This window comes from Papilio xuthus, unplaced genomic scaffold (assembly GCF_000836235.2).
Source record: "Papilio xuthus unplaced genomic scaffold, Pxut_1.1 DF825017.1, whole genome shotgun sequence".
Taxonomy (NCBI): domain Eukaryota; kingdom Metazoa; phylum Arthropoda; class Insecta; order Lepidoptera; family Papilionidae; genus Papilio; species Papilio xuthus.
In genome coordinates this window covers 4,850,016-4,963,653 of record NW_013533632.1, presented here as the reverse complement: position 1 = coordinate 4,963,653, position 113,638 = coordinate 4,850,016, and the positions used below count along the sequence as shown (strand labels likewise).

The window sequence follows — 113,638 nt, the reverse complement described above, 5'->3', positions numbered from 1 at the left end:
TCTACCCCTTGCGCGTGCAGGCGTGGTTCGAATCTGCTATCCGTATCTCTGTCTACCCCTTGCGCGTGCAGGCGTGGTTCGTATCTGCTATCCGTATCTCTGTCTACCCCTTGCGCGTGCAGGCGTGGTTCGAATCTGCTATCCGTATCTCTGTCTACCCCTTGGGGGTACAGGCGTGGTTAGTATCTGCTATCCGTATCTCTGTCTACCCCTTGGGGGTGCAGGCGTGGTTCGAGTCTGCTATCCGTATCTCTGTCTACCCCTTGCGCGTGCAGGCGTGGTTTGAATCTGCTATCCGTATCTCTGTCTACCACTTGCGCGTGCAGGCGTGGTTCGTATCTGCTATCCGTATCTCTGTCTACCCCTTGGGGGTGCAGGCGACATTTAAATTTGCAATCCGTATCTCTCCCCACCCCTTTACACCATGGGCGTAGTCCGTATCTGTAACCCGTATCTCTGCCTACCACTTTGGCTTTCGAGCGTGTTCCATGTCTTTAATACATTATTTCTACCTTTCAGTTATCGGTATTAAGTAAAACGTCTTGTATTAAATAGCTATCCAAAACGAAATAAAAATATGAATCCTCTCACAGTAACAGGTACTGCGTAACGATGTTCGAACAAAGGAATATGAAATCGGCGGCTTGATCAATACTTCAGGTACGATAATAGAGAGCCACCCGCGCATGTCTATTGGTGCGCCACTCCATGGCGCAAATCAATACGCGCAACGGGACCCGGGAAAATGGGCGGGGCGGATAGATTTTATGTTACGTAATACGCAATTTCGAAATTAGAATTTTGGCATAAAATACTGATGATTTAATATTTGCTTTATGATAAATTACTTTATGATCAACCCGTGACACGCAATAAAATATCATCTTTTACAGAACGTGATATAAGACAAAGGACGCAATCGACAAACGCGGAATTTTCGTAGTAACTTACCTCAGGAGCTTCGCCGACTATCCACTTGCAATCTGGTGAGAATGCTTCGAGGCCGTTGCAAAGTTTGTGCAGCACCGCTTGGTTAAGGCTGGGTACCCGCTTGAGCAGCTCTTGCAGGAGTACGTGGAAGTGATCCCAGTCTTCGGCGACGCATCGTTGCAGTGCACTCCCAACTTGACAAAAAAAAAGAAAATTAAAATCCCATCAATAAAAACCCGCAAGCGCTTCAATTTCAAGTAATCGCTTTTAAATAAATCCTATTCTAATATATTTAAGGTAATATCAATTACCTCCGAACCCAGCCCTTGTTCCATTGTTCTATCGAAAAGACAAAGGCAATATGGTACGCTTCAAATTTGCAGTGCACAATATATACTGTAAAATAAAACAAATCGCGACAGTTAATATAAATCGCAATGAGAAAACTAATAAAGATTCGCGAACACCGAAAAATATTATTTGAACAATAAAATATTGCAACGACTTCTTGAACACTGCGCGTCAGCTTGAAGATGGGAGGCGGACTGAGCTAGTCTAGGCACCGGCGATAGCAGCTAGCCTGAATCGATCTGCGCGACCTACTTCGCCGGGCAGGTGCAAGTCTAGGCATTATTGATTTGTTTGCGCAGCGCATCGCAGAATGCACAGATTGAAATCTACGCGCATCTCCGTAGTTAACATCGCCCAACAAAGAAGCGACGCCATTTTGTGATGAAATATTACTTCCATAAAATGCGCACACAATTTTTTTAATGGTATAGTAAATTGTTTAAAAATTAAAAAGCCGTAATAACGAACATTATAAAGACGTATGAATTACCAAAAAATACGAATCTTCGAAACTTCAAAATGATTCAAGTTGTGTAGTTTAGACAAAGGAACGGGACATATATGTAACTCTCAAAAAACACTATCCTCACAAAATCTTTAAAATATCTTTGATAAATATATATAACGTAGCAATTAACTAACATTAGGAAAATTCGATATACTTGAATACAACTTTAGTTAAAGATGGATGTGCGATCGTCTTTAAACACCTCAAATACTTTAGATACGTAGCAAAAATTGCTTTTACCGCCAGGCCATCGTAATTAAAATAAAAACGCAGTATACCACTTCAAGTGTTATGTGTATCAATCCGTGTTAGATGAAATTTACATTCTCTTTGACAAAACAAAAACTAAAGTATGTATTAATAAAAAATTCACAGTAGTAGAAACCCATAGCAATATATTTTTCCACTAGCAAACTTTAACTTTTTTTTCACATCAAAAAAATCTATGTGTTCTAAGGCTATTGAGATCCAGTTTGGGAAAGTCTGTGCAGTTGCACATTTAGTATAATTACTCTGATTTGTTTAATTAATCAGTAATTAATCAATCCCATAGTGTAGTTTTCAACACTCTTTCTCCCTAGCTAGTATTCCATTTGGTGGCGTTGACTGCTTTCCTAAGTGTTTTCACCTTCGCTTTTTCTCGACATCCTCATTGTAGATCTGGCCATCACCTTTCCATCGTGTCTTAGATCAGCTTATTGGTATAAAAAAACAAATACTTACTCTCTTCTTCATACACCGGCTTGGCGACTGGTTCAAACCCGCCCGCAAGAATGCAGCCGTCGCGTTCACGGAGGTAGATGTAGCCATCAGGATCTCGTACCACTGTAACAAAATTACATTTTAGCAATTTGCTTTTTTTCAATAAAATATTGTGATAACCAAATTTATCTACATTTATCTACTAATACTTCAAATTTTGAAATTCGTAATAAAATTTCCTTTACTTTTTTTTTAATCATAAGAGTAAAAGACAGGAACATCTCAAGACTACTACCGCCATCTATGATCGTGAACAGGCTACTTTCTATATTACTACTCGTCATTCTAATATTAATAAAAATAACGATAAAACCTGTAATTCCACACTAGATTCAACTTCCGATTCTTATGCAATATGAACATTGAAGTCGCGAACTACAAGAAATAAAATTATTATAAAGTAAATGGACAAAATTGATTTACAGTCGACTGCTAGTTTATAATATAAAAAGCGGTCGCCCTCTCGACCAGGTTTCTCATATTTGTAATCAGAATAAATTAAAGAAATAAAAATTCTATTCAAAACTGTTCTTCAATCGAATCTGCGTTAACATATCGCCCTATTTTCCAAAAACAGGACTTTCCTATAAATGTATACAAGTACCCACCTGGCGTCATTGGATCTAGGTTGTCGATTTTTTTCGTATGCAGATAGTAATGTTCGCAAGGCAGCAGCGGCACCTTCACCTGGGGCTTCGCAAGTTGACCAACCTAAGACAATAAAAAGACTTTTGAGAAAATATCCTAAAATATCATGAAAGTCCTGTACTAAGTAACTAATAAATCAAATCAAATATGCGGCACATATGTAACAAAGGAATATTTTGTCTTCTAAAATAAAAATAATTACCTGTCTAGCCCAAAATCCAGCACAGTTGACGAAATATTCACATTCGATGGCGCCATGATCAGTTTCTACGCCGCAGACTTTGTCGTGTTCAGACAGGACCGACGTTACTGCGCAGTCCTCCATTACGCCCACACCTACAAAGCGTTACGTAAGTATCGATTTTTCACAAGTATTAACATATTATGCAATACATTTACGAACAAACATCCATACATCCAAACTTCGCATTTATAATATTAGTAAGAATTAATATCAACTTACCATTCTCCACAGCTTCCCGCATCAATGACATGCACAGCAGATGTGGATCGCCAACTCCATCTCCAGGAATCCATAATCCTCCGAGTATATCTTCTACATTGAGCATTGGCCATATTTCTTGACATCGTTTCGGCGTCACTAGCTCACACGGAATACCCCAGGAACTGTTCCGAACAATGAATAATTTATTTTCCACGGCAGCACATTTTCAACTCCAATTTATTTAATTTTCTGACGACGATAGAAAAGCCTAACGTATTTCGTAGATAAAGGTGTACTGGTTATATTTTTTAAATAAATCTTTTGTGACATGACGTATTCACTGAACACCGTAGTCGCGACAGGGCGGCGCCCAATAATCTACACGGGTACAGCTAGCTGCCTAGAACCAGGGGCCGGTCCACCGCGCACATCATCTGCGCATCCAATCGATTCACCATAGACGCCCGTCTAAAATTACGCAGTTCTTTTGAAATGTATCTATCCTGTATAATTTCGTTATGCTTTAAAAAAAATGTTTTACTTTGATTTTATTATTGTATTTTATCATGCGTCATACTTATAAAAAATATTTAATTTTAACATAAAGTATACGACTTAATGAAAACCTAAATTATTTTACGATTTTTTAGTTATTTGGAATTTGCTTGAAACAAAGAGAATTTTTTTTTAAATAAGTTAGTTATCTAATGATGATGGTTTTTCAACTAGCAAATGTAGGTAGTTATAAATGGTTACTTAGTAACGTACTAAGATATGTTTTTTTTTATCCAAGAACCGTCATGTACCGATCCTTGGACCACTCTTTTTTGCACATATTCCTTATGCTAAATAAATGAATTAGCTAATAGAAATGATTAAAACCTATCAAATCTCTCTTTTTACATTTCGTTTCCGACCAATCGATGGAGGAGACGAACGTTCATCAGTAGACTAACTCGAGCTGATGGTGATGAATATGTTAAAAATGTGTATATAAGAGAAAGTTTGAAAGTAGCGCCAGTGATGGAGAAATGGAGGAGTAAAAGATTAGCGTGGTTTGGACATGTTATGCGGAGGGATGATGATGATATAAGCAAAAAACGAATGAGGTTAAATGTGGATGGCTACAAGGGTAGAGGAAGTCCAAAAAAGTATGGAATGACTGTGTGAAAGAGGATATGCGTAAGAAGGGGGTAGACTCGGATATGACGGCTGATAGAGATGTATGGAGGAGTAGTACATACTGCGCCGTCCCTCGATAGGGATAAGAGCAGGTTGATGATGATGATGATGATGATATATTATTATTGATATACATACACTGACTGACTTTTCATTCTTCTATAAACTGTCATCCTATCTCGAGTTCTTGCAAGCAGAAGTGAGCCACATTGCTTCCACCCAGTCGGTCTCCCACGCGCCTCCAAATCTTGCAATAGACGAATCGATGATTGAGCAAGCTTTACTTGAGCCAAGGACGGTTTGAAAGCACCAACCAGTCCCGAAGAATGCCATCGACTACCGGTGCCGACTCTGCACAAAATACATTGTATATTACAAATTTACTCCATTATTAAATAATACTACAAATAGAAATCCTGTTTGTTCTTATTGGACCATAATAATACAATTTTTTTTACATCGTGCATCAAATTGTCCAAAGACCAAAAATATTATCGCCTCTGGAATAGCCAACTATTGTCTCGCAATTAAAAAAAAATCTTTCAGTATCTTATCAAAATCTATTCCACAGTAGAGTTTTATTTGTTGGTTGCGTCCAATTATTTTTTAACCTTTTTTGCTCAATTCCATACTGGTTCACAATAATATAATAGTTAAAAGGCGGATTAGGACCCACACCAAATGCTTATCCAAACAGCATGTAAGAAGGACTAATTTTCTACTGATTAAAGTTACAGCTATTATGGATGTTTTCGTTTCAGGAATACATTGTAATGCTATATTAAACAAGATATGTTAACCTTTTTTGTGAATCACATTATCCACAACAAAGTGGGTCTTGGGCACAAAACCAGAAATCAAGAACCAACACAAGAGAGATCTCTTGTGTTGGTTTTATAACAATTGGTTTCTTCTGTGGTTGAGTTGTCGGCCATATTGCTAGAGGACCACACCCTACTTTGGGCAGTGAGTCCATTGGGCTTAGCCAAACATAATGTGGAATTTGAATATAGATTTATCTAATATGTTCTCAATTATTTTTTATCATGTTGGTGAAACAAAATATTTTAAATGTCTAATAATTGAGACATGGTTTATATTATAGGTATATCATATAAAAATTTAAGCAAGGAAGGTAAATGTTTTAAATGCTATATTTAAATCCATATTTTCAGTTTTGTTACACTTTATACATTTCATAAAATGTAAAATATATGAAGAAATATAAATAAATTAAATTGACTTACTTTTCTTTTTCTATAAGGATAGTCTTGTCTCCCCAGCCACGCCTCGCCAAATGGTAGGCAACAGCAGCCCCCATAACTCCGCCTCCACATATTACAACCTTCGCTTTCTTTGGTAAAGTCGATAAACACCCACTTAACGTCTCATGCTGATCTAAAACATCTCTACTGGATAACGATTTAGCTCCATACCCCACACTCCAATAACTCTTAATGCTACTCCGAAACCGGCCACTCAACATAATAAAACGTTACTGCGCAGATGTTTAGCGCTTACAGGAAAAATTGAAACACATCAATAAAATCTGGGGAATCTAAAAATATTTTTCACCCGATCCGAACGGTATTCATGTATTGATATTTGTTATGACTTTTGTTAGAAAGACAGCTTCCTTAATGTTGCTACATAGAAAAATATGTTAATGAATATGGCACATATGGCAATTTCTTATAGAAGTAATAATTAACAATTAATTATATTTCAACATCAAGTAAAATTACATTAGTATATAAATCAAAGAACGCTTTCCCCAGCCAGGATACAGCAACAATGTCCGGGAGAAATCCCGGCTGGTCCCGTCCATAGCAACCGAAAAACCTGACAAAAGTCTAAATTCAATGTTTCCATAGCGACTAAAATAGTATTATTCTTGGTATCATTTAATAAGGTTTTATAATTCTGTATATTAAATCTGAATTTATTTTCCCATTTTAAGTTCGTTATATTTCTTTAAAATCAAAATCAATGTCGTTAGTGGAAATTACGCATCATGACGAAGTTATCTATAGAATACTCGATAAGCCCCCACCGGAACCACCGAAGACACCTCGGTAAATCAATATATTACCAAAATGAATAATAAGCAAAATAATGCAGAAAACATGCAAATAAACTTCATCAATTTGTAATATGACTATTAAGCTATATGTTACTCGTATCTTTGTTATACTAAATGAGTAAAAAGTTACGTTCTAGAATAAGTGTAAGTAATTAACAGAAAGAAAACTACTCAAACGCGTTCATTTATAGGTATGAATCAAAACTGGAAAGAGAGCTCAAAGAAACTAAGATTCCTCAAAGAAGACGTACTTTTGGTTACGCTGAAACGCCTTTGAAGCCGCCAGATCAATTTCTAAAAAAAGGCGAAGGAATCGGTCAGCCACCTAAAAAATCGGACCACAAGTGCATCATCGGCAACCTACCAGCGGTGCCTAGATGTCCGCCTCCAGAAAAGGCTAAGGAAAAGCCTAAAGTCAATATTAGAGTACGGAATATGAAAGCAGTTTTAAAAGCAAAACCGCGACCAGTTGAACCAAGGTAAAAACTATTTTAAACTAGGTGTACCTAGTTTAAAACACAGTTCACACAACTACACAATTCTACAAAACAAAACCAATTAAATTTTATACCCTGTTCGCATCATACTAAAATGTCGGTTACTTAAGCATTATTTTCATATTTTCCTAATATTATACTTAGGTTAGTGGACACGAGAGATGGTCATATAAAGAAAATTAAAGGTTCTGGTGAAGTTCCGGAGTACTGTCTCAGACCGGATTTCGGGCAGATGCCCGAATACCTCGTGAAAAGAAATAGAAAGATTCAGAGGAGATTAGAAAAAATAAGGTTAGCCGAAGAAAACAAAGAAAGCCTCTGTAAGCTCATCAACGAACAGGAGCGACAAAAACTTTTAGATGTAAGTTGAAAATTTACTGATTACATCTGTCATGATTGTCGTAGGTCTAAGGTCCGCCTAAGGTCATCCACTGCTTAAAGTAGGCCTCCCTCATCAATTTTCCTAATACCCAATCCTGTACGAACCTTATCCAGCTAACTTGATCAGGTCATCGGTTTATGTTGAGGGAGGAACATACCACTTACTAATTCTGCAGTACATTTTGTGTTGATAACACGGCCTCTAATGGGGGAAGTGAAATCAATACTTCGATTAAAATTATGCCATAGACAAGGTAGAACATTACAATAGCTCTGGCATTGTATGTAAAAATTAGTTTTTTGAAACTGGTTTCGATCTTTATTACAAATTATAGAAAACTGTCGTCTTCTTTTAGGATCTGAAGCAAAATTGGCAATTAATGCAAAAAGCTTTCCTACAATTGCCAATGCTCACGGACACGATACCAAAAATTGTCAGGAAAACTAAAATGGAACAAGAACTACGACAATTGGAGAAGGATATCGCTTTAGTTGAATCAAATCCTTACATCTACATATATGAATAATTGATTCATCTAAATTGTTTCCTTATTGCGTTATCTAATGATTTTTTGCCTTTTTCCTTCTGGAATAATTGTTTTTATTTATTAAAGAATTGTTATTACACCTTTTTATCATTAAAACATATTGATGCATTTAAAATTATAGAAAAGAGCATTTTATATTCCTGCAGGAGACATGTAACTAGGCAGTAATTACGTCAGATAAAACGTAAATATTTCGTAGTGTTTACTAAAATTATGGAATCAAAGAAAATACAATATTTGGCAATCCAAAATGTTTATTTCGATAAAAGACTTACAATTGTCGCAAAAATATGAAATTTGAAAGTAGAACTACAATCTATTCTTAGCTTAATTGACTAGAAAACTACTGAATTCAATAGAAATGAACATTATGATGAAATCTATTGCTTTTTACAATTGACCTGAGCATTAAGTCCCTACGCATGAGCGATTACGAACAGCGGCATTTCTCACGCTTAATTCTGACAAGAGAATAGACAACTTCCAACAACTGCATGGCAACACATTGCTGTGTATGTAACAACCAAACGAAAAACTGTTTGTTTGCTGTCTGCATACGGTCTATGCATAGGAACTTTTCGCGTCAACAAACATAGAGCCGTTGTATTACCAATCATACGTTTGATGGACAATTCTCTTGCTTCTTAGTTACTTTTCTGAGGTAGAAAACACATTAAATTTCGTTGTCCTTGGTTGCAAAAAAATGCACTGTTGTTTTGATGAATTTTTATTGCTAACATAATAACGTATTCATGTTTTTGAATTAAAAATAGAAATCTTGAGAAAACTGAACTAAGAGCTAATCACTATATCTAAGATAATGATATTTTGAGCAGAATCAACCTTAAATCTAACTGGCAATACTGTCTAAATTCTTAGCTGTTTCAATATAAGCTTAATACTGAGTTATCCTAAAACTAGTAAAAATAACTACTAGATTGGCCATAATATAAAAAGTACTAATGTACTGCAACTTTCTCAGAATTGTAGTCGAACCTGGATAGACGAGAAACTCTTTTGAGCGAGTCCTCGGTCAGTCGCACGACCGTCATATGCGCTTGGTAAAAGTTGCGTCCCTTGGACTCTCCCTTATCCAGGTCTGACTGTATTAGTTAACAGAGTCTAGAAAAAGATAGTTAAAATATACAAATTCAATGTATTGCTTTTTTTACTTGACCCTTTAGACTTTTACACTTAAGTATGCAATATTGTAAATTCTACAATGAATTTTAATATACATAAGTAAAGCCGGCTATACACATTGAATTTAGATAAAATTGAAAACTGTACAGCTTGACAGTTGCAATGTCCTGTTTAGAAAAAACTGTGCTGTTAAACAGAAGGTGTGTAGCTGGCTTTACCACTCATTGCATCATATAAAAATATTCCTTTGATACTAAATTACGATAAAAATAATTTTCATTTACTTTAATGACAAGTTTGGATTACCTTTAATTAGAAAAGTTAATCTACTTTAAACAGGAAGAAATATTTATTCTACAAATTGAATAACGATTAAAGATTATTTGGAAGTGAATCACTAATTATATTTAAATGTAACGAACGTGCAGACAAATTCAAATTGCAAGAAGAATCTAAACTATTATTATATAATCTAATGCGTACAAGTAAATATTATTACTAAAAGTAAAGCGTCCTAAAATACTTATCATTGATTCATAAATACGAAGGCCTTATAATGAGGTATCTTTTGTAAGAAAATTCTTTGTCTCTAAGGTAAACTACGGAATTTGCAAGAATGTTGCACTACCGCCGAATAACATTAGCAAAATTGTAAAATTGGCTTATATCAATTCAAATTTGTAGATTAAAAACTATAACAATAAACAATAGAGTTAATACTAAATATAATAAATTATATCAAAAGGGAGTTAATTGGGCATAATTAACTAACATTTGGCACAAAATAATAATTGGTTGGGTTTCCACTGCGGTACAAAATGTTATTGTTATCTCTTTTGTTCAACATATTGAGAGGGTTGACTATATGTTGTACAAATTTTTAGTCAATAGAAATCCACAGTGTCATGTAACAATAACTAACAAAATGCCTATTTCTATACTCGTTTAAAATATCAATAGTGAAAATTTCAAAAACTACTACAATTTTTTTTAAAAATTTATATCAGAAACACGGTATTAATGAAGAATAAGACTTTTTTAAAAATTTAAATGCAGTTCAAGTAAATAGATAAATTGAAAAATCGTTGTCGTGTGTTTACATATATCGCTGTTACGTAACGCTTAATAAAAATAACTCCAAAATAAATATTTAACATATATGTATATACTAACGCATGTAAATGGAATGTACATTATTTATATTAAAGGTTACAACGCTTTTATCATATCTGGACACAACGGTCTCAAAACGCCTAATTTGCGACTTGATAATTGCGCCTGAAGATAGACAATTGCCTTCTAATAATAACACGATTTTAATGTTTGTTCAAAACGAATTAAGCTATTTTAAGTAAAGAATTAACAAATATTGGCTTCTGTAGGAAGACTTTGTCAAATAATCAATAAATACTACTGTTGGTTTTACCAATACTTTTTGTAAGCATTGGATTAAATAAGGTTTTCGAACAAAAAGATACAATAAAACAAAAACATAACTTCACAAAAATATAACGTAACATATTTTAACTTCTTTCTTCGCAATCCTGATGGTGTTTTTATTTTAAATGGCGCTGAAAATAATTTTATGTCAATATCAAAAATAAAATAAAAACGACATAATATTTCTCCACAACATTAAAGGAAAGACAGGTTCCAGAACTTTGTTAAATGAGATTCCTTGATCTGTGCCATCTTCTTTGATTTACAATCGATATTTTTTATTGCAATTTCCAAATATATTGTGATATTATATTAAAATATTGAATAGTAAAACATAATACTTACATCTTAGCTGATTTTTTAGCTAATTTTTGATAAATCGAACCAGTTGCAATATCAGCTGGCCCCTTCGCGAGGTCGGCTGGTCCTCGAGCAAGATTAAACTTTTTTTCGCATTTCTCTGGACCTTCAGGATTGATTGTCCTGCCTTTTCTTAGTTCCGGGTTCGGTCCATTCCACGTCATGTAATCTTCCCTGCAATAAGTTGGTTACTTTAATTTAATTAAAACAAGAATTACTATGATACATTATTTTATATATTCATTTTAATCTGTATTCAAAAGATTACAATATTTCTTATTAGAATATTTTGTTAAGAAATACTTACAAAAGTAGACTATCCTTCGGTCCTTGTCGTAGTGATGGGTTAGGACCATTATTTGCCATACGGTAGTGCGATTTATATTTAGGCTCCACACTTGTACTCGTCTTTAATATTGGTCTGAAATATAAATCAAAATAAATTAATTACCAAAATAAAAGTTTCTATAAGCATGAGTATCTATTGTCACTAAAATCAATTTGAAACTTCTGTTGAGCCTAATGTTGTCCTAAAAGTTTGCTAAACTAAGATATTTTTAGTTTACAACTATGATATAATTAAATGCAGGTACTAAGTGCTAAGGGATTCAAACGATAATCATTAACGATGCTAAAGAAACAATGGTTATGATAATGACTAATGAAATCTATGTTGACTGTAACATCTAACATACGTCACTATTTTTCGTATTAACTAATATTTTCAAACATCTGTCAAAATAGGGAAATACTAGTAACCACTACCTAACCTAATCACTCCAAGATAAAATCATTTACAAATATCTAGTAAACAAAGTATGGATTATATTTACCGATAATTGTCATGGTGCTGCTGAAAATTTATATAACACAAAAATACGAGTAAAGCCTCTTCAGCCACACAATAACTAGCACATTTGAAGAAACAGACACATCAATTTACCGTGGGTTTCTGAGAACAAGAATTTCCGTTTAAAACATAACTTTTTTCTGCATTTCAAAGAAAATAGCAGGGATGATGTTTTACAAGGGTTTTGGTCTCAGAAACCAACAGTTTGAGCGGTGTAGGTAAAATTTTACACTTTATTCATTACTCGAAGTTAAAATGTCTAATTTGAAAGAGATATTACTACTATTAAGCAACATAGAACTGTCAATCAAAATCCATGCTAAATATAACATCGAATGCACACTTATTCAATAAAATTTACTTCTTTTTTTCTAAGTATAATATTTAAATCCGTGTTTTCCTCATATTTTAAAAACTACAATTACCACACAAACATAAAAACTATATAATTCACAATAAGACTACAAAACCCGACTGAAAGTTCAGATAAACGTTCACAAGCAGTGTTCCCAACACAAACGGTGCAAAAGGTTAAATTCTGCTATTATAAAGCAGTCGTAATGGTTTCAAAAGACACGATTAGTTAGAAATTTATATCAACCATTGTTAAGACATTGCAATATTGATTTAGCAGAATTTTTGTCCGGAGTCAACAGGTAGAAACGGAGACACGTAAGCATGCAAGACGTACTTTAAATGCTCGGTCCATATCTTGATGCGACGCGAGGTGGGCGCGGGGGGCGGCCGGCTCGGCGGCTGCTCCACACTGCCGCTCACACTGGCCGCACCCAGGTTATGTGTGAGGTGACAACGATACGGATACGATTGATGGCATTAATTTAGACTTTAATACTTTCATGCCACTACCAATTGTTTTATAAGACAAGGGAGTTGGTGGCATTGAATGTGTTAACAGAAAAATAGATACAGAAAATCGATTGTATGTTTGCATTTAAGATTATGCGAAATTGTTGTAATAAACTCTAATATGACAAATCACAAGTCACTGTTGAGTACAATGATACATTTTTTATTTAATAAGTTTTAACTATTTGCCTCGATTACCCAAAAAATCTAACTTGATCTATGATTTTGCTCATCAATTCCGTCCGTTTATATATTTATGAAATGATAAACACATAAAGATTGATGGTCGTCATTTAACATGAACACTATTGTATATTACAGAAACCATCAATATTCATGTATTTTTATAGTGTGAGAAGCTAAGAAGCTACTGGGTATTAGGTTTATGTAGTAAGCATCAGGAATTATGACCAGCAAACCTTAACCTGAGCATTATTTGATACTACCGAAAATCGAAGTGTTGTATTACTCTTGTAATAGGAAGTTAGTTATGTTACTTTGAATAGATAAACTACAAGTCAAAATACATCTTCTGATAGACATAATAAGCTATATAAGTGTATGAATATCATGAGAATGAGTTTCTTAAAGATAAATATTGACAAATAAATACCATTGCCGTAGTTTTCCAAGTCTTGTTGTTTTTTTTAATCTCATTTAATACCATAAGCTTTTGCTTTGATAAAAGATTGAATTATTAGAATTTATCTTAATATCCTACTTTCTTTTACCGTTATCTATAAACCTTTATTTACAGATTAAAACTGTTCTTTAAAAAAGTTAGGTCATAAAAGATTTTAAGTCTTAAGTTTCATTAAAATTGTAAGAAGTTTAGAAGATTTTTAAATATAAATTAATAATTTTTTTTATAAAGAACTTACCCTTTGGTGAATTCTTCAGGCCCAGGGCGACGTGTTTCTTTTATTTCAACATTCTTAGTAACTTTGGGTGCTTCTTCTTCTTGTACCACAGCATTTAATATTTGTTCGGCTCTTTCTTCATTAAAATCAACACTTTCCAAAGCTATTGATATTACCCTTTCTGCTACTGTTTTAAATTTTTTTTGTAGCTTTTGCTTTACTGAAAACAAGAGTCAGATAAGAAAATTTACTTACAAATAAAATAAAATAATTAATATTAATATTTAATTTCTTAAAATATTTCAAACAAGGTAAATAAATTAATATTTTTGATAAAAATTACAGCATATACTGACTTTACCTAACAATATGTCTAACTTACATTGTATTTTTTCTTCTGATGTTTTCATTATAGTAACAACTTTCTTTACAGGTTGTGGTGTTTCTTTGTCTTTTTTCTTCTGTATCGAAGTGTCTTTCTTAGTAAAACCCATACCAATAAGTTCCTCGCTTGCCTTTTGCACATTGTCATCTTTATTTGCTAATATATCCAGAATTAATGTCTCTTCAGCTTTAGGAAAAATACTTTTAAGGTACCTGTAAATAATATTAATTTTATTTTCAACCCTTCAAAAAGAATAATATCTGTTAGTTGACTAGCTTTAGTAGATGGATACATACTTCAGTTTCATTTTAGGTGATTGATGTTTTGTTTGGCCGTCAACTGCCTTTGCCATGCCGAAATAGCTTGATGCCCCTGAAGCCGGTCTAAGTAGCAAGGGAGAACCTGAAATGTAAATAACACTAGGTAAGAATGTGTTCACAGATTACATAAAAGACAACATGATCAAGAAGAGAGTGCCAGAAAACATTAATATGGAAGGTTAAACTTGTTGCTCCAATCCTTCATGAGGGGGATAAAATCAGGAAAATGATGATAATCATGATGATAAGGTGTACAGGGGAAGAAACTTATAAATTGCAATATGGTTTAATTACCCTTTCTTGCATATTATATTCCACACAATCCCAACATGTTTTCTTTGGTCCTTGTTAACATGTTAATTTACATATTATACTAACAACATATGATGCTTACCTTGTGGTGTTCCAGTAAGAGGCGTCAAATGACTAGACCCATGCATAGATGATCCTCCTTTTGCAAGTTGCATGGCGGAGTAAACACCAACAGCACCTTTCTGGAGACGTGCCATTGAAGGTGACATGCTTAGAGGACCAGGTGTTGTTATAGGATGCTTTTCAACTTGCAATGCACTTATTACTACTGCTTCTCGGTTGTAGTATCTGAATAATTAAGGTACATGAAAGCTCTAACACTTTACATTCCAAATACATATTAAAAAGAAAATCAAACTTACTTTTTTAACAAAATTTTTATGTGCGTCTCACTGACAGTTGGAAACATGGCACTTATTTTGGCGACTAAAGCATCAGTGTCAGATGTAATAGTCAGAGAATCTTGGAATTTGTCATTCAGGTGAGAGATATGGCCTGGAATCGGACTGCCCCGAGGTGTGAGGCATAGTGCCCGACCAAGGATAGGACTCTCAGTTGGTGTAATAAGTACTTTGCAATCCTGAAATTTTTTTTTAATTCATTAGATAATTAGACAATCAATATTAACATGAAAAATAAGTTATAATTAATTACTGAACTTACACGATGAGGTTTAAGTCCTTTTGGGTGGAACATCTTTGGACTGGTCTGTGCTGTAAAAGCATGTTGTAGGCGAATAGGAGAGGGATAAGGATGTACATGATACGGAGAACCGTGTGTTGGCTGTATGTCCCAATGGTACAGACATGTAGAAATAAACCAAACTGTAAACAAGTAACAATGCTACACACATCGATATCCTTTGCTGATATTAAAAGTTGTATTTTTATTCTTTATTTATTCTTCATCACACAGTAGTCTCTAGCTAACAATTTGTTAAAATGCCTTGTATTAACATTTGTAGTCTTCCAATTTTGTAATGCATCTATCATCTTATATCTAAAAAAAAATTGAACAAAGCTTACCTGAGGATGTATACAATCTAATGTAATATGATGAGCACCATTCTGTATAGATTTGTATTTAGAACGTATATCTTCCATTGTAAATGAATAATATTACAAACAAAGTAAATGTCAATACTTCGCAACAACGTCTTTGCAATTTGTACTTCAAACTGACAAGCTTTTTTTTCGTAGGTAAGCAATGAGAAACAAAGCCGTTCATCAACTGCGCAAGTCAATATTTCTGGAAGATCAATATTAATGAATAAATGTAGTCGAAAAAAGCAATGTGGTCATAAACCATTAAAACTTATAAAAGTAAATAAACCTATAAAGTTAAAAGAGTCTCTGGCGTAACCGATTAATATCAGATTTAAAAATTTAAATTACAAAATTTGTAATTTTGTCAAAGAAGGAAATAGATTTATTTGAGAGCAAGAAAAGGGAGCGATAAAATATAAAAACATAAATAACAATTATATAATTATTACAGGTATTATAATTAGGTATAGCGAAGAGAGTCCATGCTATACAACACAATGTTAACAGTTTAATGGTTCTTTTATAATTTAAATATATTTCTTGATTTAAAAAAATATTTTATTTAAGTAGAAGGTTTTTATATTTTTAAAGCCTTCTGTTGGAAAATACTAAAACCAAGAAGATATGTGTGATAACCCCGTACCACTAATCTATACATAAGAATACAATTGTTTTAATTACAATTATTAATAATTTTTGCAAATTAGTATACAATGTACAAGTTCTGCTAGATGGAAACCTCACCACCTGCACCGCTCAGTCGGTGTCAAAAATCAAATAAGCACAAAATAAAACGGCTTCTAGCCTGGCCATGTATATAGCGATCCAAGACCATAATAATTACGTCTATGGATATAATTATAACTTGATCGCATTTAAAATTTAATCTATGCTCTATTTTTCTGATGCCTAAAATATTTGGATATTAAAATTCAATTATTTTTAAATAATAAAACATTACCAATTTTTTTTTCGTGCAATTTCATAGAAATACATATTATGTTACAATTTTTCTACTTATATTTCAATTAGGACTGCATTTGTTTTTAAATGCGCTATTCGAATTTTCCGCCATTACGTACTTCAATGTTTTCATATCATTTTCTTCATTGTGTCGGACAAAGCCTGTGGGAATTTTTGTGTGATTTTTGTTCATGTCAGTGTCCAAAATACGATCCCTACGAGAGGGGGTTTTTCACGAAGGCCGGAAGAAAGCAATGGCACAGAATAGGACTTCGGACAACGTCGTTATGCCGGACATTACCGAAGTATCCGAAGACGATCCTCTGGCGACGGACACCGAGCGCGAATCCGATCGTACTGATGGCGGTACTGTTTTGGCAAGTGAAATCAAGACTGCTCGCCTTTCTAGTGATTCAAATGGTGTCATTACTGTGCCAGTGTCTTTGCCAGTCGGCACACTCATAACAGGAACTACATTTAACGTAATTACGTCGGATCAGCTACCTCATTTCAAGCCTATGTTATGTGTGGACAACGGTTTCATTTCTGGCGGTCCTGTCACCGAAGATATAAAAGCGACACATATTGTCATACAAAATTCGCCACCGCCGTCAGGCAGGGAGCAATCAAACGAGGACGCTAGTTCTAGTTCTACGCCACCATCGCGGGCAGCTAATGCTCGTACGTGGACAGAAACGGCGTTGATGCCAGTTCTACCAGTGCGCTGCAAAAATACATCAGCTGAACTACATAAACATAGATTCGGATCTGGAGGACGCGGGCGATGTATCAAATATGGCATGAAGTGGTTAACTCCAAGTGAATTCGAAGCAATGTGTGGGCGCGCGTCAAGTAAAGATTGGAAGAGGTCAATAAGGTTCGGTGGAAGGAGTATTCAAGCTTTAATTGACGAAGGTATTTTGGCACCTCATGCAACAAGTTGCACCTGTGGAGCCTGCTGTGATGATCAATCAGGTACTAATTAATTTGTATTTGCTTCTTCATTAGTTGATATATTTGTTTTTGAATCAATTTCCCTCAAAACTGAAATACTTTGGAATGAATCAGTTGAACAATAATGAGTACTGATTTCATTTTTACTGTTTTCTTGTGTATTTGTTTCAATAAGATAATAGTATCTTATATGGTAGGAGGCGTATGCCAGGCTATATATTTAATCCATGTTGCCTGTAGCCTACTTTAATAATAGGTTTGAGTAGTGATTGTTGTTCTTTTGAGGCCACACTTTGTAATACAAAATGTCATACAGTCTACTGATGTAATAATAAAAATTATGTTTATGAATTTCAGCAATGGGACCTGTACGTCTTTTCACTCCATATAAAAGAAAAAGGAGAAATCAAGAACCAGAAGAGAAGAAAAAGCCAAAGCGTGAAAGTGTTCTTGCAGAGAGTGATGTGGACAGTATCCATCAGACAAGCAACAACAGTCATTCTAAAGAGGCTTGGCAGACTATAACAGATGGCTTGGAATCTAGTAATGAATACCATATCATGGAGAATCCTGAAACAAAGCCTGATCCAACATTAAATAGTGAAAAGAGTAAGTATTTAAAATTTTATTACATTTTCTTTAACAAATGTTATTAGAGTAATATGTATGTTATAGTGGTGGCATAAAGAACTTTTTATTCAAAATGGACTCTCAATCAATCGGCCCAATAATTTTTAGAGCAAAAAATGGTTAAATATTCCTTTAAAACAATGAAGGAATTGAAAAGAACATAAGTAGAGGATTTAAAGTCCTATCCATCCCAATGTTTTTTATACAAACTAAATTGCTGAGACTTTTATAAAAAGACATCGATTTTATTATCAGTTATTTCATAAAACTTAATGTGTTACAGAACTGACTTACTTGCAACTTTTGTAACATAAATATGCAGGGTGAAAGAATATACATAATAAATATTAATGGTTTGAATAATCTACTTAATCTGAACAAAATTAATAAACATCAAATTGAAAATCAAATTATTATAGTTTTATAATTTGATTTTCATTAACATTGTCTTCGCATCTATAGTCTATACTTACTTTTGGGAATACTAAAAAACCAGATGTATTTTCATACATTCTTGTATTAGATAGTACTGCTAGATTTAAATATAACTTATACATTTTTAAGGAAACCAATAATATAGATAATTAATTGTGTCATATTGGAATTAATACAATATTGAATTAGCCGTTCCACTGAGGGTTATGTCTGATGTGCAGTTTAATCAATTGTTTTCATCAAAGCAATCTGGTTATCTGGTGTATATCACAGATGGTGCATCTTTGAGTTCTCCAGTGAAAATAGTCATAATAAGAACATAGAGACTTTCTCTATGTTATGTTTGTGTTTATGCACTTAGTAATGTACATTCTAAAATCAGTCTATCAGCTTGAAGAGTAAAAGTAACAGAGTATGAAGTAAATCGCTGGTTTACAACCTTTATGTTAATTGTAATAAATACTATTACTTAACTTATTCTACAAAGTATTGAGCTTAGCGCAAGTGAGATATAAAAATAAGTGTTGCAGTCATTTTTTCTTTATTTTTGTGTACACCTGGCTAGGCGAATGAATTTAGAAATCTTATGATATAACAGGAAGTTATCTATAAAAACAATGCTGAGCATACTCAGTATGAGTATCTAAAAATATCATGTTACCTTTACATTGTATTGTTAGATAGTATTACCTAGCACTATTAGATAGATAGTAATAATTATTTTATTTCATACATGTCTTATGACAGTTGATATAAACGTTAGAATAAAACACTGTTTCATTTATACATTATATCTTACTAGCTGTAGCACGCGACTCCGTCCGCTCGGAATCTTAATAAGTAGATTATTTTCAACATCTGTGCCAAATTTCATAAAGATCCGTTAAGCCATTGCATCTAGACTTACACCTTTATAATATTAGTAAGATGTAACGCAATGCCTTGCCAAGCCCGTTCTGCCAAAGCGAAAGCCAAAGACAAGCCAAGCCAAGTTAAGGCAACACTTATCTTAACCTACTGACACGTAGTGGCATGCTAAGGCACGCCATGCCATGTCGAAACTGTTCTATGCCTCCGCGCGACTGCTATGGCAAAAATCCTGCTGTGCTGCAGCAGCGCCTTCTATGCCAGTAACGCCATGCGATCATTATTGTAAACTATCTTGTAAGTATTACACTTGCAAGATAATTTACATTGTAGCTCAGTAATAAAGACCAATAAATGATGTATTTTATCCAAAGCGGATATGTTTTTCAATTTTGGTACTCGAGAATATTAGGTTATAAAAGCAGAGCGAAGTTGTTTGATAACAGATCTTTATGAAGTAAACCATCGAAACTTTAGTGTTGTTTTAACATGTGTTAAAGGATAAGGGATCGCTTTGCCATTTATTTCATTATTATGTCTACATAAGTTTAAAAATAATGCACTCGCATACATGATATAAACATTCAAAATGTTGACTTTCTAAACACATCGTTTAACAAGCTTCAAACATGTGTTTTTGCTAGCCTTAGCACTGCCGACAAATGTAAACATTCTTTTTATAAATAGCTCAATAATTGTTACCATGTCTGTTCGCACTGACTACAAACATGTATTGGCAATGCGAATGTGTACTTATATACACCAGTTTAAACTGGTGGTGCGCAAATGCCATGCCATTTCTTAAATAGCAATTAAATGTGTATTGAATAACCAGTTTATTGTTATGAATGCTAGCCTTTGTGACATTTTAAAATAAAAGAAGTAAATTTGTGTAAACAGTTACCTAGTTCTGGGCTACTTAAGTAAATCAAGTGATTTTCAATTTTCCCACAAAACTAATCACAACAGTGTTTTGTTGGTGAATAAACAACTATTAAACTTCATTGTGTGATGAATTTCAAATCTTTAAAGTTCTATCGCAAGAAAAAAGGTTGAGAATCACTTAGTTCAAGTCTTACTCGAGGTGTTAACACCTTTTCCATCAGGCTTACTTAAGATTTCAAATCATTCCTACACCATCTTCACTAAAGGTATAGACTAAAGATGCTGACATTTAAATCATCAAATGGCGTATAAGTTAATATGTGGTTATACAAAATATTGTATTTGCAGAAGCACATTTTTACTGAAGCAAGTTTGACGTAAATGAATGAACCTTACGTTTAAAGGAATCGTTCGTATCACATATAATAATTAATAAGTCAATTAATTTCAGTCATATATATACGTTTTTGTTTGCTGGCAGATTTACCGGCAAGAAACGACATCCTTCGCGATCAAGCGGCTAACCAATCATTACAAACAGCTTCGCGAAAAATTAAAAATAAAAGCTACAATGGAAAACCAGAAGACTATAATATAATATCTGGTTAATATTTATAAATCTATCTTCCTAGGCGGTTTTTTTATTTTGTTTTTTTTTTAATTTTTTATTTTGACGCTCTAAATGTTTTTCTGATTAATTGATTTGCAACGTTTTTCTATTTGCCAACAAATTAGTTTAGAAAGTCCTGCTTTTATCTGCTTCTGTAAACAATTTCAATGTGTTCATTTTATGTGTGTTTCTGTAGATGTCGCTGTACCACTTTATGTTTGCGATTAAATAGGCTGTAGTAGAAATCTTACGTTTTTGTTTTGGCGCTGACAATCTCATAGCGGATGGTAGTTTCTTTGAAATAGCAGCTTACCGTGTTTTATATTATTTATCATTTATATTTTTATTTATTTTAAAATTAAATGCAACAATCCACAAATTTGCAGTTCGTCATATCAGATTTCCATACATGCATACTTTGACGCGTACATGAGTAAAGATTAATTATATCCAATGTGATTTTGTCTTTGCTCAATATGTAACGAACATTAAACATATAAAATTGTTATTCACATTTGTTAACATGGAAAATACATCGTAAATTAATATTGTCTTTGATAGTAACAGACGAAATCGAACGAAATTGTTGCATTTTAATTTTATACATACACAAAATTAATTTCTTTGTAGTTTTACTTTATCAATTATTAAAGATTTTTTTTTTTACACCTACAGGTTTGCCTGATTTGAGTTCAGTTCTTAAACGTTTAGAAGATATTGGTCAGTCGCTAGTCAGGGTTGCAAATGAATTAAAACAGTGTGTAGATGATGTTAGAATCATTAGTACTAGACAATTGGAGAGATTGGAACAAGAGAGAACATCCGCAATTTTATCAGCAGGTGTAGAAGCTGAGGTTGACGTTGAACAGGTGACTCTCCATAACGTTGAAGACACCGTGTCTAAAAAGGTAAGTTGTCTGATCTTTCTAAAAGTTTAGATTCATCTTTCATTCAGTTATTAGTTTAAAGGCAGAGTGTTACACCAGAACACATTTATATTAAAGTCTACAGCTTTGGTTTTATTGTGCGTTTACAGTGCGCGAATTGTAACCGTGAAGCATCAGCAGAGTGTTCATTGTGTAGGCGAACGCCTTACTGTTCGACTTATTGTCAGAAGAAGGATTGGTCATCACATCAGATTGAGTGCCTACGGTCAGTGCCTATACACACTGACAGTAATCAACATCAATCAATTATGTTTATTGTTGAAAGTCAGCATCAATAGCAGAGGTTCGTATTATACATTGCTATTTATATATATTTTTTCACTAAGGCCGAGCACACACGATGCGGTTTTAACCCCAGCCGGATGCGGCGGTGGCGCCGTAGCTTGGGGGCGGCTGGTGCGGGCGGCGCGACTTTAGTTGACTGTCAATTGGCGCAAGTCTCCCGGCATTCGACAGGTGAAGCTTCCTGGCGACATCCGGTGCTGCGGACGGGATAAATCTACCGTTTCCTGAGTTTTGAAAATTAACAACTGTGCAGCCGCCACATCCGGACACGGCTACAAACCGGACCGTTTATGCTTAGCCTAAGCTATATGTATTTAGTATTATATTTATAAACAAATTATTATCAATTTCAGGCTGTCCTGAATCTTAAGCAGCAGTTACCCAAAGGAATAATTTAGTATGCTAGACCAAAGTGTAATATAATATACCCAAAAGAGAGTAGTTTTGTTGTCATAGTATTAGATTTAATTTTATATTCCAATTATTGGGACCTAGTAGTTAATCTTTATAAAATTTTAATGAAATGTATTTATGGATTAATTATGATTATGATTTTTTTTTTAATTTTGCTCAAGTGTGCTGTTATTAGAAATATAGTTTGCTTTGTAATATTTTGCATTGTACAGTTTGAGTTTAAAATATGTTTAGTATTTGTATAAATTAATTTAAAACTATTATTCATATATTTATATTTATTTTTTATTAATATGTAAAAATTATACTGTTTTTGTTTATGTTACGATAATAACATACATTTGGTGACTTATCATAATACCTTGGCATAACAAAAAGCCAATTTGATTAAAGGTATTAAAATAAACAAAATTAACTGGGATTGTAGATTTAACTATCAGAATCATATGTTATTCAACAAAAAAATGAATTATTTTTTGTTTTTAACTTCAACACACAGTAGCTGAAACACTTTACATATTCTTTTTTTTTTGGTTGTGGTAAATTGTATGTTTTAAATTGGGTGTTAACTATTATATATTGTTCCTAATAATGTCTAGATATTAAGATAAATGGCTAATCTGGAACTTAAGTGATTTATGTAACATTTTTGGCTAAATCCGTCTATTAGCATCTTTTATTATGAATATGATAAATCAATCCGGGCTATATCTATTTATTCTATCTATTTAACTACCTTACAAATGTTTAATATCAATATAACATAAATTCATAAGTACATAATGTCTTCAAACGCGTTTTGCTTGTTATCAGTAAATGTTTATTTTGTATCAAATGCCACTTTAGTTCCAGTTTAGCCAAATATCCCATTAATAGTTATGACTGCAACACGTACCAAAATAAGAAAAAATAATTTATAATCTGTAATGTCAGTATTTTTAACTGATTGTTGAAATATTAATGATTAAGAAGCTTAGCTTAAAAGTGGCAAATAATATGATTCGAATTCATAAAAAAAATTTTGATAGTAACATGGTACTGTGGATTTGTTTGTATTTTAAGTTAAATTTAAGATTGTTAGTATTCCATAAAATTTGGTGCCTTTAAACGTATTGTGCAGTATTAATATAGATTTTTATAATTAACTTGGAATGTGACCAAACACTTAATACAAACATTTGGTAATTGAATACATTCCATTAATATCTTAATTATTATAAAATTATGATATTCGACCTGAAGTATATCAAAATGTTTAATTGTGAAATAATATTGATTTTGTTTACTTTAATATTTGTTAATAAGGTTTAATTTATGTATTGCACTCGATGTTTGTAAAAAATTGAACAGTCGACTTCAAACAGATCTGTCTGTATATTAAAATCCAAATTATAATAGTAATTAACAAATATTCAATTGGAAAAATTCAATTCCTGTTATAAATTCCAATGAATATATCTAACAAAATATGAGTATTGAAATTAACATTTTACATCTTAGTATTGCAAAAACATATTGTAAAAATAAAAGATCATATACAGAGTGCCCCAAAAGGTTACGTACATGGGAAGGGGGATGATAGGGGTGGTCACAAGGGTCACCAGAAAAATAAAATAAAAATTTCCCTCTGGGTATTAAAAAAATTAATGGCATTTTTTAAAAACTTAATTTTTATTTTCTTAATATTAATTTACTTTGAAATCTTTGTTAGTTGTATTGTTTTTTATTTCATATTGAAAAAGAAATTCATTTTTTAAATATAGCAATATTTGTAGGTCATCGGTTACAAAATTGCCCCAGAAGGTGTAAAATTTTCAACTTTTTAAAAAATGCCATTTATTTTTTTTTAATACCCAGAGGAGAATTTTTATTTTATTTTTCTGGTGACCCTTGTGACCACCCCTATCATCCCCCTTCCTATGTACGTAACCTTTTGGTTCACCCTGTATGTCATCCATGATCTCATTCAAAATCATTACTTTATATCTGCTTACAAAAATAGCCTTACAATTTATTAGTAGAACATTTAGATCCGTGTTAACTATGAAACTGGTTACAGAATGTATTGTGATAGCACAAAACTTATTGCCCTTCAATGTGTTGTAATAATCTTATCATTAATATAATATTTGTAATAAAATAATCATTGCTTTCCACTTGCAAGATAACATATGTTTGTAGAAGGTACATGTTAGGCGTTACATTTGGAATTTAATCGGATGAGCAAAGAGTGTTTACATTCCTTTTAAAATCAGGCAATACTCTTGAACCTTAAATAACAGCGAGTCATTACACAATTGCGATCGTTTTTGCATATTTAATCCTTGTTTAACTGTTGGTTGAAATGACAAAATATCAATTATGTAGTTGCTAAATTAATTATAATTAAATGCGAGCTTTGAACACATTGATATGGGCTTAATTCATAATGTAACACCTAACGTGTACTCTCTTTTATATTCCTATAGTAAAATGTGTGTGTGTTGTATAATGATTATCACCAGGATGGATTTATTATGATGAAATAGAATTCAACATTCCAAGTGAATTGCGAATTGTTATTCTAAGGCAATCACAATTTAAGTTGAAGTATTATTAAGATTTTAATATTAAGAACAGTGACGGTTAAAATTTGCAATGGTATTGTTCGTTAAAACGTATAAACGCACAAAGTTAGCACTTAAGTTTTATATAAAAGGCCTTTAGAAGTACAAATTTAGCGCCTATTGTAATCATATCATTACTTTTCACTGTCGAATCATCTGTAGTTAAATATATCGTTGTCCCTTTCATTTACTTTAAAATAATAGAGATAATATGTTTTTGTATCGGTGTTTCGACAGTTGAAACTCATGGATAGTCATCCAAAACAGCTTGACAACATTCGATGACTTACATTATGTGTTAATTTACACTGGGTGCCGAATTTTTGATACAGTAGATACAATTCTACCTTTTATCCGCCTTATATTAATACGAAAAGTGGTTAATTACCTATAACTGTAAGAGTTTTGTAAGTCATTTTGTAGATTTATATATGATACCATGTTGTGGTTTAATTCTTACATTCATCATTAAATCAGACGATAGCTTGTAGGACGGTTTTTGTCCGCTTTGTTTGTAGAATGTAGGTTGATGATAGGTAAAAAAAATGCCTTTAAGTGATAAAAATCATGGCTTTTTATAATAATTAACACTGCCAAAAAGTGTAATACATTTTTCATAATGCCTAATATTTAATATCATTAAAACTCGCTCTAGTATTAATGACGCATATCTTTTAAAATTCACATATCTAGTTCTCATTATAATAAGTACAAGTATTAAAAGATTCAAACTTTATGGCAGATCATAGTTAGCTGTAAACGCTTGTCTTCATATATAAGTGTCACTGCGGGTTGAAGAAAGTATGCGCAGAGGTGTGCACAGACCACCCCTTCACGTTCAATTGTAAATGTTATGTTCTGCGTCGCTGCGCAAAAAGCTTCAGCAGAAGGGTTCGTTCACAATGACTAGGGCGCAGAGGAGAGCAAATTTTTATCTCAAATAAAATAGAACTTTATACGATTGTATAAGGATTTAATTTTACATTTCACGTCTTTTTTATAAAGAACAATTGTAATTCGCGTGGATCCGTCCGGCTCCGAGTGGATCCCCTTTAAACACTGCTCTTCTAGTCAGTCTATGCGAAATTATTTGGTCGGCTCCAATCCGTGCCGTGCCGTCCCGTCCCGTCTGACGCTCTACGCCTCGGTCTTTGTTAACGAACCCCTAAACGCTTTGTCCTTTCGAGACTTCTTATGTGAATATGCTAGCAGCTGAAAAGTTACTTAGCACTGGAAACGTTTGAAAGTAGATATAAAATGTTATTTTCAAGTCAAGTTGTATAACATGAAGCCCAAATATGAAAAATACTGGACTAATTGTACTTTGCATAACAAGCAACCACGTCGTGTTCTAAATTAAAGTATTAAAATTAAAAGTGTTTAAAAAAAAGCAATATTATATAACATCAAAAATCAAACATATAATTTTTTAATTATTTTACATATATTATTATTTTATAATTGTAATGAAATGGTTTTATTGATATTTCATGTACATAATATAATTCATAAAATGTATATTTTTTACTGTGTATAACATTTTAATGAACACTTAGATATAGGTATTAATAATGTTAGTTGTAATAAAATTAGCCAAATTTATTATGTATCAGATCTGTGCGAACCAAATATCATTTTTGTATTATAATTATTTCCTAAAATAATTATTATTTCACTAAAATATACAAGGGACTCGAAAATCCCTAAAAATTTAGGCACAGTCGCATTCCACTACTATTATCTTCCTTATTGTAACATACACACTGTAAATACTTAATATGTTTATTTGATTAGTAGATACGTTCATTTATACACTAGTTTAAAAGCTGCCTAGTGGGGCAGCCAGTGTTGCACAGGATAGTCAGGTCATTTGGTTAACTTGTCTTAGAATGGTGTTGGTACTCCTGAACTTAGCGTAGAAGTAATGTGCTCCGTGTCAGTGCAATACGAAGTGAATTACTTGTGTGAGTTTGCATACACATCACGGATGCGTTCTACTGCATATAAATTATAGTTCCTCTGAGTTGGCTTTATTTCTTGATATTGAGTTGATTTTTTCATCCAATAAGTCTCTGGATATTCATTCCTTTTATTTCAAATTTGGATATAAGTTTTTTTTTGTTTCACTAAATTTTCCTTTGTACCTGTATTCTATAAAAATAATAACAATAAATAAAAGCGGTTCCCTTTTCTTTAAAATAATAGGTGTGTTATAAATATCGTCAATACATCGTACGTGCTACTGAAAATCAATGTTTTGTTTCCTTGGCCCTCCAATTCTCTATCAAATCCTGTTCCTTTTCCTGTCCTTTACTTGTAATTGCCTAAATCCCAAGGATTTTGACCTTCCCTCATCGAATTTTCGTGTTTTAAGTATCTTGTAACATGACTGCTGTTCCTTATCGGGACAGGCTATTTTTTATTTATTTTTGTGGTTTTTACTGTTTTTTATATGGTCTTAAGGTGCCTTTTCAACTTTTAAGGTTCGTTCCTAACTGCAAATACATATATATCTCGGTCTATTGTCAGAAGAAAATGATCTTCACCCAACTTAAGACTTAAGTTAAAAAAATGTTCTCGTTTTTTTTTCAATAATTCGCTTATTGTGGATCCCAAGCTAAAAAAATCGATGACGGGAGGTCTACAATTAGGTGTGTATCTGGAGTGCTGAAGTTTCCAGTTATTCTTTCATTACGCAATGTTTCATTACTTTCGATTAGATTCTTTGCATCAAACAAACTAATCGATAAGTAGTTCTTGTTACCGCCGATGGATGGCTCTGTTATTAAAAAGCATTTGCGAATGATGTTTTTGCTCTAATTTGGCAAAACATATAGTAATAAATATAGTAAAAGTAGAAACGTGTTTTTATTTGACATATGTGTTAAATTTGCGGTAGAATAAGAAAATAACATTTAAGCATTAAGTTTCAACGGTATAAACACAACTTTAACTTTTGGAACCACTATTTGATAAAGTTATCATACCAAAAGCACCATTGAATGGTTAAAATGACTTTAGCACACCGTCCTTGGTTCGTTATGCGCCGCATATTTAAATGTGTTTTTGAATGTATCTGATATGCAAAATTGAATTGCAAGATTCCGCGAACAAATACATTTCAAGTGAAATAAAAACTTATTAAAAACAATGATGCGAAATGAGTTATTGACCAATAAATTGTAAACATATACCGAAAGTAGTAGTGATATTTATAGTTAGACTTATAACCACTTTGACTTCCATAATATCCTCCACCAGCGTTTAAAGGGTTAAACACGTTTTTAAGTAACAGTGTAGATATATTTTCTAAATTAATTTGAAAGACTTTATCTAAAGTGACATTGGTCTTTTAAGAACTTTTGAAACGATATTTTAGGCGTTTAGAAAATTTTTCTTGTAATCGTTGTAATTTTTTTCTATTATGTGTTTTGTTTTTCTTTTGTATACGTAGGTAAATATTTACGCTAGTCTTGAAATTTTGTACTTTAATAAATAAACTATAAGAGATACATACATTAGGTTACTTTGTATACCTCAATAAGTTCTATTTTATCGTCCCTCAACGCTTAGCAATTAAATTAGTTCATAAGGTTAATTTAAGTTAAATTAATTTACCTCCAAATGTAATTTTGATGTAAAGTAAACTTGTTTATTGTTTAATTTTTTTGTAAACAATAGTGTGTGTTTAATTTCCTTTTTACCCGATTGATTCAGGATGATAATGTTTTACATGGGTATGTATGTATGTTTTTAAGTATGTGAGTTTGTATGCATATCAATTTTATGATGTGACCGCAGACCGAACCGATTTTGACGAAAGAGGTTTCAAGCTATTGGTACTCTTTCTCTGAGTGTCTTGTGGATGATTTGACCAAACTGGAGTAAGTTTTACTAATAATACTACTAATACTAATAAAAATATTTTATACCCGCCGTTAAAAGGTTATGTTGTTGGACTTTGATAACGTGTCAAATGTGACCTATTAAAATGGCCCACCTATAATTTAGTAATTTTAAAGAGTAACTTAAAGAAATGGTTACACATAACATTTACACACACGCATTTTTAATATCAATGTCATCATCATCGTCATATTTAACGTTATACAGGGATGTTAAATGGAAAATTCAAAGATAACACGTAAATATGTTAAAAGATCACATTCTACATTTTAACATGGTGATGTAATGTTAAATTCACAAAGTTCTCAGCATTATTATACTGGAAAGTAACGAGCGAATTAGACTTGGCTAATGTGAAACATTTTATACTAGCGTTTTACTACACAGTGATAAATATGAAATTGCGTAAATGAGCAAAATACGACTTAAGTGATGTCGTGGGTAAAAGGTAGACTCCGAAGCAAACCTATTTTTGTGTTCAGCGGATCTACAGTATCTATAGTACAGATTTATGAGCCATCGTCACCGTTTTATATTGCCTTGAGGTAAGAGTACCTGAATTTCGCCGAATCAAAATCCATTGGGATTTTTAGATACAACACGACGAACTCTTTCAATTCGAATCCCAGTAGTAGCATTCGCAAGACCTCAGCAAATATCTAAGCTGATCACATTTTGTAGTTTCCTTATGATAGAATTAACTTCTCACCGGGAAGAAATCGATTACATGTGGTAATTAAAAGTAAATTTTTCGTCTAATGCTTTTATCTTCTAAATTAACTGCGAGTTTATCTGCAGGACTATTATTATAAATTCGAATGTTTGGATGGATGGATCGAACTTTGTTAGAAGGTATCTCCAGAACGGTTGCATTGATATCGCTTAAATTTGACTTAGATGTAGAACAGTCTGGACGAACAATTAGGCTAATTCATTTTTTTATTCCACGCGGACGGAGTCACTGGCGACAGCTATGTGTATAGACAACATAATGTTTTATTTATAAAAATTTGGGTGTGTTCTATGATAATTAAGGTAATAAGTTACACAACATTTACATATAGGCAAGTATCCAGATAAAAACCTTCATTGACTCACTTTATTTATACTTATAGTGTTAAGATAGATTAGTTTGTCAACTCATTTGACAATACACTAGGCAAGGGTTGATTAAAATCGGCTATAAAAATTTACGATTTTCGATGCTTGTTCTCGTAGAACTTGCAATCGAAAATCTATTGATAATTGTTTTGATTCTCAACATAAATAAAATTTCTTTTTATGCCAACTTTATTCTTCAAAACAATGTAGAAAAATTAAATCTCAAACCAAAAATTGAGATGTTGGGGAACAAATAGAACTGTTTTCAATGTTTTTTTAGTTAATTGCGCGAGACGTAGCCAAATATCTGTAATAAATTCAAAAAGTAATAAAATATACATCAGTAAGTAGTATTTATTTATGTTCGATTAATATTATTACAGGACCGATTCTCAATAGTTCATAGTTGCCTGTAATGCGTGTACAGTCCGACTCTATGACAACCGTCCAAGAAGTACAACATTAATGCTCATACAAAATTAATTCGATATTTTATATACGTCAGTTGTCAAACTAATCTATTTTAAAAAGACACACTATTGTCTAATGCTTCAGATGGAAATGGTATTTCCACGGCTATATTCTGGGTTAAATAAACCATAATCCAATGGTAAAACTTATTTCTATTATCTCATACTAATAACATGAAGGATTTTGTAAATAAAACATTAATTTAACACTGACGCTTTTATTAATTGAATAAAACTTAAAAGCTAGATACAACATTTAGAAGCAATCATAATATAGTAAGTAGTATGGATAGTATACTAGGAAGATATTATAATCTTTATTATAGTATATTGATTATTATACCAAGTAAACATTTAGTTTACTTCAATATATATTTGATTTTTATTAAGCATGCTTACATCTAATAAAATTTAATCATATCTTGGATATCGATTAATTTTACCAACATTTATTTTACAACATCAATATTTTTTGTGAATTGAATTTGGATATTTAGTAAGGACGAATGAAGCATCCGGGGACGCAGGTGTTGCAGACGGCGGAGAGCACGTTGTGGATGCAGCGGCGCAGCATCACGTCCGGCGGCGGCATCTCGTAGTCGAGGCCGAAGTCCATCATCAAGTTCGGCAGCGGGCAGAAGCAAGGCTCCCCATACACGACTGTAACAACACCACATAACAATCTCGATTATTTTGTTCTTATTACTGCTTATCTAAATTATTACATTTATATAAATATTCTTACTCCAGGATTTCTATTTATGTTAAAATTTGTAAATTTTTTATACTCACTGACGCGGTTCTGATAATATCTTGGGGGATGGTACTCTTGGTCGAGAGGCGGAATCACCAGATCGCCCAACGCAATATTGCTATGAAAAAAAAAATAACACATCAATAGAGCAAAAAGCAATTTAAATGTATAAAGGAGTAGTTGATTATAATATTAGTTACTAGTGTTCAGGGGGAGATGGTTCGTTGTTATCGCGCGGCGGGTTCTGACGGTACTGGGGAGGCTGGTAGTTGCGCAACGGATTGCCACTGCGGTGCCTCGGGACGTTGCACGCTCCGCAAATGTTCACGTGTACGTTCATGTGACCCTGAAAAAAATTCAAATTATTTCGTAAACAAAGTTCAAAAACATATGTAAGTAAACATTGCGACTTCAATTTAATGTATATAATATTTTATCTATTTGTATATATAATATACCAATGGTGCGTGACATCTGACGCAATAGCGTTGAGGTGGCGGCAAGAGAGCAATTACGCCGTAAACGTTTGCGGGGAAGAAGACCTGACGAGCATAGTAGCCTTCGTAGTAGGGTCTGAAACAAGTGACAGACAGACATAAATATAAAAGTTAAAATTAATGACTGCTAATTCATTGCAACATAGGTGCTTACGCTCTAGCCATTCGCTCAGCTCCAGGAAAACCTCCGCCCGCAGCACCCGCCTTTTCAGCTCCAATTCCTGCAGCTACGCCGCCCACGGCGCCCTCTTCTTCAGCATCAATTCCTGCAGCTACGCCGCCCACAGCGCCCTCTTCTTCAGCTCCAGCTCCAGCTCCTGCATCTACGCCTCCCACAGCTCCCTCTTCTTCAGTGCCAGCTCCTGCTGCCTCCGCAGTATCTTCTTTAGCAGCGTCGTCCGCGTAAACGGCTTCTTGCGCGCATGCAGCTTCCTCAGCGTATGCAGCTGCCCCAGCGTATCCAGCGCCTTCAGCGCAAGCAGCGTCTTCCCCATTTGCGGCGCCTTCCGGACCTGCAGCGCCTTCCGGGCCCGCAGCGCCGGCGCCATATGCTGCTCCATAAGCATATTCATCTCCGGAAACGCATGGAGCTCCTACACGGCATGCAGGTTCTTCACCACATACTATTATGCCGCTGCATGCACATTGGCTACTGTATAAAGCCCCAGCGCCGCATGCGCCTTCTAAGCAGCAAGAACTTCCGGCGCCGTATGCATTTCCCGCGCCGTATGCGCCACCCGCGCCTCCCGCGCCGTATGCGCCACCCGCGCCTCCCGCGCCGTATGCGCCACCCGAGCCTCCCACGCCGTAAGCGCCACCCGCGCCGTACGCACCACCCGCGCCGTACGCCCCACCCGCGCCGTAGGCTCCTCCAGCGCCGTACGCGCCACCCGCGCCGTACGCGCCACCCACGCCGTATGCACCTCCGGCGGCATAAGCGCCTCCTGCGCCGTATACTCCTGCGCCATAAGCACCATTTGCAGCGTACGCTCCTCCGGCAGCGTACGCCCCTCCTGCTGCATATGCACCTCCCGAGGCATAAGCACCTCCAGCGGCGTATGCACCGGGTCCTCCGTATACAGCTCCAGCGGCATATGCGCCTCGTGCCCCGTATTCACCTCCGAACACACCACCCCCTCTCGGTTGCCCTCCGTATGCTCCTTGAGGGCGAATATCAAACTCAGGGTATTCATCCATCCCCAGACCAGGCATGTTGTTTTGACCTGCAACAAATATTTTATTTCACAATTCATATTAAAATGCATTGTGAAAATAAGCTGTAATTTTTTTAAAGAAACAAGCAATTTATAGAGCTTACTGTTTCGCCGTAAGTCTTAATTTAATTGGGTGTTATTTTTCGAACCACGACGATATTAATGTAACGCCGTCGCTGTCGAGTAAGCTTTAGGAATTCACAGGAATGTTATCCGATACTTTTTTACAAGGTCCTCGGTAGGCGCTTCTGCTAACGCTGTATCAGCTCTTTGGCAGAATTATTCTAATAATATGGTTCTCAGCACGAATATGTTTTAAAACGCTAAGTTACAAGACTTTAGAAAAATTGAAAATGATATTAGGTTGAACAATTTGTATTCCAAATTGTGTATCTTTTAAATCCGCAACGACTAAAGATTCCTATGACCTAAAGTTCAAATACTAGCGTTGTTTTAAAAAAAATGGTTTACGATTATTATAATTATTAAACCTGATTTGTTTGTTAACTATCACACAATAATAAGTAACTGAGATTCAAAGCCTTGTACAGTCAAAGCGCACGTAGTATATTTAGCCATTAAATATTCTAATTTTTAATTTTCATCTGCAACTTCGTACGAGCAGAATAAAAAAAACAGTCAAAATTATTTAATAAATAGTCATTGCTCGCGACTCCAACGGCAGGGAATTAAAAAAACTTAATTAGTAGCCTATGTGTTCTTCCAGGCTGTATCATACATCTGTGCCAAATTTCATTAAGATCCATATATCCGTTCTGGAAATACCTTCTAACAAACATCCATCCATCTAAATATTTGCATTTATGATATTAGATTGATATTATAACAAAAGCGGATTTGCGGACAGATTTTAATTCAACACGACTTTTAAAATCAATACAAATTCATGGTATCTAATTTTTAATCTGCCCCTTTGCAAATTATTTTCAAAGAATCTCTTGAAATTATTCTTAACCAAAGATAACTTGAAAGAGAAGATCGTAATGTTTATTATTTTTATAAATAAGAACTTAATATGTATTCTTCCATTGAACCGTTCCGGAGATACGATCAAACAAACGTCCATCCATCCATCTATCCATCTAAACTGTCGCATTTATAATATTAATAAGATTTATTAAATATGAATCATAAAAGCTTTCAAAGGATAAGTCCTAAGTCTAGCGCCATGTTGTTGCAATTTATTGACAAGTTGGAAGTAGGTTGTAACGCACGCGCTAGAATATTAAATTGCTCTAGGTATAAAAGTAGGTCTAGGACGTAGAAGCAGGACGCTCCGGGACCTGGAAGCGCAACGCGCAAGCGTGGAGAAGCGCAGCTTGTTTGGTACATCGCGTATATATAAATCAATTGATCGGCCGGGCGCGAGCTCAGACTAGACTATACCTAAGTACTTGTATATTGAAATGCGTTCTAGGTATAAGAAAAAATCAATACAGCAGAAAATATAGCTACGCCTTAAACATTATCATTATTCGTACTTACTTACTATACACACATATTTAAAACATTTAAAGTATTTTAACATGACGGAAAAATGTTTAATTGAAACAAATGTGACCGCTAACATGAATAAACAAAAATAGCCCAACAACATCTTCGTTAAGATCAAGGCTGTCTGTAACATTTGGAGGTCACACTGCTGTGATGTGGATATTAAAGTATGTTTTGTTTACGCCCGTTTTGTATCACTACGTTGCCATTTAAACCCCACATTGTGCGCAGTTGTCGCACGTAAAGGTAATGTATTCATATGACATCAACTTTTATAAGTACGTACCGTTGTAGTAGACTGGGCGATCCATGGGCGGTCGAACCGGGTAGAAGCTTGCCATTGGATCCTCGTAGTAGCGGACTTCATTCACTGAGTTGACGGGGCGCAGAGGTACGGGTCTTCGGACGCGGTTGTAGTTGTAGCCATTGCGATCCCGGTCCATCGAGCCATTGGAACCCGACATGCGACGGTTTCGGCTGTTGCTGCGACTATTATTTCGCTCGCTGTACATCCTGCCGCGGTCTGCAACGAAATTTAACTTTAATACTCTTAGCTTATGGTTTAATAAAAAATGTGCAGGTCCCGGTCGGCATCAATACTTTCAAATTGAAATATATCAATATATTTGCACTATTTTAAAATAATAACACTTTAAACGATAAGAATGATTACATACTTGAACAAATAAAAGGATCGATAAATTTATATTCTCAATTAAAAAGCGTCGAGCGCTGCGTCGTGCTCTTCCGCGAATGCAACTGCTGCGCCGGGAGCGGGTACGGGTATGCGCGCGCCTCGATAACAAACAAATGTACACCAACTACTAATATTGCTTTATAGCTGTCTTGGGCTGAGAGGGGTTCTGATTTTATTTAATAATGCGCATTTATTACTGAAATTGTAAACAAGTCGCGTATACTGCACTTCAATTTTTGTTCTCGAAACAAAACATAGCGTCATCTCTCATGATAGATATAAATAGTTTTGTACAGGTGTTTCGGCAAAGGAAACTCCTAGAAACATGTTTTTGTAACCATTGCAACTAAGCTCTAGACTCTAGGCTACGATATTGCCGACGACAATAGTAGAATGGCGGGCGGGATTCGAATCCAAAATTATTTTTTATTATTTTTTTGTTGTTTTAATTATTTTATATTTTATTCGTGAACTTTTACGTTTTAGTTTCATTCAATGCTCTATAAATTGCAAAACAAAGCAATAAGAACGCTAAATGGTGTCAACAGCAACTATATAAAGGAGCGTTCTCGTCCCCTGATAGTTTATACCTCTCCTCTCCATCGCTCAGTTATTTCATTACGGACACTCTTCAAACCGGAATGTAGTAATCTTTTCATACTAATTTGCAGTAGAATCCACGATGGATTATTATTGCACAAGTTTCAGAAGTCCTTTAAACTCGTTAATTGCTAAAACTTTACATCGCATTAAGTTTATCCAAAAAACATCAGGATGTTGAAATTTTAAAGTTAATTCCGGTACAAGTGAAAATCTATTCCTGCGACTCAGTACATCTACGGAAAAACAATAAAAAAAGACAAATCGTACGCAAATAACCTTGATGTTTGACCGTATGGTAATCGCGGACCATTTTTTTTTCTTCTAGAGCTTTGTGGAACGATACGTTGTTCTTGTTTTACAAATTAAATGTCATTAGTCATGATTTTGTAAAATGGTGTTATTTTTCTTTACAAAGCCACCAACACACTTGTGGCTCTTATGTTGTGCATTATTTATGGGCGGTGCAACGCTTGCCCATATCTCACGTTGAATCCTTTTTCAAGCAAATCGCCTTTATATTGGATTTACATACTTCTGTTTTTATACGTGCCAATCTTATGGATGGATTATTGAAGGCAATTTTTTTAAACTTATCTTTCAAGTAGCCGCGCAGTTGGTTTCTTCTCCATAACCTTACAAGATAAAAATTAAATAAAAGATAATGTCAAGTTACATCGTAATTGTACCGCCATCTTGTAATATGTTAAAATTGTTTATACAATGCCATTATGATAAAAAAATAGTTAAACTTTGTTCCTTTAGCTAGGTACAGGCTGCAATTGCACCGTCAACTCCTTTGTTGCAAGCGGCGGCGTATTGAGCCTGCCGACATCTAGTGCGTATTGATTTGTTCCAGTTTCCAGAAAATTATGCTGAAGCATCTATGTCTCGTATATATAGGTTAAAATTCGTCAAAACGGGCTGGGAATATGGTTTTAACGGAAACATAAAAAATAATTATACCTTTTTTTGAAATTTTCAATCCATATGCGTCGGTAATGCAAGTATAAAATTACATAAGAGAAAGAATAAAAATGACATCCCCGTATTCGAATCAAGTCCCCGGGAACAGTAAGAACGTATTCCGATACACTTAGCATATGTATTTCATAATTGTTCTATAACATCAGGATAGCTTATTGTTAGTAACATTTTCTATTAATACATACATTTCTAGTTTTACTAAGTTAAAATAAGCAAATAATAGTTGAAATATGTTAAAATAGAGGACTTAATACGAATTGTAGGAAAATAACTTACCACCCATTATGTTGGCTCGCGAAGGCTGCCTCTCTAAGAGTCCTTTAATTCACTTTTCCGTCCGCAAAATATTTTGCACGAATCACTGCAAAATATCGCACCGCAGTTGTTTGATACCAACAAGGGGATATCTGAATAAATTACATGGGCGCACCGATATAAGCCAGCGACTGAAACGACTGTAAATGTCAACAGGCAATACCGAACTGCTCCCAGGTATTGACCAGGTCACGTTTTAGGGCGCCTAAGTACTAGATACTATTTGAGAACCCCTTATACCCGGCGCGCATGCGTACTGCTCCTACATTGATTTGTGGCAGACCGCCTTTTTTTTTTTAAAACAGACCAATGTAGCGTATGCCTTCTCTGAATTATAATATTAGGTTTATACTTATTGAAAATTATAATTTGATGAATTTGGTAACCATCCTAATATGATGAGATTTATACAAGGCGTTATTTGGTGATATTTTTTTATTGCTTGTAGTTGGTAATGCATTTAAAAATCGATACGCGCGTACAATGTTGCAAGTTTAGAAACTGAAAAATAATTTAAATCTTTGGTAAACACATTTCTGGTTACAAATACTTTTAGGATTAAAAATAAAGATTAAAATAATGGATGAAAATTGGTAAGTATTTTAAGAGAATTTTAATTTTGTACACATTTTAATACAATGTTTGAAAGATAAGGTGTCGCCGCAACTGAAATGTGCGTGTTAGTATACTAAAGCACTATTGAAGTGGTTTTGGAAAAATCTCACACCTTCTTGTTTTCTTTTTGTTTTCACTGCTGAAAAATCTCTATAAAAACATTTAATTCTCTTGTTTTTTCAAAATTAACTTGAGGTATGACACAATGTTTCGTAGCAGTAGCAATGTTGTTAATACGAATATTTACTTATAAATCATTGTTTAAAATTTTGTAACAATCCTATTATAATTAAACCATATCTCAAAATCTTTATGTGAAGTCTCTTTACCTCATTTTCACACTATTTTAGACTATTCTTCACATTTTTACAATAAAATTTCCCTATAGTGTTGCTGTTTTTCCTTTGAAAATAACTTCTCTAATACTTGGGTTCATATTTATAAAATAAGCATTTTAATTCAATTTCTTTTATTCTATTCTGATGTTATAACTATTCATGAAATTTTATTATATTACGGTAGATTATTTTGTAATATGCAAAATGAACTTCGCTAAAAATTTAGTCTATGACACATTGAAGTTTTCCGCGTCGTTCAAGTTATTCAGAGTTATATTGCTTGGAAGCGAATAGGAAAGGGATAGAGTGGTTACATATAATTAAGATATCATATAAATCAGTTTTATTAACAGTTTGCATCTTTTATCTATGAATGAAAACGGAAACTTACTCATTAGACATTTCCATTAATCAAAAAAAGTCACTGTTGTAATAATTGAATTCACTTATATAATGCAAATACAATTTTAAATTATTAATTAGTTAATATTTTTGTACTTATAAATTCGACATACAAAATAACAAACTTTTTTCTTTCTTGTCATAACTAATTTTTTTCATTTCAACATTCTTTATTTTCATGTTACGTTTAAATCTAATCGTCTCACAAGCATTATTTCGTAGCGGCGTCGTAGCGTAAGGAATGTAATACAAAGAAAAATATACAAAGTTTTTAAAAAAATTATACCAATTATACATCCTTAAAATATTACTTACAACTTATATAAAATGTTGTTTTTTAAGCATATTTTATACAATTATTTATAGGTGTATTTTAGCTTTTTAAATTTGTTTTCGTAATTACCTTAAATCTATTTTGAGCTTAAATGCAGTATTATGCAAGGTTATATTTTAATTACCAAAAAAATAACGTTTTGTGTTTTTATTGATCATATTATATTGACTTATCATTAATTATTGGTCGGTTGTTTGCAATAATAACTATCGGTTTGCGTAAGGGCAGGCCACACATAAATAAAATGGTTTTAATTTGAATTTCCGCTCATTCTATTTATAAAAAACCACAATGAAATTTACCTACTCCCACTTAGTTCACCCCGATCGGCTTAACCATTTCAATTAATAAAATGACTCGTAGTTCTTTTTTTTGTAAAAAGTATTGTGTCCATCTTTTTACAGTTTTTTAAATTAATTTTTTTATTAACTTTATAAGTAATCGTTTAGGAAAAAAATAATGACTATTTTTTAAGATATTTTGTCTGGTAGTTAAAAAATAATAGTATATATTATATTATATTATTAAAGTGTTTTATAAAAACTTTTAAATTAGTTGTAATAAGAGTAAAAAAAACATTTTTTTTGTATTTTTTTACCATTGTTTTGTCAATAATTCGAAAAAAGTTGACAATATATGACTGTAATATGTCTTCTGTAAATGTACCTTTAAAATTAAGACTTGTTCTTGGTACGACGATGCACATACTTACTATTGTAGATCACATAAGGTCTTGTTTTGTGGTTTGGCGTATTTTTGTTACCAGCGCTGACTTCAGGTTCTCTGTTACAACGACATATAGAATTTGGTGTAAGTTTACTTGTGTATATTTCTAATTGCGTTTTGTATATTCGTATGTTTATACAAAACGCAATACAGCAAGACAGAAAAATTAGTATGAAATAGATACTAGTGATAAACTTGCTTCAAACTGAGTTGACCCATCAATCCTCTGTATTTCAACTTAATTTCATCCTTTTTTCACAAAAACTTTTTCCTGCAGATTTTTGAAAACCACACTATCGCAGACTTTCACGTAGGTCATGTGCATGACTGTTCATTACCTACATTTTCTCGTTAAATAGCACAATCTTTTGCTAAATAAAAAAAGGTTGTTGTAATTATTTATTTGAATACTTACTCAGTTTTTAAGATCAGTTGCTTAGCAGACACCATTTGCTTCTTGCCATTATAATCGTTGTCACCGCTTTTCTTTGTGGCTCCATCTTGCTGTCCATCACAATTTTGCCGTACCAGACCTTGAATTGCTTGATCTTGCCAACCACCTATTGTTTGTCTTGGGAAACCGCTTATTACTGGCTTTGGTATTGCCATCATGTCATTCACTAAAATAACCCACATTTTATTAATGTAAACCGAATAAAAGCGGTTTATTGCTGCTTATAAAAAACATACTACAAAGTGTAATAATTGGGACACCTCTGTATAACGAACCTTTGATGTATAACAGCTATGCTGCAAACGTGTCAAGTTAGTATAATACCAAGTGTTAGTAAGAGGGTAGCCTATCTAGAATGTAGTAATGTCGCGTTATCATTGAACTTGAACACAAAAATATGAAAATCAACAACAAGAACATTATCATTATAATCGACTTTGTTATTTATACGCATTCGGAAAATACTCCAAGTTACTACTAGACTTTCAAAGTAATTATATATAATAGCTGCCACAAATTGTGTTACGTCCTTAAAATATCAAAGACCTACCTTTTTTTAATTTTATAAAAGAGTTTTAGTTCAATCCAATTTGATAATCTATACGTATTGGTCATTTCGACAATTTAACAGACTGAATTTTAGGAAAATTAACACAAAGGAGTCTTATTTGCCACGTTTATCAACAATGTTGAAGGTTTAAAACCTATCAGTCAAATTGTAACACCATGACGCTATTTACATCTTAGGATATGGGGTATTTTTAGAGATAAAATCCAACTTATAAATGTGAATGTTACAACACGAATAAATTTCATATTTGTTAAAACTTAAGCTATAGAAAAATATCATTTAAGAAAATGTTAAAGAACTTACCTCCTGGAAATGGTTGCGGAATAATAAGATTTTGATTTATATCTTTATTAAAACCTTGAATAGCTTTTTCCTTTAAATTGCAGTGCTCTAGATTCTTCATGAACAATTGACTATGTCCATGGCTGCCGATAGGTAAACGATCAACAGGTAAAGGTGACCACATATTCTTATATTTGTTATCAAATTGCTGTACGGTCCAAATGGTACTTCCGACATTTTGATTTTGTTGCTTGGGTTCGGCTTCTCCTGGGGTCATAGTGTAAAATTGCTGATGTGCGATAGTTCTATATTGCCTAAGCCACTGGGTTGGGTAAAATGTTGAATTTCTTTGACCGGACGCAGCATGGATTGAAGTTAAGCATTTTTGACTGATCTTCGTTTGTATAGAGGTTCCAAATGTTTTAACTGGGTTTACATTTGGATTCATTTGACTGGATCCATTATTTTTTGAAGACGGCCGACCTGTTCCGATTGGCGCTAGTTTCGATAATGGTTGACTGCTCCCGTTTTGAATTAATTTTCGAGGCAGATTTATTAATTGATTTTCAATACATCCATCTATTTTGGAAGTTAATGGATTAGGAAAGAGTGAGTAAACTGGAAATTGTTTAGATTCATTATAAAATTCTAATTGATGATTCATGTTTTCAAACTCGAACTGCGTACGATACACAAATGAATCGGATGTTTGAGAGTTAGTCCTGTAACGAACAAACAGATAGGTGAGTTAGATGGATTTTTGTATGACTTAAGTGTTTAAAGAGGCATAACGTTTTTTTTCAGGGTTACATACCCTCATTGTACGAATGCATGACCATTTATTTATGAATGTCTGTAACCTATTGACCGATTTTTCAGCGTGTCAATTAAATAATAAGTATAAAATGTACGTTCAATATGTCCATTATATTTCCGAGATAAACATATTAATATCTTTATTGATTCTATCGACCCTCAATAATAATATTATCATTGATACCCTATTTAAATTTAATAAAAAAAAATCAAACAGAAGTCCCTCTATTGATAAGTAATTCTAGATAGCCCACCACTATGTTAGTCGACCACTAGGTCGTTGAATCAGCGTAAAGTATTGACGACTGTTTGTTTTGCAAACATAGACTAAATGATATGGTTCTGTAAGGTGAGCCGAGATTGTTTATATGTATAACTAGAAATAAGATACGAACTATTGTAAATGCATCTTTACACTTGGCCAGCTTTAACCCTTAATTCGATAGTGTCCAGTGTGACGAACAACTAAAAAATATAAATCTACTGAACAAAAAAACAATTTTTATGCTACAAAAAATTTCGTCGAATTAAGGGTTAACAATAGAATTATAATTTAACCTATAGTTACTTTAATTTCAACTTTATAGTAATTACTAGATTCAAAGTCAATTATTTTACTTTATGTTTATAAATAATATCAATAACTGTTGTCAATATTATAGTTAATTTCCTCAAAAAAGTTACAACTCACGTCTAAAGCAATTTTAAAATGATTATTATGGCTTATTAAAAACTTCAAAGTGTAATTGAATATAAAATAAGGATAAGGAAGTTATACAAAAGGATAACATCTTAATTTTTTAACAGGCTAAACAACAAGTAACGTAAAAATAATTCATATTGCTTATATTTAAATTAACGCGACGTAAGATAATACTTTAGGTACCTTATATTTTACCGCGCAATTGCAACTGCGTCTTCAGACTTAATCATATAACAGCTTTAATAAACAACGACCATACCCGTAAACACTGATATGAAGAAAATAACAATGTAAGATTTATTACCAACGACGGAGTATTTTTAATGATAAAGAATTGTACTTTGAGACGTTACGTGCGATGTATCGAAGACAAATAAGATGTGAATAAGCTTAGTACCTGGCTCTAATGAAGTGTGAAATAATTACTTGTACGTGATTGGATGATTAGAAGTGGGCGGTAGTAACCTGACAAATATCATAAAACTATGACCATCTTGTTCAAGTAAAAAAATGCTTTGTACTACTAAGTTGAGAATTTAAAGCTTTTTGCTATTTTTAATGTTACTAATATTATAAATACGAATGTTTCAATATATGGATGGATGGATGTTTGAACATATCCCCAGAACGGCTGTATGGCTCTCGCTGAATTACTTGCTCTGTAAAACATAGTCTGGAAGAAAACCTAGGCTCTAATTAAGTGTTAAAACGGAGTCGCCGGCGACACCTATTTGATAATAAAAACACAGAAATTAAAAATAGTTTAAGTGAATAGAAACGGTTTCGAAAAGTTTTCTATTTTATAAATAAAATTTTTATCATTTATTATAATATTTTACATTTATGTATTTATTGTTATGTTTACATTTTGAAATCATACCTTATTTTATGTACCTCGGCAAAGCGCATTTAGATTTATTGCGCAAATTTTCGACACTCGTATTTCAATTAAAACTTACAGAGTATTTCCAGTAAACTCAGAATCGTGGTATGAAACGTTTATAGCACAGATGAATATTAATGATAACTTGCGAAAACCGTAAATTTTATACAACTACAGTTTTGTATGAAAACCTCGATGTGCAAGTACGACTCACACTTGGCCGATTTTTTTGACATATATATGTAATTAGTGACTATAAAATCAAATCCATATAATCCATAAGTGTTTTTGGTACGACTAAGTTTTATATTACCATCGACTTTATATCGCATCAGTTTTGTTATCTTTAGTTTTATAAGTGTTTTTCCTTATACCACTCCCTTACAGTATAAATTTAGATTGACTCGACGACCTTTAATGTAAAATTAAATCTTAATGTTTACGTTAAGCATCTTATACTGCCGGTAGGTATATCTTTGCAAGTGTCAATAAATTTAACTAAATAAAACAATGATATGGATTGTAATGATATATTATTTTAATACAGTTGAATTGGCTTATTATTACAAGACTATTGTCAAACAATAACATAAGAATTTATATATAGATATCCAATAAGATGTCACTCATTTCTTCAAACGGGTCGATATATATTTTACACAAATAAATAAACAAATGCTTCTCCATAAAGTGAAATAGAATTGATAGAATTATTTAATTTTATGCAGTATGAAATAATACGTTTAGGTTTTAAATTACATGTTGAAGACATAAATTAATCAGTGGGACATACACCAACATGGGTATTACGGCCGGCGGCAGTCAAGGGTATTTGAACAGGTGTTTCCCTGATGACGATATTCCTGATGCATCCTGTGAAGCCACGACGGGATCGAACACCGCGCACCTTCGAAATGGGCCGCTCGTGTCCGCCAATGTAAAGCGCAGATCTGGTGTCCGTGGAACCAGACTGGCCCAGACCAGCGTCGGAGAAGTGACCATCTACACCAACGGAGACCACATGCCGTGATTTTACAGCTGGAATCAATTTGTTATCATTAATATTGCTATGAAATATTTTTATATAAAGAGGTATTGTAAGGTGTCCGGCTGATGTTAATAAAAAGTCTAAAGGGTTTTAATGGATGTGGTTAAGAATTTGATGGTAAGGGACTGCTGGGTGAAGATTATAAGAAGGTTTTATTAATATTTACCGTGAATTTTGTGCCAATTTCCATCACATAGTGTGAACTTATTTCCCAGTTTATAACTTGCATGGAAAGGACCTTTTCCGTTCTCAACATTGGCGATAACTTCATTTTCCAATAGCTCGAGGATCATAAAGTCCCGCTTGCCATGTACACTCAATAGCAAGCCGGTGGAATTCCGTGGCTTCACTTCCATTGAGATGGAAATCTCAAAGCCAACTTTGAAGTTTTCGAGGAGCTAGAATTTAAAAAAAAGTAAATATAGTTACTAAAAGTGTCCAAAATAATATGTAATTTCAATTATATTTTCAAGTAATTTAAAATATTGATTAACAGAAATATTTCCAGTTTGGAATCTCTCCGCTCCTTTAATACTTATGCAACAAAATCTTTTTTCTATTGGGTATTGATACATTACTGGAGGATGGTAATTTTAAATATCTTCAGAGTAACATCACTAGAAATGTAAAATTATTGGTATTATTTTAACTTACCTTCAAATAATTACTGTGAACATTATTTGATGGTCCAAAGTAGACGCCAGGTTCAATGCTGTCAGTGCAACGCAGTGAGTTAACACGATACATGATGTCAGTAACATACTGGCCATTCATCATAAGTCCCTTTAGGCATCCTTTGAATGGCTGGTAGAAGTCCTGGTCATAAAAAATATGAATTATTTTACATTTCTCAATTAAAATGCTAATGATATCTTTTCTTTCTCATAATTCTTCAATTTTTTGTCAACAATATACTCAGCAACTTCTCTGGTTGTCATAAATTTTGGTGAGTCATTGCTTATCATTAGTTTTGTTGCTTGTTGTTTGAATTTTCTTAGACTACATTCTAATTGTTAGCTATTGGCTTTCCATAAACACTTTCTTTCCACTGACCATGAAGGTTATAGATAAACTGTTGGACGCACTTAATGTTCTTTTGAAACATAAGAAAGCATATTGAGAATTACAAAAAATACATACCATTAGATTCTGGCGGATACCAGACGACAAATTGCCAAGACCACCATAGTAGAATGGTGGTGTTAAAATAGCTGGTGATATACATGTAACACTGGCTTCACCGATGCGCTCTGAATCAACAGTAAGCTTTCCATGACCTTCCTTCCTGACTAAAGTCACAGTGTGCCATTCCGTCCCATTATATGTTTGTGTTGATTGAACAAAAGCAGTTTCTCCACCACAATTAAATGTGAAATGAAGCTAAAATAAAAAGTTTTATACATTAAATGGCATGCTTTAAAATAAATCTGCTGTTTCCCGCGCCTTCTTGTGAAATTCCGTCTTGACTGGGTAACATTTTAGAGAAACTTATTATAGTTTTATTTTGGATATTCAGTATGCCGTAAATACGCATATTGTCTTTTGATATTTTGTTCTGCTCGTAATAAGCTTAGTCTATTTTTTCGCTTTTGGTAGTACGAAAATCTAAAAAAGTTAATGACCGCAAGTTAATTTTTAATAAGTGTTTTTTGAACAATTTTTCTTTGAAATAATCGCTGTTATTCCTTAATTTATGATGCAAAGAAATTCAATTACATCCAAATGACATGGCTTTATAGAAAAACTTTATTTTATTGTTTACATTCCGTAAAAATTCAGATCATCAAAGATGTTGTGACTTGTGACAATCGGAAAATATAAACAATGTCGTCTTGACAGCTTGTCAGTGTCATTTTCTGACCATCGAGCACAGCAACGAGAAAGAGGATTAATGTTGATCTATTATACTTTTTAGAAAAATTCCATCGGTATCCCTAAAAGTTAGTGGTAGTCCCCGTCATTATTAAAAGTTCTACAATATCCTTGTCGAACTGTACTAATGTCATATAAAAGAAGGTTTGGCGACAAGCAGGCGGCTGACTATAGCCATTACGCCAAAAAAAAAAGGTTTAGAAAATCATGTGCGCCAGGGCCAGGGATGATGATGAATAAATTAATCATAATGGTATGTACCTTCGCGTCTTTCATATATAATGCTAAGAACTGGCCAGGGGCCTTATCAGCCTCGCCGTAGAAAATAAGACCGCCATGTTGATCAAATGTACGGAAGGTGATCGTGAAGTCGAACCCTTCCCGCTGGCGGCCTGGCAACTTGGAATATTCTATGCGACTGTCATTGCGAGTGCCTGCAATAAAAAAGTGTTGATACAAAAAATGTTACAATCATCAGTAAAATAAACCCAAAAGTATGTGCAATGGAAAACATCTTGGAGTATTTCTGCATTCAACATATAATTTAATTAATAGTTCAGCATTATTAATTAACCAACCGAATCTGTATCCTTCCGAAGGGTCACCAAAGCCGTAGTGTGTGTCATAAGCCAGTGCGCACCCGGCTTCTGGCTGGGGCGGAGGTCTACGCGTGGTTGTGGAAGGTCGAACGGTCGTCGTTGTCATTTTGAATGGTGGTCTTGTTGTAGTTGGCGGTGCTGTAGGTGTCGTTGTCTCGATTTCATTTTCTTCAGGATTAACTGTAAAAATAGACAGACATCGTCACAGTACATTAATCACTGATTAGGAATAGCATTTTATTTTTAATAAAAGTGGTCGGCCGAATTTATTGGTTTACCTTTAACAGTTACAACGTCTGGTGCAGGTGTGGCCAATGGCGGCAGGGATGTTGGCGTAGGAAGCACGTCGACCGGTGCTGGTGCCGCCCAGATCAAGCGATCTGAAGTCCATTGGGAAAAAGAAAATTTTAGTTAATAACTATATACGTAAAAAACTTGTGGGTCATCCTGTTATGTTACATTACTACTGTTTTTATATGTAGTTACTTGATAGAAGAATATGATAGTCAAAATCGATCTGACATCCGAATATTATTAAAAGTAACATTTCCAAAAGAAAAAAAAACTAGTTTATTTATCTTGTTAGCGCTCGGATGTGGTTAAAAAGTAATTTACCTGGGGGCACGCCACCTGTTGTGGTTGTGGTGCCACATCTGCCAAATATGACGCTGTTATTGCTGAAGGGTTCAAGCAGGTTAAGCATCCTGCCATTTATTGTAGCGTCAGCTATGCAACCTTGGAACGGTGCTTTTGACCCCACTTTGCCTCCGACTACGTATCCAGGTTGTACGCCGCCCACAAACAACACTCCATCTAGTATGTGCAGTGGTGCTGGCGCTGTGTCAGTACTGAGAAGACAATGGAAGGATAATAACGTTAACAGTTGAATAATATGACTTTGACTGAAGCATGCACACTTGAGAGCGCAGTGTAAATTGTTCTCCCACAAAATGAAGTAAAATCCTGATCAAAATTACAAAAGTGTAAGAAAGTAGAAGTTAAGGTTTTTTTGGGAACATCTCATTATAGAAACTTTTTTGTTAGCTAATCATCATCTTACACCTTACCTGAAGTAATCGAAGTCGTCCACAACTAGCCGTAATGCTTGGTTATTGTGCGTCACTGTGACAACGTGCCACTGAGAATCATTGTATGTACCGAGGCCTGTGTCAAGTTGTTCTCGTTGGCTCATCAGTACCAATTTACCTGGAATTTCGGATATTAAATTTCCGTGAATTTAATAATTACCCTTCAGTAATATAATTATTATAAAATTAATATAAAAATGAAGTAAACTTTACAAACTAACTTACCGCCAATTAACGATAAAGATATACTATCGGACATTGTAGTAGTTTGAGTTCTACTTAAGTATACAAATATAAGTCCATCTGCTTTGGACGTTTTAAATTTAAGTGTCAATTGTAAGTTTTCTGTTGTAAGATTAACATAGCGTAGATAACTGTCTTCGCCCGATAGTGAGACGAGTGATGCGAACTGAAATACGCAATTAATAATTTGAAGTTAGGACTCTCCTGTATCTATAAAATACACTTAGTTTTTAGTAAAAAGGCTACCTGACAACCATAAGCTACACCCACAGACTCCATATTTTCACTTAAATCAATATTTACACCATCTATACTAATTTGTCGAATGCAACCATCAAATCCTTTACTAGTAACTTGTATAATTCCTTTATTATTTCCGCCAAAGTTCATTGTGTCGAGATCAGGGATTTCTTTCGTTTCAGAAGTCGAAACTGTCTTGAGAACTTCGCCATCGACTTTGAGTGAACATGTAGTCAAATATCTTCCAGCATCTAGCCTATGCCATTTGCCATCATTGTAAGCCTTTGTTGTCCCAATTATTGTGAGATCATCAGGGTTTCCGAGAGACACCTATAATTAAAAATATAAAAAAAATATGTACACAGAGAGGAATTAGTACAATTTATGCTCAACTAAAGTGCATCAGTTGTTGTTTTGATTTGTAAATAAAGTTACAAAAATTTTACCTGTAAGTAAATGCGTCCATCCTGCATCTGAAGGGAGAAGAAGTGACTACCTTCTCCTACTAGATATATCAGGCCATCGGGAGCATATGTTCTAAAGAAGAGGAGTACGTGGTTCTTCTGTGGTACAAGGTATCCTCTACCTGGCATTGTAACGTGAGACCGGCCATTGAATCGATACTCTTGTGGCCCGCTCTGTGATGTTATTAAGTTGTCTCTAAAATTGAATATAATTTTATTAAAAGTTATTCATTGTCCCAAAAGAGATTTTTGTAACCTTAATTTTTTTACCTCTGTCTAGCTCCCTTCAGATTATCAGCACTAATAAAATTCCATAATCCTACAGGTGTATCACCTATCATAAGTTCTTCTATTTGACCTTCAAATGCAGGGAAGCTCACTCCTTGCAGTTGCGCATCAGATGGAACGCCACCGACATAAAGTTTAGACTTTTGCCTGTCCAAATTGAAGATTGTATGCTGTCCTGGTAAAGTGGCATCTTTCGAATGTACGTATTCTGTGCCATTGCGTAAAGATTCGCGAATGGATAGCTTAACGTTACGACCGACTCTGAAAATACATGTCATTTTTCAGATAAGTTTTTCATAAAGTACATATAACGAGTTAATTTGCCAAATCCGAATCGATTACTGATCGAAATATAATATGTGCCAGATATAAGTTTATTGAAGGAATAGGACTACGGCGATGAGATATTTTTAATACTGATAACAGTGTAGGTTGACTAACCTACATTGTTACATTTGAAAAATATGATAAACTGTTAAATGTGATAAAGGGGTAAAGCATAATATTTTCTCACCTGTCAACTATGACTTGATACCATTTGTTATCAGCGACAAATTTGTCGCTGCCAATCTTAGTAGGATCTTTTCCAGCGCTGTCACCGATGTCCATTACTACATATGGATATCCATTTTGGATACCAATGACCATAAAGTCATCCTAAAAGATAAGTTATAACGTTTTACAAATGCTAACTACGTATGTAATAAAAACTAGTGTTTTTCTACAGTAAGATATAGCTTGATATTGCAACTTACAGATTTTGTTCGTCTGAGCATTGTGTCTTTTGGATTGCCTAAGTAAAGTATGAATCCATTCTTCTCTTTGGTGCGGAAGTATGTAGAAACGTGAGTAGATGTAGACATTTCGTCAACGGTATCAGGAAGTCTCGGTTGAAGGGTTGACCAACGATCGAATGTTACGCCGAATTGCACTCGGTTGGCTACAGTACGGGCCTGATGGACAAATTTATTATATTATGTACTTTGTCTAACATATTTTATAATATTACCCATTATGATGATGTAGAAATATTAAAAGTACCTGTTCAACCAGGTCTCTCAATTTTTGCAACCTTTCATCTGCTTCTTTACGACGCTGTTCCAGACTTTCCTGTTTCATTTTTACAACACGGTACTGGGAAGAAATCTTCGGATCCAAATCTTTGATGTTATTTACTACAAAATTTAAAACAACAAATTGAATACATTGATCGTACATCACAATTGAGAAGTATAATGCTCTTTTATAATATTTAAAATTCAGCATACCTAGGTTCTCAATATTCGATGTCATCTTTTGTGCATCGTCAGCTACTTTTGGTAGAGACTGTGCCCATTCCTTACTAGAGGCAAGATCCTTGCCTAGTTGCGACATAATATTACTCGTGGATTTGACAGTTTCCATTACTTTAGAGGCTTTTTGAGTTTCGCCTTCCAATGAAGTTGATGTGCTGGTCGGAAGTGATCTATAAATGAAACGTCGAATTTACACAAGGAACAACACAAAAAGATAAATAAAATGAAAACTCAATGTGGTAATCATTTAGAACATCTTCGATCCAGGAGTTAAACTTACAATTGTATGGCATTGTTTTCATCGTCCGCATCACCAAGGATCTTCCAAGCGTCCTTTAATGCTTCCTCTGCACGGGTAAGGTTAGGCCTTAGCTTTTCTTCCACAGTCTGTTGAGCACTTAAAGCAGTTTCTGACAGTTTCATTGATTTATCCTTTGCTGGAGTGACGTTTTCTTGGAGAATATTGTTCTAAAACATTTTTTTAAACACTATAGACTTTTTACTATGTAGCTAGTGTCTTAGATAATTACTTATTTTTAGTACATGACAAACGAGCAAGCGGCCACAATATTTTGCTAAAGTTGCGAAATGGTCGTTGGTTGTAGGCATCTGAAGCAAGTTTAAAGGTTTTAGAAGCGTTGTCTACCCTTGGACGTACGGAAAGAGAAAATTTCCGCTTCTTGTACGTCCTCCACCACCAGACAAGAAGCAGAATTACTCTTATTTCATGCCACTCTTCGGTGTGGCGTGGCATTGCACCGGGCGAGGGGGCTATTCAGCATTAGCTGCTGTACGGACTCTCCCTATGTTAATTATCTTAATACATATTTTGTAATATTGATTTTACTTACAATATTCGTGGCGTTTAGAATTGATGCTACTGCGTCATCGCTTGCTTTTTTTGCGTCACTGATTTCTTGTACAATAGATGAATATGCAGAGGCTGCACTATAAGCATGTTGAGTCCTAGTGTTGTTATTTTCCCTTTCTGCTAAAGCACGTAGACTGTCTGCCTGTGAATTCAAATAGTATTTTTTATAGTTAATGCACTATTATTAAGTCTAGTAATCTAAATACATTTTTTTCAATTTACCCTGTTTCTTAATCCTTCTGCATGATGCAAGGCAACGTCAGTCAAATTTGTAAGAATTGGATAATCATCCTTTAATAGTGCTAGCATTTCTTCAATTTCATTGTTACCGTTGTTTAAATCTTCCAATGCTTTGGATGAATTTCTTACAATACCTCCAGACAGAACATTAAAAAATGTGGCGTTATTTATGTCCAAAGCGGCATCAATTAGATCTTTCATAGCTGCACTGTTCAATTTAGTGACCGATAGAACTTTGTTTCCAAACTTGGATTCTCTAAAAAAAGAAATTTGTTTAGCTCTTACTTAGTTCCATACTGTAATAGGTAAAACTTGTGAAAATATTCATTCTACGACACTAACCTATTCTTATCATTTAACATCTTAGCTTCGTCAGCAGTTTTCTGTGCAATGTTCGTGTATTGTAACATTTCGTCTAACTTTCCTTTCAAGTCTTTTGTTTTGTTTACTAATATTTGGAATTTCTGTAAATTAAAATAATGAAACATTTTTAGTTGTAGAAAATCTAGTAAACATTAAAAATAGAACACCTTTTTATACCTTTGTTTGTTCAATAACAGGTTGGACGAAAATATTCATTCGTTCTATTTGATTATCGACATTGTTTATGGCACTTATTGCTAATTCTTCTTTTGGTTTGAGATCTTTGGCTGAAACAATAATGAGTGAGGAATTTTATTGCATGATAGAGCTAGGCAGAGATGGCCAGATTGCGTAAAAGGTGACATAATTAAGACGGGAGTGACGACTTAGATGAAGGTAGATAGATTGATTTGGAGGAAACCTGGAGATGAATGAAACTGTATATGTGAAAGGCTAAAAGCTAATTGTAATAAAATGTTTTTACAGTAATTTGCATGAGGACCATACCTGAAATATCACTCTTAATTTGCTGAGCTTCTGCTAAAGCGCTGTCTACTTTAGGTTGTTGACTGAGTTCCAGGCCTGTTGCCAAGTCACTGACGTGTGTGACAATGTCTTTAGCTTTCTGACCGTTATCCCGAACTGACGCTAAAATTTTGTCCGCTTCTGCTGCTAATGATGCAGCCCTTCCGATTTGATTTTCACTATCGGTTGCTGCAAACTCGGCCTAAAAATGGTATTTTGTATAGTTTTTACACAAACATATAAATCATCTATAAATATAAATCTATACTTACGGATCTCAATAGGTTCTTAGAACTGGTCTCCAAAGCTTTTACCGCAGTTGTAACTTCGCCTAAATCGACGTTACGTAATTCTGTTAACCTGGGCTTAAGTTGCTCGGTTTTGTTGGAAATATAGTTCAGTCGTTGCGTAGTGAAAAAGGAGTCTGCCTTGTCCTGGAAGATATCATCGATAATATTTAGTAACGTTTATCAGCTTAAGTATTCGACATAACTTTAAATGTAATAGTGAACAGTAACCTTATGATGAACAAAGTAAATAAAAATATTTTTACCTTAAATTCAAGACTTTCATTGGACAACATGTAGCTCAAGTCTTCTACAGAGAATATTAAAGCGTCGGTACACGAATCACACTCGAGACAACCTTCGTGAGGGAGTAAGACCCACCTATTACAAAAAAGGAGAATGTTGTTAAAAACGCCATCGTTGTAAGTCATCATTGCTCACACACACTTTGAACACTCAAGGATGTATATGACTCAGCAGTGGAGATCTACTATAACAGTTAAACATAATAATTTTACCTTTCAGGACACCGGTCACATTTTTCTCCTATAACACCTGGAAGACACTCGCACTGGCCAGTGGCGTTGCACATAAATCCAAGGGAGTATCCAGTATTACAATTGCAATCTGAAATTATACGAAAATTAAGAATTATTTAATCATTTCGGAATAAAATATAATTTGACGCTCCTGGATTTCCAATTGGAATTAAAAACACCGATAGTATAATAGTTTTTGATCATCTATACAGTTTAAGCTTATTTAGAAAGTTCTTCAAATACTCAAATACATTTGTGGTAAGATTTTAACTCACGATCGCATCCATATTTGGTATAGTTCCAGTAGCCGGCAGCACATTGGTCGCATTGTTTTCCGGTAACTCCTTTTGCACATCTATAAATTAAAACACCAGGAGATGATAAACATGTAAAGAATGAGTTACATATAGATAAGTGTAGACTTATATGTACACCTCGAAGCCTATCCTTAATTAGGAATGTTAGAACGACACGATTGTTTTTATTTTTATTTATTAAGTGTAGAATTTGTACGCTACGAACCTGCATTGTCCAGTATTATCATCGCATTGTGAGGACTCGGAGGCGAGTGCGCAGGAGCACGGGGTGCAGCCCTGACCGCTATTGAGGCCCCAATGATCGGGCGCGCAACGGTCGCACTTGTCCCCAATTACTCCCGGCCGGCACACGCAAGTACCAGTCGTGGGGTCACAACGCTCCATTCCGAACTCGTCGCATACGCACGCTGTTTTTGAAATCTTATGTTACTAATATTATAAATGCAAAAGTTTGGATTTATGGATGTTAAGACACAACTATAAAATGAATCTGGATGAAACTTTAAACTACTAAGTCTTTTATACTGTTATATCTAAAGAAAAAATATATTTATACAGTGAATTACTTCATCTGCTTAATTTAGATAAATATGCAAGCAATATTACAGCTTTATTTACGTGTTTTTCGCAGAAAAGATTAGATAAAGATTCATATTGGAATCTTGACTATGCAGTCAAGACTCAACTGAACATGAACTTTCAATTTAAAAATCGAAAAGAGAGCATATGATACTATGTTTTAAAATAACGTACCTGTGCAGTTCTTAGAGAATATGGCATCTCCGAAGAAGCCAGGGGCACACAGATTACAGGCGGCTCCAGCGGTGTTGTTGACACACTTGAGACAGTCACCAGTGATGCTGTCGCATGAACTAGGGTCGTCAGGGTTGATGTTACCCGAACAGTTGCAAGGTTTGCAGTGATCGCCTGAAACATTGACACAACATTGTCACTTTTTTACAAAATATTAAATAGACATTTTAGTTTAATTAGAAAGCTACTGGTGGGATGAGGGTTGCTTTATTCTGATGACAAGGACTAAGTACTGCGGTGATATATTTTAGGTTGAAAGTTTTTAGCGGCTATAATTGATTACTCACCTATATTTTCGGGTATGCCATAGTATCCCGCCGCACAATATTCACATCTTGCGCCAGCGTAGCCAGGTTTACAATCACACGAGATCAAGGAACCATTTCCACTTAATTCACAGCCAATGGCAAAGCTTAAAAGGGTAATTAAATACATAGATATTAATTAATTAATAAAAAAAAATTGTCTCTTAATAACTTTTAATATTTTAAGAACGTACGCAGAAGGAAATCTATGTGCTTATTGCCATGTTTTATGAAAACAAAACTGTGATCTACGTTCGTAACTTACTTGTTAGATGGATAGGGCATTGGGCAGGCGCAGATGAGGCAATCGTTAGGCGTGCCAACCGTCGCGTCGCCATGGTAACCAGGAATGCATTGTTCGCAGTGATCTCCCATTGTGTAGTCCGTACATTCCTAGAAAACAGTATCCCGTAATATGCGTCCATTATGTTTATATTACTAAATGTAATTAAGAAGAGTACCGACAGCAAAATCCTTTAGATTTCAACTTACCAGACAAATACCAGTATTAACATCACATTCGTTCGAATGTCCGTTACATTGACATGGTACGCAGAATCCGGCATGTGGTCCAGAACTAAGTCTGTAATAGCCTTCAGCACACTGTTCGCACGACAGACCGCGATATGCTTTGGGACATTGGCAGTCTTCAACAGAGGAAGCTTGTCTACCATCAGCAAAGTCTTCAACAGCGACATCCAAACTGACACTCATCAATCTATAAATATAAAGATTTTTTCCTAAATTGTAATGATCAGCTTAAATTTGTAGTTCTCTGTGATAAAATAAATTGAAAACAATGATCGCTTTGGTTATGCGTAATATTTTGACTATACGCCACCTATTGCTCTTAATAAATCCAGACATTTTTCGAAAATAATTACAATAACACCGTATAACTATTACGTACCTTGTTGTCACAGCTTCATGCCAATAAGTTGCCCGAATGTAAATACTAGTTACATTAACAAGTATGTTCATAAATTGATCTCTGGTCACAGCAGAACCATCCAGGTTTGTGAATTCATCCTCGCTTATTCTAACGCTGTGCCTCCAGTTGACAACTGATGGTGGTTGTTCCACGCTGTTGTGTACTATGTATCCGTTTGCTCCCCCAATAATAACGTCAGCCTCAATCACAGCAAATCCATCATCTCTTGTAGTGTAAAAAACAGTATATGTAAGATATCCTCCATATGACGTCAGACGTTGACCTGGAATTAAATTAATACAATTTTTCATAAAAGGTAGAAGGCATTGGAATAGCATACAACTAAAATGTAATAAAAATAACTAATTGCGGTTTTTGATGAGATGTTTATTTTAGTCACATCCTCTTGCTTCTTGTGTGTGTATACTAAATGCTAAGAAACGAAACATCTAAGACTAAAAATAATGATTATCATCGAGTACATACAAAGTCAGCAATAGTCAAATTACGTTTGCAACAATGTTAGCTTATCACGCAGCGACATGAACCCATATGATGTCATCGTACGACTTCTTTTATTCATTACATTAGTTTGTTTATGATTGACTGATAATATACATTCATAATAAATATCTACATTGTGTGAAGGTTAAATTTATCTTGTATAAAAATTTAACTTTACGTTGTGTGTATTTTTTATTAATGTAATGGTAAAAATGTCGTTATTGCTAAGTGGTGTAAACCAATTTTCTACTCACCGAGATAATATTTCGGAACACCAAAGTAAACTAGTTTTTGGTCTTCATCATCACTGCTTACTAGTTCTGCGCCGATTACCGTTTCGTTTAAAATAGTGGGTGCAATGGTGTACGGGAAAATGTTCAGAGTTCGATTCATTTCGACACTTACTAGATACCAATCGCTCATACCGCTGATCTGTATCAAAACAATACATATTTTTATCTCATTTTTTGTAGTGAGTTATTTTATTATAAATAACAGTTCGAAACCAACTTATTGCATTTATAACTACCGTGTTCCGAACCGAAAAAGCTCTAGAATATCGTGTTAATTAATCAAAACGGTTGCATTTTTAGGTAGTCGAGAAAAAGACTAAATTATCTCTATAGTTTAATTAATTTACATATATTTTGTATTGAACCTTACCTCTGCCCACGTCAAATACGAGCTGGTGCACCTTGTTGTCTTGCCGAAACAGTAACATTTTGTACATCCATCGGGATTGTCTGGTTGTAAGTTGAAGTATTCATCTTTGCAAGTGTCACATGCCTGAAAGGAAAAAATATTATAATATTTCCAAAATGTAAGCGAAGAAATCAAAGAAGATAATAAAGTAAAAACTTTCAAACATTGTCGTACACTAATTAAAATCACGGCTTGGCGTAGTCTTGATAGACTACTATTGTTTTTATTTTCTTCCACCTGTGCAAGTTAAACAAATAAATGGTAAATAATTTTAATATGCGTGACTTACTTGACCCCTGACGTGCTTTTTACAATAACACTGGGCAGTGTTTTGATCGCATACGTCTTCAGTGGTGCCGTACAAGTTGCAAGTACATTCTAAGCAATCCGGGAACGCGTAATGGCCAGGTACACAATGATCACAAGTCCTGCCTATTACATTTTCTTTACAACTGAAATAATAAATTTGAATTTATATAACGAGTTTATAAAGTTGCCATATAGTTATTTATTTATTTACTAGCTGTGCGCAACTATGTCTGTGCGGAGTTAAAAAAAACTTAATCTGTAGTCTATGTGTTCTTTCAGTCATCTACATCTATGCCAAATTTCAGCGAGATCCATGCAGACGTTCTGGAGATACTTTCTAACAAAAATCCATCAATCCTAACATTCGCATGTATAACATTAGTAAGATTTAATAGAAAGTAAAACAATCGAAACTACAGTTTTGCGTCTTTCTTTCAAATAACATCATACATTGAGATGAAATCAGCTACGCACTGCTACCAGGGATTTGAAAATCAATAAGATTTTAAACGCAATTAGACGAGAATGTATCTTTTGGATACCGCAATAAAGTCTAAACTTACTCGCAGTTACCACTGTCTGCCTCGCACTGTAGTTGGTTGCCGACTACACCGAGAGGGTTGCAGTTACAGTCATCACAACCGCGCTGCACGTCGAAGTTAAATGTGAACGGTTTACAACGATCACAATTGTCCCCTTCCACATTTTTTGGGCAAATACATTGACCTAAAATATTATCATTTATTAATATAACTTGATTACGTTACAGTTGATATTTAATATACAATTCTTAATATAAGCATCTATTTTATTAGAAAATCTTATCTACATTATCAATGCAAGAAAAAAAAGGAACTCTTAAATATAACTTAAATATTTGTAAGCATTTTTATAAATTTATCAATAATATATCCGAAGTATATACGTACCGTTATCATCACAAATGGCGGTCAGTGGACAATTGCATGGTTTGCAGTTAGGGAAACCGTAGAAACCAGTTTTGCAAGCGCTGCAAGTTCGTCCGATAACGTTCGGCTTACATGGACATTGTCCACCGAATGTGTTGCATTCCAGCTCTGTAGAACCCATGAAGTCGCAAAGGCAACTCAATGCTCCGCTGTTGTATTCGGCGGTGATAGAGAACATTGCATCTCGACAGAAACCTTAAGATGAAAATAAAAATTTAGGTAGGAAGTGTCTGTGTCTGAACTCCTCTGAAAAGAGTACTAATTGACCGGTACATCTCATTTTACCTGCATTTATAAGGTATAGGAACATTTTTTAATTGTACCTTTAAAGCACTGCCTTTCAGTAGGCAAAAAATACTATTACAAAAATGAAACTACTACATATTTAATAATACAGATAATATTAAATTGTGACTAAGGTAAATAATAACAAGAAGTGGGAAGGTTCCTCTTTCTGCAGCCCTGACCACTGGTTGTTTGAGTCATGGGACTCTGCAGCCGGTGGTGTTCTGTTTTTAAAATAATATATGTTGTATAATTTTTAATTTTATATATGAAATGTAATTTATTAATATTAATAAAAGAATACGTTGTAGTAATAATAATATAATTATTATACAAAAAAAATATTAGTAAGTATAGTTTAAATTAAGAGGACATATTAGATATTTACTACGCGGATCGCTCCGTCCACTTCCCTGAGTGGACGGAACGAGACGCATCTCGTCGAGAGCAAAATCTACAGATATTCATTTTTGGGAGAATGAAGTTAGTACAAGTGCCTGCGTGCGCAACTCGCCAAAATTGCGCGCGCATCTATTTCGTCCTTTAGCGAACTTCGGAGGTAGCGTACGTTGTTGTTGATAGACATCAACTCTACCCGATTCAAACACTCAAAACGCACAATCTCTTCGAACATGGCGGCATGGCAGTCTCAAAGTATGAAAATTTGATGAGATTTATAGAAATGTTGTACCCAAGTTGTCATTTTTATCTAACATTAAATATCTTATCTTATGTGATTGACGACAGAAAATGTGAACGTATTTTTTAATAAAACATACCAGTTTCATTGGGGTTTATGTAGTAATGATTCATAGCGCAATTTTCAATAAACTCTCTTGTGTAATCGAGTGTGTTTGCTTCTTTAATTGCAGTGTCTAAGTAGTCTGGTTTCTCTATAACTAAGACGTAATCCAACCAAACTCCTTTGCTCGTGTTACCCTATTGTAACATAATTAAAAACACATTAATATAGCCTTATGACAAAACAATGATGCATCAATCTAGTCTTAAGATGCACAATTTACTATCATTTTTCTTACATCAATTTTCATTTAGCTGAAGATTTTAAATGAAATCAAATTTGGTTTAAAGAATTACCTTGAAATTTAATGTGAAGTTTTCGTTAACTGAAAACTGTGTATTTCCATTAGCCAGTGTAATTAGAGCTCTGCATCCAGAATTAGATGGGCAATGTTCTATGGGTAACGATGCTTCGTATTTCTGGTCGTCGATAGTGACTGTTATTTCTGCATTGCTTTCTACAATAATAAATATATTTTAATAGAAACGAAAATAGTTTTGATAAGGTTACAATATAGCTTAAAAAATGATTTTTTCAGAAGTAAAATATCAAACATGTTACCTGGTTTATTAGGCTGGAAGTAATGTACAACAAAGACGTAGTCTCCAGGAGTAGGGACTTTAGATTCCAACTTAATAGGATCCGAGGTTGGATCCAGATAAACAACTGATGTTGAATTATCGAGGATAGAGGGTCGAGTTTCGCGGCCTCCGCCCGAACCTGCTTCCACTTCAACCTGTAGGGGTAAGACAAATGCTTATTAACAAGATGGGACACAATTTTTTTAAATAATTGTTATTAATATTAAAACGGTGAGCTTAATTCGAAACAGTTACCTTATTAAAACAATTTAATGGTTAACGCCTTATTATTATTATAAATACGAGATTTTGGGTTGATTTACGTGGAGCATGTCAGAAAGTGAAACTTCCAAGCATAGTTTGATTGGTATAATGCAATATTAATAAATTATTTTAATTAATTTGAGTTAGTACTATGACCTAATCACGCTTAACTTAGGGTAGGCTATCCTATGGCTCCAAGCCCCTCGGTGGAAATGTATAATGAGCTAATGATGATCTAATATTATTTCTATAGTTCTTTATATTTAATACAAACTTACCTTTTTAGAGTCAACCGCCGCCGCGAAAACTCCCGGACTACATTTACCATTACGTCTCAAACAGAACGGACGAGGTGTGATGTAGTCAAGATGCCAGATTGCTTCAGGAATTGCTACTATCGACTTTATTCCAACCAAAGTATCTGTGTCGCCCTAAAGACATTCCATATTTAATTATTGGTGTAATCCAATATTTCACAATGAAAAGTAGGATAATAGAGCTAAATTTACCTCTAGGTAGACAACATTATTGGGGTCCATAACATTCACGGTTATAATCTTTGAGAGATCATCCGCAACGACTTGTCTGCAAGGAGTAGTGTAAGGGCAGTCGTTTAGATTCACGATAGCACCTGTCTCAGGCCCATCACCAGATTGGAAACGAATCGTAATAATTCCTTTTGGACTGTTATCGTCTGTTACATTCGATATAGTCACATCTATTTCAGCACCACTTCCTGTATTATTAACTGGTGTAACGTATTCAATTAAAAGAATGTAAGGGCCGCTTGGTTCGATTTTCATGTCATATTGTAGTTCACTTTGTTCACTGATCAATAGTGGGATATCAGCTGGCCCTAAACTGTACTCCCTTAGTTGCTGTAAAAGATTTTCATTTATTACTGTTATTATTGATATAATAAGCCGATCTCTCATTGGTTTCAGTTAAATTGAAGAAAAAATAAACAAACACTAGAATGGAAGAAATGTAAATTTTCTATTATAGGTCTAATCGTTTTTGAGGAAATTAAGAAATAACAAACGACGGGAACTGAGGATTATTTAGGGTAAAAATAAATGTTTATTACCTCTGGATTGTTGACATATTCGGTGACTGGTGTGATTAGAGTTGTTATGTTGGCTGCGGGCAGTCCGCTGAGACTTGGATAAGCAAAATGGCGACAAAGATTACGTTCTCCAATACCGCATGGTTTATCAACTAATTTAGTTAAAACAGTCGCTTCGTAATATGCCTCAGGTATCAATACAAAGTAGTCCTGTGAATATGAAAATAAACTTTTGCGTTAAATGTAAGGCAGAAAAGGTTTAAAATAGTTAATTATTATAGTGATAATGTTGTTGTTTATTATAGTACATGAATGTATACTAACAATCATAACTTCTCTCGTTGTCTTGATGGTGACAGTCCAGTTACCGGCGTTCATTACAAACGGTGCTGGTGCATTGCCTTTTTCTAATGTTACTGTTACTAGCTGAGGCTGTTCAGTCGGTCGCAAATTTACATTGAACCTGTTAATAGAAATGTTACATTTATAAACCATTCTGACATAGCCACGATCATGATTACGCTGGCAACACCATTGTAGCTCTTTATGTAAATATCAATTATTAAAAGACAAAGCAACAGTGTGCATATCAGTGTTTTTCGCCAATAAATTGGTAAATTGCAGAAGGAACAGATTTCTGTGATACTTACATTTGCTGTGTATCCACGACGCTTTCTGGTGTTACAATAATCGTGGTGGTTACTAAGTCACGTAGAGGATTGGCGTATTTTAGGACCATGCGGTACAAAGACGATTTGCCGATGTGAACCACGTTAATTACTTCGTTCTAGAAAGAAAAACATATAGGTACATATCTTAAATATCTCGCATTTAGTATCCAGTAACTTAGTTTTAAAGTTATTGAACATAAAGTCTTTAATACCTGCAGCACAGAAAATACGACGTATCCCTTCCAGGAATAACCGGGGAATACTTCTTCGGAATCTCTGTATCGGACTGGACCGGATTGTGTTAGACCTTCTTCGACTTCGTACTGGAACTGGTGAAGAGTGGGGAAGTAATGGGCGCGGATGGGCCGGTCACAGCGGCGGCCGTCAACACGCGAGTGACAGCGACACTGTCCTGTGCTCTTGTCGCAGTTATTGTCAATGGAGCCGCCGATATCGCAGTCACACTCTGCAATACAAGTTTTTTTTAAACAACAAACGCCTATTGGATGAGATACTTTTGGGCAAAAGACATACCACAGTCTAAACTCAGACTGTCAAATTTTATTAAATATACAATTTTTTTCAATGTCTATTCCAATTGAAATCTTATGTAAAGTATAAGAAGGAGATTAGGCTTTCGTTGGTTTTGGACTTTAATTTTTATACTTAGGTAAGATAAAAGAACCAAATTAAGAAACATACCGGTACATCCAAAGAGATTGTTGTTCTCCAGATTGTAGAAGCCGCTTTGACATTGATCACACTGAGAGCCATCGACGTTCATCTTGCACGTACACTGACCCGAACGGGTATCGCACGCGCCCAACCCACCCAGCGTTCCAGCCAGATAGCAACTGCATTCTGTACGCCAAAATTATCAACAATAAAAAACATAAACCAGTATGTTCTGTCGAGGATATTTGTTCTCATACTGAATTCTGTGAAATGTCGTATGGAACTCACCATTAAGCCGAAAACTTATCGTGGTAACATGTTACATGCTAAAGTATTGGATTTATGGTGACTTATACTAATACAAGTATGAGCCAGAATTTTCTAATGCCTGTTAAGTTATAGCACTTGTTAATCTTACTAATATTATAATTGCGAATGTTTTGGATGTAAGGATTGGGTGGATTTGTTAGAAGGTAATAATTAAGTTTTTTTCTTTAACTAGTGTTTTATACATAACATTCCGGTAAAAATCATACTCGTAAATGATAGATATATAATTTCACGACATATTTCAAAGTAATTGGCATTACCTTCGCATCCCAGAGGATTGTATTCTTGCAAGTTCCAGAATAAGGCCTTACAATCGTTACAGATGCGACCTTGCACACGATCCTTGCATTGGCACAGCTCACCAGCCGGCACGGACCCGCAACCTGTGTAAAAACATTTAGATGTGCCTTTTAAATATAAAGAAAATGCTAAATGTAAAATATAGATTCTAAATAGATAAAAACATATCGAAAACATAACAATAAAATCTTTGTTAATTGTCAAACTTCGTTCTTTAGTTTAAGCTGTACCAAATATTGTAGATCACGATTGTAATTCATAAAATTTTATGTAATAATATGAATTACCTGCGAATGAAGCTATAACACCCCTAGGATCACAGTTACACTCCTCACAAGCTGGGTAGTTATAGAATTGCTCCTTGCACTTGTCACATTTTGCGCCATCGAAGTTTGGTTTGCAATGACAGAGGCCGTTGTCATCGCACGTTGAGCCAATGGATCCAGCCGCATCGCAATTGCAAGCTAAAATTGAAGAAAATGAGAGAAATGAGTTAAGTGGTTAGGTGGTATTTAGTATTTTATTTTGTACACATTTAGCCGTCAACGAGAAAACAATAGACCATATTATACTATAGTTACTTACGTAAACATTCAGGGTACTTGTAATAACCAGGCGAGCATTGATCGCATTGTTTTCCTCCGAAGTTTGAGAGGCAGTTGCATTTGCCGTCAGCGGAGCAACTGGTAGATGTGGAGCCAGTTGGAGAACAGTTGCACGGGACACAGAGACGTTCACGGCCTTTCACCTCCATGTAGTATCTAGAAACGAGCAAGCAAGTTATAATGGAGCTACGATAAAAAATCTATTCGGCACGTAGCATCAGGTCGCCCAGTGTAAGACACTTAAAAGCCATAAATATTCACGAATTCAGGGATTTCTACGGAGAAAATCTTTTTTGTAAATTATTATAGATTTATCTTTTTTTTAATCTCTCATATCAACTGTTTTCCTTGATATCTAGTATAAATACCGAGCCAGATGTACTTGAATTATATCGTAAGCATATCGTAATTTGTTTACGCAATGAGTGTCTTACCCAGAAAGACATTGGTCACATCGTGCGCCGCCAAATCCATCTTTGCAGATACATTGACCGCTGACGTCATCACAAATGCTTGCTTCTGTTCCACTGGTGTCACAGTTGCAGTCTAAATTGGAAACAATTTTATAAATATCGTAATATCGAAAAAAACAAACTCACAAATTAATAAAAAATACTTACGTTTACATGTAGGATAGTTGTAGTAACCAGCTTCACATTGGTTGCAAGTACGACCGCTGTATTTACTCTTACAAGTACAGTTGCCAGTTTCTTTGTCGCAAACATGAGATACGGATCCCACTGAATTACACTCGCAATCTGTAGAAAACAATATCATTAGTAATAATGTCTGAATAGACAGAAAAAAATTATATTAGGCGACATTTTTAGTACTTACTTTTACATTCAGGTGAATAAAAGCCATCTTGACAAATCTCACAAGATTTTCCTGCATAATTGTATTTGCATGGACACTGTAAATATCAAATAATCATTTAAAAATACTCGAAATTCCACCATAATATTATCACGTTTATCTAAATAAACAACTTGAAATCGGACAGTGTAAGAAGCCTTTAATATAAACAGTCTAAGTAAACATTTACTTTTTGGAACTCATTTTTTATTTATGTAACCTACAATCATAAATTTTTTACTTACTAAGCCATCTGTTGGTGTGCAATTGTCACCCTCAGTGCCATTCAAGTTACAAGTACACGGTTTGCAATTGGGATAGTCGAAATATCCATAAGCACAAGAATCGCAGTTAGGCGGATTAAATTCTCGTCTGCATTCACAACGACCCGTTTCTTCTTCACAATTACCGGTCGAGTAGTGGAGGTCGCAATTACAAGCTACGAAATAATAAATCAATTAGTCTTCATACTTACGTCTGGCGTAACCAAAGAATCCATAAAAATACACGAGCTCAAAAGACTATTCGTTAATATTTTTACATTTCTCTACTTGACATTTCTTAAGTTAGTTACAGTTCCGCTTAAGGGTCTTTAAGCCGAACTTTATTTCGCAACGAGCTTTAATTAATTAATCCTTTCAATTAGAGTCACGTGTATTTCATCCGCCTTACAGCAAATATACGTTACATAAAAGTTTAAAAACTACTTACGTTGACACACGTCTATCTCATCCCATTTCTTTCCATAAGGCCTGAAGAATGTTGGTATGCATTTATTGCAGTTAATTCCCTCAGTATTGTGTTGGCAGTTCTTACAGACGCCACCGCCCTCGTAATTGCCATGAATATCCAAGGAGAGACGCTTCTCATCGATCTCAGGGTCGTAAACACATTCAGTTGTGTGATTGTGGCAGTTACAAGCTGTGTAAATTATAATTATTTGCAATATGATATTTAAAAACAATTAAGACTTATTTACGGACAAATATTTCTTATGCCGTCTCCAGAGCCCTAAGGGACTCTGAGTGAATGTGTTTACTTACGTTCGCAAGCGAATCTATTCCAGTTTTGTGATATGCGCCATTTCTTTTGTTCAAATCCTGGACAACAAGCGGCACATTGTGGTCCGCATGTGTTATGTTGGCAACGACACACCAAGATGTTGGTATTGCTCTGAGGGTCAGCAGGGTCGCAATTGTCTGCGTGACCGTTGCACATGCAACGACCCCCGATACTGATGTCTTTAATACTGTAAAAGTACTAAAACAAAATTGAAATTATTTTTATTACCCTTTTACCTCATTCGCATGGGGGCTTTTTTAACGCCGCGTTAATAGTCATCATTGGCGGTCGTTGAGCGACGAAACCTTTAAAATTGCTCTAGTTACGTTCGTTCAGCGCCCAAAAAGGTATTTATTAGAACGCCTTTTTAACGCGCGATACCTAAGCGCCCGTGTTATATACTTCTTGCACAATACATTTATTTTATTTTATGCTGACACCTACTAATCGTTCTCCAGTCATTTATTACAACTAGTATCTTTGTTAATTATTAATTATATAATCGTTAAACTTACTCGTCTGGTTACAGTAGGATCTTGTCTGGCTACAGACATAAGATGTCCGAGTAAATTCTTTGTTCGAAGAAGTCGAAGTCTCACGTTGGTTGCCCTTGTCCATTCTTGTAGAACAGGCGAGTCGAAGTATTTGTTAGAAGAAGGCCGGTAGTTTAGAAGTGAAATAGGAATCTGTAAGACAAATGTCATGAAATATACAGAGAACTAAATAGCTACAAATCGATATTACATAAAAGATTGTCCTACCTCTCCTCCTTCTAAGGGAACAATTTTGGAATATTCGGTGCTGCAGATGACAGAGTCATCTCTTGTAATTGGCTGCAAGCTCTCTTTTCCGAAAAATCTTTCACAATCTCTAAAAAAAATAAGTTTTGTCATTAATTATTTCTTTAATATTTTACACAAGACTAAAACTTATAACAAAAAAAGTTTTAACATCTGGTGACCGCCTTGTGACTTTTGACCATTCTTGACATAGCTTAGTCTTTAGGGTAATAAAAAAAAATAAAACGTGTCTCCTTAAAACTTACTGAGGTGAATCTGAGAAATATTGCCAAGGTTTGAAAGTTTTCCCATAATCAGTTGACTTTTCTAATACCCAGAGTCCAGGGCGGGGTGAGTTGCCCATACGAACAAAAACGTAAGCTACATGGAATTCCTAAAAAGAAATAATATTTGTTACGTCTTCATCATCGTCGCATGGGTAGGAGTACCAAGTATTTGATAAATTAAAGTATATCAAATAAAAATTGTAAAGTTACTAAATACTTACAAATTTCTTCGTAGGTATATCTAAGATCCTAAAATATATATACATTTGTAATATAATAAACGTACTTAATTTTAACGTTCTTAAACGTTACTTAACAGTTAATTTTATCAATGTAATAGGTTATGCTTTTTATCTCAATAAGGTTATCTCTATACGCTAGTTTTGTATTATTATAAAAAAATACTGTTATTTTGATCTAATCACCACCGTATAATAACGGACGTCGTAACATCGCCCTTAAATATTAGTTCACGGTATAAAAGTTTTATTATCTGTAGCGTGCTATCGCCGCCCACAGTGTCCTGTATGAGTATCGAAACACGCATGAAATATGTGATGAAACGAGCACACTGGTTGCGTAAATGTTCACAAAAAAATATTAATTTGTTGGAATTAAAGTTAATTGTTTATTTTATTATTCTAACTTCATGAAGGTCTATGTTTTGCCGGACATTTTTTATGTTTTGAAGATAAAAAATAACATATATATAACATATTTTTTTTTATTTATTTTAACTTATCGATATGATGTGGCAAGATCGTATCAGAGGAATTGTAAAATATTGGTTTTTTTCAAGCAACACAACTTAAAAATATTGCATACGCAACTTAAGCAACTTAAAGGAGAAACAAAATAAGTTAGACGCAAAGCAATAATGACCCATTGTTGGTTTTACATTTAACCGGATTGAAAATAATCATGTTATAAATAGATGACTTACCGTGGGTTTTTGAAACCAAAATGTCCTTTTAAAACATATTGTTATGTGATCTATCAACGATAAGGACATGGATGATGATATATTTTACAGAGATTGTAGTGTGAGAAACTTACGATTATTGCGCTATATTTCGTGAGAACTCATCTTATAATTCGCTAAGCAAGCATTTGTTTGTACATATACCCACTCCAGATAGAGTACTCGAACAGTAATTGATCAATAAATATCATCGTCAAATATATACAAGATTAAAATGGACGCTTATGTTTTGTAATCTACAGATAAAGAGAGAAATAACAAAAAGGACATTATTTTCGTATTCATTGAAAAATCAAGTTCTACACATTTAGAACCTCTCCGCCTTTTGTTATATTAAAATATGTATAAGTATATTAGTATTAAGCACTTAGTTAGACTTAGATGATATTCTAGTCATTAAATCTGGTCTATTATTACTTTAATGTCTCTAACAGTTTAATGTGAGGTAACGTAGGGTTCAACGCACCAACAGTATCGTATAATGGCACTATTTCGGGATCTGGGATACGTTGCGACCAGCGTAGACGGAAACATGTCGACAAAAAGACTCGTTTTAGCAACAAAAATTAGAATTGTTCCTCCATGTTGGTAAATAATTAATATGGCTAATAGAAAAAAATTGTTCCGTAATTAATAACTTAATTCAATTTGTAGTGAATTTGTTCATGTTGAACGATATAATTGTAGAATATATATATATATTTATAAGGTTCGTTACAATATTATTAATAGACATCATTTATACAGATATGCTATTTAGCGACTAGGGACTTACTTGACCGAGGTCAATAGTCAAGTTGACTTCGTTGTATTTCATTCCTCGCGACAGTGGCGGACTCTGCCACCAGGTCTCCATGCTGTCGACTGCGTACTCCGGTGGATGTTTCTTTGCCTCATTGTTAGCATCACAAATGTCGCAAACCTGGTAATAAATATAGCATTAGTACTGACTGAATATTTTACCTACAAGAGGATTAAAGCGAATACGAGCATCGATATTTTTTTACGTTTAAACAATATTTCGGTACATTTTTATCTTTTATCTTTCCACTTTCTTAACAAGAAAGGGATCTTTTCAAAACACCCAATAAATCCCTTCATTCCAAACTCGTTCTTTTTCGGTACACGCGAATAGCATGTGCCTACAAAAAGACCATACAAATTTGGACGGCATTGTGTGAGATTGGAGCGAAACAAAAGATCGGTATAGGTTTGGATGCGCAAGCGCATTTGGCCACCACATGTCCGCAAAAATACCAAGAGTCGAACCGACGAAGAACGATGTTCTCCGAAATGTCACGAAGTAACCTAAAAGGTTCTGTCTAGTCACAATTTTTTTATCAGTTATGGTTAATTGGGTTGGCGTTAGTTGCTCGTTAGATATTATAGATACCTATTCGTATTTTAAGGCAGGATTTACTTTGTTTTTAATTATTTGGATAGTAGAGAAAACTAGAATGATAACTTTAAATTTTTTATAATTCCAATGCAGTAGAATCGGACTTCAATCAGAATAAAAAAAGAACCTCATAATTACAATAAGGGTTGTCAATTTATATTTACCAATTTTCTAACACTGCTCTCTTATTTATGGTTTTGCTCATATTAAGATTTTTTATTGACTTGCCTTTTTTATGTTAAAACATTAAAGTGTAATGGCCTTTACAAATGTTCTCTTAACCTATGACCTCACTATCACCGGATAACGATGAATGAACTTTTGTCGTGACGCTTGTGATATATATACCACTTTGTTACTAATTTGACTAACTAAAATATGTATTTACTAAACTGAATGAATGTTTAATACAAATAACGAGAAAGCAAAGCGAAACTTTGTGGATCGATACTTTTAGACCATTCTTTTGTTAGCTATAAGTACTGGTATCGTTTCTTAGCAAAGACAATATTTGTAGGTGTTACATTTGAATCAATTACTCTTTACTTTATGACAAAAGAGTCTTAAATCTATGATATTAAGTAAAATATTAAAAACGAATAATTAACTAAAATATATTATAGATGTTCATTTTCGTATTTGACTTTGGTTGATTGACTCTCTCATTTTTATTATAAAATAAAAATAGCTATGGATATAGCCAGGAACCGTAAAAAGTCATATTTTATTTACGACCAGGATATGTTAATAAAAAGGTTACTAGCTGCACCGGTTATAGAAGATATTGACATAATTCAGTTTTGTCTAAATCTTATTTCTTTAGAGTATGCTAATGATGTGTATTTAATAATTTATTATTCTATGTTATTTAGCAGACCGCTGATGTCTGCGAAATGTGTTTGCAAAATTCACAAATGAATAATTGAGAACAAATTCATTTTTAATATTGAATTAAATACACTCCAGGTACATGAGGTGCATATGCTCTACTTTGAATTTCAATCTAAAGTTTTTTGGATTCCCTGATGCTCATGTTCCAGGCAGGAGCTTCATTGCTTTAGGTATAAACAGCTACTGAATGTACCACCATAACTTATGATGATACTCCATATAATAAATACACGTTAATCAAATGTCACCTTGGAATTAAAAGTCAACCTTCTGAGACAACAAGGAGTAAGTACAATATAATGGAAAAGCGTTAAACATAAGAAACGGGAAAAAATCCCCAAACAGTCCGTAATTTGTTCTTATAAGAATAAGGTAGAAAAAATAATAGGGTTATTTTTATGTAATAATACATTTAAAAAGTTTCGAGTTAATTTGGTTAATAGGTTTAGGTTTCGTAATGAAGAGGCGACGAGACCGTTTCCATTATCAGTGGTATGGTTGGCTAACAGGACGCGACGCTTTTGAGATAACAGTGTTATCACAAGTTTCCGTATATGCTGCTATTGGCTACGCTCGCTGGGAAGCTGCGGCTAATTTAAACAAATATGAGGAAAGCAAAATCATAACTTTCTGCCTTGTTCTCATTCCTTAATACATGTAAAAATTATGCAACACAAGAAAATGGCATTCAATCATCTTAGCAATTGTAACATTTGCAACATTCGTAAGTATAATCTAGCACAAATAAAGCAAAAATATGTACTACATGAAATAAAAAATAAAATATTCGTCTGCTTAATTAACTTCGGTGCGCCGCATCGAGACATAAAAACGTAAACAATAATATTATTAACTGTCACAAAATTCTTAGAAGGTGAATGTGCAATAAAGAAAAAAAATACCTGTCCTTGTATCACATGTTCGTCGTGGTCGGCGTTGGCGCCGGCAAGTTTACAGTAGAGTTCCGAGCCTTCATCGCCGCACGTCGCCGTTGCGGTAATTTTCTTTCCGAGTGCTAAGTTAAAGTACGGGGGTGTCAATATTTCTGCGCGCGCGACGCTTAAATACAAAAGTAGGAGCGCGACAGTACGCTCCATGTTGCGCGCACGCCGGCCAGCCACCGAGTGAAGCTTCACTCGCCGATACTACGCCTTAGGGTTCGGGAAGGGTAGCGTACGTTATTTTTTTTAACTAATTCAGAGAAGAGATAGCTTGTGCGCCGACCTGTTTGTGCATATGATTGATTCTGGTACGAATGCAGCGATTTCATAACTTACGTTTTATGTGAAAGTTTAAAATTAAACAAAAAGTGAAAAAATGTTTGTCCTTTTTTTCTTCTCTTAAGATATCCAAATTTAGGAAATTTTATCATTAGAATTTTTTATACTTACACAAGACGCCAAATATGGCATGCAATATGCAAATAGACCTGTCTTAACATCATTTGAATATATTATTTAAAAATATTCGTACACAGTTTGATAACAAAAAAAAATTGAAAATTGTGTTTACTGATTCTTGACGATACTGATGGGTTGATATGAAATTAATTTATAAATAGTAAAATTGCTTTACGAAAAAATCTTTTATTAAAGCAATAGTATTATACTTATTTTAATCAAGTGTATTTTGCGTGCGCTCATAACTGAATACTATAAAATTTTTAATCCTAGAGATGTGGAAACTATAATAACAGTTTTACTAACAGAAACTATAATATCAAGTCTTAAAATAACAAAAAATATTAGATATTAAAAAATGGCTACATGCGTTCCTAGGCTTTATACATTTAGAAATGAAAAGCAAGATTCTACAATCGTTTTTAAAGCATTACTTAATACGACCTACTCGTATTAGTGTTATTTAGTAATTAAAGTGAGTATTGATATTTATATCCGTCTTCTGTTTTCTTTTCCTTTGGCGTTTTATTATCATTTATACTATCAACACTGCTTTGTCTTCGAAGGGATTTTAAATCTGAATTACTCCTATTTGTCTTAGATATTTCTTGTTTTGGATTTGAATCTGTATTATTTCTATCCTTTTTGTGCTCTCCTACAACTTTGGGATAATGTAATTGTTCATCATCACTTTCTGTTGTACTAATAGTTATTACCGGTATAACAGAACTTATAGAATCTGATTGTCTTGAATATGTACTCGACTCCGAAGTTTGTTTTGTATCGAAAGATTTTTTTCTACTCTCATTTCTACTGTTAGATTCTTTAATTATGGTTTTGGATGGAAGCGATGTTAAATCTTCTTCTATAATTTTGTCTTCTTTCAATTTTTCCAAAATAGCTTTCTTCTCTGTACGTTCACATAGTTTATCAATTTTAACTTTCAGACAACCTTGTTCACTTTTATATTTCGCAATATCGCTGTCGTTTGATTTGAATTCGACGTTGGACTTTTTCTTATGGTCTGATATTTTTGGAACTGTTGTTTCTTTGATTTTTAATATTTCTTTGGGCAATGTTTCGTAGAGATCACTATCGCCATCGACGGTATATGAAGATGGCAACGTAATTTCCACATCAGGCTTTTTATCTAGTGCTAGCCCAACAATTTTTGCGAATATACCACCTGGTAAAAAAAATTAAATAAGTATATAAGTTACATAATAGTATTTTAAGTGCTGGATAATAGTTAAATATATATCGACTTAACATATTCATTAATACCTTTACGTTTTATATTCTTGGAATCCTCTTTACTTTCATCTGCTGTTTTTCTATCGTCTGAGTCAATAGATTTAGAAAGCGGGAGAGCTGGTAATGCTTTTTTCCAACGTGAAAAGGGTGTGTTTTCAACAGCAGATGATCCTGTACGTCTCCTTGTGTCTGCTAGTTGAAACATTTTTCTTCTTTCTTCTGTTCTTTCACGGCGTAATTGAATCTAGAAGGTTAATTGTTTTAGTTTCAGTATGAAACTAATAACACGAAAACAGAATTAAAAATAGATTTTGTTAGTTAACCTTACCTTTAAATCATTATTAGCCTCTCGTAACGAGTTAGTAAGCGATGTAAGATAATATATAATGAGTATTAGAAGAACAAGTAATGGAATGACTATTGCGGGTGAAGCAATATATTCAAGTGCAAAATTTAAGCTTTTTGGTAGTAGTTTGTAAATATTGTTAGTTAAAATGTGATATATTTTTTCATATTCTGAGAATGGCCCACAATGCCAAGAAGGTTTTACCCACACGATCGTGTAACCAACGGGTAACACACACAGGAAAAGCATTGTTAGTAATAAGGCCAAATAAAAGTTATTACTTTTAGATACCCTAAAGACAACTGCATGTGGAACATTGCAAGTCATAACGGTCCAGGATCTTAAATACATTAAAGTCATTAGTTTAAAAACATTTAAAATAACAAGACCGGGAGAAAAAAACATTCCCATCCAAACCATTCCCTGATTATTAATTAAATGCAGTATGTTTTCGGCTATTTTAAAATCACCATATTCAGGAAATTTCTTTTCTAAATCCCAGCACCAACATTGGTTCATATACCGGACAAACAAAGCTCGAAAGAAATCTAAAAATAATGTTCCGAGTAAACCAACCACCTGAAAACAATTAGGGAAATTGTGTTAAAATGTATTTAAATTAGCTTCTCACTTTGCACAAGTAATATAAATTATATTACCAAATCCATAACAGTTAGTTTTACTAACTCCTGTCCAAACATTGTTTCCCAGCACAGTTTTAGTAACTTCTTTTTAGTTTCTTTTGTTAAGTTATATACCTTTCTATTGTTTTCGTAATACACTTTATCAATAACAGTTAAATTGAATTGGTTGTTTGTTCCATTTCTTAAAGTTTGTTTATACTCGCATTGGTTAACGTAACATTTAATATCAGATATAGAACAATTGGACACAAAAAACACTTTAGTTATATTTTGGCCATTACAATTAAACGAACAATTGAATGAAAGGTTCCTGCAGGTATTTAAGTAACTAATCATTGTCGATGTTGGAAAGTCCGGAATCGTCTCATTATCATTTTCGTTCCAGTTACTTTCTTCAGGAATAGTAGTGTCAACAATAATGTTATTTGTGTAGTTATCTGAATTTTGATTATTATCACCAATATAAATTGGATAATTTGTTTTCCCAGTAATTTCTGTTTCTTCGGTGAAACTAAAATTTGTGTCATCATATACAATGGTTGTGACTGAAGGAATTATTGAAGGAGAAATATTGCTTTCAGTATTTTCTATTGAATTTTCAGTTGCTAGTTCTGCTTCTCTTTGTAAATCACTCTCACTTACTTGTTTTTCTGTACTCCAATCAAAATAAGTACTATTTGAATCTGTTACCGTCGTTGTCTCCTCTTTTTCTATATAATCAGTAGTTGAAGAAATAAGAACATTGGTAGTTAAATATGGATCTAAATCGTCTTTGTATTCGTTCGTAATTACTCGATCACTACTCGATAATGAACTAGAATCAGTACTTGTATTAAAAGACGTAGTTTCATAATTTTCGAAATCTTCAGTTGTACTTTCATAAAATTGTACAGAATCGTTCGTTAATATACTTATATTTCTTAATCTGTCAAGTTCTTCCATGAGAAGTAATATACTGGTATCTATAGTTCCTTTGTCGTTCATAATGTTATTTTCATCGGCGTCATATATCTTTAAATTTTGTGGTTCTATTGACTTTGTTTCTTTTAAGAACTTTTGGGTGGTTAAGCTTAAAATGTTTGTTGTAGGTTGTGTTACTTCAGTTGAAGTAAATTCAACTGTAGTACTTTCTTCCGAATCGTAATCTGATGAGGATAGTAAATGACATGGCAAACATGGTATAATAATTTCATGACACGTACTTGAGATGATATTTATGGATGCTCTATTTATATCAATAGCGTTTTCTGCCATGACCGACGTATTCATATTAAAACTTGGTTGTAACGAATCTAATTCAGCGCTCATTCCTTGAATTTTGCTAAACAGAGCAAAAATTAGGGAGTAAAGATTGAGCAAATTTAATAACATAATTCTGAAAAAGAAGTTTTAATAATTAGTGTCCATTCAGTAGAAGCTACAGTAAAATTGTATGAATTATTTCGTTAAGAAGATTACCTTGCCAATTGTAATCTTAATTGTTTTCGAGGATGATTGTGTTCTAATAAACCCAGTAAATCAAAGAACACTGGAAAGGTAAGTGAGATTGCAGTTACTACAAGAGTTGTCTCGTTTTCTCTCAACCAACTTCGAGGTTTAGAATTATCATCTGATCGTGTAACGACTGTTACAACAACGTATGCTGATAGACCAAGAAGTATGATAACGCAAATAATGACGAGCGCTCGTAACGATATAATACGCCAGCTGCAAAAAACACAAAAGAACATAATTTATTTATATCGTCGACAACAGATTACACAGTTTTAAATAAAACAAAATCACAATTAAAATACAATTACACATGAGTTGAATTAGTAACTCAAGCTACTCACTTTCTTGGATCTTTCTTTTTCTCAGCTTCCTCCAGCAATGCCTCTTTAAATCCAAGAATAACAGATGCAATTCTATTATGAGCTGTTTCTGCGTTGCCTATCATAAAATCCCATCCGGTGAATAGCTTCCATGAGAATATGCATTCATCTTCTTTTTCTGATAGTTTTGACATTCTTGAGTTTTCCGCCATTCTGGAAATAAATACAAGGTTTAAAGTAGGTTTTTAATTTATTGTCAAGGTTACGGTAAGGATTTTAACTGATTGAAATATCCTTAAAGTATGTAAAAGCTGGTTTCGCATGAGCACTATAACAAACTACATAAAAAATATTTTATGTAACAGAATGCAACGATCGTAGGAACCGCCGTTGTGCACAACGTATCCATAAAAGATATATTTAACTCACTTCCTCAATATAGCGACGAAGCTATAAATGTATACAACCAAACCAGTCAGAAAATAAGCGAGAGGCATCCGATACTCTGGCCTTTCTACATTACTGTAATAGCCGTAGAAAATAGGGGAATATTTCAGGACCCCATCAAACTCCCACATTGTGAGTAGGTTTGTCGAATTGCGACGTTCTTCTTCCATAATAATTTTCCTTTCACCATCTTGAGAAGGATTTGCTGTTAGATACTGTAAATTAAAAAAAATATTAGAACTTCAAACTTTCGCTCAAGTACTACTATACAAAAGATAATAAAATAATGTCTCAAGATTAAGAGATGTATATTACTTTATATTATCAAGAAAAGAAGTTACTCCTTAATTTTAAAATGTATTAGAAATTTCTGTACCTCCGGTGTGATCACGAACACAAGTAAAATAAAGGCAATGACGAGGTTCACCCAAAAGAGCCATCGTAAGAAAGTGAAATAGGATGCCACAACCGATCCGAAATGTGATTCGATTTCCTTGATGCGTAGTTCCCAAGGTATGAGCAAGTTGGACGTATTGGCCGCCTCCCGTTTTAGTTGCTGCCATTTCTATGCATATAAAATTACATCAGTATAAAGGACGCTTTGTAATTCATTTCTTAAAATCAATCCTCTCAGTTTATTATACGCTTTTACTATTGTTACTTTTTGTTTGTAGCTCTCATTGTTAGGAAGACTATAGATTATTTTTTTTAGTTGAGTGCATAATTCTCATTTGAATTATATTACTTGTAATTTAATAGATCAGTCAAAAATTGGGAGACAGATTCTATATACGCTTTAAAGCTAATAGAAGTAAAAAAAAATCACCGTTGCTATCAATATGTTGAAACGAGCGTAGATATCACGCGTGCTCTTTGATTGGGCAAGTCTCTCCTGTAATTGACCCTCATGACGTTTTATATATCCTTTTGCCTGCGAACCAAGGGTAAATTTACTAAAAAATAATTTCTTTCCAGGGGTTTTCTTTTTAAATTGTAATATGTTCTAGAAAGGTTTCTACTACACCGGTATTAAAAATTAAAGCCAGTTACCTGATGAACAATCTTCAGTTTGCGTCGCATTCCCAAAGGTTGTTGCTTCACAGAGCCGAGCACTTCTTTGTGAAGATGAATGTTCTCGAAAATCTGCTCTTGAGTCACCAGTGGGACTTCATCAATTGAAATCGCTGTACTGATGACAAAAATAATGTACCTTAGTTAGGAAAGAAGCCTCACAAATACATACAATCAAACATAGCGACGTTCACCGTGTTTCAGGTTGAGATAAACGATTATTCATCCACTTTATCGTATTGTGCTTCATTTTTCAACTTCTATAGTCTACCAAAAACAAACATTTCTGCAGTGAATAAATATTTAGTTGCTCAGTTTTGTACTCACTCGCCGGAACTAGTGGTAAAAATCGAGGAACGTCGTCGAGATCGAGTTTCATCTGGTAAAAAGGGAGATGATGGTCTCCTGCTGCGACCCTTGCGGGACCGACGCACGCTCGCACGTCGCTGACGTAATACCGCGCTTAGACTTGCCGAGTAGTCCTCGTCTTCTGATACTTCTATTAGTAAAGAAATTGTTTCAAATGACCGAAAAAAATAAACGAGACTGATGTAATATTATCGCACCAAATGAAGGAAATCCTTGATTTGCATCCTCTGAGAAATACCTCTTATAATCCATATTGTTGGGTACCATATTTCAGCGATTATACGAAAATTTCGCACGATAAAAAGTTTTATTACTACCGCAATGCACATATAATTAGCAGGCATGCAGATGTAATTAACAATATAAATCACACTTTATTAAAAATATTTAATTATTATCAATTTTTTTTATTATTTTATTTGAATTTAATACTCACCCCCGGCCGTCGGTGAAAACTTGACTTCATTGCTAATCGGTGTCTCGGATGGTAGATGGAATAAGTTGACGCCAGAAGAAGTCATACTGCTGGGGTCGGCCCAGGTCACCGAGAGACGGTCAACTGATGGTTGCGGTGACGACGGTGGACGATCACATGAACCCTGACATATACATCCGTCTTTTTAACATTTTAGAGTAAAGATAAAACAACATGCGGACATAAAACAGAAGCTCTAATGAAAAGTTATAGCTATTATTTTATTCAATATAGAGATAAAATTTTAAATGTACTTAAAACTCTTTTATTTAAGCAACTGGGATTATGTTTTGTTCGTTTTTATAAGGTTATTTTCGTGTAAAAATAATAGGAGAATGTAGCAATGCCGCGGACATGGCAGGAACTTTATTAATGGTTGGTTTAGATTTTACTTTCATTACTTCAAACATATTACAACAATTATACTATGATTTAATGGTTTTATGTCCCACGTTAGTTAATCTTGTTTTTAATACATGGAACATTTAGATAGCTACTACGGATTTTTTTTAAAAATGACAATTATGTAAAAATAAAATAAAAATTCTTTTTAAATTACTTTTTTAAATCATTCTATTAAATATATTGTAGACCTAAGCTCAACACATTTTTTTTAATTTGTGGCATTTGGTGTTAATACATTTTTCCCTGTTAAAAAAAAATATTACTCAAAATCTTTATTGACCTAATTAGAAATTAACTTTATTTTAAGCGATTTAGTCTAGAATTGTTATTGTAGATGTTTTCGTATTTTTTTTTAATTTCACTGACCGCTTGGTTTTTCAGACACAGAAAGTTGTGCACTTATCGAAGTGGAGGCAGCAGACGTACTGTCGTTTCCGATAGCGAACTGAACCTGGGCGAGACTTCGCCTACCTACTAATAAATCACACTGTTAACGATTATACAAAGGTACTTCGATTGATAGATAACAAACCAAATTAAAGTTTCGTGTAATTTTTTCCAACAATCACGAAAAAGTCGTAATTGTTTTTCGAATTTTAAAATCAAGTTAAAATATTTTATTTAATTACTAGATGAATCGACTCTATTCACGAGAAATTAAAAAAAAACTTATTAAGTAACCTATATGTTCTTTCCGACTATGTTCTACATCTATACCAAATGTCTGCGAGATCCGTTGAGCCATTTTGGAGATAACTTCTTACATCCATCCATCCATCTAAACTGTCATGTTTATAATATTAGTAAGATTTTTTGAGAATAACCTTTTATTTCTGAGGCCAAAATTTCTGTATAAAATATATCTTCATTTATGTCTTTACCTTTGACAAATATGTTTTAAATGGGTATTTTTTTCAGAATCCCACGGTTAGTACTGTGGACATAAATAACTAACAAAATTCTGTTACAAAACTATTCGAATTTAAAAGGTCTTAATAATCTCTGAAGCCTATGACACGTGGATTTATTTATTTTTTTCTGCTGGTGCCTCTTCAGTCTTGAAGGTTGGCCAACTTGGATTATTTGTTATTTGTTGGATTTATTTATACCAATAGATAAATATTTTATAGTATAACATAATATTATTATATTATAATTTACGTGATATTATAATATCTATGAACTAGTTTATATCTAGTAGTGATTATGAAATCAGTTGGTTTAGAAAAAAAAGAACGATAACCCTTTTGAACTTTAAAGTTAAGTATAAATTTTGACATCATACATTATAACGAAGCAAAATAATATTTTATAAAATAATATGTTCTTTTAAATTTGCATATGATTATTTATTTATTTGGTTCATCAACAAAAGTACATATGTTATATACATTTTAGGCACTATTGCAAAAGGTTTCAGGCAACATGTAATTTCACTTACAGATAAACACCACATATATAATATAAAGTATAGGTGCATAGACAACAAAATAATAGAACAAAAGAGAATCTAAATTAAAAACAATATTAAACCAAAAAAACAACAAACTAATTGAAACCACAATTAAAAGCTAAACAAGAAACAATTGTACATTATTATAAAAATGGGCTGAATATAAAATATGTTTTCTAATTTTGTGGTTGTTAATTAATGATGGTCGATATGCATAATGAATCAAAAGATCTTGAGAAGCCCACACCTCGGTTTCTGCCGTGACCAAGAGCAGTCAGTCTTCCATTGGAGTCAATGAGTGAACGCCAATCGTTGACTCTGATTAACTATGCTGTTGAGGGCTGCCATAACTAACCTTTGATAGGTTCAAGTAACACGGATAAAAAATATTATTGTTTACTCTGTTAATACAAGTATTTAAATTCAATATTTGTCTTTTCAACGTTCGGTGTCATAAAAATCTAATTTCTATATTTCTGTGGCAATTTTATACATAACTGTAGCCCGAAACGCCGTCCGTCCGGAATTTAAAAAAAAAAGTTATTAGTAGCCAATGTGTTCTTCCAGGCTTTATCAACATGCCAAATATCAATTTAATCAATGCAGCCGTACTCCAGATACTTTCTAACAAACATCCATCCATACATCCGAAGATTCGATAAAGAGTTGTCGAAGTTTATAGTCCAAGGATACACTTCTAATTAAATTTAGGCACTATCATTCATCTGATTTTCAAAATAACGCGAAATCATAAGCGTATAATATAAATCATATATTTTGTATTCAATTGAATATAATAATAAACTTATAAAAATTCAGATCTAGGCTTTGAAATATTCAGAGATGGACGCCTATTTTTCTTGTCTAAAACATTCGTGCGTGCTCACTAATCTAAAAATATATTAAAGACAATTTGTTCTTAGTCAGATAATATCAAACAAAATAACCGCGATTTGTTATAACGCAAAGGACAATTAGTCAATGTTACGTAATTTGCACTAGTTTTAGTTAAAGTAATAGAAAAAAAAAACTAGGTGTGAAATAATTAACAAGGGTAATTTGAGAGGCAGCCCTGCTCGTTCATTCCATTAACAAGCACACCCTCCCAGCCCCAAACCCCATTTGCGTTTATATCAGCCACCATAATTAAGAAGTGATTTTTTTGTGAATGTCGGTCAAAATCGAATTCTAAATGTTCATTAAGATTGACATATTAGGTAGCATTATTTACCAAATTACCATAACATAATCATAAATTTCCATAATCGGAAGACTTATACAGAATTTAGTATAAGACTTGTAACAAAGTATTTGTGTTTTACCAATGGGTTTTATCAGAGGATATTCATCGTATGCATATTATTGAAAATTAAACAGTATAATTTAATTATTAGAAGTCTACTGTTTTTTAAGACTACTTAATACACAATTTACAAAAAAATAAATAAAGGTAAAAGTTCTTAAGATAAATATTAATAAGAAATGTTAAATCATTTATTTAGCACTTATCAGTGTAACTAAAGCTTTATTCGCTATCAATATTTCTTTCTAGGCAATATTTATACTAAGATAAATTAAATATTCCTTTAACACGATGACATGATAATACTGTATATCATTTAATTTAAGGCGATAACCAAAAAAAGAGAAAATATTTTTTGGCCCACAGTTTAACTTTTTTCTAAGAATCGAAAGTCATGCGTTGTTCTTTCGTACGATTATAGTTAAGGTTTTCCACGAAAATTAAAAATGAACGAGCATTTAAAACCATATAACGTTAGTGATTTAACACGTATGTAAATTGTGCTTAGATTAATTGATGCAAATTCGTTGCTATTTAGAGAGATAGCACCGTGCCCCGATTGCCGTTCTAATTACAATTGTTTTGCAGACATTATTTATGGCAATTTCTTTGGAACTGACCAGTTGTCGCCCGCGACTCCGTCTTCGTGGAATGAAAAAAAAAACTTAATTAGTTCCCGGCAATATCGTTCGTATCGCAAGATAAATCCGTTCAGTCGTTCTCGAGTTTTAGCGAATCTAACTAGCAAGACTAGCAATTGATTTATATATATATATATATATATATATATATATATATATATATATATATATATATATATATATAAAACATATGTTCTCAGAATTTCGACCATCAAATATCTTCATTGTACACTTAGGTTTAAAGCGACGCAAAGTGATGGCAGACTGAATGCTAGGGAATCGATTCCGTAGACTAATGTTGATTGAATTAAAAGCAAACCAACACGTGCATATGAAATATTATTTAATGTGAACATAAAAAACATGTCTAAATGATAATTATAACTTGCTACATTTAACAGCTATCTTAACTTTGCAATGTAGCCAAAAACTGAATTAATTTCGAGCATTCTTCGAGTGAATATCAAAAGTTTGAACAAATGTTACCTGTGGTGTTAGTTCTGACTTCGATTCGACCAATACTCGAGGACGGGGATCAAGTTTGAGAATACCCTTTTCTCTGCCCTGTTGAAGAAAATACATTAAGGTAATAATCATGAAATACTATAAACAATAAAATGTTCATAGTATGTATGTGATCGTCAATAGCTTGTTAGTTTGTAGTTCTTGAAATTGAAGGTCCTATGTTCGGTTTCGCCACTCGAAAATATTGTATGATACAAAGCTTAATAAATCAGCAATAAGCTGAAATTATTTTAATAAATTGGCATGAATCAAAATTTAACATAAAAAAAGGATGAGATTTTAAGAACTTTACTAAGTATGTGGAGGAACACACAATGTTATAATGTACCGTATTAAATACTTTATATCTAGTACAAAATTATGAAATATATTCAAATAATCTATAAAATCAAATCCCAAAGAAGACGTCTGTCTTCATTGCTGAAACTACGCATGGTTCAGTTCTATCCTACAATAAACTCGTTAGAACGATAGGTTATTAAGAAAGTTGTCAAATCAGTTGTTACCTTGGCATCCATATCGTCAGGCAAGCGGTCACCGTCAGCCCTAAACGACAACTGATGCTCCACCCGTTCAATGCGTGTAACAGGTCAGGTGGCAAAATGCTCTACCAACGATTATCCTAATTGTCAACTGAGCTATGTTTAAAAAAGGCAATAACTGTTTCACTTTATTTAATTGCATGTTGGCAATGCACCTTGTTCTTATGACCTAATTAGATTCACTATCTGTTGAATATTATTCTATACTAGCTGTTACCTGTGACTTCGTTCGCGAAATTGAAAAAAAACTTAGTAAAAGCCTACATGTTCTTTCCGACTATGTTCTAGATCTATGATCTACATGATCCATTAAGCCGTTTTGGAGATAAGTAGTATCAAACATCTATGGAGTAGCAAACATCCATTCACACATCATTTTTTATATAACAGAAGGAGGCAAATGAGCAGCGGGAACACCGAGGTGTTTAACGAGGCTCATGGACATCAGAAATACCAGAGAAACGGCAGATGGGTTGCCTACCTTTGAGATGGTTAAATAGAGGCATTTATAATATTAGTATGATAAGTATGAATATAAAGTATGACCTGAATATGTGAAGGAGTTCTATGAATATAATGAAATTGTAGCGTTTAAAAGATGCCAAAAATTAAGTTTTCAATTAAATTAATTCATAATCACAAAATAAGTTTTATGAAAAATTATAATTTAATTTCAAAAATATTAAATTTAGGAGTTACAGTATTTTACTTCAGACTTGATAGTAATTAACAAGTAAAGCTGCGCAGAGGTGGGCTGGTAAAAGGGGTGAGACATAGTGGCTCGCATTTCACAGCCTATGATGACAGTTTTATTATTATAACGAACTCTTTAAATAATGCACAAGTACACTATAACTTGTATTATCACAATGTGTTTGGTTATTATAATATCGATTTAGATGAACTTGTTTAATTGTATTTATTGACTGTCATTCCAAGTAAACGAGTCGAACTTCGATGTGACAAAATACAAAGCTTAGTATAAATATTTTTTGGTGATGAATCAAGTGTCTAGTTCACCAAACTTATTTTTCCACGAAATGTTGTAGTCCGCAATTATGACTCCCCAATACTTTTCCTTATTCGATTATATCTACGTTCCCAAATAGAAGAAAATTGCAACTGTACAGCTTGATAAATTTATAACGACCATTAACGCATTCGTTAGGTAATTAGCAAATTTTTGCCTTCTACTACCACAAAATTCTTTATTAAATTTTTAAAATATAATGCACAAAGTAGTATGCATTTATACTTAAGCATTAAGTTTAATTTTGAGTTAAAAGTACATGCTTATGTTTTTATATAGTTTTTTTAAGTTGACAAAATATAACTTCTATCAAAATTGAGAACATGATTGAAATAGAGTAGCTATCTCGCAGTACAAAAGGTTCTTTGACCCCTCTTATCGCAGTGTTAGATGCTCACAGGCGTATTTCGTTACAAAACCCGCTTCCGTAAACGCCTAAAATTAGGTTCCCTGTTATCATCGTTATAGTTTTATACTGTAGTCGCTTAGAGGCACAGATGGATAACTCAGAACAAAAAATTATCAACTATCTATCGCCGGCGACTCCGTCCGCACGGAATTAAAAAAAAACTTAATCAGTAGCCTATATATTCTTCTAGAGTATTATCTAAAACTATGCCAAATTTCAACAATTTCCGTTCAGCCGTTCCGAAGATACCTTCAAACAAATATCCATCCATCCATCTAAACATTTGCATTTATAATATTAGTAAGAAAGATTAAGCAATACAAACAAACGACGATCGACTGACTAAAGAGATATATTATTTGTGATTTCTTTTTGTATTTTTTCACTACCGAAATAACGTTTTGTAATCCCTCTCATTGTTGTAAGAAAAATAGAGATAAAAACACGTTTTCGTACACATCGTTTACCTAATGGATTCATTTTAGTAATTTGTCAAAAGGCTACATTACGAATTCTGTGTGCCCATGATGTAGATGCCAGATGTCGACCACATGTAACATTTGAAGTAAATAGACCGTTGAGACAGATTTCCTGTAAGACATTAAATTTGGTCTGGACAAGTATACTAGCTAAGCTAAGTAGTAACTGAAGTTATCTTTATCACATATATCTTGGTGAATGCGGTCTAAACCATAATAACTTGACTACTAATGTTTGTACTTATACCGTCCATATTGATAAAATAGTAAAGAAGACTGGTATAAAGAGCAATAGAAAACGAGGTTCATCTGTGCAGATGTATGAATGTAGAAGAAGCGATAGAGGTATGTCATGTTAGAGCCAAATGGACGTCCGTGGTCTCTGCCTACCTCTGTGGGTTACAGACATGAGTTATATAGTTGTTGTTAGTAATTATGTCGTCATATCTTAGGCTAGATGAAAATTACAAATTGGTATTGTGTTAATTTTCGTCGTCCTTATAGAGTTTCACTTATGAATGCATTTTTGTAAACTCTACATTGCCAAATTTTTCCATTCGTTTGTTAACGGTTACGTTCAGATAAAACATACGAGTAAGAATTTATTTTTTGCTTTCAGTTAAAATGTTGTAAAGTTATGAGAATCCTTTATTTTATTAATTCGCTACTACGCCTTCTAAATCTAAATTTAATTTTTAATATTACCATAGTGTCATATTAATTGTAATTTATTTTCATTTTTATTTCGACATTTAAAACTTTTTTTTATTCTTATGCTTATGAGATGATCAAGTAAATGGATGTAATAATGATGCAAGTTCGTGGAATCGGTGCTCTTGAGATGAACGAGATAGACACCGAGGAGTGAGTGAGATGCCGCTATCCAATGACCTAATGCACTCGTCTGCGACTCTGCGTCAGCCTCACAGCGACCGATCGAGTAGGTACGATAGTAGGTACAAAACAAGGAAATGTACTACATTTCTCTTATCAAATGCAGTCGCTCTCAGAATTTTCATTATTGTCAGTGTCTATTATTAACTCTTACTATAATTAACTTGTATTACTGTCATTTTATTACTAGCAAGTTTCCCCTCGCGCGTAAGGCAATAATCCTAAATCGTAAAAAATTAAACCTTTTGTTTTTTCCCTAAATCTACCGCGCGCCGCATATAATAGCATTCTGGTCGTGAACAAAAGCTCGGACCTTTTCAGGTCCGTACACAAAAACGGTTGCTATGAGGCCACCAAACCGCGCTTAGAATTCGTGCTGCCATCAAAACAAAGAATAAAATTTACTTTAAAGTACTGCAATTTTCTTATTTTTTACTTTAATCTTGAACATAGAAAAAAAGTTCTCATCCTCAATCACAACAGCTAAGTACAGATTTGTACTACGCGTGGTCTACATCACACTTTTTTTTAATTTACTTATTTATTTTTAAGGAGTCCAAAATAAAAGTAAAAATGAAAAATAATTATATATTTAATTTTTATTTTAAAATCCGACTAAAATTCTTGTAGATAAAATTAGCTCCATCTGTTGTCTGTGTATTAAAACAAATATTTTTTTTACAAATCAATATTTAAACAAAATAAACTGTAGTGTTCAAACATATAAGAACAAACTTACATTCACGCGAAGAACACTAACCTCCACCTTCTTTGTTAAGCGGTTAAAAATATCAGTGTGAATTTAGCCTTTATATTTTTTTATTTTACTTCAGAATTCCCTTTTTTATGTTATATTTAATATTTTTTACTAAGATATACATTTTTTAATAATAATCAAATGTTAAATTCAACTAAACTTCCGAAACATTCGCTTTATCCAAAATGTTCTCTGAGAGACAGAGTACTGGCATACACAAAATGAATAAAGGCGAATTCGTTTGGCGTTATAACTGTTCATTGATCTTTGTCGCAGTGTTGTGAAACGCGCAAAGCGTCAGTGCTCGGTCGACCAGCAGGCGTGTCGACGCAGGCTCAACGCGCTCTCACAAAATGGCGCAGCTTCTCATTTACACACACTTTCTAACGTTTATGGCTGTTGCGTCGGCACAGGATTACTACCACACGCCTAGGATAGGTTCACAGGACTTGGCGACCTGTTATAACAGCGACGGACAACCTCAAGTAAGTCCTAAAATTTTAAGTAGAGCTTTTAAAAGCTTTTGTTTGTGTTCAATTTGACAAGTTGAGTATTTGTTTAATTCTAGACGTTCAAAGTTTGTATCTTAAACTTAAGTAAACTAAATATTGTAAGTTATATCCTTTCATTAGAATTTATTTGTTAAATAGTTTTCTGTGGAAGTTACATGATTTTTTTTTAATAAAGTCTCGCATAACTTACATTCAACTTTGTTATGCTTCACTTATTCTATACTAAGAGTTATGTTTTAAATCATACATTGAGAGTAAGTTTTGGTTATGTTTATGGTTTTGTATGGTTTCATAGTAGTAAATAGAAGTACATATTATTATAAATCTTAGTTGTGTCTAAGTTCGTGAAACTAATCTTTAACTTAATGATACTATGAATAGAGTTATTTGTTGTTTTTATAGGTCATATCCATACTCTAGAACCTAGGTATTACTACCATTTGGTATTAAATTGATGTATATCTATATATAATACATTGTATAACGAACCGTTACAATTTTCTTTAACCAAAGTTTCTAATTATAAATCGTTACTAGCCGTTTGATTTTTCATAGATTATCGTAAGGTTATCGTGGTACAATAAATGTTGTAAGTCCATTGATACATTTAATGAGTTCGTTTACTTTGAGAGCCCAATGTTTTGTTATCGGGGGCCAACGGAACGGGCTTATCACTACGCATCCGTTGTACCCAGATATATACAGCTTACTACAAACTCAGCTTGTAATATTTCATGTTACATATTCCATCAAATATTATTCACTAACGGTCGCACACGATCCGTCCGCGTGGATTAAATAAAACTTAATAGCCTATGTGTTCTTCCAGGCTATGTTCTACACCTATGCCCAACGTCCTGGAGATACGTCATAATAAACATCCATCCATCCATTTAAGCTTTTGCATTTATACTATTAATAAGATTACCCACTTTCATCGGATTTTATTTTTTAGTTTAGTCATTGAGTTATAAATTAAAAAGTTGCTTAATCTTTTTATAGAAATTACAAAATTTTATTTTACTGGATGACTTACATTTACCACTTCAAAGCCGCAGTATGAGAACTTTACATAAGTACACAATTTGTATCATGAAACTAATCGCCGGCAGCAAAGTATCATCATATTATTGAATGGAACCTCTCTTAATGAAATGGCGTAGATGATCACTTGTCTTTGCCCAAAATGCCTGTTCTTCTAAAACACTTAATTGTTCTACTTCTGATGTATCTTAAAAAAAACTTCTGTTTTGTATTTATCAACTGTTGTTAATATACGAATCAACAAGTTATATACGAATGCAAAAGTAACTATAAAAATATGATACACGATAAATGTTAGTGGGTCAACTGTACAGTTCAGTGACTTCATTTCCTTTTAAATTTAATTTTTCAAGTGTAATTGTAACTTATGATCTAGATTTGTTCTTTGTATGGCCTTTTAATATCTGCGTAAAACTAAATACCTAATTGTATGCTCAACAGATGTCTATCTCTTGACAAAGTTTTTTAAACAAAAAACGGCCTCGGATTCGCAGCAGAGTATCCCGAAAAACTGCTAGAATTAACTTGAATATTTCATTTATAATTCTAATCTAAGATTAATCTTTTCGATACATACGTTAACATACATAGGCCGTAATGAAAGAGAAACAAGTGTGTTTTATTATCATGTAAAATATTGCCAACTTACAATTCCAGCGATACAAAAGATCTCGTAGTTCCACAGCGTAATTTCAAACTATGCTTTGTTTTGCTGTTAATTGGTAGTAAGTTTCACATTTGGCGTTGAATGTTTTGATTATTTGATCTTGGGTCGTATATTTTTGAAAATTATGAATGACTAATTTACTTTTAAAATAATTATTGAATGTCGAACTTATGGTAACAAGTTTCAATAAGCAATATAATTTATAAATATAAGAGAGGTAATTGAGAATATATCTTTGTGACTAAGGCAAGCAGTGCCGGTGCCAACGTCCTGGGACGCATACTCTATATATAACGCTGTACTATTTTGGCGGCAAAACTGCCATCTGCAGCGGTTTCCGTATTGTCAAGTTAATTTATTGATGTTTGCAGGCGTAACATAGAGGGGCGCTGTAAAAACTATTTCAATATATAGACAAATATATTTAAAAACTTTTAAAATCCACCTTATATATTCATTAGTTTAATTAGAAATTGAGTGATTTTTTTTAGGCCATTTATGAAAAATTTAACATATTATATGCTAGGTTTATAATTTCTTTACGTCTCATATCCTTCCTTTTACATACGGCAGGCAATAGATCATTCAAAAATTACTATTTCTTTGTTCATAGAGATGTATACCGGAGTTCGAAAACGCGGCTTTCATGGTGCAAATGGAAGCCACCAATACATGCGGTGACAATGGCTCCAAAATGTACTGCATACAGACATCTGCTGGTAGTTCCTCTGGTACAAGGTTAGTGGAATTCATATTTTCATACAACACATAAAAAGAGCGGTAGCCAGAGATTACGGATTTTCATATGAACGTGACACGCCTCAGTTGAGTCTCCTAGATCCATACATATTGCTTTTGCTATTTGGATACTGGAATCGACTCCTTTTATCATTTGATTCCCTCTCTTTAATATACCACATCTGATCGATATGTTTCTGTCCATGACACCACCTTGGCAACAGATAAAATCTATGGATTTTATGTTATTTTAACTGTTTTATACCTTTTGTCCAGGTCTTGCGATTTCTGTCAGCCTGGTCAGTTTTCAAGCTACTTCCTCACTGATCTACATTACGAACAGGACAATCAAACATGGTGGCAATCGGAAACTATGAAGGAAGGGATTCAGTATCCCAATCAAGTGAATCTCACTTTACATTTAGGTTAGTATCAATTGTATAAAATTCAATAATTATAAATAAAGTACGGTATTACACTAATTTCTATAGTACTGTTAGTAAATTAACAATACTTTGTTGTTTTAATAGGAAAAGCTTATGATATAACATACATAAGAATCGTGTTTTACTCTCCGAGGCCGCAAAGTTTTGCTATTTACAAGAAGAGAAGCGAGGATTCAGATTGGGAACCCTACCAGTATTACAGGTAAATAAAACGCAAAAACTTTTTTTTTACTCGATCTTACTTATCGAAAGTTTTTATTTATAAAAAGGTAAGATTGTATAAGATATAAAGTACAAATCTTCCACAAATACAAATCCCTTCTATCTGAGACAAATAAATCATGTTAAAATATAAATGTAAATTGAGATAAGGTGTTCCTTTCACCTATAAAGTATAGAAGGACGCATTATTTTCTTTAGGTAGAGTCAGCAAAGGCAGCTCTACTATGGTTGCGAAAGTTATTATATACATATAGTATTAAACGATTAACTACATAATGGTATGTCCACAGTGCATCATGTCGTGATACATACGGCGTCTTAGAACAGCGTGCTGCAGACTTGGGGGCTGAGACTAGGGCTCTTTGCACAAGCGAATATTCTGACATCTCCCCGCTGTCCGGTGGTAACGTTGTGTTCTCAACTTTGGAAGGTCGACCATCCGGTTATACCTTTGAGAGCAGTCCGGAGTTACAGGTAATTTGATTTTAAATTGGCCGAATTTCAGTAATAATGTCATGACTTTATTATGTTTTGTTTGACATCAAAACATCCATCCATCCATCACTTTTGTAATATTAGTAAGAAGTAGGATAGTTCTATTTTATTTTGATTGAATATTGGACACATTTATGTACGAGTTATTCTAAATATTTTCAGGAATGGGTAACAGCTACTGATCTTCGTATATCCTTGGATCGTTTAAATACATTCGGAGACGAGATCTTCGGTGATACGCAAGTGTTACAGTCGTACTGGTACGCCATTGCTGATGTGTCGGTTGGTGCGCGTTGTAAATGTAACGGCCATGCTTCCATCTGCGACTCCATCGAAATGCCGGATGGCTCAAGAGCCAGATCTTGCAGGTAATTAAAAAAAAGGGAAGTAAAAAAGATTGAGTGTGTTATGAGACAGTGGAGAATAAGAATCGAATAAATCTATCAAGCTGTTAAGACTATACGAAGACATAGTGGATAGGACGTTAAAGCTAGCACAATCTATTTTATTGTTAAGTAATTTTGTTACTCTCAATATCGTTTTGTGGTGTGTGCTGAATCATGATTATTTATGTCGCCTGATGGTTGCGCAAATTAAACCAATTTGTGGATGTGACTGACAAGGTGAATGGAGCAAATAAATTCAGGCAATGAAAATGAACCATGAACTTTATTGTATTAGGATTTTTATAGGCTGGATCCACTTTTATTACTCTGTATTAACCATTTTTATTATTGTATTATTTGTAGATGTGAACACAACACAGCTGGTCGTGAATGCGAGAAATGTCTGGACTTCTACAACGATGCTCCTTGGGGTAGAGGCTCCCCTAATAATGTTCATGAATGCAAGGGTAAGTTGTTATAAACATTAAAAATACTATTAGTCATTATGTTCTGAGCGCTATTATTTTAAAAAAAATCGTACGACCGCAGATTTGCCTTTCTGTCTTAAGTTTTGGGAGACAAAATAATAAATGGGTATTTAAAGTTTGGACAATATTCAAATAAGTTGCTGAGCGTTGCACCTTAATTTAAAATAAGTTAGTTACGAACAATTGCACTACATTACTGCTATTTGTAATATAAAATTTGTAAGAAAGAGAGCAGCTGATACACATAATGTACAAGATCATTGATTTATTTTGTGACATTGTATTTCAATATTAATCTAGTAAAACGAATGAATAAAAATAGTAAAGAAATGAACAATACGTGTTTGCAATTGTTTATTGCTGTTCCAGCTGGCGTATTTTAATAATGCATTGCATTGAACATTATTATGGGTAAAGCGAAATTTTCAATGTGCAGATAAGCGAGCTGAAGTATATTTTGTTTGAGGCGATAGAGTTGTTACTAAGCAATAAGATATTTATTATAATACTATGCGAATATTATTATAATGTTACACACGAAAATCGTACAAATTGCTGTTATTTAAGCAAATAATTTATGTTATAAACGTGTCCAAGTAAGAAGAACGCCTTTACAAGAATATTGTAAACGTTATGATTATAAAAAAGAACATTATCAGTTCTGATAAAGAAAGTTCACGATCCAACTGCCCTTTTTATAAAGAATGGTTTTATAGCGGACTGTGTTGTACCAAAGTCTAAATAATGTCAGTCTTTTAAAACATCAAAGTATCAAATGTTATAAACAGTACTCAATAGTAAAAGAAAAAAGTTCTCTTAAAACTGAAGTATGTTTTATATTGTTGATTTTTTGGATTACAAACCTTGTCTTATGTCTTCAGAACATCTAACCAAAGTGACATTATAATTTGAACAGTGGTTAAGGAACGCGTTTGTGACTTGACTTACATTGTATTTTTTAAACTGTTAGTCTATATGGATTAATGATATATGAAGAAGTAAAGTTATCTTAACAATGAAGCGTATAATGTTTTCACTTATTTTGACTGAATTTATAGTGTTTTATTACTTAGTTTAAATTGTCATTACTTAGTTTTTAAATATAAATACTTTTTACAATTATTATTATGCAATGCTTTATCTGGTAAGTCTTAGCAATGCGATGTTCATATTACTTAAAACTTTGAATGACTCGATACTGAACTGCTGTGCTGCTATTATTAATTATATCCTGGAATTTATTTGTAATAGTCTGTTTTTTTTTGGTTACTTACGTTGTGAAAGTAGTGATAAATGACAAAGTTTGAAACCAGGGCGTTATTTTTTAAAGTCTATTATTGGTTTGCGTTGTCTATGCATATTAGTAAATGTATTATTGAAAAGTTACTGCTTATTTTAGTAGGGCGCGCCAAAATAGCGAAAGGCATTTACTTAGAATTAAGCATAATTTAAAACCGTAAGCGATTTTTGTTATTCGAATCGAAAGTACACTTCAAGAATCGTTTAAATAAGTTGACACTGATTTAAACCTTTGTCAAATTTTGTCCGCAGCGTGCAACTGTAATGGATTTTCGAACAAGTGTTACTTCGACAAGGAGTTGTATGAGCGTACGGGTCATGGAGGCCACTGTATGGACTGCGCTGAGAACAGAGACGGCGCCAACTGCGAGAGGTGCAAAGAGAATTACTTCCAAGGTGCTGAAGACATCTGCATGCCGTGTAACTGCAACCCTACTGGTAAGTATTGCTAAAATGCATGTTACATGAACAGGGGAAGAGATTTTTTACTCATCAGTTATTTGCTAATGTATTACCATTTCAGGTTCACGTAGCCTTCAATGTAACTCCGAGGGTAAATGTCAATGCAAACCCGGCGTAACAGGTGACAAGTGTGACGTTTGTGCGGCAAACCACTTCGACTTCACGACCCAAGGATGTAAGCCGTGCGGCTGTAACGATTCCGGTTCTTATGGGAACACACCACAATGTGATCCGCAGACTGGCATTTGTCTCTGTAAGCAAAATGTAGAAGGAAAACAATGCAGAGAGTAAGTTAATTAGTTTCCCTACTATCCTTTACCAACGCTAATGCAAATAGTCTCCATCATTGGAGTCGTACCATGCTAGAAGTTAGAAGTTAAATTCTTAATATAAAAAGGTAGTTCTATACATTTAAACTTGTAAACATTTCAGATGTAAACCTGGTTTCTTCAACCTGGATATAGAGAATGAGTTCGGATGCACTCCTTGCTTTTGTTTTGGCCATTCGTCTCAATGTAGCTCTGCACCAAAATATCAGGCGTATGAAATCACAGCGCATTTCATAAGAGATGCAGAAAAGTGGGGAGCAGAAGACGACCAAAGGAAACCGGCACCTTTACAGTTTAATGCAAATACACAGAATATAGGTGTGTTCAAACAGTGAATTAATATAAAACTTATTAAATAAAAAAGTAAAAAAATCCTATAATACAAATACATTTCTCTTTCAGCGGTAAAGTCGAAAGGATCGGAAATAATTTACTTCGTAACTTCAAACCTATTTCTTGGAGACCAGAGACCATCTTACAATCACGATCTAAAATTCAGTCTGCGACTTGGAGAGAGTAGAGGCTATCCTTCATCTCAAGACATAATCCTCGAAGGGTCCCGGGCTTCTGTCTCGATGAACATTTATGGACAAAACAATCCGGAACCTACTGATCAGGTGTGGCAGATATTTTACAATTGCTTAACTAATATTGCGCTTTGCAACAATAAATGCGAACTTATATTCTATACAACAATCAATCGTTTGCTATTGAATTGAAATTAAATTTAAAAATCTTTGTTCCAGATCCAAGAATACACTTTCCGTCTCCATGAAGATCCTCGCTATGGATGGACTCCAACACTTTCTAATTTCGAATTCATGTCTATACTACAAAATCTAACTGCTATAAAAATTAGGGGAACGTATAACAAAGGCGGCGAAGGTTACATGATGAGTTTCAAACTTGATACTGCTAACATCGGAAGAGAGAAAGGTTCAGCGCCGGCTAATTGGGTAGAGAAGTGTTCGTGTCCTAAAGCATACGTGGGAGATTATTGTGAAGAATGCGCTCCAGGATTTAAACACGAGCCTGCTAATGGTGGACCATATTCTACCTGTATACCATGTGATTGTAATGGACATGCGCATATCTGTGATACAGCCACAGGTTAGCAATTATTTCTTAATTTATATAACAGCCGGCATGCAAATGTCAACTTCTCTTAAAGTTGCAGTTAATGTTGTGAACGAGGTCTACATGGCTATATTTGTGATTACAATTTATAAACAAAAAATATGCTTTCCAGGATTTTGTATTTGCAAACACAACACAACTGGAAGCAACTGCGAGCTCTGTGCAAAGGGTTTCTACGGTAACGCTATAGCAGGAACTCCGGACGATTGCAAACCTTGTCCATGCCCCAAAGATAGTGGTTGTATTCAGCTGATGGATCAAAACATCGTTTGTACCGATTGTCCATTGGGATATGCAGGTAACAATTCATTTATTAATAATTTTAATAATTATAAACAACATTTCCTTATGTGATAATAATTTATTATAGGACCAAAGTGCGAAGTTTGCGCGGATGGCTTCTTTGGTGATCCAACAGGACAATTTGGTCCCCCGAAGCCATGTGAAGAGTGCCAATGCAATGGGAATGTAGACTCTAATGCTGTCGGCAACTGTAATAGAACCACTGGAGAATGTTTGAAATGTATTTACAACACTGCTGGTGAACACTGTGACAAATGTTTGAGTGGTAAGTTATTTCACAGTCTTAGGCTGTCTGCTTCTTCTTCTTGAGGTGCCTCTCCGTTTAACGAAGGCTGGCGATCAGTTCTCTACATTTTCTTTAGGTTCTTTATTATGTTGTCTAATTCAATATTTATTTTTATGCTACTGAATCTGTAATCTCTAACGGTACCGGCGTAAATCTGGGTAAAATACAACAGAAAGTTGCACATTGCACCACACAAATCAAAAGTTAAATTAATTTTGAAATATTTATCTTTCGACTCTTGGTAACTTTCAGGTTTCTATGGTGATGCTCTTGATCAAACAAAGAAAGGTGATTGCAAACCTTGCCAGTGCCATGAAGCCGGAACTCTGGAAAGCGCAGAAGGCCCACCCCAATGTGACGGACTTACTGGCTTTTGCTCTTGCAGGGCTCATGTTATTGGCAAAAATTGTGATAAATGCGAGGTAAAGAGTAAGCCTTCATAAATACCAATTATAATATACTCAAAATTTAAGGTCATCTTAATTTAACCTCTTAAATACAAAAATATAAAGATCTCAAATCTTATTTATGTCAATCTTAATTACACTTACGAATCAATAGATTTTTAGTACAAGTTTTTGTCATTAGGATGGTTACTACAACATTGATTCTGGAGAGGGCTGCATTCCTTGCCAGTGCAATCTTGAAGGTTCCTACAACACAACGTGTAATGCAGTTTCTGGGCAATGCTACTGTAAACCGGGTATTGACGGGTAAGTACTCGCAATTAGATTTATTTCTTTATACATACAGTATTAGTTAGTTTAAAGTAAAAAATAAATAATTATTAAAAAATGTATAAATAATTATTTTTATTTGTTTAATAGCAAGCATTGCGACCGCTGCCGTGCATATCATTACGGATTCTCAGTGGAGGGATGTCAAGATTGCGACTGTGATGAATGGGGTTCAACCAATTACCAATGTGACATCGGCGGCCAATGCTCCTGTCAAGAGAACGTTGAGGGACGTAGATGTGACCGGTGGGTATTTTTAACTTGAGGACAATTTTTTAAAGGATTATTTATATAACTGAACATTGAAACAGAATCATTCAGGACACTTTTGCTTTGAGTTTTCTCTGATGAATCACTGTACAAAATTATTTTAAGTATGTTTTCCAAGACAATGAGGTCATAACAATATATTTTGGTAAAAGTGTTTTTGGCAATCGTAACTGACAGCTACATGAACCAAATTCCATGTCTGTTAATTTTTAAAAGAAAATAAGAGGTATTTATTAAATAGAAGTATGCAACGATAAGTTTCTGTATACATAATTTAAATGGTTACTACAAATCGTATGGTAATGGTTACTAAATATCTCTAATTTGTTTAACTTTATTCTATATTTCGAATTATTTTGAAACGTATTATATAATTTAGATGCATGGAGAACAAGAAACGACGAGCTGATGGTCAGGGTTGTGAGGATTGTCCGCCATGCTACAACCTGGTCCTCGACGCGGTCAATGACCATCGTCGCAAATTGAAGGAATTGGACGAAGTATGTAATACAATATGCATGTGTGAATAGAGTGAATATGCAGTAACTAAATTAGCGATCAATTATTTTAGATCCTTGCTAAGATTTCCAAAGCACCAACAGTAGTGGAGAATGCTGACTTCGATCAAGAACTCCAACGGGTTAGAGGTGAAATAGAGAGATTAGTCCAAGAAGCGCAGGCTGAGCTAGGTAACGGTCCTGGGTCTAGTCTGACCAACAATCTAGATCAACTAGCGAACAGACTTGCCGATGTCAGGTTCGTATCTTTGTGAAACCTCACTTTTGTATGTTGTGTGCACAAAATGTAAACTAATCAGGTCGAGTAAATTTCCACGAAGCACGTCTCTTTATATAAATTGTCTAAAAGTTGTATAAAATATCTAGATTACAGTCTGATAAGATAACCATTTACTCGTAAATTAAATATTCTAAATTCATTACGAATTAAATTAAGTGACCATTTTGTTAAATTCCTTGCATGCAATGATATTTGAGATTAGTTGGTTTGCCTAAAATGTTGCTAATAAGACATATTTTTTAGAGATATGCTATATAAAATAGAGGACGCGAGTTACGAAGGCAATGAATCTGTTGAAAGAAGCAAAGGCAATGTATCTAAAGCTGAAGATACCATAGAAGCTGCTCAGAAGGAAATCAACGTATGTGATGTTATATGTATTTCTTTTTACTTATAGCCTAATTCATCTCTTCAACTTAATAACACAATATCATAACTTGTTTTAGTAGACTCATGTGAGACATATGATGTAAAAATATCACCGTACTCCTTTAACACGATAGCCCGAGGTTAAAATACTTATGTTCTAATTGTTTACAGAGTGCTTTGGAATATCTTGATGGAGAAGGCGCGGCTGCCTTAGCGAAAGCCCGCAATAGATCTGATCAATTCGGCAAACAATCCGTTGATATGTCAGCTTTGGCAAAGGAATCCCGTCTTCTCGCTGAGAAACTCGAAAATGAAGCAAGGAATATTAGAGAAATAGCTGAAAAAGCGTACAATACCTCTTTGTTAGCAAACAAGATTGCTAAAGATGGTATAAACAAGCAGGCAAATATTAGGTAATATTTTATATTCTACTTAAAGGGCAAATTCATTTTAAAACGATAGAAATTTCTGTCGTTAATCTTTGTAAAAAAATGTAAGAAAGAATACAAATAATAAGCCGTATTATGTTCAAGTTCATTGTTTTTCTAGTAATGAAGTTCAAATTCTTGCCAACGAATTAAATGCCGCGTCAGGAAAATTAAGTAGTATGATGGAGCTAGCTGACCAAGCATTGACAAGAGCTAAAGCTGTTTACGATGATGCATTGGGATTGTACGCGGAAGTGAATACAACGTTATTGCCAGATATAAAGCTTAGCAAACTTCGACATGATTCAAATGAAATGAACAGAACAGTAAGTAACTTTGAATTTCATGAAGATTATAAGAATGTTGTAAATTTAGAAATAGGTTTTAACTTCATTTGGACAAACAGCAGGACTATTAAAGAATCAATGTTTGAAATCAGTTCAATAAAGATTTATCTGAAACAAACAATAATTTATAATTTCATAGTAGATTTAATTTAGTTTAACATTTCCAGATTGATGAAAAAGCAGCTGTGCTAGAAGAGTTAATGAACAGTAATGAGGATACTCTTAAAAATCTAGACGAGGCGATTGTCAAGGGCAGAGATTTGTTAGAACAAGGCCACGAAAGGCAAGACGAACTCAACGATCTCTTAGCTAAACTAGATGTACTACAAGCACAAGCTAAAAAAGACGTTGAACTCACCAAAGCTACGCTGAAGGAGGCTAACGAAATTTACAAAACGCTTAAAGGTATTTAAAACAATATTTTATTTACAAATAATTTGTCTTTGTCACAAATCAATTGTCTCCCCAATACCTTGATTTCCTACACGTTACTTATCCTTTTTCTCATTTCGTCGCGCTTCGTCTTCGTTATTGAATATATTAGGCAGGCTGGAGAGTGAACTTATGAGTAGATACGTCACGTCTGATTGTGGATTTCCAGAGTTCAGCGATCAAGTAGCGGAATCCCGGCGACTGGCTGATCAAGCTGCCTTAGATATTCCATCAGTCCAAGCAAAGGTTGCAGCAGCGGACGAGAGCATTTCTAGTATCATTGAAGAGCTAAATAACGCAAGTGATAAAGCTAAAGAAGCTAGAGATTTAGCGCAAAAAGCACAAAAAGAATACGCTGATAAAGCTTCAGAGGTAATGTGGCAATAAAATTATTATTTTGATGTTAATTTATTTACGCACATAAGGTATGTTTGATTTTTTTATATTTTAGGCTGCGCACGAGATAAGAAAGAAAGCATCCGCCTCACGGGTTGAAGCTGGCAAGCTTAGAGATGAAGCTGATAAATTATCTAGTACGTAAACGTTTACAGACATAGATATTTACAAATAATAAAACACTTACATTTTAGATTACATTAAAAAAGTACAGTCGAGTGACTAAAACTAAACCTATTATACTTTTTGTAGTTTTCAACTTTTTTTTACTATAGTTTTTAATTTTTTTTTATCATTAACTATTTAGCTCGAGTAAAGGGTACAGCGAAGGATATAGAGGACCGTGAGACACAAGCTAAAGAAAATTTGGAACTCACTCGCAACGCTAAGATGAAGGTAAACAATATTGCAGATATTTGTAAGGATACAAACAAATATTACAAAACGGCCATCGAGATGGTAATTTTTTATTATACAGTTTATGTATTCGATTTATATAGTTCTTTTTAAATGTAATTAGGTTGGACAAGCTAACACTGACGCTAGGGAGGCAGAGAAACAAGTTTCTAAAGGTCTAGAGGATTTGAAGGTTATCATGGAAGAATTGCAAAATCTGCCAACATTGGATGACAATGCCCTTAATAGACTTCGTAAGTTATCTCATTTTTAGAAAAAAAAAGAAATGCTTGAAATAAAGCTGCAAATGCAAAGAGTATAGAGTTACATTTTAGCAACAATTATCTATATATGCCTGAAAAATTCATCTCTAAAATCCTTCTTGCCACACACAAAAACCCAATATACTCGTATGTTGCATGATGGTTATCAATTGATTCGCAACTAGAGATGTATCGATAAATTGATACGTACAATATTTTCAAACGTACGATTCATTTATTACACTTCAAAACATATTTTCTTACAGAGAATAGTCTCGATGCAGCTGAGAAAGCATTACTCAAAGTGGATTTGGACGGCAAAATAAAAACATTAACTGAAGCTAAAAATAATCACCAAAGGTATTATTCTAATTTATATTATTTGTGTCATGATACATCAAGTGATAGTACATAGAAACGACTTAACTTACGTGAAATTTGTTTGGTATCGGCACTGACTGGTTTCAACGTTTGAAGAGACCGTTAAATGTCCTTCTACAGAGTAATTGAGACTAGGGTTAATAAGCTATCGCTGACTGTCACCCATAATCTACTAAACTAGTCGGTACCGACATGAAATTGATTATACGCCAGAGTATCTTGTAATAAAGTGTCATAAAATGTTCAAGTTTGGTTTTAACTATTTTTTTTTAACAGATGGATTAAACAATACCAAGATGAACACGATCATCTTCGCAGTGAAGTGGACAATGTCAAGGCTATTCTCAATCAATTACCTGAAGGTTGCTTCAAGCGAATTGTTTTGGAACCCACCGAAGGTCCCAGTAAACCGGCAAGCTTCAGATAGACTATTAAAAAGCTTAAAAGCTATAGCAGACTTTGGTATAAATGATTCTAGATTGAGCGTATTTTAATTTCTAAGTTATAATATTTTTAAAATCCTCTTAACGACTATTCTACAAATTAATACAATTTCAAATCATTATGTTTTATTATTAAAATAATAAGTTACTTATTGATGATTCTATAGATGTCAATGCGAAAGTATCGATTAAATATATATTTGTGTGCACTTCAACTTTTGGTTTCTTATCAAAGATACTATACTTATTATAATTACATTCAAATCTATAAACTCTATGTAACAGATGATATGTCAGTGTGTTCGCATTGTTGAAACATTTACATAAAACATGTTGTGTTCTTAATCTTTTAAGTAGTAACGACTATCATAACATGTTTCTTGTAAATGTCAAGGTAGTTCAATAACAGACTAAGTTATGAAAAATACTTAATTAACGTTATAACTTGTAACTTTCATTTGTTAAATCAAATAAATACTTCCCTCATCAATCTTTGTAGGAATTGCTTACACAAAACCTAATGCTGTTATGTAATGGAATGCCTTAAAATGCCTTACGTAATATAATTTACATATTAATAAAACGTTAGTTAAGATAAAATATTCTTTTCCATATAATGTATTAATTCTATGCCAATAAAACTACTTTGGTAAGCTTTATCAAAACAATAAAATCAATCGTTATATACTATCACATACTAAGAGACCCTACACATTAGACTTTTTGTCGGTTTTTGAGACGAAAATTTCTGTATAAAACATATCGTCATCCCTGTCATTATCTTTGACAAAACAGAGATAAAAAGTATCTAGTGTCCAGTAGCTCTAACTGTGCGTTTCTGATAACAGAATCCCAGTTTAAAACATATTGTTATCTCTGTTTTGTCAAAGATACTGACAGGGATGACGATATGTTTTATACAGAGATTCGTCTCAGAAAGCAATGTTAAGACGTTTAAAATAGTTTATATTACATAAATTTTTTGTAACCTAATAATTTTTATTGATTCATAACAGGTTTTTATGTACTTACTATGCTGCATTTATTAGCCTGCATTTATTGTACTTAGCAGACAAATATTATAAGATTATTTTATAGTTTGCTTTCTTTCATAATAATTACATCGCATATGTATAATGTGCCATATTGTATACGTCGCTACGATTTGTAAATATAAAGAACTAACACTATTAAGTACTATATAACTATATATTTTTTCGTAATTTCCTCCAAAAATATTCTTATACATGAATCTCGCCAAAGACATACGAAGATAATTAATTACATTAGATTTTTTACGGTCATATAAATATTTTCATATATTTCTTTACACTAAACTGATATTGTGTTAGAATAAATAAATTGTAATGTAGCTTATTTATTTGTAATACAAAACACAAGAATAATAATCCTTGTTTTATTTACGACTCTATTTTATGATTGAATCTTAGTTACCTAAGTGAAAACCCCGCGAGTTGAAAATAAAGTTTGCATGCAAACTAGTAATTCCATCCTACAAAGAAAATTTTAATTTGAATTCACGCGGACAAAGTTTTTTTTTAAGCGTTTCACCACGATTGCACGTCTTAAATGGTGACGTGTGAGGCGAGACGGTACCGGATAGGCGAAGAGTTGACGAGTCGGTTAAACCTAATACTCCAGTTACTAATACTCTCTATCAGCTCACTATACTTCCCCACTGAGGGGCTCGGATCCTTCCCAAAGTCACGGGTGACTAGGCCATAGTCAACCACGCAGGCCCAGTGCGGGTTGGTTGACTTCACACATATCTTTGAATTTCTCCTCAGATGCTCTTATGAACAATAGTTAACTAGTACTAATAAATATATTGAAAAAACCTTTTACAATGCTGTATTAAATTCGATGAGTTTGTACCATATTTTATTAAAAGAATTCTTAATATTATATATTTTACGATTGGGTATCGGGTTAAGTCCTTGAAATCTATAATAATAAAAAAAATTTAAATAATATATTTCAAAATATGAACTACTTAACTTAATGTTTACCACCTTAAGACGCAGTTACCAGCAGTCTAGAATAAGTACAAAACAGTCAAAAGTTAGAATGATAAAACTCTTTCTAGTGTAGGGATGTACCACGCGGGAAATCATGCACTGGCTTAAAGTAGAAGCAATAACAATGTACTTCCAACGCGAAAATAGTCAGTAAGTGGCACGGCCCTAAACGAATCGTGTTTATGTGTGAGTGCCCAACAAGTATGTGTATTCTTGAAAATAGAGATACCATTTATTTCAGACATATGAGATAATCATAATTTCCTACGAAAAAGTCCAGTACTTTGAGGTCAAAAAAAGAAAACACAATGCATACTATTTTGTAACGATTTTTATGTACCTATAAGAGATGTAATTTTAATAAATTTAGTTACTATTAGATATTAGAAATAAAAGCCCTCTCATTTGATTGGTGTTAGTATCGAATTTGTGTAGTTACGGTACACTTATATGACAGATATTTGAAAATATTTCAGTCCGATTCATTACAAACAAGGTCTCTGGTGAATGCTAAATATTTGGTCACTCTACTCGGGCAGTATGCAAACGCTACAATTCCCGGGAGTAGTACAATTTATGGCGAGCATTTCACTGAATTCTCTTTTGTTTTTTTTTTCAAAATAACGTACTCTCTTTACATATCCAGACATGTTTTAAACGTAATTACGTTTAAAGTACCTAATAAGTTTATATGCATGTAGAGACTTTTTAGTTCACGTTATTCTGATAAACTGAAGTATTTTACTTAATCCTTATTATAAAGATTTTTTTAATGTTCCGAATAAATATTTATAACCAGCGAAAAAATTAAATTATTATTTTCCTCTTGTCGCACGTTCCGTATAGCAATTTAATTATGACAATGTGCAGTGTTACCTTTTACGGTTGCAAAGGGGAAAATAGTTATCCTCCGTGAGCGAAAACAAGTTGCTAACAAAACAAATTTACAGCAACTAAATTGGTGAATATCTCACTGTCTAGGGGCGCAGAGTTTCCGAAATACGGCGATAAAGTAAAACTAAATAAGTGGCCGAAAAATTGCTTATAGTGACCAATTTACATTGCTCCACAATCTGGTTTATTCCTCTCTTTTGTTCTCGAATTTACGAACAAAGCAAAGGGAGTGGCGGGTCCGTTAAGGCTGGACATCACAAGTGGAAAAACAAGGTAGATAATCCAAAAACTTTCCTTAATTACGTTCGTACGAAACTAACTCCCAGAACGAATTAAGCGCGATGTGAAATTGGGTGAAATCCGGGAACTGATTATGAAAACTATTTATAACAGCTACAAAAAAATTACTTATTACTTTAATTTTTCCCTCACGGAGTGTAAGGCTGTTTTTTTTGTTTTTTAAATATGACTTGCAATTTCCTATTATTTTAAAGGTGTGGTAAGAATTGTATACCAAAATATACGAGTAGAATACATCAAAAAACATAAGTTAAGATATGGAATTTTTCTTGATTTATAATTTAGAGAAAAGGAAATTTAAATGTTATCAAATAAATGTTAATACGTTATTTTAGAACATTTTAGAAAATGAAACGTTCCATATGCCTTATACAAAAAAAATAGTAAATACCAAAACATTGCGTACAGTACAGTTTCACTTTTTCTCTCGGTCTTTTGTTGAAAATTTTAAAAGTGCCTACAGCAGGTACATGTATTTCGTCCGAATACCACCAATAATAATTTTACTTGGATAGCATCCCGCGGCACGTTTCGGTTGGCTCTGTCGAAAAAAAAACTCGATGAATTCTGAAACGGCCTACGGGCACGAATAAACTATGTACACATTGCTTGTGATTCAGTCAATTTTATGCAGACACAATCTATTTCACCTTGTACTTGTTTTAGCGTATACATGTATGTTTCACTTTGCAAACACAGCAATGTTTTATGTTATTAATTGCAAAAAATATAAAACATTGATTTAATTAAATAATACACTGAAACCTTATGTTATCCGATACTGTACAAAAAATTATGTTGAACAATTTATTATGAAACCACTCCGATAATTATCTATGTGCAATGCCACCTAGAAATTATACAAAAAACATGCACTTATTTTTTACGTAATGTACATTGCCGACATTGTGTTCTTTCGTCGCCGAAGCCAATCGTCCGCTACTTGTTTGTCAAAATCGTCGAATGAAAATCGTCGCGATTTTCAAGATGGCGGCGCAAATCTATAGCTACAGTTGACATTTTGTGGGACTCTGGAGCTACAAAATACCTGTACAAAGTCATGTTCACTATGTTTTTTTTTTCAAATAGATTGAAAGGGATGACTATATTTTCAGGACATGTTTTACTGTAGGTGGATACGCTTATCACGTACGTAAACATTTAACGTACTATAAGAAACAACAAATTTGTATCCAGTAAATCCAGAATGAGGATTATACATTCAAATAAGCAAATCTATACTCCATAGATCCAGGTCATTGCGTACATTTGTTTGAATAGTATAAAATAAGTGTCGTTGGACTCTATGTGGGTCGACGTTTTGTTGGACGTACTGTTACTAGACTTTAGTCGATTTTTTCTTGACGTCGTATGCCTTTGTTAGGCGAGCTGAGTCAGTACTTATTACATTGCGGTGAACGCAAAACGAAATGGAAGGGAACACAAATTTTGTAATAACCTGGCCTGAACTTGCTGGATAGCCATTTAGTATTTAAGCACGAGTACGAATTTACCATTTTCCCCTTAACTATCGAAAGATATCTAAGCAAAGTATCGAAATAGGCCAAACCTCAACTCATGAAAGTAGTTGTATATTGCGCAGTCACAGCCATATGTGACGCTATTACTCATTAGTATTACAAACACTTTGATAAAACTTATGAAGCTGGTTATCGGCAAACTTTTTTATTTTTTATTACATTGAAATCTTAAATATTTCGTTATTCATTTTGAAGTAAAATATTTAAGTTAAGGTTAATTTCAAGAAGTTCTTATAAGAATGAATTAAATTTCCTTAAACTTTTAAAATTACGTTTCATTAATGTACCAAAAAAGTCATTTTGAAGACCCCGGGGCTAATAAAACGAAGTATAAATTTGTAAATTTTCGCACGAATGAGCACTGTTCGACGCTGCTTTAATTTGGACTTTAAAAAAAATTAATTAGTCAGCGACGCCCTAATGAAAGTGTAGAACGCGGGGCAAACTCGCAACTAAGTTAGCTTTAAGTGTCGTAAAAAGATTGGGATATTTTCGCTTTTTTATTTCACAGGAAATAAAATAAGTCCCCTTGTGGCTTGTAGCAGATTTTTTCTCCACATTTTTAGTAATTAAATTAGTGATTACTTTTGATTTTTTTTTGTTGTACTGACTATTAGCAATGTGTTAATACACATATCCGATCTAAAATAAAATCACATGGTAAGAGATAAGGTCTGAAATCTCTAGTATTTTATACAATGTTTTGAGCGAATGAATCGACTTAACCGAAAATCAATATCTAAACCAATAACAATAACTGAGCCAAGTCACTAGAGCCATTGCCACGACAACAAATTAATGAATAAATAACCAAACCTATAAGGTAATCTGCATCTATAACAGTGGTAGATCCCGCTTTAACATCTTCGAACGGATTGGCCCGGCTCGGCTGGTGAAATACCACGACGACACAGAAGACAGGCGTGAAGTGGAAGCTATTCCGCGTTTCGTCTGATGAGTGTGCGTCCCGGAGGCCTAATTTAGTCCTCTTTTTCTTGTAAGGAAAGGATGGGAAGTGGAAGTGGACTTTCCGGATGAGAGGATGCATAGAAAGGGAAAATACTTTTTCCTTCTGTGCATCCTCTCCTCCGTCGATTAAAGGTAGGCAACGCATTTGCAACAGCGTATGTCTATGGACAACAGTCACTTCGCTATTTCAGCGACTTCAGGTGGCCGTTCGCTCGTTTGTCACCTTATGATATAAAAAAAAATTTGCAGGTAACAGAAACGACGCGAACAAAAACGTAATATTGTGCAAATCTTAATACCTAAGCAAGTAAAAAAACTAAAGAATAATCTTAAATGTAGACTTTGCGCAGCTTAAGATTTTGTTTTCAGATTCAAAAAAATGTAAAACTTAAACGGTGTGCAAGTTTAGCGGCAGAAACGAACATAAAGAAGTTCCTACTTTTAGCTTCCATCCTACATTTTAAGTTAGTGTAAATATAAAACGAAATTGTTTAACAATACATATATGGACTTTAAAAAAACCACCAAAAACTTATTGCCATGCAATTAAGGTTCATGCGTTTTTAAGCAATTTGACAAAATACAACAACGCTATCTACTAATGTTTCATGTTTAGAACTCACTCGAACTCAAGCGAATTCACGTGGCACTTGCAGAACATAAACGTTTATTTTTTTAAACAAAATTGGATTTAGATTCATATAGAAGACCAATGTGCAATTTTAGTTTTAAAAACGAAAGTTGCCGCCTTGTCTAAAAATAACAATGCAGTTACACTTTCAAATAATGAGATGACTGGCGCGATTGCTGGATAGTGCCACCCTGGCAGATGGAACATTCCGCAAAGAGTTAGGAAAATCACTGGCAAGCCTACTGAACAATTCACACGAAAAAAACTGGTAATGAGGGTTGCTAATAAAAATTGTATAAAGATAGAGATGGGATGAATTACATCGATAAGATCATTACAAGAATTTAACTAAATTTCCTTGACAAATAATATACTAGGTATACTTAGCTTTCATGAACTTCACGACTTGACAGTAAGAAAACTAAATGAAATACCAAGCAACACAATTTACGAATTGCGAAATGAGTTTGATTTAAAAATTCTTAATGTATTATTTTTCGTCGTATATTACTAGGAAAAAAATGATAGTCTGAAAAAACTGATCCACAATTCTTGGTTAAACTTGCGTAAAACGTACTCGGTGTTTAGTCTTACATCATTCATTTCATCTAAAAGAAAGGTAGGTAATTAAATTCTTTATCTCATTTCCATGGAGATGGTTTCTTAATCCCATGCTGATTGATACAGAGAATCATCCTAACCTAGTAATATTCCTAGTGCCTAGACAGTACTTTACCTGTATTCTGGGATTGAGGATTCCACCATTGGGTAATTCTGTTTGTTACTGGATTTTTTTAATAATATGCAAATTTAAAGATATCGATAAAATACTGTTGCATCACTATTATACTTGTCTAGGAAGGAGCTATGGTGCAACTCTGTACAAGTTGAAAATGACCCGTACCAGAGAAAGTCGCTACAATGCGCTTAGAATAAAATATACGCCAGAAATTTGTTACAACATTTAGATAAAAGGTAGTTTCTATAACTTTCTGTTGTAAGTAGTCAGTAGTTTTTTTTACCGTCTAATATTATTTCGAAGGATTACTTAGCTTAGAAATCTATTGACGTTGCTGCATTAAAGTTTTGACAATATTTTCTATAAACCATGAAGTTTATGGCTTTAAAAATTTAGTGCTTTTATCTACCTGTTCAAAACACCATACTTAAACATTATTCTGTAGCTAAAACTAAGCGTTTCACTAAAGTAAAGACTACAATCTTTTATAAATCATGAATATGTACATGCAGGGACTTATATGATGTAAGATAATGTAAAGTTAACATAAATCTAAAGCGAATTTTCAGTAGCAGGCTTATACGAGCCGAGCCACTATTGTTCCGTCAGCTCAGCGCACTGCGCTCCTATTGTCTTCGAGTTAGCTTTGCAAGATTGTTTCTGCACCCGCCAACTATATTAGCCCAGCCTCTATTATTATAATAAATTAACTCCCTATAGCCTAAACGCATAGGTATCAATATTCTAAGCTAACATATCTCTTGCTTTAAGGTATATAACCTTAAAGCAAGAGATATGTTCCAATTTTCTCAATCATATATTTTGATTGGTTGAGCTCGATAAACTCAATAGCTATTATATATACGAATGTTTCCCTACGTATAGTTCGTTTCAGATGTACTATTTACTTTTCCATATATCTATCAGCTAACATATTTGAATTTCCTTATCTGTCGACAAGAGTGACAGCATGCCAAAGTCAAACTGATGGATTTAACTACATGTAATTTGAAATGTTGATGTCTTGAAAGTGTATCAGCAGTCGTGTAAATACAGCATACTGAACCAGGATGCTAACGTTGCACTATAAATAAATCAATTCGCAACCGCGTGGGGTGTCCATGCCGTCTGGGGAACTCTAAATTTTCCTAGGGTGTCACTAAATCACTGTTATTGTTAAATGTAATGTCCGAAGAGGCACTCACCGACTGGACTAATAAATTGTCAGTAAGATATATTTTAAGTTTCGTATATTTATCACCTTCATTGTGAACTCTCTAAGTTGTAGCCATAGAATTGATTTTTTAATTTTCTACATATTGGTTATTAGTTACACGATCGATTATAAAGATTTGAATCTTTCTTGATTAACGAATGTGTGTCTTTTATTTTTAAATAATTACCAAAACGTTAAACTAAAAAAACTTGATGTAAGGATTAATTTTAAAATAAGTAAATATAAAATTATGGAGAACTATTCAAAGAAGCTTTCGCAAAAGGGCTGGTTTAGAATCATACCTCTACATAAGACCGATAATCTCAGAGCATTTGAAACAGATCTTAAATTCTTTATACAAATATAGCTAACCTCTGTTCACTACTTTAATATTAATATCAAAACAAATCTGAGATATTGTTTGTGAAATATAACATTTTTCGACGCTTATTCAAATAAATTTATGCATATATATCGTCTGGAGTTCGTTATTTATTGTAAATATCATGAATTATTGTAATAAAATAATATCAAGTAACTTTATTTATTTTTAATTTTTATGTTATAGGTGTAAAAATGAATATTTGAAGACATGATACCTAAAACAATCGATTGACAATTCCTATTCTGTAATCGATAATTGATGCAAGATCTGTTAGAAAGCTCTATTGGCAAATTCCACTGGGTACGCACCACGAATCAGTCCAAACATCGGCAAACATACATCCAATTAGAACGTTAAACCAAACAGCTAGATTAGCCAAATATTGTTTGTGCTACACAATACGAGACCAATCTCCATACATCCAATATTAGGGAGGAACAATCATCGCACTAAGGGGAAAGCTCGCCTCGGGCGGACGCTTGTGCAAACACACCCCCACGACCCGCACCGCGCCGAGAAACCAACTAAATACTATATCCTAAATCTGTGCAACATTTTAAATACATGCGCATTTTAACTACTGTAAAATAGTAACAAAACATTCTTCTTACCTTTTTAAATCTAATGAATAATTTACTAAGATTTATTAATACTATAGGTTTAAGATACTATTATATATTTAAGATTTATCTGTACAAATGTAAATTTGTACAAAATTAGACGATGTAACAGCGTGTTATTTTACACTCAAACCTATTTGTATTATATTTCTTCTAATTGTTAATCTGTAAACAGTTTGCTGTTAGTGAATGTCTACGACACGAATACGTAGTAGTACGAATGCAATGTAAAATATTCATCAGTAGTATATTCTAAATATCCCTTTCTTCTGTATAACATAACAATCAGATATTCAAAACCGCTTTCTGTGAACAGAAATTCGTTTTGGAAATGAACGCGGGGCTTTTAATACGGTGTACATCATAATGCTACGGCCTCGGGCGCTCGCTCCCTACCAGGTCGAGTTTACATATTGTAATTGATTCGTTTTTCAAACTTTATTAAATTAATTCAATTCAGATTCAATTAACACAACAAATCCATAAGATCAAAGAAAGCTATGTAAAACTTTTTCTACAGTTTATGTACATATTTACTTCTAAAAATTAAAGTTCAATACTGTAACATGTTATACACAGTTTAATTTTTACATTTCATTGTGCTTTTTGATACCAGGTTTGATTCCAATCAAGCCCTAATGATACTCAAGATTACATATAAGTGGGTGGCTGCCGCAACCACATACTTATGTATTAGCTATAGGTATATAATATACTGTAGTAAGTAGTATAGTAATTGCGTTAAGTTTAAAAAAAATAAAATAGATGCGTAACTAACTGTAATATAATAGTAATAAATTCTGAATATCTTTTATAGGCTTCATATTTCTTGTTATTTATTTAATCTTATAAGCAACTTTACTACAGCATATTCGACTTTCAACATCTCAAGGGAATGGAGTCAATAAATAGATGTAGCCTAAAATTTCGTGTATTTCGTCTCGATCTGCTTATATACACAGTACTGTGGACGGAAGAGACGGCAAAGCCAAATGTTTGAGTTAGTGCTTCGCCGGGCTGTAAGTCATCGCCCTTGGGGAATAACTGACCCTTGCCACCGTCTCACGTTTAGCTACGCCATTGAATTATTTCTGAATAATTCTATAAGGTATAATATAGCATAGAGAAAGGGATAGGTTCACTTGAAATTGTTGTATAATATTATTTTAATTGTTTGACTTAACTCGCTGTGTTTTTGTTGCTTCTCTTTTTGTTAAAAAGAGGGAAAAAGTTAGAGGGAAATTTAACACCGCGTTTAAACCGTGTTTCAATCTTTTTTGGTGTATATGTATTTTTAGACATTATTAGTTAGAATCCTTTTGCGCTATTGGCGCGCTGTCGTTACCCACCTACATAAGTGTCACATTGATTAGTGAGGGGACATAGCGTTGACTTGAAGAATACTTGAAGAAGGCTAGTATTGCGCCGATACACCGCAACAGTGTCAGATTTTTTTTTTCTAGCAGTATGTTTATTTTTATACATGTGGCTTTGTATATGTGTAATATACTTTGTACCTAGAGTCTAAAGAATAACCGATTTTGATTAGTGAGGTGTCATTCGATTTCTTCGTTGTCATTACCGAATTTATTTTAATTATGTGATTTCTAGAGGTCTGATCAAGGTTCCGGGAGTATCCTGAATGCGGGTAGCACTGGACCGGTCATCGTGACGATCTTGATGAGCGTAAGCTCAGCAGTGAGCTTCTCACGGCTGAACAGGCAAGCATGTATTTTGCGGTCTAATATACTATTTTGTAGTTTATTAACTTAAGAAGATATATTTTTATAAGTATTCACTGAATAGGGATGACACCTTGTCTTTGTCTCAGTCACTTGGGGTTAGCGCACGAGGTTTTATAAACCTTAATTATCTCATTTGTTTCGTAAAAATTCAGGAAGCAATAAAACAAAGATTATACTAATATTTCTATTATTGATTTATTGTTTATTGGTTTTCGAAATAAGTTTCCTCAGTTTATTTGATAATCATACAATTAAGAATCAATGAATTGCAAGAGAAACTACTAATGACTACTTAAATTAGCGTTGATTCTGTGTACTAATTACATATAACGATTACAGCAGTAAAATTCGTTTCATTATTTATTTCATCAATTATTTACAAATGAAATTATATTTTAGTGTAACATTACACTTTATTATTGCATTTTCTTATCTTATTTTAAAATATTAAATATAGTTAAATGTACATAATGTTAGATTTAAAATTATAATTCATATAAGCCTTGTAAAAATAATATAGACATACGGACATGCCTCTAACCAGAATAACAGGCAATTGTTTGCGAGACTCGCATACCTTTTATTTAATAACAAATGTATGTTGTCCTGGCCATGGAATTCCACTGTTAAAACGAATGTACCGAAACATTTTTATCTCTGTTTTTATTTCAATGATAGATATAGTAATATGTCTTATTACGTAAGTTTTGGCAGTGGAAATTCAAGCATTTAACATAAAAACTTTATAAACAGAGTTTAGAATTAAACTTACAAAAATTACCATCAAAATAAACTGTCACGTTTGTTTTAAATTGTTTAACATGTGATACAAAATTACACATATACTAAAGTGATGCAAAATGTCTGTCGTGTACCAAAAAAACTACTTATAAAAGTAAAAAAAACATGTTTCAACAAATGTTTAACTTAATAGCCAAAAAAAAACTGTATTTTTTTTAAGTAAGTAGTTAAGTACAGAGTTCAATGCATCAATGGTTAAAATATCCCAAACAAAAAACAAAGTGTCATGTCAGTTTATTTTCAAATAGAATACGGATGAGAATATGTTTTCGTATAAGTACGATAGTGGGAATCCACGGTTCGATGTTTCTTGTTTAATACTAATTTATCGAAATAGACAAGTTTTGATAGTATGTGAGTAGGCAAATGATTTATGTATGTTCTTAAAGGGAAGTTGTTCATTAGAATTAAAAATAATAATTATTTCTCAATATTGATTTCTTTATAATTACGACTCTTTGGTTATATATTTCTTAAATGGCAGTGTTAATATAGGTAAATATAGAAATTAATAAACACTGTATCATATAGAATTAAACAGTTTTTACATTATAACTTAGTTACTTAAAAACCACCACTGAAGTTTCGCAATTCGTGCTTCATACTTCGTTTTTGAATTTTCTTACAACAAACTTTAATCAGTCTCACACACTTCCTAACGGCCGCTGTATACGAACTACTTCAGGTAGACGACAGTAAAGCTTCAAGCTGTAGGTATGAAGCCAGTAGCTTTTTAATTAACAGAAAACTGCGGTCCGTGTATGGCAAGTGTCAACTGCCGTCGACCGCTAAATGCTGCTACTGGGGTCTGCTAAAGCAGTCCGTATATTTAGCTCGCAATGGAATGATTTTCACCTTCAATATTAGACTGAATACTTTCTATAAACATTATCTCACTCATACCTAATAATATAAATATAGAAACATATTTAAATCGACAAAATTTGTCTATTGCGATCTTACAATTTACCAATGAGTATTGCTCCTTTTGCAAAATAAGTTTTATTGCTGGCATTTAACAAAATGATGTATTTATTCAATTCAATGATTTAAAAGGCTCTTGAAAAACATGACTATGCGTTTATTT

At 33.6% G+C, this 113,638-nt stretch overlaps 9 protein-coding genes across 17 annotated transcripts in view; 3 read left to right on the top strand and 6 right to left on the bottom strand.

Moving 5' to 3' along the window:
* The window catches only part of LOC106126415 (pyruvate dehydrogenase phosphatase regulatory subunit, mitochondrial), a 12,275-nt gene extending 5,835 nt beyond the window's left edge, over nt 1–6,440 (bottom strand). For both annotated transcript variants that reach the window (XM_013324071.1, XM_013324072.1), the window contains exons 1-7: nt 6,074–6,440; nt 4,965–5,177; nt 3,663–3,826; nt 3,402–3,535; nt 3,160–3,262; nt 2,513–2,614; nt 952–1,124 (exon numbers count right to left, since the gene is read on the bottom strand). In XM_013324071.1, coding sequence (XP_013179525.1) covers nt 952–1,124; nt 2,513–2,614; nt 3,160–3,262; nt 3,402–3,535; nt 3,663–3,826; nt 4,965–5,177; nt 6,074–6,312 — 1,128 coding nt within the window. In that variant the 5' untranslated portion in view covers nt 6,313–6,440. The remainder of the gene's footprint in view (nt 1–951; nt 1,125–2,512; nt 2,615–3,159; nt 3,263–3,401; nt 3,536–3,662; nt 3,827–4,964; nt 5,178–6,073) is intronic.
* A 254-nt stretch (nt 6,441–6,694) lies between these two features.
* Nucleotides 6,695–8,412, top strand: LOC106126382 (enkurin). Its single transcript, XM_013324015.1, has 4 exons — nt 6,695–6,901; nt 7,101–7,388; nt 7,551–7,767; nt 8,144–8,412. Exons 1-4 carry the CDS (start codon nt 6,816–6,818, stop codon nt 8,312–8,314), a joined length of 762 nt encoding a protein of 253 aa, XP_013179469.1. The 5' UTR covers nt 6,695–6,815; the 3' UTR covers nt 8,315–8,412.
* A 117-nt stretch (nt 8,413–8,529) lies between these two features.
* LOC106126380 (uncharacterized) lies at nt 8,530–16,148 on the bottom strand. Of its 4 annotated transcripts, none has more exons than XM_013324012.1 (11): nt 15,898–16,148; nt 15,536–15,655; nt 15,235–15,452; nt 14,955–15,160; nt 14,537–14,642; nt 14,238–14,452; nt 13,877–14,075; nt 12,820–12,906; nt 11,586–11,699; nt 11,264–11,452; nt 8,530–11,049 (listed from the first exon to the last, which is right to left on the bottom strand). In XM_013324012.1, the coding sequence occupies exons 1-11, from the start codon at nt 15,973–15,975 to the stop codon at nt 11,040–11,042; spliced, it is 1,542 nt and encodes a 513-aa protein (XP_013179466.1). In that variant the 5' UTR covers nt 15,976–16,148; the 3' UTR covers nt 8,530–11,039. The 4 variants fall into 4 exon arrangements, 3 of the variants coding, with proteins under 3 accessions (XP_013179466.1, XP_013179468.1, XP_013179467.1); XM_013324014.1 differs by having other exon boundaries at nt 15,536–15,696; nt 15,898–15,980; XM_013324013.1 differs by lacking the exon at nt 12,820–12,906 and having other exon boundaries at nt 15,898–16,147.
* Nucleotides 16,149–16,909: 761 nt separating this feature from the next.
* On the top strand, nt 16,910–23,014 carry Deaf1 (deformed epidermal autoregulatory factor 1). 4 transcript variants are annotated; one of them, XM_013324168.1, is made up of 6 exons: nt 16,910–17,856; nt 18,193–18,444; nt 21,134–21,256; nt 21,938–22,170; nt 22,299–22,492; nt 22,848–23,014. In XM_013324168.1, exons 1-5 carry the CDS (start codon nt 17,073–17,075, stop codon nt 22,485–22,487), a joined length of 1,581 nt encoding a protein of 526 aa, XP_013179622.1. In that variant the 5' UTR covers nt 16,910–17,072; the 3' UTR covers nt 22,488–22,492; nt 22,848–23,014. The 4 variants fall into 4 exon arrangements, with proteins under 4 accessions (XP_013179622.1, XP_013179620.1, XP_013179623.1 ...); XM_013324166.1 differs by lacking the exon at nt 22,848–23,014 and adding an exon at nt 22,536–22,711 and having other exon boundaries at nt 22,299–22,414; XM_013324169.1 differs by lacking the exon at nt 22,299–22,492 and having other exon boundaries at nt 22,536–23,014.
* An 8,357-nt stretch (nt 23,015–31,371) lies between these two features.
* Nucleotides 31,372–37,754, bottom strand: LOC106126146 (glycine-rich cell wall structural protein 1.8-like). 2 transcript variants are annotated; one of them, XM_013323627.1, is made up of 7 exons: nt 37,532–37,754; nt 35,258–35,494; nt 32,397–33,465; nt 32,204–32,318; nt 31,946–32,091; nt 31,784–31,863; nt 31,372–31,651 (listed from the first exon to the last, which is right to left on the bottom strand). In XM_013323627.1, the coding sequence occupies exons 1-7, from the start codon at nt 37,536–37,538 to the stop codon at nt 31,485–31,487; spliced, it is 1,821 nt and encodes a 606-aa protein (XP_013179081.1). In that variant the 5' UTR covers nt 37,539–37,754; the 3' UTR covers nt 31,372–31,484. The 2 variants fall into 2 exon arrangements, with proteins under 2 accessions (XP_013179081.1, XP_013179082.1); XM_013323628.1 differs by lacking the exon at nt 37,532–37,754 and adding an exon at nt 35,649–35,765.
* Nucleotides 37,755–39,832: 2,078 nt separating this feature from the next.
* Nucleotides 39,833–43,170, bottom strand: LOC106126195 (uncharacterized). The gene is made up of 4 exons (XM_013323684.1): nt 42,995–43,170; nt 41,314–42,014; nt 40,401–40,605; nt 39,833–40,042 (listed from the first exon to the last, which is right to left on the bottom strand). The coding sequence occupies exons 2-4, from the start codon at nt 41,954–41,956 to the stop codon at nt 39,934–39,936; spliced, it is 957 nt and encodes a 318-aa protein (XP_013179138.1). The 5' UTR covers nt 41,957–42,014; nt 42,995–43,170; the 3' UTR covers nt 39,833–39,933.
* A 1,040-nt stretch (nt 43,171–44,210) lies between these two features.
* LanA (laminin subunit alpha) lies at nt 44,211–71,535 on the bottom strand. The gene is made up of 62 exons (XM_013323719.1): nt 71,242–71,535; nt 68,825–68,971; nt 67,047–67,174; nt 66,763–66,871; nt 66,517–66,687; nt 65,983–66,199; nt 65,651–65,860; nt 65,185–65,378; nt 64,922–64,997; nt 64,705–64,842; nt 64,519–64,630; nt 64,065–64,240; nt 63,767–63,943; nt 63,440–63,562; nt 62,877–63,035; nt 62,387–62,640; nt 62,154–62,290; nt 61,828–61,966; nt 61,525–61,713; nt 60,947–61,315; nt 60,716–60,868; nt 60,154–60,328; nt 59,889–60,049; nt 59,570–59,729; nt 58,467–58,700; nt 58,101–58,263; nt 57,518–57,680; nt 57,190–57,312; nt 56,781–56,958; nt 56,002–56,305; nt 55,584–55,809; nt 55,357–55,484; nt 55,074–55,198; nt 54,727–54,900; nt 54,179–54,380; nt 53,932–54,011; nt 53,636–53,744; nt 53,384–53,498; nt 53,103–53,264; nt 52,813–53,032; nt 52,483–52,592; nt 52,285–52,406; nt 51,925–52,198; nt 51,683–51,844; nt 51,112–51,299; nt 50,805–51,001; nt 50,578–50,711; nt 50,292–50,489; nt 50,051–50,193; nt 49,519–49,797; nt 49,231–49,444; nt 48,791–49,114; nt 48,527–48,710; nt 48,281–48,419; nt 47,829–48,061; nt 47,492–47,593; nt 47,193–47,393; nt 46,876–47,048; nt 45,883–46,122; nt 45,397–45,558; nt 44,909–45,140; nt 44,211–44,732 (listed from the first exon to the last, which is right to left on the bottom strand). Exons 1-62 carry the CDS (start codon nt 71,434–71,436, stop codon nt 44,470–44,472), a joined length of 11,049 nt encoding a protein of 3,682 aa, XP_013179173.1. The 5' UTR covers nt 71,437–71,535; the 3' UTR covers nt 44,211–44,469.
* On the top strand, nt 71,446–100,789 carry LanB2 (laminin subunit gamma-1). The gene is made up of 30 exons (XM_013323720.1): nt 71,446–71,512; nt 86,874–87,082; nt 89,434–89,558; nt 89,835–89,983; nt 90,089–90,206; nt 90,517–90,700; nt 90,884–91,089; nt 91,471–91,574; nt 93,147–93,332; nt 93,418–93,643; nt 93,789–94,003; nt 94,088–94,302; nt 94,432–94,795; nt 94,935–95,120; nt 95,193–95,390; nt 95,664–95,833; nt 96,000–96,124; nt 96,239–96,394; nt 96,798–96,918; nt 96,990–97,174; nt 97,460–97,577; nt 97,757–97,998; nt 98,135–98,339; nt 98,528–98,765; nt 98,962–99,164; nt 99,244–99,325; nt 99,496–99,584; nt 99,709–99,838; nt 100,114–100,207; nt 100,505–100,789. Exons 2-30 carry the CDS (start codon nt 86,951–86,953, stop codon nt 100,653–100,655), a joined length of 4,917 nt encoding a protein of 1,638 aa, XP_013179174.1. The 5' UTR covers nt 71,446–71,512; nt 86,874–86,950; the 3' UTR covers nt 100,656–100,789.
* Tmc (Transmembrane channel-like) lies at nt 72,051–78,277 on the bottom strand. Its single transcript, XM_013323571.1, has 14 exons — nt 78,121–78,277; nt 77,643–77,814; nt 77,295–77,433; nt 77,071–77,175; nt 76,621–76,809; nt 76,227–76,459; nt 75,819–76,010; nt 75,442–75,690; nt 75,186–75,358; nt 73,999–74,078; nt 73,322–73,918; nt 73,024–73,237; nt 72,326–72,925; nt 72,051–72,064 (listed from the first exon to the last, which is right to left on the bottom strand). The coding sequence occupies exons 1-14, from the start codon at nt 78,203–78,205 to the stop codon at nt 72,051–72,053; spliced, it is 3,042 nt and encodes a 1,013-aa protein (XP_013179025.1). The 5' UTR covers nt 78,206–78,277.
* Nucleotides 100,790–113,638: the final 12,849 nt, after the last annotated feature.

What these genes read in the sequence shown, in the direction of transcription:
- LanA (XM_013323719.1), bottom strand. Translation starts at nt 71,436, where the DNA reads ATGGAGCGTACTGTCGCGCTCCTACTTTTGTATTTAAGCGTCGCGCGC. An exon ending in GTGTAGCTTATGGTTGTCAG is followed by an intron (nt 48,711 to 48,790) that starts GTAGCCTTTTTA and finishes TGCGTATTTCAG; the next exon opens with TTCGCATCACTCGTCTCACT. An exon ending in GTATCCGCCAGAATCTAATG is followed by an intron (nt 45,559 to 45,882) that starts GTATGTATTTTT and finishes TTTTATGACCAG; the next exon opens with GACTTCTACCAGCCATTCAA.
- LanB2 (XM_013323720.1), top strand. Translation starts at nt 86,951, where the DNA reads ATGGCGCAGCTTCTCATTTACACACACTTTCTAACGTTTATGGCTGTT. An exon ending in ATCCGGAACCTACTGATCAG is followed by an intron (nt 94,303 to 94,431) that starts GTGTGGCAGATA and finishes TCTTTGTTCCAG; the next exon opens with ATCCAAGAATACACTTTCCG. An exon ending in CTGCTCAGAAGGAAATCAAC is followed by an intron (nt 97,578 to 97,756) that starts GTATGTGATGTT and finishes AATTGTTTACAG; the next exon opens with AGTGCTTTGGAATATCTTGA.
- Deaf1 (XM_013324166.1), top strand. Translation starts at nt 17,073, where the DNA reads ATGTCAGTGTCCAAAATACGATCCCTACGAGAGGGGGTTTTTCACGAA. An exon ending in AACATTAAATAGTGAAAAGA is followed by an intron (nt 18,445 to 21,133) that starts GTAAGTATTTAA and finishes GTTTGCTGGCAG; the next exon opens with ATTTACCGGCAAGAAACGAC. An exon ending in CATCAGATTGAGTGCCTACG is followed by an intron (nt 22,415 to 22,535) that starts GTCAGTGCCTAT and finishes TTTTTCACTAAG; the next exon opens with GCCGAGCACACACGATGCGG.
- Tmc (XM_013323571.1), bottom strand. Translation starts at nt 78,205, where the DNA reads ATGACTTCTTCTGGCGTCAACTTATTCCATCTACCATCCGAGACACCG. An exon ending in TCAACATATTGATAGCAACG is followed by an intron (nt 76,810 to 77,070) that starts GTGATTTTTTTT and finishes TTATATGCATAG; the next exon opens with AAATGGCAGCAACTAAAACG. An exon ending in ATCCATAAATATCATCTCAA is followed by an intron (nt 74,079 to 75,185) that starts GTACGTGTCATG and finishes ACTTAACAAAAG; the next exon opens with AAACTAAAAAGAAGTTACTA.
- LOC106126195 (XM_013323684.1), bottom strand. Translation starts at nt 41,956, where the DNA reads ATGAATCATCAATTAGAATTTTATAATGAATCTAAACAATTTCCAGTT. An exon ending in TCCGCAACCATTTCCAGGAG is followed by an intron (nt 40,606 to 41,313) that starts GTAAGTTCTTTA and finishes GGGTTATTTTAG; the next exon opens with TGAATGACATGATGGCAATA. An exon ending in CAACTGATCTTAAAAACTGA is followed by an intron (nt 40,043 to 40,400) that starts GTAAGTATTCAA and finishes TCGTTGTAACAG; the next exon opens with AGAACCTGAAGTCAGCGCTG.
- LOC106126146 (XM_013323627.1), bottom strand. An exon ending in TCGCCCAGTCTACTACAACG is followed by an intron (nt 33,466 to 35,257) that starts GTACGTACTTAT and finishes TATTTGTTGCAG; the next exon opens with GTCAAAACAACATGCCTGGT. An exon ending in TCAGATGTCACGCACCATTG is followed by an intron (nt 32,092 to 32,203) that starts GTATATTATATA and finishes AATTTTTTTCAG; the next exon opens with GGTCACATGAACGTACACGT.
- LOC106126382 (XM_013324015.1), top strand. Translation starts at nt 6,816, where the DNA reads ATGTCGTTAGTGGAAATTACGCATCATGACGAAGTTATCTATAGAATA. An exon ending in GAACCACCGAAGACACCTCG is followed by an intron (nt 6,902 to 7,100) that starts GTAAATCAATAT and finishes GTTCATTTATAG; the next exon opens with GTATGAATCAAAACTGGAAA. An exon ending in AGCGACAAAAACTTTTAGAT is followed by an intron (nt 7,768 to 8,143) that starts GTAAGTTGAAAA and finishes GTCTTCTTTTAG; the next exon opens with GATCTGAAGCAAAATTGGCA.
- LOC106126380 (XM_013324012.1), bottom strand. Translation starts at nt 15,975, where the DNA reads ATGGAAGATATACGTTCTAAATACAAATCTATACAGAATGGTGCTCAT. An exon ending in TCTTACTGGAACACCACAAG is followed by an intron (nt 14,643 to 14,954) that starts GTAAGCATCATA and finishes TTTACATTTCAG; the next exon opens with GTTCTCCCTTGCTACTTAGA. An exon ending in TCACCTAAAATGAAACTGAA is followed by an intron (nt 14,453 to 14,536) that starts GTATGTATCCAT and finishes TATTATTTACAG; the next exon opens with GTACCTTAAAAGTATTTTTC.